This window comes from Psammomys obesus, unplaced genomic scaffold (genome assembly GCF_907164565.1).
Source record: "Psammomys obesus unplaced genomic scaffold, mPsaObe1.curated_primary_1811, whole genome shotgun sequence".
Lineage (NCBI taxonomy): Eukaryota > Metazoa > Chordata > Mammalia > Rodentia > Muridae > Psammomys > Psammomys obesus.
The window spans coordinates 4,018,607-4,162,785 of record NW_026596095.1 but is presented as its reverse complement, the minus strand read 5'-3'; the positions used below and the strand labels follow the sequence as shown (position 1 = coordinate 4,162,785).

Genomic DNA, 144,179 nt, shown 5'->3' with positions numbered 1-144,179 from the left:
CTGTCTCTTGGGCTGAGACAGAAAGAGAAACAAAATAGTATGGCTTCCTTCTTTTATGGCCCTCTATTCTGCTGTTCTTGCCTCTAGTGAAAGTCCAGCTGGAAGCTGGTTTTCAAGAGACCCTAGACCATGGAGCCTCCAGAAGTCGGAACTTGTGAGTTGCAAGCAAAGCAGGGAGAGGTAAATATTGGGTTTAAGGGCAAATAGGTGGGAACCTGGCATAACAAACTTAAAAAAGGTTCCAGGATGACTCCCAAGTCTTTGACTATCTGTGAGATGATGCCATTTTCCAAGATGGAGAATATTGAAGAAAGGAGTTCAGGAAATTAAACTAAGAAACATTCTATGTATGTCTGAAGCTTGGGAAGTTTGTTAAATATCTGAGTGAGGCTATCATTTGGGTCCAATAATACCAAAAGATTTTCTCTCCCAGAGGAGAAAGGGGAGAAGGAGAAACTGACAATACAGCAAAGGAGAGAAGGAAAGAACCATAGTGGGAGAACTTTATGTGCCCTGGGGGTCAGATAACCAAAGTCCTGAATGATGGCAGTCCATAGGGAAGGTGGCCATCAAAATGGGCTCCACAAATACTTTTGTTTTCTAGAACAGAGGCGTGTGATGAGGGTAGACTCAAACAACCTTCCTTTATAGGATGGCGAATGCTTAGTACTTTTGAGAGTGGACCGACAATGGAGCAACACCAAATGGACCCTCTTCCCACCCACAATCTGAACACAGTGGCATTACACAAGTCTGACCTACAGGATTTGGATGGTAATGGCAGAGCAAGGACTAAGGATCAGTTTCCTTCTGCCTTGCTCTATTTACTAAATTTACTAACGTCAAAGTCCACAATCCTCCACAACGCAGTTTCCAGCTTGACCCAGTGACCCAGGGTTTAACAACACAGTTTAGAGGGCTCTGCGCTACGTAATTGTGTAATCTGAAATCTCCCCACAATAAAAGATCTAGGAAAAGCAAACATTGTTTGTTGCCTAGTGTAAGTTAATGAGACAAACACACACGAAGGTGGAAACACCTCCCTAAAACACACGTTTGTTCTTACAGTTCTTTATGTAATAGTCTATGCAGACTCTTATCTGCCAAATGAAGAGACTCATACAGTATGAGCAAAGATGATGGTGCATTCACTTGCTGATTTTTCTTTATTCCTTGGTTTCTAAATATATGTGAAATGTATATATACATGTATACACACACACAGATATGGTGGCTATACACTAACTTAGGAGTATATACATCACTATGTGATATCATACATATGATATCATATATCTGTGTGTGATAAATAAATTCAAAAGGCAAGTGGGTACACCTTCTGAATCCATCCATCCATCAAAAACTTTGCCAAGGGCTAGAGGGATGGTCCAGTCAGTAAAGTACTTGCCTTACAGTTATGGGGATCAGAGTTTGACACCCCAGAACCCAAACGTGACGGGATGGCATGTGTTTGTAATCCCAGCATTGTGGATGCGGCAAAAGGCAGACCACTAACCTGGGACTCACTGGCCAGTTGGCTTGGTTGAACCAGTGAGTTCTCTTAGTGGCATGAGTTTATACACAGCTTTTCTGTTTCTCAAAGGGTGAGGTAGCAAAAGAGTAACAAGTTAAACACTACTCTGTGTCCAGTTCTCCTCTTATTAAAAAAAAAATTGAATTCCAGAAAACTGGAAATCCCTGCATCATATAAAATTCAGTTTCCCTATTTGGATCTGGAACGTGGGCAGCCTCTTGGATCCCTACTATTTTACTTTTGAAATAAAAATGGTTTTCAGCCAGGTGTGGTGGTACATGACTTTAATCCCTGAGCTCACGAGGCCGAGGTTGGTGGATTTCTATGCGTCTGAAACCACCTTGCTCTACATAGAGAATTCCAGGGCACCTGGGCCTACATAGTGAGACCCTTTCTCAAAAAAAAAAGAAAGAAAGTGTTTTCAGTGATAGTAACTTTGACAAAGCAAATGGTATGGACAGATCTAATGGTAGGTGTCCTTAGTAGACAATTAAAGAAGGTATCCGCGCAGTTCATCTTTACCGTATGAGTGAGCACTCTTGAAAGTGCTTCAGCTCATCTGCTCAGGAGAACAGGAAGCTTGAGTTGCTCCTCTGCGCATGCCTGGTTATCACACTGCAGTGCTGATGACCCAGCAGTATCGGAGCTTGCTGAACTCTTGGAGCAAACCCCTTAACATGCATGTTATTCAGAGCTGTAAGAAATGAAGAGCCATAAACGTAGGATAAAGCATGCTGGTTGTTAGGATTGCGATAGTCCTTTGTTCCCAAATACTCTGGCCATGTGTGTGAAAGAGCGTAACCAGCCATCCAGCCTGAAGGTTTAATTAGCCGAGTACAGGCAAACTGTTGATGCTAGGCTGGCTACAGCACAATGAATGAGTCAACCCGTATGTTTTCTGTCATTGGAATATGAGCTTATAAACACACTATCTATGGGGGAAAACTCACAGATGACTGATAAATGAATTTTGGCAGCGGCCTACAATCAAAACTGGCAATAGCTGAGGAAAATATTGACATTGATAAAACTAGTTGATCAGCCTAGGAATCCTCCTGGACCAGAGAGATTCTTAAATGGAGCCTTTTTGGATAGGAACAGGGTGACAAACGGAAGCAAAATCTTTTCAGAATTTGTCCAAAGTAACTGACTACAGATGTGTGTGTTTGTGTGTGTGTGGCGTGCAGGTACTTGATTTTTGCTGTTTATTAACGACTTTGGAAGAAGGACAGCGGGTGGTGAATATTCATGGACAAAGGAAAGAAAGTGTCCTTTGAACCTACAGCTCCAGTGCCTATTGGTCCCATTTAGCTATCTGTCTTGATTTGCTCTGACTCAGGATCTCTCATGCCTGCATTGCCCAGGCCTGCTCAAAGAGCTGTGGGGGATGGGAAGGAAAACAGTGGAGGCATCTCACTTGAGCTTGAATTCCTAAGTCACAGTGCCAGCCAAACGCTCATTCCACAATTGTTTGGAGACAAGTGGGAGATGACAGCAGGCCCAAAATAGCAGTGTTGCTCACCTAACTATTTGTGTCAAAATCCTGCCAGAGAGATGCCTGTTTATTTCAATGAAACAGGTTTGAGCCTTTAGTTATCAGGGGCACAAAGTTTTCATATGGGAACTATGGCATCTATCCCTTATGACTGAGCTATCAGTTGAGAAGAGCAATACATATACTTGTTAACTAAGTGGGAACATTTTCTCCCTTCATTCGGCAGACATTTTTTGAGCATTTGTTACATGGCAAATTCTATGCAAGTCAGAGAATAAGAAGACTCACGAGAGCATGAGATATTCTGTGTGGCACTCTCAATTTAGTAGGAAAGTGACATATGAACAGATAAGCTATTACACAGTGAAATTCATATTATAAATGGAACAAAGTGCTCTGCTAGTCTCATAAACAGATGGACTTGGCCTGCAGTTCCAAGGATCGGTTTATGTAAGGGCTGAATGGAAACTCAGTTTAAAGATATTCCCTAGATGGGGTGGAAAAAAATCAAAGAAATTGGAGGAGACAGGCACGTTTATAGAACTGACTGCGCTTCCAATTTCCTGATTATATTCTCACCTACGAACTCATCAACTTGAATATGTTAAACAGGTAAAGCTTTTTGCATGTCAATCAAATATATCCGGACAGGAAACTGCAGAGATGGTTTAGTAGTTAAGAACACTTACCGTTCTTGCAAAGGACCCAGGTTCGGTTCCCAGAAACTGACATGGTGGCTAATAACCATCTGTGACGCCAGCTCCAGAGGATCTGCCGTCTTCCGGCGTCTGAGGGCACCAGACACGCACGCTGCACTGGACATACGTGCAGGCTAAACGCGCATACACGGAAAATAGAAAGTAGATCTTAAGAAAATTGTTTAGACAGGACTTAAAAGTCATGAGATAGACTGGAAAGAAAAAAGACAGTTTGCAATCAGCCTGTAACAGGGGAAGGAAAGAGTTCTAGATAAGACTATCAGGGAAGACGGTTCAAGGAGGAACCTAGGTCTAGATTGGAATATGTTTTACAGACCAGGCGACGGCATTAGGTTGCTTTCCCTGAGAAGACCAGGAAGCCAACAAAGATTCATAAAGTTAAAAGTGCATGCTTGGATTTATGGTTAAGCATGTAAATTCAGACGACAGTGGGAGAAAAATGAGCCGAGTCGGGGAGAAACCAGTAGCATGGACATAGTGGGAGCTGGTGGCAAGAGCAGAAAAACCATTAACCTTGAAAATAAGTGGTGCTGGTAGCTGCAAAGCGGCATGCTTACAGGAAGAGTTATATTTGGTGAGTACAGCATAGAGAAGTCAATGAGAAGAGCTGAACACAAATAAAAGTAAAATGTTTTGCCTGTGTTCATTACATACTCTTCTTCCTTTACAGCCTAGCATCTCTCATGTCTATATTCTAAATCAAATTTCAGAGTAAGCAGCAGTTGCTTGCTTAGATTTTATGGCTCCAATTAAGTCAGGAGAAACAACATTTGCAGGAAATGTTGTCACATAGCTATATTCACAGCCTCAGATTTAAGCTTAATAAACAGTCGGAGAGCAATTTAAAGATGTTGCCTTGAAAGATGATCCTGGGTAAAGCAAGAGCAGGTGAGATCCAGTGCACAGGGATGGAGATGAAGGTAACTGTTCAGTTTAGATTAATGTGTGGTAATGGTTTATTAAACACAGTTAACGGCTACCCACACTGATGAGATGCTAATGGTTGAAACATGACCGCAGGGACTATCTCAGAGGAATAGCTTCTTCTTTTTGCAAAACAATAACAATGAACATGCTTATTGGCTGTGTTTACTTAACTCTTCCATAAATCATCTCAGTTTCATCTAAGGAAATGTTTGTGCTGTTAGTCATCTCCCCAGCAGAAGCTAAGCTACTGGTGAACATAACTTCCCACCCCACCCCTCCCCACTCAATCCCACCCCACCCCACCCCACAACCCATATCACACTGATGAACAACAGTGCTGTTTGCCGTCTCCGAAAATCAGTGTCAATTCAAAGCCAATGTCTAGGAGACCCTAAAAATATGTATTAAAAGATTCTGATTATTTTCTTACTCTAGTGAAAGTCCTTTGGGGGAAAGATTGGAGAAAAAAATAATAGCAGAGCCTTGCAGTGTTGTAGCAGGGTCCTTTCTCAAGGGGACCTGGCCTCCCCTTCATTTCAGAGGCTCTGAGTCTGTAAACTGGCTCTAGTCTAGATATTGTTTGAAAGCCCGTGTTCTTTGCTGATATGATTCAATGTAGCCTTTTATTAACAACTTGTTCTGGAATTGTTGTTCTGCCTGTAAATCAAACTGTCCCAAAAAATTTTAAGGATTCATTGAGTAATGCTCTAAAGCAAAGCAAAACAAAACAAAACAGGCCTTACTATGTAGCTCTGGCTGGCCTGAAACTCAGTATGTAGAACAGTTTGATTTTGAACTCACAGAGCTCTGCCTGCCTTTCCTCTCCAGTGCTAGGATCAAATCCATGCAGCACCACATCAGCTGAGAAAATGCATTTATATTCATGGCACGATACGTAGGAATCTAAATTTATTTCTTCCATTCACAAATTTGAGCTCCTGTATATAAAACTGAGTTTCACATAATGTTTGTCTTCAACATTGCGCTGAGTGAGATAATTAAGTTTGGAAATTGCAGAGAGGTCACTTTAATGCATCAGCATACCTTAGCCACATTATTTTTAGGCCTTTCTATGTTATCTTGTGCACAGAGCCCTTCTGGGGAAGCTATCAGAGAAGCCTGATATTGGTGACATACTGAAGCATACTGAAGTATGCTACTACTAAAGGAATCTTAATGGGAGTAGAGCCAAGCAAAGATTATGAAATTGGAGGCAAGATATTCAGCAATTTCATGTGTTAGAGATGGAAGGTGTCACATGCCTATGATCCCAGTCCTGGGGAGACAAGGTCAAAAGAATCAATTTAAGATTTGGGCAAGGTGATTGCATGCCTTTAATACCAGCACTCAAGAGACAGAGACAGGCAGATCTCTGAGTTCTAGGCCAGTCTGGTTTAAATAGTGAGTTTCAAGACACCTAGAACTATGGGGAAGGAGTGGGGGGTCGGTGGGGAAGAGGAAGGGAGGAAGGAAGGGAGTGGGAGAGGAAGAGGGAGACTCAGTTCAAGGCGATCCTTGGCTATGTGGTGAGTCTGAGACCACATGAGATACATGAGACAAACAAATAAAAATGATGCCCTGCTCCAAGGAGATGTTCTGCTCCAAGGTGTTATCCTTATTCCATTATATTCAACTAGTAATTTCCACATTTACTCCTTCCTGAATGTAAATACCTGTCAGGCTGGTTTTAAATGACTTAAAAAGCAGCTTAAAATAACAACAACTGAGTGTTTTTTCCTTTTGCATGTCCTTTTTCTGAAAACAGTCAGAGGAAGAGACTCAGTTCCTCCAGTACAATTTTAGCCCTTCTTCCCAATGGCATATACCATTTGTTTGCACACACACACAAGAGGGGTAGTTGAGATTTTTGACAGGCAAAAGCCCTGAAATTAAGAAAGAAATGGCAGTCAAGCTAACATTGCTGTGAAATGGATCCAGTCTGACAACCGAATTATGCTATGTACTTAATTCTCTCAACAAGACTGACAGTACAAATAGAACACACCTCTCCTGTCAACAAGGCTCATCTTCTAGGGTGGCGTATCAATAGTCTCCCACCTATGGGAAACTTAAATGGTGGAAATTTAAATTTAATCCTTAGAGAGGTGACCTACAGAATCAGTTATTTAATCGTTTAGTTACTTGTTTTTACCTTACACTGAGGTTGTATCCTGCTGAGTATTGTGTAAGGTGCTAGTACTATATGCTGCTTCTGAATTTACTTGCATGACTATATTTTATCATAATGACTTATATTTGCAGGTTTTATTTAATTTCTGTGTGAGAACCAGTTTAGACTCTGGATATCATGAGGAGCAGAATGCTGAGGGTGAAACTTACATGACTTGTGATAAGAAGTTAATTCCTGTGCAAAGTAATCTCATCCTTGTCCTAGGCCTGAAAACAAAGATAGCAGTATGTGCAGCCTTTGTAAGCTAGTGCCCTTTCCTGAATTGAAAAAAAAAAATATATATATATATATATATATAGGGGGTTAGGGGGTAAATATAGCCAAGTTCAAGGACTAGAAATTTCAAGTGAACAGGAGAAGGCAAATGAAAATAGACCATACAGAAGATAAAGTAAAAGAAACAAGAGGAAGGAAATATACTCAAAGGAAAGCAATTACCATTGTCAGAGTGAAGGTAACTCGATAGAAAAACAAAAACAGAAACAAATCCTGTTTTATAATATTGAGGTAACATACAATTGTCATAAAGAAAAAAAAAAGCCTCTGAGAAATGTGCCTAAAAAGTAAAAGTTTTCCACTGTAAAACTAAGTTTTGGAAAGTAAGTAGCTGATATTTACTCACCGGTTCCTTTTAAAAAATTAGTTGTGAGTATCACATACTTTTCATCATTGTCAGCCCTCCCCCAACTCTTCCCAGATCTACCTTCCCTACTCACACAACTGTGTGTCTTTAAGAAAATTCAAGACCAGTTTGTGCTGTCCAAATATCCTTGGATGTGTGGTCTTCCACTGGAGAGTGGTTGGCTTTACTAGGGGCTACACTTTTAGATAAGCCTGTTTCTCCCTTTCTCAGCAGTTAAAAGTTGCCAATAGTTCCATGGCTAAGGACAGGGGTCTGTGACCTGTTCGCTCTCCATTCTGGAATTTGGTCTGGCGTGGCTGTAGGCTTAGTTTTCACTGAGCCTACTTTATTTAGGGCTCTTCAATGCTTCTACCTCCCTTCCATTTACTGACCAGATGTATGAGAGAAAAAAGGTTATTAGGTAAAGTGGGTTGTAGACCTTTTTAGGATGAGTCTGCTTTTTAGGATGTAGACCTTGGGATGAGTCTACTCTTCTTGTCCAGATACCAGCAGTCCAGTCTAAAGGCCAACATCAAACGGCAAACCGAATTGGCATGGTTCAGAAGATCGGGACAAGTCAGCAAAAGCGTCAAGACTCGGCTGGATTGCCTCAAGAAATTGTCCGGAATGTTCCTCTCTGCAAAGTGCAGTGTCAAAGCAAGAAGATCTGTGCAGTGATGCCAATCCTGAAAGCAATGTCTCACTGTCTGTGGGGTTCTATAGATCTTCTCTCCTAAGAGTCCACTCATGGATGTTCTCAGCTGGCCAAAGTCACGACCCATGCACGACAGAGCCTGCAGAAAAACATCATGTGCCCTTTCACAAACCAGCAAAACATCACATGACTCAACTGGGTCATCAAGGAAACCCAGAACTTCCACTGTGCTTGGGCTTGTACAGGTTTAGGACATTTTGTCACAACCGCTAGGAGTACATACGTGCTGCTGCTCTGCTGCGTCCAGAAGACACTGTTTCCTTATAGTCTCCATACCCCACACCCAAACCTTTGGCTTTACCCTCTTTTCACCCTCGCTTCCTCAGTGTTGCCTGGGCCTTGGAATGGAGTTTGAACCAAATACTCTGCCTTTTCCTGTTCTCTACACTTTAGCCAGTTGTGGGTCACTGTGTTAATCACCATCGTCTGCGAATAGAAAATTCCAAGATGAGGGTGAAGAGGTACATTGACCTACAGATATAATGATAAAAAGTCAGTTTAATACTATGTTCATTTAGTAGCATGACAATAGTAGAGTTTCCCCTCGGGACTATAATTTGTCTAGCTATGGTTCTGAGCCCATTAATGGTGCAACACATGCATCTCATTTTTTTTTTTTTTTTTTGGAACAGGGCTTAGATCCAATCAGAAAATTGTTGGTTGCATCCGTAATGTTCATGTCAGTACAGCGTCAGCAGCCATGCCTCTCTAGGGCAGTAATTGTTGTAGCTCAAAGGGTTCATAGCAGGATGTGACTATGAGTGATAATTATTTTTATCCTTTGGTAGCTTGTATAGTACCTTCCATCATTATGAAAACTAACCAGTAATGGATGAAGTTCCCAGGTCATACTAGCTTGATTTTGCCATATTCTTATGAATCAAGTTTGTAGGGTATTTATTAATAGACTCTTACCATCAAGTTCTGAAAGGTAACCAAAACAATGGCAATAGACTACAAAATTTTGTAGTCTCTAGGACCTCACTGGCTCAAAGTTGCTAAAGAAACAATCCATTGCTGCAATTGTATTTTTCATTTGTTTGCCTCTACTCTTTAGTTGAAGCAGTGCTACCCTTTTATAGGCTAAGTTTACCTTAATTCTTTTTATGAATATATATGTTTAACTTCTACCGCAGTAGATTTCCATACAATTCGTCATAGATCATATAATTAATATGCTTAAGACTTGCAGATTTTAATAGCTTGCTAAAGTTATGCTCTAGGGAAATATTATTCAAATGTGACTCTGTGCAAACTGCTTTCAGTGGACCAGTCTCCAAAACACGATATAGGATAAGCAGAGCTTGGGACACTGTGCAAGTGCCTATTCTAGAGCTGTGCTCAAGAGATGAGTTAGAGTATTCTAAGTGATGACGAAGGTCACTGGCAGTATGGTGACACGTAGAACTTGTTATTAAACATAAAATCTGAATGAAATCAGTCTGGAAATTACCGATAGGAAAGAGAACTAACCACAAAAAATAGTCAGGAGAAGATTTGGCAGAAATGTGAACTTTGGTGGACTTAGGGGTGTTGTTGAGACTGAAGCCTTACTCACTGATGAGAACGTGGCTACAACAAACTGTGTGTCCTGGTCTATTAGAGCTTTTTATTTTCATCACTCAGGCTCAAGGTCTGAATTAGCCACAGGACTACAGGCAATGCAAGTAACTATCTTTTGACCTAATTTCACTATGGCTAAGGTCCTTTCCACACACAACACAGTCAATTCCTTTATGGAACACGCAAGGAGAAAATCAGACACTTGGCTGATCACCAGGCTGATCCTCACTCCCAAGAATTACGGTCTAATCAGAGAGAGCACTTTTTATGTTGGAAGAACATGTCCCATGGAGGATCCACCCTGGGATGCCTAAGCTGAGACCTGGAACATGACTTGCATATGAAACAATAAAAACGCCTACAGGAAAAAAGAAAACCAAATGAAAGGTGAAATTTTCTTAGAATAGAAAGGAAGCTGCTAATGAGCAAAGAGAGGATGAAGAACATCAGGGAAAACTGAGGCTGGAGAGTAGTAGTGTCTTTTTATTATTATCATTTATTACAATTTAGTCTATTTGTTTTTAAATTTTTTATTTATTACAAATTATTCACTTTGTATCCCAGCTATAGTCCCCTCCCTTGTCCCCTCCTAACCCCCCTCCCTCCCTCATGTCCTCCCATGCCTTTCCCCAGTCCACTGATAGGGGAGGTACTCCTCTCCTTCCATCTGACCCTAGCCTATCAGGTCTCATCAGGACTGGCTGCATTGTCTTCCTCTGTGTCCTGGTAAGGATGCCCCCACCTCAGGGGGAGATGATCAAAGAGCCAGCTACTGAGTTCACATCAGAGACAGTCCCTGTTCCTATTACTAGGGAACCCACTTAGAGACTGAGCTACCATGGGCTACATCTGTGCAGAGGTTCTAGGTTATCTCCATGCATGGTATTTGGTTGGAGAATCAGTCTCGTAAAAGACCCCTGGGTCCAGATTTCTTGGTTCTGTTGCTCTCCTTGTGGAGCTCCTGTCTGCTCCCGGTTTTTCTATTTCCCCCTTCTTTGATAAGATTCCCTGCACTCTGCCCAAAGTTTGGCTATGAGTCTCAGCATCTGCTTTGATACACTGCTGGTTAGATTCTTTCTGAGGCCCTCTGAGGTAGACTTCTGTCCTGTTCCCTGTTTTTTTTCCATCTTCCAAGGTCTATCCCATTTGCGTTTTTGAATGAGTATTGAAGCATTTTACCCAGGGTCCTTCTTCTTGCTTAGTTTCTTTAGGTGTATAGATTTTTAGTATGATTATTAAACTGAAAAGCTTTTGTAAAGCAAAGGACACTGTCATCAGGACAAAATGTCAGACTACAGACTGGGAAAGGATCTTCACCAACCCTGTATCTGACAGAAGGCTAATATCCAGAATATATAAAGAACTCAAAAAGTTAAACAGCAACAAATCAAGTAATCCAATTTAAAAAATGTGGTACAGAGCTAATCAGAATTCTCAATACAGGAGTATCAAATGACAGAGAAACACTTAAAGAAATGCTCAATGTCCTTAGTCATCAGGAAGAGGCAAATCAAAACGACCCTGAGATTTCACCTTACATCCATCAGAATGGCTAAGATAAAAAACTCAAGTGACAACACATGTTGGAAAGGATGTGGAGAAAGGGGAACCCTCCTCCATTGCTGGTAGGAATGTAAACTTGTACAACCACTTTGGAATTCGATCTGGTGCTTTCCCAGACAATTAGGAATGGCACTACCTCAAGATCCAGTAATACCATTCCTAGGCATATATCCAAAATATGTTCAAGTATACAGCAAGGACATTTGCTCAACCATGTTCATAGCAGTTTTATTCATAATAGCCAGAATGTGGAAACAACCTAGATGTCCTTCAATTGAGGACTGGGTACAGAAATTGTGGTACATTTACACAATGGAATACTACTCAGCAACTAAAAACAAGGAAATCATGAAATCTGCAGGCAAATGGTGGGATCTAGAAAAGATCATCCTGAGTGAGGTAACTCAGAAGCAGAAAGACACATATGGTATATACTCACTTATAAGTGGATATTAGACATATAATATAGAGTAGTAATGTCTTTATTGGTACCTGTAGTCCCCAGGGCCACCCAGAAGCACAAATGCGTTCCTGGGGAAGTATATTTATTCTCTAACTTCAGCTTGTAAAAATGTCTCCTGATCCCACTTTCCAGACTGATGCCCTTAATAAAATTTTATGTGAACTGAAAATAATGGATCTCGGGGATCATCCCATGCATAGCCATTAAAGATATGAATCAGTGATGGGATTCGGTAACTAGGTTTCATTTTAATATCATATTATCTTCTCTGTATAAGATATATTAGAGAGGGTATCTGTCCAGGTGGCTATAGAGCAAGCCACAGACGATAGTGGTGTAGATCAGCTGGTCTACACCTATGAATGTTGACCTACACCTAGAGACACCAACTAGTGATAAAGACTGGTCTATACTTCTGGGGAGAAGCAGGTGATGAAGCATATTCAAAAGGTTAAATAATAATTGATAGGGTATTTAAAGTGGAGGATATAGATAATTTCTAATTTATTTCCTGAAGATCCTACAAAATAGAATGATTTTGTGAAATTATTATTGTGTATTCATATTAATTTCACTAAATGAAGACTTTTTGAGTATGCAAATTATCTAAGGCATGGTTATTTCAACCCACAGTAGCCTTTGGAGAACTTAAAAGTAGTAGCCAATGAACCATTGTGAGTTCAACACCAGAACTATGGGTCCTTGGGAAATAACATTGAGGAGTCCCGAACTCGGTGCTGCGAGGAAGAGGAAGCATAAAAGTATGTTCTGTCTACTTTACAAATTTTGTTGGGGATTAAAACAGGAAGCAGGAGATGAATGACATGCCCCAGACAGCTCATGCTAAAAATAAAATATGTCTCCCTAAAATAAAATTTTTAAAAAGGTCAGGAATTTAAACTTTGGTCTCATTAATATTCAGATTTCACCAAAAGCAGTTAGTCATACTGAGGACTGATGGATGACTGACTAGATTTGGGGACCATTTCAACTCCAATGAGCAAGAGTGCCAAACTACTAAAGTAAAGATGGAATTATTAAAATACATGTCTCTAATATCTGACTATGAACATGGACATTTTAAATTTCCAAATGTAAACCAATAATGATAGCTTGGTCCTATGGGCAGTTCCTATATGAGAGTTGGGTAACTTGTTGCTTCCAAGTTGATTCCAAGTGTCTGATTGGTGTCTTTAAGGGAAAGAGTTCAGACTGGAGATTTGAAAGCAGCATTAGGAAAATCAATGGCAAACAGCAACCTATATAATCCTTGTGTAGCCTTCTTGCTCTGTTTATGTGCTGGTGTGCCAGCACGAGACTGGCTAACAGCAGAGGCTGGGCGGCATAATAATCGTCTTCTTGGTTGTTTAGTGCCTCTTTCCATACCAGATGTTCACATGTGAGGAAAAGAAAAGTCTTCACATTTTCTACCCAGTCCTTTAGGATATGACCCATAATGCTTCACCTTTAATCCCTATTCTTTATTTTCAGATATTTCTTTTTCTGGGCCCCTAATAAACAGTTAAGGAAATATTTTACTTGTAAATCTATATATTCTTATTTGGGGTACTTCTTTTACCCAAGAAGAAAGATTCAGTCTCCAGTGATCTGCTCATTGAAAAGATATCCCCTCCAGGTCTTCCTATCTCCCCCTTCTTTCATAAGATTCCCTGCACTCAGCCAGCATCTGCTTTGATACCCTGATCAATAGAGTGTTTCAGAGGCCCTCTGTGGTAGGCTCCTGTCCTGGTTCCCTGTTTTCTCCTGCTCCCGATGTCTGTTCTGCTTGCCCTTCTGAATAAGGGTTGAGGGTCTTCCCTAGGGTCCTCCTTCTTGCTTTAGCTTCTTTAGGACTATAGATTTGAGTGTGTTTATCCTATATTATATGGCTAATATCCACTTATAAGTGAGTATACCATGTGTGTCTTTCTGCTTCTGGGTTACCTTACTCAGAATGATCTTTTGAAGATTCATCCATTTGCCTGCAAATTTCCTTGTGCTCAACTATGTTCATAGCAGCTTTATTTGTAATAGCCAGAATCTGGAAACAACCTAAATGTCCCTCAACCAAAGAAATTGTGGTATATTTACACAATGGAATACTACTCAGCAATTAAAAACAAGGAAATCATGAAATTTGGTTAGGTTTGTTTGTTGTTTGTTTTTTTGAAAATTTTCTTAGTATTTTCTAGGTAGGTAGGTAGGTAATTATGTTATTTGATTTTTCTCCTTACTACCAGATACTTGCTTTTCTTCTTTTTTCTTATTGTATCTGTGAACACAATATGATGCACAGTAAGTAGTATGGGAACATATTCTTGCCTTGTGCCTGAACTTAGAGGGAAAATGTCCTACTTTTAATATTTTTCGGTATTTTAGTATATAGGTATTTCAGTAAATAAGCTTTTGAGTTGAGAAAATTTTCTATTACTTGTAGCTTAATACAAATCTTATAAAATATTATATGCATTTCACTTATCTATTGAGTTTATATACTTTTGGTTTTTGCACATTAATGTGATGATTTATTTGTTTTAAAGGGAATAACGCTTTGCATTCCCAGGATGAACTCCATTTAATCATGCTGTCAAGCCCTTTGAAGTATTGCTCATTTTTATCTGCCAAGAATCATCATAGATAATGAATTGGGATATATTTCTTTTCTTCTATTGTCTATAAGAAGCTATGTACAATTATTATATCTTATTAGATACAAGTATTATATCTTTCTTAACAGTTTAGTAGAATCCCTTTTTAATTCCACACAACCATGTTCAAAGTATTAAGATTGAATTTCTTCATTGCTCCTGGGAGTGTAAACTTGTACTCAGCCACTATGGAAATCATATGGTGGTTACTCAGAAAACTGGGAAGCAAGGATGGAGTCTTTCCCCAATATTCACTGTGAGAACCTGGTCGGGCTCCTCCAGCCAAAACTCACAAACCTGTGGGGATTTCCCCTTGTGACTGCATGCTCCTAAAGGTTTTAGCATTTAGACTTGTCTGCATCCCCCAGCAATGCACAGATTGGTTTAGCTTTTCCTACCAGGTACTGGCTCCACAGAAGCTTCTGCGTTGTGACTCTCCTTGTTCGTCTGATTTTCTAGCTGTGAGAGCTGCCACATCACTATGACATCACTTCTCTGGCAAATCTAAAGACACTTTGGATTGTAGTTTCTTTAGCCTTTCATTTATTGTTAGGATGGCATGTTGATTCCAAATGCCTCACATACTAGGCTAGAACCTAAAATCCATCTTTTAGTATGATTATTATTTTTCACTCTACCAAATCTCTCCTGTTAGAACTAGTAATATTGAAGACTGCAGCAAAAGCCAGAGTTCTGGCCAATGAACCAGGATGCTTTGTGGGAAGAAAGTCTTCAATATGTAAAGGAAGAGAGACCAGAATTAGAGGAACAAGCCCTGGATTGGAGCATCATTTGTCACGGTTAATAGTGTCTGTTCTTTTGATTAAGCTCCTTTAACTAGATATTTCTGCTTAATTAATATTGTCCGCATACTAAGTGAGCTTAACCTTTGAAATGACTCAAAATAGAAACATCAGGGATGAAGGCAAATATAAATGAAAGCCTACTGACATCTTACATCTGTACATACGTTCTCATTAAACAGCAACAAGTCAATCCTGGAGCTGCAGAGCTGGTGCAGCAGTCAATACAGCACACTGTTATTGCAGAAAACCCAAGTTCAGTTTGCAACCCCCATGTTGGTCCACTCGAAGTGCCTACAACTACTCTGGCCTTCAGGGTCCTCTGTACGCAAGTAGACACACTCACTCCCATACACAGAAACACACACAATTAAAAATAAAGATAAAAATATATCAATTCTTTTGTAGTACATAAGCAGGATGACTGGTTTGTCACATGGGTGTGTGAGGTGCCCTGACCTGCGGGGCTTCAACGGGGTTCCTAAAGTAGGAGAATGGAAGGAATGGGGGTGTAGGGACAAGAGATGCAAGAAATGAAAGCCAAGTCTGTTCATCTAATCAAGGCTTCCGTTTATTAGAAATTTTTACCCAACTTATATAGGGAAAAGGCAGGAAAGGGGGAAGGTTAATCTACTGCTGCAGGAAATAGGAAGAGTGCTTTCATGGGTTAAATATTGTACCTGCAAGATACCTTAAGGATGTTCTCTTAAGATATCTTACAGATGCTCTAACAAACGGATGTCCTCACAATCTATCACCCATGATTTAGGGTCTAGATAACTCTTTCACTACATAGCTTTAGGTCTTCACTGAATGACCTTTGCTCTCTACTTGGCTTTGGCTTCAGTAAATACCTTTGTCTCCACTAGAGAGCTTTGACTTTGGCTTCCATAGATAGCCTTGGCTCTCTAATTGACTTTGACTTCTGTAGATATCTTTGTCTTCACTAGATAGCTTTGGCTTTGGCTTCCGTAGATAGCTTTGGCTCCTGGCAGTGAGGTGTGCCTGTTTTAAACCTTGCCACAGTGCAGGCACAATATCCAGCTGGTGTGAATTGGGGGGGGGGGGGCGGGGGAGGTAATGTCAATACTCTGCCAAAATTTTCCTTTGATCCCCTTGGCTTAAAAGATAAATGGCAAATGGCTCCAGCCAATCCTTCCAACGTAACTCTGTTTCCTTCCACATACCTTAAACTGAGCCCCACTGGACTTTTTGTGTTTCTGAAACAGGCTCTAAATATGTATCATCGGTGTTGAAACAGTCACTTAACTGGAGCCATATAATACAGCCAAGCATTTTCTAACAATTGTACATGAAGAGTAATTACATCGTACTAAAAGAAAAAAAAAGTATCACATAGTTTTGAGGAAATGTTACAGTCTGTTGCAATGAATAAATGCGTATATTATATGAACTAGCGATTAATTTCTAGTCACCATTAATGCATCGCTGTCACATTAAGGGAAGAAATAAAAACACTTTGCCTTGGAGTTATTTAAGCAATAATTGGATCAAGTCCAGATGTGAATTCTCTACATCATAGTCCCCATGTCTCTGCATGCATCTGAATCTGTGCAGGCCTGTAGGCTGTCCTGTAAATCTGTCCCTGTGTCTCTCTGTGTGTTTTTGTGTGTCTCTCTCTACTGTATGAACTCTGTGTGTCTGTCCCGAACATAGCGCTTTATTCTGTATCTATTCAATAGCTGAGAAAGCATCATATGGGGAAGGAATGGGATACTTAACAGAACACTGCAACAAAGTTTTATACAAGAGATTAAGTCAATGACTCCAACTGACACAGATAAGAAACACCATTGTTCATCAACCAAAATCCATAACGGATTGCTTTCTAATGAGAGAAAGAAAGGAGGTGAATCTGGATAGGAGGGGAGGTCACTGAGGAGATATTTCTCCAGAAAACTTTGTTGATGTCTTACCATATGTCCTGGGCAAAAGTCATGCATATCTCTCTCCTGAAAAGAGTCCATACAGCAGCCATTATTTTGTTTGGCACTTCAGTTGTTATACGGAACCCCATAGACTGCCTCTCTCAGCAGATGAGGGTTTGAATGCTGGAGTGATGTTCTTCCAACGACATAAGCATACTGATTCCCCTTGCAAACTCACTGTTCTCATCTGACTATCACTCAGTCTTTTCATCTCTGCTTTCGTTTATTCAAAAGAGATAAATTCTGCACTTAATTCTCCTAATTGTTGTATTAAACCAATGAAAGGACATTAAAAAAAACTTTTCTCTGTCTAACTGACTGGTCTTTTAAGTGGTCCATTAGCCAGCAGCATTAATAGCTCTTATACACTTGTAGTCAGCATCAGCTTTCATCTTTAAACTAATTACCGCGTTACAAAGGAATAGATGAATATAAGAACAACGAGAACAGACATACTGAGCACCACCTCACCACGCACAGGAATCAAGTACAAAAAGATGAGCAGAGAGAGCTGCTAAAGAAAAAGCCTTTAATTTAACACTAAGGTGTGGAGAGGGGTTTTTATCATGTTCATTAATATAAAAGGCACAACACCAAGTTGTTATGATCTCTCATTAGAAATATGATTTGTTGTCACCCAGGTTATGTATTTGGTATGAAGACGCTAACAATTAAATTAACTAAGTAAAAAAAAAATTATAATAACTGGCACAGGTGTAACAAGGCACGACCCATTTCCTACGAGTTAGGGCTTTGAGGTGTCATGTTTCTTTCTTTCTTTGTATGTTTGTTTGTTTGGCTATTAAAAAAATGTATATTCTTCCAGGCTCTTCTAAGACTGATGGCCAAAGGCTATAGAATTAGGCTTCAGACTACATGGGAGAGTTTTTTACAGTGTAGCCACAACACCATATGTATGTATTAGGCTAATCTTTGCCAGCAGTTCAAGTGGTTATACATTGGCAGCTCTCAGGCTGATTGTATGGAGCAGTTAGAGCTGAGATCCTATTACAGACCTCCATATTGATTTAGGATTTACTCAGTCTGTGTGTGTGTGTGTGTTGTGTGTGTGTGTGTGTGTGTGTTTGAGAGTTGTTCAGAAGACAACCTCAGGTGTCATTTCTCAGATATTTACCCATTTTTTAATCTTTGAGATGAGGTCTCTCACTGGCCTGGAACTTGACAAACAGCCTAGGCTTAAATAGTAAGCTGCTGAGATCTGCCTGTCTCTACTTTTCAAAGGCTGGGATTAGAAGCCTTGGCCACTACATGTAACTGTTTTTCTTTTAAATGTGGATCCTGGGGGATTAAGCTTATGTCTTGGTACTTACAAACCAAAAACTTTACCTATGGAGCTATCCCAGGAGCCCTGATCCAATTATGTGGTGGCTTCTTTGATTAGGCCCTAATCATAGGCCGTTAAGGAACATAATAAAAACCAAACACAGTACCAGTTATTTTCAAAATAGCCTGAAGATAAAGTGATTACTCTGGTCTACCTTGTAAATATGATTTTATCGAAGTATATAATACAGAGAGGATATGAGACACTCTGTGTATTGTCAGATAAACAATGTTTAATTTGTTTAAAGCCTTGCTTAAAAATGAACTGGATTTTGTAGGTAGATGTAAGGAAACCTAAACTAGTTGGTATACAACAACTCTGTTGGCTTTCTTAATACAGCACCCCTACCTCCATCTCTCCCCTGATTATGTTCCAACACTGTAATAAATTCTTGCCACATTTTCCTATCATTTTTTCCGTGACATATATTCCCATTTGCATTTTAAAAATCCTCAATTTTTATTCATTGTTCAGAATCTGTTTTCTTTACATTCCTTTTTCCTAATAGCCTTTCATCCTCTTTCCTTCTCAATTTATGTCAAACGACATTGTGGAGGTCTTCTTTAATACAGATTTTTGCCTTAAAAGTAACCTAGGAGTTAAAGTATCTTATTATTTAATGTCATATTTAATGTATTTAATACGATTAATGGGAAAGCTTTGTTTGTTTGATATTTGAAGAGCAAAATGTAGGAAGAAATGTTCAGCGACTTGCTTCGATGAAAAATAAAAAACGGAAACTAGAAATAAGCCAATGTTTTTCAGAGTAGCAGTCATCAGATTCAGCAGTACTCTTACGGGCTGTGACAGGTCACTGACAACAGGTACAACTGAAGCATCATGATAAGAAAAGAGAAAAAAAAGTTAGATTTGACTTGATTTTAAATTCCGTTTTGCAGCTCATTAGTCATGTGATGCTGGAAAACTCTTAACCTTTCTGGGTATAATTGCTTGTGGCATGCATTTCCCCTATTTTTTTAAATTTTTTATTATTTATTCTTTGTGAGTTTCACATCATGTACCCCAGTCCCACTCATCTCCCCATCTTCTCATATCTGCCCTTTGCCCTTGCAACATCCTCCCCCCCCCAAAAAAAAAAAACCCACAAGCAAACAAACAAAACCCAAAATAAACAAAACATAGAAAGCATCTTGTGGAAGCGGTAGGTGTCACAGCGTGTCCCACAGTACACCCTTCTGTCCACACTTCTTTGCTTGCAAATGTTTGTTTCAATGACCCATTGGTCTGGTTCACTCCTGCTTCTCTCTGACCCAAACAGGATCCAAGGAAACAAATCTAGGTGACTCAGGGGTGAATAACTTCAAACTGTCCTCTTTCTTCTGGTAACCAAGGCTTTGGTGTTTGGATGTGTCATGTGTGACTCTTTGCTAGGAGGGTCTTTTCAGCACCTTCTGTCTGTGGTGGTGCACACCTTCAGTCCCAGGAGTTGAAAGGCAGAGGCAGGTGGATCTCTGTGAGTTCCAGTCTAGCTTGGTCTATGTAGCAAAGTGCCAGGCCAGCTGAGAGTACATTGCAAGACTGCGTCTCAAAAATAATTAATTTGATTTAATTTAATAAATATTCCTTTCTGTCTTTGTGCCTATTCAGTATAGTATGCTTTTGAACCATTACAATCAGATAGTTTGACTGACTTTGGTTTTGCCTGATGCCATGCAGCAGCATGTCCTGGACACTGAGGTGGATTTACTTTTATATCTGATAGGAATAAAGCCAGACAAATGGAGTCAGAATGCCTCATGTCTGGTCCAATTCACCCACTATTGTTTTAAGATCGGTTTTAAACCACATTGTTGGTGAATTTTCTTCTGGTTCTCATCAAATATAACTCTTTAAACTTGGTGAATTTGATAAACCATGGTGATTTCCCAAGGAAATCAAGAGTGTTTGATGCTACAGGAACTTTTTAAGGGTTTTGACCTTTCTTTAAAGCATTCTTCAAGCAGAACCCATGTGCCAGACTTTCACTTAGCTGATATTGCCATTGACATGAATTGTCTCATTTCCTTCAGAAAATACTAAAGGGAATTTTCTGCTGCTTTTAATGGACAAAATCTAACAAAAACAGGCTCTAGTATAACAAGACTTTGGGTGTGACTTTTTCCTGTGTTACTATAAACAATCCCATTTACAACCATATTAAATCATGCTATTAATACCAGCAATACTAATTTGATTTAAATTTTTTTCTAAGCTTGTTTACCAATTACAAACTTTATTGAAAATGAAACTCTAAATAATAGAAGAGTTGGACTGAAACAAAGTTTATTTAACCTGACTACCTTTTCTTCTTTTTTTCAGTAGTGCTGGGAACTGGTCTTTGCCCATTCTAGGCAAGTGATCTACCACTGATATATTTCCAGCCCTAACCAATCCATTTTAGCATACATACAGACATGCTAGCCAGTGATACTGCGTCATTTACCCCAAAACATTGTTTTAGTCCATTTGGATGCAGCAATAAAATACCATAGATTAGTTAGCCTGAAACAGTTCTTTCTCAGAGTTCTGGAATTTAGGGAGTTCAGTATCAGCTGAGGTTATGCGTAACCAGGGCTTGCTTTGTGTTTCACAGACCACCGTCTTCTTAATGTGTTCTCAAATGGAAAAAGCAACAAGGGAGCCCCTTCCACGGGCCTCTAATTCCATTCATGAAGGCTTTACCCTCATGGCCCAATCATTTCCCAAAGGTCATTCTTCCCAATACCATCACTTTTGAGTTTGATACCTCAATATATGAATCTTGGGCAGAGAGAACAAATATTTCATTTCTAAAAAACACAAAGTTGGTTAGTGAAAGACCCAATTCATGGTGGTTTCCATGTGTTATATGAAAATGGCTCTTTTCTGATGGATGCACCAACCAAGGACAATGTATAAAGAGGACTTAGATGTCCTGCTCAGATGTAGCCAATAGGCAGCTCAATCTCCATGTGGGTTCCCTAGTAAGGGGAATAGGGTCTGTCTCTGACATGGACTCTGTTGCACACTCTTTGGTCACTTCCACCTGGTAGGGGCCATTGCCAGGCCAAAGAGGAAGAGGATGCAGGCAGTCTTAATGAGACTTGATAGGCTGGGGTCAGACTATAGTGGAGGAGGGTGCCCCCTTTTAGAGAAATAGGGGGGAAGAGAGAGAGCGGGTGAAATGGGGAGGAGACAAGGGCGGGGGTGGTTACAATTGGGATCTAAAGTAAATAAGTTATTAAAAAATAAATTTAAATTAAAAAGAAAATGGTTCTTTTCAATAAGCATTCAAATTGTGTTAGAAATATTTATACTCAGAATGCCAGCAAGCATTATACTAAACATTGCTCACATACTATGAATATGTACTGAGGCTCATTTCACTTTGTCACCATTCTGAAATAGCTGCATACATCTTCGGGTGCTAAAGATATGTTATGAAAGAAAAAGGGAGAAGTGTTTCAAGTGTTTCAAAGTAAAGTGCTAAAGCCTGAATTTGCAAGAAAAGTAAAGTTAATCTGTTCACCTCATCTTCCCCTCAAAAGACATTGTACTTTTAGAGACTCCCAATATCCCCACTGTTGATTTTATGGCCCTGAGGTTTCACACTGTAGCAGTAAGAACATGTAAACTATAACATGTACATCTCTTGGTGAATTATACTTTCCAAAGCAACAAAAGCATCAATCTCCACTTCAAATGTAGATATGCATCTGAAACCTGCAACCATCAGGGCTATGGCAAGTAAGGGGCTTCACTGGTGTAAAGGAAGGGCTGTGCTTGTGTACTGGCATGTATTTAAAGGCGCAGTTTTTCAGGATGATCCACAAATTTTCCTTTGTTACCCCTACTTCAGTTCTAACTAATCCATTTTAGCATACATGCTAACATGCTGGCCAGAGATATTGCGTCATTTACCCAAAAACATTGTTTTAGTCCCTTTGAAATGCAGTAATACATTTCCTTTGTGTTCAATCCTTATTTATATCAGATGCCTATTGGGCAGCACTTCAAAGGTTTTTAACCTATTAATCCGGCTACTGCGGTAACTATGTAGCCCTTGCTTTAGTCATTCCTGCTGGACTAACAGTTCCTCTCTGTGTGCCTCTGAGTTTCTCCTTTGCCAAGAATGTCTCTGATATCTGCAGGTACAGGACATTCACGGAAACATGCTTCATATCTATATCTGTCTAGGTTCAATAAGAGGAGCCGTCCTGCTAGGCCACAGAGGAGGACTTTGCAGCCAGTCCTGAAGATACCTGATAAAACAGGGTCAGATGAAAGGGGAGGAGGTCCTCCCCAAGCAGTGGACTTGGAAAGGGGCGGCGGGGAGGAGATGAAGGAGGGAGAGTGGGGTTGGGAGGGAGTAAGGGAGCGGGATACAGCTAGGATACAGAGTTAATAAAATGTAAATAATAATAATAATAGTAGTAGTAAAAAGAAATCTGAAAAAAAAAAAGAGTAGCAGGGCCATTCTTACAGTGGTCATATTTGATGTAAGGTTTTGGTCTTATAAAACCAAGGCAGATTAGATTTGCCAGTGTGTAGCTATTGTTTGTTTTACTAGTTTTTTAATCTTTGTTAGGCTATAATCTCATTAAAGGTAAGACCTTGGTTAGGTGTTGGATGTACTTATTAATATATTTATCCATACAAAAAATACTAGTTACCTAAATGCATTAAAATGTTTGAGTGGATGAGCTCATCCAAAAGCCATGATTAAGACTAAAATATGTATGAATTTAAAGGTTTATTGACAATATTTTCTCTAAGAGTAAAAACTAGAACCACTCTTGTTGGATGTGAAGGTGTCCAGAAAATCCACAACTCTGAAGCCTGGGAACCACACGGCTTTAGGGTGGGACAATGTCCCAAGGGAGGTATCTTTAGACATGGGAGCCCAGGAACCACATAGCTCTGAGAGGAGACCTCCTCAGCAGAGACACTGCAGCTATCAAGGGAGGGTTTCCCCAACTCCAGCTGAACTGAGGATCTCAGGAGCCTAAGCCCTGCTCCTTCTTCACTTCTTCTCTTCTGGGCTTCTTGCCTTCTTCTGATGAGAGAGTCACACCAGACAGCAAACCTCTTCAAGGAGATTTATTGGAGGGATGAATCCAGGAGAAGAGGAATGATCCCAGGAGTGGCCGCCTCTGATCCCAGGAGAAGACAGCAGAGAGCAAACACAGCCTTTATATAGTCGTCGGAGGTCGTTCTGATGCCGGCCCTCAAGCTCTGGTTAAACCTATCCTCGTTGTGTAAAACTGTCTAAGTCTCTCTATCTGATTGGTTGATTAAACAGCTTATTAATTAGGGCAGAATGGGATAGGCCCGGCTAAGTTTCCCAGGCTTCAGATGGGATAATCACTGGAAACAGACAGATGGGAAGGGAGGGGAAAGGAGGACACCACGATGGGTTAGAGTGGAGAAGAAACCAGGTGGGCAAGGAGAAAGGACTCCAATAATGATGTGGAAAGGTCCAGATGAAGAATACAAGTGAGTACCCTAGGATTATGGATGGAAGATAGTTCAGATGAGGATAATTAAGGCAGATGGCATTGGATGGGGGCTGGGAGGTGGATAGTGAGGGTATTGAGACAGTGTAGGTGAAATATCTGCCTGGCCCAAGGTAAATAAAGCAATTATAAAATCTAACAGGTGTCTGTGTCTTATTATCTATGATAGTGGGTTAGATAATACCACCCTGATAATCTTAGGGCTAATAATAAACATTATATAGCCCAACACTTAATTTCTATTTGATACAACCTATAGCATTTTTTAGGGGGCAGACTTTCTAAGGCAGAGATTTCCAGAGTGAGTGTTGGTGGGATTTCAAGTCCTGAGCTTGGGGGGAGCTTAGGGATTGGTGGGCTTCTGTTCAGACTTTTCTCCTAAAATTAGCATAATATGGGAGGGGTCCCACTGAGGAACTGGCGATGGCCTTAGAGAGTTAGAGAGGTGTGGGGGAGGGCCTATTAACTCATGCCCCAAGGGGTTTACACAGACTTGAATTCAAAACAAAACAACTTTCCTTAACTATGAACTTATACTAAGGGGTCAGAGTCCTGGTCCTGGTCCCTGGCTGACAGAGCCAAACCTTGTGAAGCTCGGTGCTTAGGAGGAATGGCTAGTTTATACATTGCTGCCACAGAGATGGCGATAGAGCTCACAGACTAGTTCCAGTTGGACATGCCTCCTTCTCCGAAGTTCCCTGTCAGCAGTAGCCGAAACTGAGGCCTCAGGTGCTGCTGCTTTCTCTGAGGCTTCAGCTTCTCAGTTTCTCCAGGCATCAGATCTCAGGTGTCCTGGCTATGGAGATTTAGCCACTCTGGAATCCTGAGGTGTTGCTGTCTGGAGGTGTAGAGAGGCCAGCAGCACAGCCTGAAGATCCCAGCACCCCTTTCCAGGACCATAGAGGAGTGGCACCCAGGGGAGCTGAAGAGCTGAAGAGGGGCCACCTGGGGAAAGATGCAGGGGGAACCCATGCACAAAACTTGAAGCAGTGTAGCCTGGCTGCTAAAGCTCCTCAGGCATGAACCTGAACATTTTCCTGCAAAGTACACAAAGTTTACAAAGTACACAAAGTTAGCAAATGGAGTCTAAAAGACAACAACCCTCCCTCAACCTTTTAAGAAATAGTCTCAAAAAATACATGTTGAAATATCCTGCGTTTTATTTTTTAAGTCTCTTCTTAATAAAGGATCTAAAAATCTATGTAGCATGAGATTTTTAAGGCTGTGTATAAGATGAGTATTTGTACTGATTTTCCATATGGTCACACACACCTGACAGTGAGGTGGAGAAAAATCATTAAACTGTACACAAAGGCTCATTGGCCATGAAAGAGAACTGTAAACAGCATAAAGAACACGTTTTCACACACTTTTCTTTCAGAAAGGCACATACTCATCTCAGTTAAGAAGGAAGCTGCCAAGTGGTGACACCATTGATGAGCTACTGGAACTGTTCCGAAAAAAAAGCTTGATCACAGAGAGACAGTGGTGCTGTACGACTCTTTGGGCTCTGTGGTATTCTCAGCACAGAGCTGTGGGTGGGAAAAGGTTGAGCCCCTGGTTAAGGCCAAACCTACTATTCCAATCTTCCCATGTCCCCTCTGATTCCTTTGCTCTGGATGGCCGTGAATACCGCCATGAATGCCACTTGATACAACTTTTTCTTGAATGGATGCAGAGATTTAGGCACGAGCAGCCTGACTCTAAAGCCTTTTCTCTCAAACATTTGTTGTGGGCGATATCTGAAACTACTCCTCAAAGGCTGGTGTGTTGAAGACTTAACCCCCGTGCAGGGATTCACGGGGATTTGAGTGATCATGAAGACTCGCTTCACCCATGGGTTAACCATTAACTAGTGACTTCAGAATCTGATGAGTTCCAGGGAAGTGGTGGAATTTGGAAAGTGAGGCCTTGCTCTATTCTGCCTGCCGGTCTTCCTTCCTTCCTTGCTTGCTTGTTTAACTCATCTCTGCTCTTTTATTGTGCTAAAATACTCTACAGTACAATCAAGGCAACACGGAGAAAGAAAGGGCTAATTTGGCTTACGCTTCTGGGTCAGAGGTTATCACTGAGGCGAGTCAGTGAAGGAACCGATGCAAGAAGTTGATGCAGACGCCATGGAGGAGTACTGCTGGCTGGCTCCCTTGTAGGCTTATGCTTAGCTAGACTGTGTACAGTCCAGAACTTTGTGTTCCTGCCCAGGGGATGGGGCCACCCACAGTGGGTTGGGCCTTTCTAACCGATTAACAGTTAAAACACCGCACTCCCCTACACACACAGGCCAATCTGATCTGAGAAATCTTCAGTTGCGATTCCTTTCTCAGATGACTCTAGACTGTGAAAAGCTGACAGTTTAAGCTAAGATAGATCTCACTGAAAAGAATGGGTACTTGAGGACTAAATCTTGTCCCTCTGTTCTTCCCAATCTGTTCTCCTTCCTGGCCTCCATAGGGTGCTCGCCTTCATTGTGCCCTTCTGCCATGACATTCTGCCTCACCATAGGTCACCCCAGAAACAAACCCAAGCCACCACAAGCTAAAATTTCTAATACTGTGTGACAACATAAAATCTCCTTTCTTTACATTGTTCTCGGGCATTTTGTCATAGTGGTGTAAAATTCTCACAGTGTTATTGATTCTTAGTATTGAAATCTTATCACACAAACACATTTTGTCATAGAATACCTCTATGATTATCAACCAGAACGACTAGGCTTTAACTTACCATATTAGGAAAACTTTAGACCTCTATTTCCTCAAAATTGTTTTGTGCCTCTCGATCTCTCCGTTTTCCCTTTTTGAGAATTCGATTGTTTATAATGTTATAATATTCTATTCACTTATTTATACTTAATTATACTTATTTAATATATATTATCCTATATTATACTTAATATTATTCTATAGTTTCTCATGCTTTATTTTTTAATGCTTTCATATCTTGGTTTAAATTTTTAAATTGTATTTATTTATTTGAAAGGGCCACACACATGGCATAGTGTGCCTGTGAAGGTCAGAGCACAACCTGTGGAAGTCAGCCCTCTCCTTCCACAATCCGAGACCCAGGAATTAAACTCAGGCCGTTAGGCTTGGCAGCAAGTGCCTTAACCTACTGAGCCATCTCAGGGACCTATTTTGGTTTTAGCCCAGGCAGTTTTTGAATTGTTCTTAAGTTCACCAATCCATTCTTCTACTCTTAAACATGCCACGTGTGATTTTTTTTTTTACTTCAAATATTAAACTTTTCCATTTCAGAACATTGAAGGGTTTGTTTGCCTTTGATTAGTCCAAAGTTCTCCTACATTTTTTCTTAATCAGATCAAGTTAACCTGGGGCTCAATGGTGTTTCCTTTTAGGATATTTTTAGTTCGTGTTTTATGATTAATAAGTCAGGACTTAGAATCTAATTTCCACAAGAATGCAAAAGACTACTTCCCCACCCCACCCTTATCCTTTTTGCCTTCTGAGAAAATGTTGCTGTATAGTTAGACATTTTCCTCTAAATTTTATTTAGTTTTCAGGGCTTTTGTAAATATCATTCTGTTTTTGTTAAAGACAGTTATCATGTAGCACGGTCTTAGCTGAGTATCTGCAATAATGAGAGACTAGTTCTTCCATCAATTTATTCACATGCAAAGGGTGTCCATCCCTCTATCCTGGGAGAAAAGCAGCCGGGGCTCTTTGATGGAATATCAAAAGCTCACTTCCTTGCACAATTTAGTTCCAAAGAGCTTCTCTGTGTAGCCCTGTCTGAATCTCAGGGAAGAAAGATTCTATAGTTCCACTTTACAGACCTCCACTGGGGAGAAATCACAGTGGCAGGGACACAGGAGAGCTGCATACATCAGACCCACAGTCAAGTGAGCTCAGCATCCTCTTCACTTTTACAGTCCTGAATTCCTTGTCCAAGGAAATGTGCTGACAATGGTGGGCTGGGTCTTCCCACATCAATTAGCATAAGACAATATACCCTGTCTGTACATGCCTACAGGCCAAGCTGATCAGGATAGTTCCTCACCGAGACTTGCTTCCAGACTGATCCTAGACTGTGTCAAGTTTACAGTTAAAGCAAGGCACCACCCTACTTATTTCATTCCTCCTTTGTTCCCTTTGCTCTGTCTCTTCCTAGAGACAACTGTGAACTCGAGCTTTGCATTTACCGGGAGCCTTGTGCTTACGTGATTTAAAAACCCATGGAATACATTCTGGTTTTGAAATTCAGAAAAAAATGGTGTCTCACAATATGAATTGCTGTCAGTATTTCTACACTTTAAGTAGAATCTCCAAATAAGGCTTCTTGTCTGTTTCATTCACAATTGTATCTTCACTGGTGATTAGCATTAACCTATGGCAGGTGTGCAACATAACTATTACATGAATGAATGGGAATGAAGTCTTCTAGTCTCATCTTCTCTTCATACATGTAGAAATTTGGCTTAGTTATCTCTCCGAACATGCAAGTCAGATGTTTTTTGTTTTTTTGTTTTTTTTTTTGGGGGGGGGGGTGGCTTACTATTCTTTATAATGTGCCATTTCCTTGTCTTTAAATAAAAACTAGGCTGTAATACATAAGCCCATTTTAGTAATAGTTTCATATTACACATTTTCATATTCCTGCTTATCCTACTGTGTGATTATACTCTACCTAAGCTGGAAATAACTTCTCAAAGCAATGAATTTTGCCCATCACAGAAGTATGAAGATAAGACAAATATAGGGATTTTTCTTTTGTATACTGCTGACCTTCAGTCTGCCCTAGGTACAGAATACTTGTTTAACTCAACGCAAGCTCAGAGATGCAGATCTCTGACCAAACATATTACTGTCATACAATATCTATACCATCTTATGATGTCACTATTAACATATTACAAGCATCTTTTTTTCAAACCAATGGGGTGTGTGAGTGATATGCTATGTAGTCCAGTTCCTGGTCTGGAACTCCAAGTCGTCTTTTCTCAGCTCCTGAAATATGATTACAGCATATATCACCCTTTAACTTTGACTACTTTCTTTCATCCTTGTCACAAACAGCTTATTGCATTTGCTGCAATTTATGTCTAGCTAGGAGTGTGTGTGTGTGTGTGTGTGTGTGTGTGTGTGTGTGTTGGAAGGTTGTGAGTGATCTTCTAATAATGTAGGCACTAGAACAATGAGCAGAGGGACCTCAGATTTTCTATGTAGCCCAGACTGGACTTCAATTTAAAATCTAACTCAGCCTCATGGCCCACCTTCCTTTCTTTTCTTTTCTTCTTTTTTAAGGTAGGGTTTCTTGAAGCCTACGCTATCCTATGTAACTGAGGATCACCTTGAACTTCTCATCCTTCTGCCTTCATCTCCCAAGTGCTAGGATTACAGGTATCACCCCATTTTTATGTGGTTTTGAGGACTCAAACTCCAGGCTCCATAAATATTAGATGCGTTCCCTAAATAATGCACTGTTTCTTTCAATTAAATGTTTTTCTTACATTGAGAGTTTGAGAGATTACTCTTTCAGGAAATAGGAAATGTGGATTTCCTATTTTTAACTGTTTCTTACAATGCATATTTTATAGGGATGTCATATAATTGCTGTGTTGTAGAATGAGAGCCTGAAGTCCTGTGTGAGAGAACTTCTAGTATGCGGGATGCATACTAACATTTGCTAATGCATTTAATCTGAGAGAGAGAGAGAGAGAGAGAGAGAGAGAGATCGCATGCAATTTGAAGTTTTGTAAATGAGAAACCTGTGCAGTAGAGGAGAGACGGCTGCTTTGAGATTGCAGGAGCTCTGTGAGCTGCAGAAGGGAGCCAGTCTTCTGTGCTTGTACCACGTTGCCATGGGCTTCTATTCATTAGCAAGACATTCCTGTATATTCTGCTTTGCAAAACTGGAAATTCCCTGAGAACTTTCCCAGAACGCTGCATGCCATTTAAAAGGAAAGAAAATCGAAAGTCTGTATGAACACAATATGTGGGAAATGAACCTAAGAAAGTAGAAGCATGGCTTTTTCTAAGTGGTGGGATTTTTGAAAAGTATAATAATGCTCTCTCGTAGACAGGGGTGTATGCATTGTTGTCTCTGTGTTGGATTTTCCTAGTCTATAATCAACAACAACAACAAAAAAGTGTCTATTGACTCCTAATACTTAACACTGCTTGAGAGAGACAGTGAGGTTTCTACAGAAGAATCTGAATGCTCTCTGCCATTCCAGAGCTTTTCACTGAAGACAAAGAATAAAATCAACATATTTAAAGCATAAGTTAAGACAAGATGGTACTTAATTGCTCTAAGTGCTAAATTGTAACGTACAAACTATTAATACCATACAATTGATTGGAGAAGGATACAAAAAGTCCTGGACTTTCTCCTAGAATTCTGAAAAATCCATTTCCTATTTCTGAGGGACACATGGGTGTTCTTTTTACAACCAGTGGGTAAACTGAACACATTACTTTTATTCACTTTGTTTATTTTACAATTCACAATAAAAATCTTAAGAGGAGATGAATAAGACCTATAACAATTTGGGAAAAAAAAACTTGTGGAGGAAACAGAATTGTTGTGGGCATTAGAGTTGTCAAGGAGAAAAGATCAGTGTAAACAGAGTGGGTGAATAGAAGGGCAGGGAGGATGGGTGCTGGCCAGAGTAGACTTGGAGTTTTGTGGGAAAGTCCAGGACCAAAAGCAAAGTTGAACAATTTAAGAGTGGAGAGGGAATTTAGGAGGTCGAATGACTTGAGATAGAGGCAAAGGAAGAAATCTGGTGGATATTCAAAGATATTCACATGCTATAGGTTCTGAATCTTCCTAACACTGCAACCCTTTAATACAGTTCCTCATGTTGTGATGACTCCAACCATAAAATTATTTTAGTTGCTACTTTGTAACTGTAATTTTCTTATCGTTATGAATTGTATTGTAAATACATGATGTGCAGGATATCTGATATGCAACCCCCGTGAAACAGTCGTTCAACCCCAAAGTGGTTAAGAACCACTGAGTTACAGGTTCATGTCAGTGAAGTGGACGGAAAATGGTTGTGTCTGTGGTATCCCCTTGGGGGAAAACAGGAAGCTAGAGTGATTAAGAGGAGGAGAAACTGAATCACAAAGTGATGAGGGCCTCCTCTCACTATTGCTAACGAGGCATGGATGAGAAACACCACAGAGAAGGAAATGCCCACAACTGGGTAGAAAGCAAGATGAATGAACAGGAATCATGAACTCCATGCTCTGTGGTGCCTCGGAGACCATGTTGCCAGTGACAGCACAGAGGCGGTGAACTAGACGAGATAGGGTAATTTGATATTCCTCATGAAGAGTGGACATGACAATGAAACAGGGCAACAGCAGTATGGTGCTTTTGCAAAGTTGCATAGAGACATTCTGATAAGCATATTTAAATGTAAAATATTCCAGTCATAAGTGAATCCTCATAGCATGTCATATGCCACATGTCATTATGTAACCAAGTAATAGAAATACCTTTTGGTATAAAGTAGGACCAGGAAATCAAGACAATTTCTCTCCCTGAAAGTTGCCAATAAACTTACCACAGCTCTTGTCCTTTTCTATTTCAGACTGGTCTGTGCTCTATACATCCACAAATTAAGAAAAAACACCTATGTATTTCACTTGGTGGTGAAGAGGTAAAAGTCTTTCTTCCTATTGTTGGCAATGTCTAGTTGAGGCAAACCATCCTAATGATGTTTTAAATAAGTTTTGATTCTACGTCTTAAAAATGTGAACAATAGAACTATAGAAATGAAATCTATAAAAGTCCAAGGGACAGACAGAACCAAAGAGGCATATTTTAATTCAATACAAAAAGCACTTTCTAAAAATGTGAACTACCCATAAATGGAAAAAGCTAAGTGTATTCCCTCTTCTGGAAATATTGTAGCAGTAGCTCAACTCTGTAGAGATTCTATATATAGAATTCTGACTTGGGGCTTAGGACTGAGAGACCTCCATAGCAATTTTTTTGTTATCTTCCTCTCTTGTATCATGGGTAAGGAGAAAGCTTGCAAGAATACCAATCGTGTTCACGTACTCATGCAAGCAGGGGTTGGCGGTTTTTAATCAGACACTGAGGATGTAACAGTGCACAGCCTGACCCAATCTTCATGACTTTGCAGACAATAAGAGACACAGGCAGCAGGGTGATAAACACTGTTTATACAGATAAACACTGCAACCCTTAACAGTATAAACAGTATAAACACAGTGTTTATACTTGGGTATAAACACTATATGTACTTGGGTAGCATATAGCTCAACCTTAAGGAGACACAAAGACTTTAGGGAACAGATGACATATAATCTGAAACATCAGCTATTATACTGCATCTGATTGATGAAGACGGAGAGACCTCAGCCATTGTAATCCGCTTATGTGTTCGATCTTTACCATCAGAACACAAGACTACTGACAGAATATGAAGCTTAGGAGCAGAGCTTTCTACGTGACAAAATAAACTACCTTCTCAAAAGTGTATTTCAGGTTTTTAGAAAAATCTACCTCCACTTGCATTCAAACATTCCTTTTCAAAATTTAAGTGCAAACAAAATCTTTATGCATAAGATAACGTTGTGAAGTATTCATGACCTGCTCCCGTATAACTTTGACACTGAATCTTCCTTATCCAAGGCTGCTAGGTCAAACTGGATAGTTCCATCAACCCAAGCAGAGGCATGGCAGAGAAGCAGAGGGGTCATAGCAAAGCTAAAAAATAACAGCATCAAATTGTTGACTGTAAATATAAATGTCAAGTAATACAATATAAAGATTGGATCAAGTATTTGTTGGTAGATTTTCTTCTCCCAGAAGGAGATAACATGAAATTTTTTTCAAAGCTAAGAGAAAAAAATGTTTTGGAAGTGGATATGGGAAACAAAATTATAAAGGCAGTACTGAAAATCTCTACCAAATGTACCTGTTCCAGAACTTTCTCTTCTTTGTTTGTTTCTTTGTCTGTCCCTTTCTTTTGTTGTTGTTGTTTTTGAGACAGGGTTACTTTGTGTTGCTTTGGCTGTCCTGGATTTTTTTTTTTTTTTTTTTTTTTTTTTTTTGTAGACTGTTTTGTAGTTTAGCCTCAAACTCACAGAGATCTGCCTGCCTCTGCCTCCCCGGGGTGCTGGAATTACAGGTGTGTGCCACTGCGCCTTGCTCAGATCCTACTTTCTCATATACCATTCTTTCAGTAATTATTTCCAATGGTTCCCTCCTGTTGTAGTTCTCCCAAGTCGATGGGAAAGCAATAAGACTCTCAAAAAGGGTTTTAAGAATAAATTAAACTTATCCTGTTGTGTAAATTTTAGTTATAAATATACATGTAAGAATACTAAAAAAAAAAAAAAAAAGAATCAACAGTCTGATATTAGCAATGTACTAAATAAGAGGGTACATTGTGATCAAGCTGGATCACTTCACGAGTGCAAAGTGGGGACGGAGAGATGACTCAACTCTTAAAGGCTAGGCTCATAACCAAAACTATAAGAATGCATAGCTTATAACACTTTGGAAAATTCTAGAATGCTACTAATCAAGAGGAAAGATTAAAGGAAGTAAATCTTGTATTTTTTTTTTTCTTGGAAACTCGGTATTACCCCAAAGAGTATTTGCTAAGAAGAAACTCAAAGTTCCTAAGTTTGCACTAAGGTTTACTCAGAAAACATATTTTCTTTTAAAAACAATTTGAAGATCATCAACCTTTAAGGGTCATATTTTAGTCAGTTTTTAAAAATAAATTATCATTGTAAGTATATGAACAAATGTCCAGCAAATTTAAAGTTCTCAAGATCAGCATATTTTCTAATGAAGACAAAACAAGATGTTCTGAGGATGGCTGCTGATTTCTCCCTTCAGTCATTGTTACTACTGCAATGTTCAGTCATTGCTCAAGCCAGAACCACAGGAGTCAAAACTGGATAGAACATACTACTAATCAGTACATGGCAAGATCATGACAAGGTCAAAACCAGCCTGAGCTGCACAGTCAACTTAAAGTCAGATCAGTCTGGGCTACACGGCAAGACCTATCTTTAAAGAAAGTAGGAGTCCACAGTCAATCTGTCAACAAGGCCACCTTTCAATCTACGTGCAGTAACTGCTTCTTTCATCTTCCACCACTACTGATGTTTGTGTCTCTTTAGAGTGCAAGATGCCAGCAGCATTCACATTGCACTAGCTGTGAAAACCAAAATGTCTTCAAACATTGTCAAATGCTTTCTGGGAAGTTAGAAGGCACCGAGTCACCCCAGGTCTCCGAGATTATTGTCCATTCCATCACTTTATTAGTCTTCTTGCTCCATTTTTACCCTTCTATAATTTAAACCCCGTATGGTAGTCAGAATAATCTTCTTTAGGTGTGCAAGAACCCTGAAGGGACATAGGTAACCAAGTTCAGTGCTAATATTTGTCTCTTGGGAGAAAGAATGTGTGTGGTAACAAGATGCATAAATTTGAGCTCAAGAGCATCAGAAACTTGGAGAAACAAAAAAGCATACAGCTTTGGGGTGCGGCAACAGAATGTCACCCTTGTCCTGGCTCAGTCATTTAAGAGCCCTGAGGCCTTAAACAAGCTTACTACCCTTCTTGGGCTTCAGTTTCCATATGTATATGATAGGCATAATCATTCCTACCCCCAGGCTGATGGGAGGATTAAATAAGACAACATGTTAAAAATCCCGCATTGTGCCTGCCATTAATGTAAGCAATGAGTGATTGGCAGCTATTAAAATGACTAAGGCAGTAATTGTAAAGTTGAGAAAAGAGGGTAAATCTCTGAGATCTTAAAACTAAGCAAACTTAAAAAACTGATAACTTTATGTTTGGGACTAAGGAAAAAGTGAAGTTCAACTTTTAGATTCTTGACACTGGCAGCTTTGTAGGTAAAAGGACACAAGCACTGAACTTCCTGAAAAAGAAGAAAAGACGGAGAGGTCTCTATTGCAGAAGGAAATCTCTTGTGCTTCCATTCTTTATAGTTCTTCCCATCATCCTGTCTTCCTTCCATCTCACAGAACACAACCTTGTGTCCATAGACCTCCTCAAGTGATACACAGGTCAAATTTAAAGCTTTATTTCAACAGAAAAACTACAACTTTAACTTCACCGAACTAAATCTGGTGTTTTTACCAACTGTCAATTTATATAAAAAGAAAAGAAAACTATGGAAGCTAACAGTGCCTATGATATAAAAATTACATTTTGGGCTTGTTGAGATGTATTAGTAGGGAAAAGCGCTTGCCAAACCTTGATGCCCTGTGTTAGTTCCCCAGGACCTACAGGCTGAAAGACCAAACACATTCTCCCAAATTATTCTCTTACTTGGACGTGTTTGTTATGATATGTGCAGGCCCCTCAAATAATATATTTAAGCTATAAAAACCATTTTATATTAATTTGAATTCTCCACACATTTCTCCAAACGGCACTTCGATGAAATGTTAATATTCTATGTATTTCTCGAGTAAGCATTATTTTAAGGAGTCTCTAGACATCTCCAAATGAGTACTCTCCAAATGTATCTGGCAGGAAAAGGCTGAGACTTCCTGCTAGTTCATCACATGAGTCAGACATATGTTGCATTCTATTGATTTGTTGTTGTTTCTGTGTACTGCTACCTGTAAGTCACAACTGTCACCCTGCATTCCTCCAAGGCGCACGCACGCGCGTGCGCACACACACACACACACACACACACACACACACACACACACACACACGTGACTTTGTTTTTCAATTGTCCTGACTACTCTTTGAACCCTTTACTTTTCTCCTGGTCTTATGGTGTTAGATTGGTTCAAGTACTGTCCACTCACTTGTCCACCATCAACAAACATTACTAAGCATGGTGTACAATGCTGAACGCCTTGCCATTCAGTGCTAACTGACAACTAGCAGCACTTTCTCATTTGAGGGATATGTTGGAAAGGAAGAGGCTTGGATGGAAGTAACAACATGTGAGTTACTTTGCTCAGGATAAAGCTTTATGGCATGTGCATTCAAAAGATTCACTTGAAGGTAATGTTGAAAAGAAAGGAAATACCATTAAATGACCTAGTTTGCCAAGATTGGGTAAGCAATATTTGTAAAGCTGATCCTGCATTTTCTAACAGTCTTTGAAACATAAAATAAAAAAAATAAATAAAAATAAAAATAAAAAATGCGAAGCACATTTTGTTCTCTATTTTGATGGATTTAGCATACTTGGTTAGGGAACAGGTGGAATAGGATATTTTCAGTCCTTGAATCACTCATGTAAAGGTACGATGTTGATAAGGTACAAATATTAGGCAAACATTCAGTTTGAAAGCATTTTGTTATGAGTTGTTGGTTTTTCATAAATTAATACATGACACCTGCTGGCTGATTGTGGAATTTACTTAGCTTATTGAAGTGAAAGTTGTGAGTCTTACGTACACAGTGAAATCCATCAATTGCAAATGTAAAATCCTACATGTTTTGATCAGTATGAATAGTTACACAGCCACAATCACAATCAGGATTAAGAATAGTCCTATCCCTAGAAAGGGAGACAGGGGCTGTCCCTTTTTTAAATTTATTTATTTTTATCAATTACAGTTTATTCACTTTGTATCCCAACTGTAGCCCCCTCCCTCATTCTCTCTCAATCTCACTCTCTCTCCCTCTTCTCCTTCCATGCCCCTCCCAAGTGCACTGGTAGTGAAGGTCCTCCTACCCATCCCTCTGACCCCAGCCTATCAGGTCTAATCAAGACTAGCTGCATTGTCCTCCTCCATGGCTAGCAAGGCTGCTACCCACTTGGGGGAAGGGAATGATCAAAGAACCACCCCCTGAGTTCATGTCAGAGACAGTCCCAGGGAACCCACTGAACTGCCATGGGCCACATCTGTGCAGGGGTTCTAGATAATCTCCATGTATGGTCCCTGGTTGGAGCATCAGTCTCAGAAAAGACCCCTGGGCCCAGATCCTTTGGTTCTGCTGCTCTCCTTGTGGAGCTCCTGTCCCCTCCAGGTCTTTCTGTCTCCCCCTTCTTTCATAAGATTCTTTGCACTCTGCCCAAAGTTTGGCTATGAGTCTCAGCATCTGCTTTGATACCCTGCAGGATAGAGTCTTTCAGAGGCCCTCTGTGGTAGGCTCCTGTCCTGTTTCCCGTTTTCTCCCTCTTCTGATGTCTATTCCATTTGCCTTTCTGAGTGAAGATTGAACATCTTACCCAGGGTCCTCCTTCTTGCTTAGCTTCTTTAGCTGTACAGATTTTAGTGTGTTTATCTTATATTATATGTCTAATATCCACTTATAAGTGAGTCTATTCCATGTGTGTCTTTCTGCTTCTGGGATACCTCACTTAGGATGATCTTTTCTAGATCCCACCATTTGCCTGCAAATTTCATGATTTCCTTGTTTTTAATAGCTGAGTAGTATTCCATTGTGTAAATGTACCACAATTTCTGCATCCAGTCCTCAGTTGAGGGACATCTGGATTGTTTCCAGGTTCTGGCTTTTACGAATAAAGCTGCTATGAACATGGTTGAGCAAATGTCCTTGTTGTATACTTGAACATATTTGGGATATATGTCTAGGAGTGCTATAGCTGGATCTTGGGGTACACTATTCCTTACTGTCTGAGAAAGCGCCAGATTGATTTCCAAAGTGGTTGTACAAATTTACATTCCCACCAGCAATGGAGGAGGGTTCCCCTTTCTCCACATCCTCTCCAGCCTGTGTTGTCACTTGAGTTTTTGATCTTAGCTCTACTGATGGATGTAAGCTGGAATCTCAGGGTCGTTTTGATTTGCATTTCCCTGATAACTAAGGACATTGAGCATTTCTTTAAGTTTTTTCTCTGCCATTTGATATTCCTCTATTGAGAATTCTCTATTTAGCTCCATACCCCATTTTTTTAATTGGATTACTTGGTTTGTTGGTGTTTAACTTCTTGAGTTCTTTGTATATTCTGGATATTACAGGGGCTGTTTCTGACATGAACTCAATGGCTGGCTCTTTGATCACCCCCCCCTCGGAGGTGTAGCCTCACCAGGCCACAGAGGAAGACAATGCAGTCAGCTCTGATGTGAGCTGATAGGCTAGGGTCAGATAGAAGGGGAGGAGGACCTACCCTGTCAGGTGACTAGGGAAAGGGCATAGGGGGAGAAGAGGGAGGGATGGTGGGACTAGGAGGAGATGAGGGAGGGGGCTACAGTGGGAATACAAAGTTAATAAATTGTAATTAATTAAAAAAGAATAATCCTATTATCTCCCATAGTTTCCGTCTTCAGGAGCAGGTGAGATCTGATTTGCTTTCTGTTCCAATTGTGTTATATTTTCTAAAATGTCATGTGCATGAAATCATACGGCATGTAGCCTTTTGCATCTGACTCCTTTCCTTTAACTTAATGCTTTGCAGGTTCAGCCTTGTTGTTGCAAATATCAGTAGTTTGCTCTTTTTTATTCTAAGTAACCCTTACAAAATGAGTGAATCACAATGTGTTTTTCCTTTAATAGATAATAGAAATTTGGGCTATTTTCAGTGTACTATCCCCCCACTACCTCTGTGTGTGTGTGTGTGTGTGTGTGTGTGTGTGTATGTGTGTGCGTGTGTACACTTTTAAACTTGGCATGTCATATTATAAAGCACAATGTTGTGTTTCAATACATTTAAACAAAGTATATTCATCAGAGCATGACAATTGCCCTATCTATTATTTCTGGCATTAGCTGTTGCCTTGTAATGGAAGTATTTAAGATTCTCTCTACTAGCTATCTTGAAATGTACAATTAGCTGTTTTCCCACCACAGTTATTTTACTGGGCCACAAAAACATTGGAAATTATTCAGCAGAACTTATTCTACCCAACAGAGCTTCTGTACTAGCTAAACTCTCTCTTTATTCTTTCCTCCCCAAACCTTCTCCATCTCTGGTGGCCACTGTCTATTGTATATAAAATTGATTTTTAGTAGACATATGTGAAAGTGAGAGCATGTGGTATGTGTCATTCTGTGCCTGACATATTTACTCAACAAAATGTTCTTCAGGTCTATCCATGATGAAAATTATGCATTTCATTCTATTTGTGTCTAAATAGTATTTCAGCATGAAAAATAACACATTTCCTTTACCCATTCATCTGCCAATGGACACTTGGAATGATTCCACTGCTTAGCTATTCTTGGTAGGATAGTATTTCCGTAACCAAGGGAGGGCAGATGCCTCTTCAAACACACTGGTTTAATTTTCTTTAGTTATCCACCCAGTGGCAGGGGAACTATGCCCTGAGGTAGCTCTGTTTCTAGCTTATTTGAGGGGAACTATACTGTGCTCCACGAAAGCCACATTAATTACATTCCCACTAAAGTACTAAGAGTAAAGTACTCTTGTCTCCTCATTAAGATTTGTTTTGGGGGGTGTGTTATTATAACAAGCCATTCATCTTTTAGTTTTTTTTAACATGGAAGAGTGGATATCTCATTGTAGCTTTTCTCTCTTAGTGATGTTTAAAAAATTTTCATACATTCACTAGTCATTGGTTATCTTCTTTTGTAAAATGCCTATCAGCTCATTTGCTCTTCTGAAAAATGTGTTGTTTGGAATTTTGTTGTTGAGTCCCTGAGTTTCTCACATCATTTGAATATTAACCTTCTACCTAGCAAATATTTTGGTGACATTTTCCCTCATCCCGTATGTTACCTTTTCACTCCATGGTAAAAAGATAGAAACAGATTGTTTTTTTTGTTGTGCAAAAGCATTTTAGTTCTATAAAATAGTCTTTGTATTTACTGTTTGTATTTTTTGAAATATATATATGTGAGATATATTTTGAAAAAATATGAGATCCCTTTTAGTCTCTTTATTAGTTTATAAAGGCGTGTCCATTTTATCTTTTGGTGTTTTTTTGTTTGTTTGTTTTTTTAAGACAGGGTCTCACTATGTCACTCTAGCTGGTCTGAAACTCACTATTTAGACCAGGCTGACTCAGAGAGTCATTAATGGAATCATGCCACCATGTCTAACTGAAACATAATGTCTTGGTTTTGTTGATAACCATTTTTTAACCTCAATATTATCTATTTATTATGATCTTATTCACTGGCTTCTTTGAGTTTTGGGCTTGATTTTCTCATTGCTGTAGTCATATTGCTAAGATGCTCATTTGTTTTTTATTCAGGCGGGATGTGTGAATTTTAAAATAGTGTGTGTTATTCTGATATTTTATCACACAGTAGAATCCTGTGTTTGAATCACGCCTTTGATTTAACTGGGAGAGCTCATTATTATATCAATTATATTAATACATGCTATAGCTTATTTAATATGATCAGCCTAGGCCAGGATTCATTATAACTTAATAACATCTATCCATCTATCTAATCTATCTATCTATCTATTTACTGTGGAATGGGGCATGGACATGTTATGGCAAACAAGTATGGATTAATGAACAATTTTAGGTAGTTTCTCTTTTCCTTCCCTTATGTTTGTTTCAGGGTTTGAACACAGGTCATCAGGATTAGTGGCAAGCCCCCTCACCAGCTGAGCCAACTCACCCACCCTAACTTAACCTCTCTATAACTTCACTGAAGTGAACCATCTTAAGGAAAAACAGGAACAGTGGGTTCTAATACTGCTAATGAAAAGTTGTGCTAAGTCTCCTGGCAGGCAGTTAAACTGACAGAAAACTTAGTTTATTGGGCTGTGCTGACATCTGCTGGTAAGAACATCAATTCCTAAAAACTCGTGTTTTATAAGTAGGACCTTACTTTAGTCTTCAAAGCTTGTGTTTGCATTCTGGGTTTAATACATTAATGGATGTAAATAGAAATTTCTGATTTTTAGTAAATCTGTGGCAACCCTCCATAGGCATTTTATAAAAGAGCAGTTCTCAACCTTCCTAATACTGCCACCCTTTAATACAGTTCCTCATGTTGTGGGGACCCAAAACCATAAAATTATTTTCATTGCTACTTCATAACTGTAACCTTGCTACTGGCCTGAATCGTAATGTAAATTTCTCTGGTTTTTCGTTGTTCTTAAGTGACTCCTGTGAAAGGATTGTTTGGGCCCCAAAGAGGTTGAGAACCCCTGTTATAAACAGAAATGATGTTAAGGAGGTAACCTCTCCGGGTCTACTTGTCTGTCATAGGACGTTCCATCCTCAGACTACGGCACGTAGTGATGTGTCTGTCTCAGCTCACCCTGAAGCACTGCTCTGGACTGAGGGGCCTAGGCTGCAATAAGGACCTCAAGTTTCAAGAGAGGGACATTCCCTGGGTAGTATTTTCTCTTGCTGGAAAGTAAAACTTGGCTGCTACTGTTTCCGTTTAGGGTAGAGCTTCACATAGCCCACGGTAGCCTCAAATTTGCCATGTAGCCAAGAATGACATTGAATTCACGATCCTCCTGTCTCAACTTTCCGTATGCTGGGAGCATAGGCCTGTGCTCCCACACACTGTGCTGAGGACTGAACCCTGAGCTTTGTGCATGTCAGGCAAACACTCTACAACTTAATGGCATGTCCAGCACATGACCGTTGCTTTTTAAGAACGACTGATTCAACACCCTGATTTAGATTCATCAAACTTTACAATGAAAAGAGATTTATTAACTGTTTAGTTTGCTTTTCTCTCTCATAAATGAGGAAGGGTAGAAAAGTTAAATTAAATAACTTAGGTGCCTGAAAAGTTCTATGCAAAAAAAAAAAAAAAAAAAATCTCTGATGCTCGCTTTCTGGAATCCTTCACTAGATGTGTATTGCTTATGGTTTAAGTCAAAAATTTATACATGTAAATATGCTTTAAAATTTAAATTTAGCTTTTTCCAACTCATTTATGCCAGCTTTCTCAAACTCAAGATGTGTTATTTGAACACTCAGTGTATTGTTTATTAATGTAACATTGCTATCTGGCACTTCCAAACTATGCTCCCCCCAAGTCCTTCTCAGAAAAGCAAGCTGTATTTCTTCAGATGTGATAATGGAAAGAGGAATGTCGAGAAGTGGGTAGGGAATCAATCAGAATAAGCCATCACTGGAGATGTCTGTGGCTTCCTGATCAGAGATGTGATCTCTGCATCGCACACTGGATGCCTTATCAAACAAGCACATTTCCCCTGGGATTTTTCATTCCAATAGGCATTGTCACACAGGCGACACATTAGAAGGCAACTTACATGTGAGAAAGCAGGCTGTGTAGATAATTAACAACCAAATGGACTCCAAACTGATGCCAAGCAGAATTTTTCCGAGCTGTGTCACTGTCAGATCTGCCCTGCTCATTGGTGAATACTTAGCAACATCACCCTTAACCTATCAGTGGTGAGCAGCATGCCTCCAGTTGTAACAAATGAAAGCATTTTTTTCCCAAATTGCCAGATGTTCCTAGAAATACACACACACACACACACACACACACACACACACACACACCAGTCTAGGTTAATCCCTGGTATAAAATAAAGCTGTTTTCTTGTGATTAAAACAAAAGAACTACTTAAAAACATCTCAATCGGATAGTTAATATTTTCTCCCAGAATTAAACAAAATGCTGAGATACAAAAAGAGGCTCAAGAGTCACTTTTTGATTAGATAAATGCTCATGGAATCCTTTCTGGAGCCAACCATGATGCACTGGCCTATAATCCCAGTGATCAAGAGGCTGGCCCAGGAAGACCATAATTGAAGGTTAGCCCAGATAATAAATTAAAGACCAGTCTGGACTCCAGAGCAAAGACAAACAAACAAATAAACAAGTAATCCTGTCATTGCAGTGGGCCTATCAAAGTATATTTTGGTATTTGCAGAGGTTTGTTCTCTCTCCTATTCATGCTGCACAGTATGATCTTGATACAACCATACTGCACAAGTAACTTTAAAAACAACCTCCTAGCTGCACCGCCCTTTTCCTGTGGTTGTGTTAAAGAATAATTTTGTTCCCATAGCACTGCCAAGTTCCTTCTGGTACACAGCATCCTTCCCAAACAAGTGCATGGTGTAAAATTTCAGAGCTGGTGTTTCATCCTCACACTGCAGGGACGGAAGTTCAAGAGAGTCAGAACCAAACACAAATGTGTTGGAAAATAATTGGATTTTATGTTGTGAAAAACTTTATGAAAGGAGAGAGAACAGGGGTGTATAAAAACTAGGGTGTGTGTGTGTGTTTATCAGTGGGGAGAACAAAGTTGGGAGTCTTAGTAAGACAAAAACTGAGACAGGGTAGTAAGCAATGTGTCTATATATCAACCTAGAAATAGTTTTCAGAATTTCTAAAGTTACCTGAAGCTTCTACAGCCCTTGAACTGTCATTGGACAGTTCCTTGTCTGCCTTTTCAGCCTTCTCAACATAAAGGTCTGTGAAAGAGAAGTCTTTAAAATTCTGTAGAACTCATAATATAGGATAATCATGCTAAAATCTATACACCTAAGGAAGCTAATCAAGGAGGACCCTGGGTAAGATGATCAATCTTCATTCAGAAAGGCAAATGGAATGGACATCAGAAGAGGGAGAAAACAGGGCACAGGGCAGGAGCCTATCACAGAAGGCCTCTGAAGGACTCTACCCAGCAGGGTATCAGAGTAGATGCTGAGACTCATAGCCAAACTTTGGGCAGAGTACAGAGAATCTTTTTTTTTTAATATTTTATTTGTTTATTATTTATATAGTATTTGACCTGCATATATGCCTGCATGCCAGAAGAGGGCACCAGATCTCATTATGGATGGTTGTGAGCCACCAAGTGGTTGCTGGGAATTGAACTCAGGACCTTTGGAAGTATAGCCAATGTTTTTTTTTTTTTTTTTTTTTTTTTTTTTTTATCTCTGAGCCATTTCTCCAGCTCCCAAGTGCAGAGAATCTTATGAAAGAAGGGGGAGATAGATAGACCTAGAGAGGACAGAACCTCCACAAGGAGAGCAACAGAACCAAAAAATCTGGGCAAAGGGGTCTTTTGTGAGACTGATACTCCAACCAAGGACCATGCATGAAGATAACCTAGAACCCGTGCATATATGTAGCCCATGGCAGCTCAGTCTCCAAGTGGGTGCCTTAGTAATGGGAACAGGGACTGTCTCTGACATGAACTCATGGGCTGGCTCTTTGATCACCTCCACTTGAGGGGGGAGCAGCTTTACCAGGCCACAGAGGAAGACAATGCAGACAGTCCTGATGAGGCCTGATAGTATGGTCAGATGGGAGGAGGACATCCTCTATCTTTGGATGGGGGAGGGGCATAGGAGTAGAAGAGGGAGGGTCGCAGCAATAAGGAGGGGATGGGGGAGTGGGCTACAGCTGGGATACAAAATGAATAAACTGTAATTAATAAAAGTAAAATAAAAATTAAAAAAAATCCTGTAGCACTTAAACATTTTATGTGGAATAAGTAGATGACAGGAACTAGAAATGGTGAAGTGGTGAATGCTGATGGAAAACAGGTGTTCTCAGATAGACTATTAATAGTGTCACCATGGCAACACTTCTAAAGGAATCCAGCAATGTATCAAAACCTGTAGAAAGATGAGACGAATACCAGTAAATAGATCCAGGTGTTCAATTTTGTTGGACTCCATTTTAAGAGAAATAATCACAGGATATGCTCAAAGATATGTGTGCAAGGTAGTGTTGTTGATCTATCCATTATTGTACAGTAAGACGGTAGCAAGGGAAATGGGAGCATACTGAGTACAGGATCAGGGTTTACTCACACAGTGAAATAACCAAGAAATAGTGCTATTAAAACATCTGTTCAGGGCTGGCAAGATGTCTCTGTGGGTAAAGGCACTTGCCATAAAGCCTAAGAATCTGAGTTTGATGCCTCTAACATACATGGTGTAAACAGCTAATTGGCTCTTGAAAAGTTGTCCTGTGATCTTCACCACACACACACACACAATGTAAAACAACTCTTCCTTGAAAATTATATTCTTAAAAAAAAAAATACCACATACTCAGAAAGATCTATGGAAATACGAATAAAAATGTCATTGTTAGTTGGTCATTTTTAATTATTTCTCTAAAACATATAAACATTTCTCTCTTAACACATATGTATACATACATACAGACATGTATACAAACAGATGTCAGAGGACATATAGATAGATAGGTATGGGGTCTTACTCTGTAGCAGGGCTAATCTTCATAGGAATTCTCTTGTCTCAGCCTTCTGAGTGCTGGGATTACAGATGTGAGCCACCATATCTGAATCTTTAATTTCTTTACACTGCTGTGAATATGCCAAAACTGATCAAACGAATATCTCCTGCTTTAATGTTAAGAATATAGACACTTGGCCAGGTGTGATGGCTCCTGTCTGTAATCTGGGAAACTTAGGCAGGAGAGCCATGAGTTTGATGCCAGCCTAGATTATTTAATAATAAAATACTGTTTTCAAAACAAAGAGGGGGTAAAGGTATTTGAAATAAAGGAAAATAATGAAAAACCAATTCACATGTTCCTGTGTACTGTGACACAGATAACACTCTTGGTATTTCACTTGGTAGATGTTAGGTTTTCTAGCAACGTCCTGATCATCTGAAATGGGGACAACTTTGTCCTCTATCCAGGCACTCGATTTCTCTTAGCCTTTAGAAACCAATTCCCAATATAACCATGAACATTAATCTATTCTCAGTTTTCCAATTTTGAGGATATATAGGAAATCCTTAAGAAGAGTGAAGAAACACAATCAGAGTTTGATGAGGAAACAGGGGCTTGAACTAGTTAAAAATGTGATATCTAGCAAGGATTTTAGCCCAGAGTCTAATGGCAGAGCCTGCAGACTTCACTTGTGAGCTACACTCTTTCAAGGGTGTAGTTTTGAGCTTTCAGGAGTGATTTTTGGATCATGTTGGGCATGAAGATTTATTCATGGAAAGATGGTCTTAGAAGGTCTAGCAGGAGTCTTTCTTTTATAGACCAAAATGCATTTTTGTTGATTGTTTCTCTATATATGTGAGAACATGGTATAATTCCCATGCTACAATGTTGTACTGAAACTTTAAAACACCCATGGGAAATCAAATATGGGGATATTTTCCCAACAGAAAACTTAGCTCCTGGTGAGTATATCAAGTTCTCAACTTCATGGTGAGTAGTATTGTAGAGTATGGGAGACATACATAAAGTACCACAGAAGCAGTGTGCTCAGCTATTAACACCGACCATGGGAACAGTTGACGTTTATTTATTTGATGGTGGACTACCAACAGGCAAAACTGTACAGCTAAAGTCGGAGAAATTGGATAACTGACATGACTTTTAATGAGGTCAAATAAAAAAATTTAAAAATATGTATGTATGATTGCATTAAGACACACATAGACAACTACTGTTAGACAAACAGACACTGAACTGACGGCAGGAAGATCTTGTAGTAGAACTTCAGCTGTCATTATTCTATTTTCACACCTTTGAGAATGTTTAAGCCTTATATAAAAAGAAGAAGTGATACACAGAGGCCTGATAGTGATCCCTGTCAGTAGTTCCGGGAAAGGATAAACTAAAAGGATGGAGTGGGCAATAGCAACAGTGGACACCTGGGTACCCCCCAGCCTTCTCCATGATGGCTCAGTTCTTTTTTTCCCTCTACAACTTGTAATTAAAATTTCGTCATAATGAATAGTGTCTTGGGGCTCAAAAAAAAAAAAAAAATCCCAACAAAATTCTGGGTTCTGGATGCAAACATTACTGTGTAATACAATTATTAAATACCCACAAGATAACCTATGCTTTAATAATAAAGATCTTTGATACTAAGGTTTTTAATTTCTGCTAGCTTCTACTTAACCATTCTTTCAGAGGTTACTTTAGACATATTTATTAAATACATTCTGTAAAACATAAGAACTAATGCACATTCTCAAGGTCACACACAGTGACAGATTGCAGGAACACATTTACTCCTTGCTGTATATAGGTTGCATATAAGAAACATGGGCTGCACATTTTAGTGATCCATGCAGTGTAGGCTCACAGAAAAGAAAGAAAAACCAACAATGATAACAAGCAAACAATGGTCAGCCATGAAAACATACCCTCCCAGTCACTTAAAAGCAAAATACCAGCACTGACAGCTTTGTCAAAACCATGCTGGGCACAGTTGATACTGGTTAGAAGGGCCACAAAGGACACTGGCAACCAGGAATTTTCCTGGCTTTCGACATGGGGTTCAGACTAAGCTCTCCTCAAATGGCTTTTCCCTATACGGCAGGCATTAATTAGCTAAAGAAGCATTTCAGGCTTCAAATAAAAACAATCAACCTTCACTGAAAAGCTGAAAATTGTCTCTTTTTGAGTCTCTGGTCCTAGAAGCAGCTTGCTGTAGGTCCTTAAGGCAAATGCCAGGGCTCAAACAAATTGGAGAGCAGTCTCGAGATGTAAACAATAATATCACAACCAAGAAGTTACAACCTTGGACAAAGCTTTTCACAAGAAAGCCTAGCTGGGTTACCGGCTAGACTGGCTTCTTGGCTTTTGAAGTTTATGGGTTTTATATACTAGAAGTACTGCATATGCTTTTTTCTATTATAGAGACTTGTGGACTAGATAAAACTTCATGGTGTTGTTCACAAAACAAAAATGTAAGCCACTCAAAAATCTCGCAATGTTTTGGGTTTGTTTTTGTTTGTTTCCTGTTCAGATTTTACTTTTATGGTTGGCATATGGAAAGCCAAACTGGGAAATCATAATGTTGGAGTATTTTAAGGGCATGCCATTGTAGATATTAACAAGCTTATTTATACAGTAAGATCTCTGCAGAAAGTGCTCTGCCCGATGCCACATTCCAGAATAGCCATTGGTTTCTTTCTCCAAACTGACCATGTTTATAGGTTTCACAAATATCCCTGAAGGCTTCCCAGTATGCTTGGTGATGATGAAATTCATAACAATATCATCACAGTTTTGAGTCTCATCGATCAACGCATGGACGGCTGTTGGCTGTTTCTGAAAGAGTTCAAGGTATTTGCTGTTGAAGAAGGAGGCTCCAATGAGCACCATAGAGTACTGGTCACCATTTCCGAACCCAGGTGTCTGCAGCTCAAAACCTCCATAACTGTAGATACCTGATGATGTAGAGACGTGTTTTCTAGGTACAAATCCTACAATCTGATCAGGAAATTGCTAAAAAGAGGAGGAAAGGAACAATTAAATGTGGATAAAGACAAAAATGCTTACTTATTACCAAGGATGTAGCTGACTCATAAACTTTTCCTTACTCTTTATTTCTACATTTTTCTCATTTTTCACTCTAATTTCCTTCAACTCTAAAAAAACTTCATAACTTTGTTTCCTCATAAATTTGCAGCTTAAATTCCAACACAACTAAAACCTCTCTGAAAAATTCTTACCTTACAAACAGTCTCCTGATTCTAACATCTCATCCAAACAAATTTTAGTCATCAGAGAGTCTAGTCCTTCAAAGTTTGCTGTAAGAAAAGCTGATTGTGCTGGGCTCAGTGGTGGTGCACACTCGTAATCCTAGCACTCGGGGCAGAGGCAGGCAGAATCTCAGTGAGTTTGAGGCCAGCCTGGTCTACAGAGTGAGTGCTGGCACAGCCAGGGTTACACACAGAGAAACTCTCTCTTGAAAAACTAAAACAAACAAATCCCTCCCCCAAACAACAACAAACAAAAAAGAAAAGCTGATCTCATCAAAATTATAGGATATAAGATGCAAGTGATCATTTTGAAAAGCTATTCTAATCTCTTAAGTATTTATAAAATTATACATCCATAGAACTGATAGTCTCACCCCTCCCCCAAGATAGGGTTTCTTTGTGTAGCTCTGGCTGTCCTTGAACTCTTTCTGTAGACCAGGTTGACCTGGAACTCAAAGAGATCTGCCTGTCTCTGCTTCCGAAGTTCTGGGATTAATGTGTGTGTCACTAATGCCCAACTACAGAACTGATTTTACTGCCTTTCATTGTTGATTTTAATGTTCTTGAAAGTCACTATTGATTTAAACAATGTCATATTTTTTTGCCCTCTCAGATTTTTATACTCCCTTTTCAAAAACATAATTTGAATAAGGAAATACAATATAAATTATGTAATTATTTACATATATATATACCTATAAGGTACATGGCAAGATCTTTGAAGAATGGATAGATAGTAGCAAAAATATTCTATGAAAGAAGAACTTATGAAAGGTAAGACAAAAAAGAAAAAACCAGCAAACAAAAGAAAACACTGAACTTAGAGGATTGAACGTATACAAGTTTAATTCATTATTGTGAATAATGTAAACTTCACCTAGTTTGAGTTTCACCTATCAAGGCTAGGGTTGTGCACACACACACAATCTAGGCTGAATTAAATTTTAATTAAAGGAGTGCAAGAGTGTAAGGTGGCTGTGCACACTGTGAGTGGGCGATTCCCAAGCCCTGAGAGGTTAGACGGCTGGAAAGGTCACTGGCTAAGGCAGATGGGGACACTGAGGATTTTGATAACTGTGTTGCTGGAGGCAGAGAGGATGTTCAGGTGATGGATAGAGGAAAAAGGCTAGTAGGCTCCAAAGATGTACCATTACACACTCCATGTTCTCAAAAAATCTCACAGGCAAGAGGACAGCAGGGTAAGGCACCAAGGGGATGGGAATACTGTACATGTATTGGCACAGGTGACTGTCTCTCCCTTTTTTTTGAAAACACACCAAATGCCTACAGATTGGGAAAGGATCTTCACCAACCCTATATCTGACAGAGGGTTAATATCGAAAATATATAAAGAACTCAAGAAGTTAAACACCAACAAACCAAGTAATCCAATTAAAAAATGGGGTATGGAGCTAGACAGAGAATTCTCAATAGAGGAATAGCGAATGGAGAGGAACTCTTAAAGAAATGTTCAATGTCCTTAGTTATCAGGGAAATGCAAATCAAAATGACCCTGAGATTTCACCTTACATCCATCAGTATAGCTAAGATCAAAAACTCAAGTGACAACACAGGCTGGAGAGGATGTGGAGAAAGGGGAACCCTCCTCCATTGCTGGTAGGAATGTAAACTTGTACAACCACTTTGGAAATCAATATGGTGCTTTCTCAGACAATAAGGAATAGTGCTTCCTCAAAATCCGGCTATAGCATTTCTAGGCATATATCCAAAATATGTTCAAGTATACAACAAGGACATTTGCTTAAATATGTTCATAGCAGCTTTATTCATAATAGCCAGAACCTGGAAACAACCCAGATGTCCCTCAACTGAGGACTGGATGCAGAAATTGTGGTACATTTACACAATGGAATACTACTCAGCTATTAAAAACAAGGAAATCATGAAATTTGCAGGCAAATGGTGGGATCTAGAAAAGATCATCCTTTTGTGCCAGTTTGGTACTTTTTTTTCTCTATTAACAGTGAGGTATTATGATTTCCAAGTGAGGTATCCCAGAAGCAGAAAGACACACATGGGACAGACTCACTTATAAGTGGATATTAGACATATAATATAGGATAAACACACTAAAATCTGTACACCTAAAGAAGCTAAGCAAGAAGGAGGACCCTGGGGTAAGATGATCAATCCTCACTCAGAAAGGCAAATGGGATGGACATCAGAAGAGGGAGAAAAAAGGGGACAGGCCCTACCACAGAGGGCCTTTGAAAGACTCTACCCAGCAGGGTATCAAAGCACATGCTGAGACTCATAGCCAAACTTTGGGCAGAATGCAGGGAATCTTATAAAAGAAGGGGGAGATAGAAAGACCTGGAGGGGACTGGAGTGCCAGTCTATTGCCACAAGGAGAGCAATAGAACCAAAGGGCTCAGGGGTCTTTTGTGAGACTGATACTCCAACCAAGGACCATGCATGAAGATAACCTAGAACCCATGCATATATGTAGCCCATGACAGCTCAGTCTCCAAGTGGGTTCCCTAGTAATGAGAACAGAGACTGTCTTTGACATGAACTCAGTGGCTGAGTTCATCTTTGATCACCTCCCTCTTATGGGGGAGCAGCTTTACCGGGACACAAAGGAGAACAATGCAGCCAGTCCTGATAAGACCTGATAGGCAAGGGTCAGAAAGGAAGGGAAGGAGGACCTCCCCTATCAGTGGACCTGGAGATGGGCATGGGAGGAGATGAGGAAGGGAGGGAGGGATTAGGAGGGAATGAGGGAGTGGGCTACAGCTGGGATACAAAGTGAATAAACTGTAATTAATAAAAAATTAATTAATTAAAAAACCAAAAACTTTTAACTTGGAAAAAAAAAGAAAATACACCAAATTATGAAGAGATGCAAGCTCACCGCATAGTCAGATACTCCTGGTCAATGGACTAAAATGGTTCTTGATATTTTAGGAATATAATTTTAAGTACCATTTATAGTTCTTTATACTTTTATTCAAATTGCTATAACCAATCACATTCTTTATATTGTACCTGATCCTATGTTTCTATGTAGGGTAGACTGTTTTTTGTTTGTTTGTTTGTTTTGTTTTGTTTTTTTAACTCTTAAACAGAAATCCCAGAGCTGGAGACCTTTTTGCCTAAGAAAATTTTATTTACAGGGCAGAAAAAAGCTGTTAATAGAGAAAAAAAGTACCAAACCGGCAGCTTTTAGAAGTCTGGCATTGGCAGGGCACCGGTATTGGCATATACCCTTCATGTCCCATGCTGTTATGCTCTAGGTAGCCTTGGAAGGACTTACTGCAAATCTGATAATCTATCAAACGTTTTGCACACAGTTACGGATTCAGGTAATTTGTAATGCAGCTTGTAAAGCTTGGCTATTATCAGTATATGTTCATGGGAGAGCTAGCGAGCAATTTTCGCTTGTTCATTCAAGCTGGCACTTAGGGAAAACCGAGCCAAAAGGAACACCTGCCGCTACAATGACACACATGGAATTATTACTTCAGAATTCCTCTACATGGTCTGAACCAGGATGCAATTTTGTTCAGGTGAGAAATGCTTTCTTTTATAACAAAGTTCTTACATTGTTAGTACACAAATGCATTTTTTCATTTGAGACACAAATGGTCTGGGGAAAATTTTTCTGTACTGTAGTCTTGGCTGTACCAGATCATTTCATTGTTTTTGGAAAGCTAATTCTACCCTTTCTTCCTATTACACCAAAATGTTAAGCCAACTTTCATGCTGTCTTAATGGAAACTCTTGACTGGCCTATGGTAATTTCATCTATGTTTTAGTAGACTCCACATTAAACTAAGCTGTCCTGATTAGGTATTACATGGATAAAACTTTATCCATACAGCATCATAAAAGATATAGCAACCTTACCTGCCAAATTGAGAAAGCAAAAACAAGGTCCTGAGCACTAATAAGTGTGTCATCATCGACCATTAACACCGCTGCAATGAAAAGAATAAAGATACATTGAACAGACTGGAAAGGAGTAAAAAAAAATGAGTAAGATATAGTTGTGTCTATACAGACCATCCAAATTGAGTATTTTTGAACCCAATCAGTAAATTAAGGATGTATTCTTAAAGGGTTTTGTGTGGTAGGAAAAAAAAAAGTGTCTGAGGGGAAAATATTATCATTAAATTATAATCCATCAACCCAGAAACTAATGAAACCTTAAAAAAAAGCCAACGTACTTTTAAGAAAATCACACCCTGGGAAGAAAAGAGCGATACAAATACATTACGTGTAAATGTCACTGTGCTGGCTGGCTTTATGTCAGCTTTACACAGGTATGGTCATCTAAGCGGAGGGATCCTCTGCTGAGTAAAGGTCTCCATAAAATCAGGCTGTAGGCAAGCCTGTAGGGCATTTGCTTAATCAGTGATTGAGTGGGGAGAGCTAATCCCATTGTGCATGGTTCTAGTCCCTGGGTTGGTGGTTTTATAAAGAAACCAAGCTGAGCAAGCCATGGGGAGCAAGCCTGAAAGCAACACCCCTCCAAAACTTCGGCTTCAGCTCCTGCCTACAGATTCCTGTCCTGACTTCTTCAGTGATGAATACTGATGTGGAAGTGTAAGCCAAATGAACCCTTTCCTCCTCATGTTGCATTTGGTCATGATGTTTCATCACAGTGACAGTAACCCTGATAAGGACAGTCATCTCATGACTTTTTCTGTAGTGAATAACATACACTGTGTATACTATGCCATACAGCATACCATAGTCCCTTTGTTATCATTACAAGATGTATGGGATTTCCTCCCCCAAGAAGCTTCCTGTTGGAATCTTGGAAACTGCTTCTTAAGTGTCTCAAAGTGTTTTTGTTTGTTTGTTTGTTTTAACGACAACTTCCCCGAAAGCCAGAAGTCCACCCATCAGTCCTCAGGAGCCTTTCCAGACTCAGAACCCAGCTCTGACTCACCATTGGTTTCTAGTTCAGGGAAGACCTGGAGTCGGTTTCTCATTTTGTTTGCGGTTTGTGGTTTGAAGATGACAGGGACTGGATGAGGCCCTAGAGAATTCCATAACTCCTCTGGTCCCTTCTCTCCCACGTTGTTCCATACCACAATCACTTTGTGCAGGTTCGGTACTGCCTGGTAATGATTCAGGAGTCTTAGTAGGAGGTCTGTTCTGTTGTATGTCTGCATGATGAGAGTGAAGGAGTCCAGGGAGGGCCTGCTCTGGGATTTGATCTCCCTGCGCAGAGTGAGCATTTTGTCTTCTTTGATGTTGGGTAGTAAGTTGGTCAAGGCTCCGGCTACGAGCAGTAACACCAGGATGACCACCAGGGAGAAACGAAGCACTCGAATCCCCATAACTCTCCCCGGGAGTTTGCAGATGTGGCAACACCTGGAGTAGAGATGGGAACCAAACACAGTCACCATGTTTTAATTAATCCACTGGTCACTCTTATCAGGGTGTTAAGTTGAGTTCTCCATTCTTTTGTAAAGAGATTTAACAGATTTAAAAAAAAAGTAGTCTTACATTCTTTTATTCTTTAAAAAAAGCACATTTTTATCAGTTTGTTTTAGAATATCATACAATGTATTTTGACCATATTTACTTCCCATCTCACTCCTCCCCACAGCTCCTCCCAGATCCACCACCATTTCCTTACCCCTTCTTGTCCCTGTTTATTTTTTTAAATAAGCCACGGAATCTAGTTTGTGCTGGCCATATGTGCCTAAGCTTAGGTCCATCCTCTGGAATGTAGTCCAACTTTAAAAAGAAAGAAAGAAGAATCTGTTTCTCCCTCACCCTGAAGCATCAACCGTCAATAGCTCTCAGGGCTGGGAACACATGGTACCTCCCTGCCCATGTTAGAATGTTGATTAGCTTGATATCGTACAGGCAGCAACCACAGTTGCTCTTTTCTTCCTCCTCCTCTTCCTCCTCATTCTCTCCCCACTTCTATTTCCCCTCTACTCTTCCTCCATCTTCTCATTTGACAGTTTAGATGCTCACAAGGATTCAATAACTATTCCAGGACTATTAAACAATTTGAAGAATGGCACTAGGCTTTCCAGCAGTAAAATCTATGCCTAGATGCCAGGTTGCTCATCACTGTGGCCTGTGCTGTTCTGCCTGGATTCACAGGTTGAAGTAGGTGCTTCTGGTGGTTTGAATGAACATAGCCCCTACAGGCTTATATTTGCATACTTAGTCCTCAGTTGATGAACTATTTGGAAGGATTAGGGCGTGTGAACACCCTTCTTGGAGGAGTGTGTTTTCAGGAAGAGTGGGTTTTCAGGTTTCAAAAGCCCTCTCCAGGCCCACTGTCTCTGTCTCTCTCCTTTGCCTCTGTCTCTGTCTCTCTCTCAGCCTGCTGTCTACAGAGTTGAGATGTAAACCTCTCAATTACTTCTCCAGCACCATGCCTGCTTGCCTGCCACCATGTTCCCTGTCATGATAATGATGGACTAACTCTGAAATTCTAAGCAAGCCCCAATTAAATGCTTTCTTTTGTAAGTGTTGTCTTGGCCATGGTGTCTCTTTACAGCAATGAAACAGTAACGAAGACAGGGCTCTTGTACTTCCAAAGACCACATCTCATAGCACAGTTCTCAAGATCTGGTGATGCACACTGCAAACCCAGTATTCAAGAGCTTGACACAGGAGGACTGCAAGGTCCATGCCAGCTTGGGCTTCATTATTTATACTAAGACCTTACTGCAAACAAAAGAAAACAGTCTTTCAGAGCCAGCCATGGAGTAGCAGCAATGACCACAAAACTAGAGAGGACAGCTTGGAGACTCACAAGTCAGAAAGTTCTACCTAATCAACCTCTGCAATATACAGATGTGAAGAAAAGGTTAAATCCTACTGTCAGTTTTACAGACTTAGAAATGATTTTATGGCTTCACACATTATCATTTCCAGGATTGCTACCTCCTGCTCTAACACTGATGGTTTTTAATTTCTGCTTCTGATTCCAGACGATTCATTACTCCACAAACCTCCACTATGCTTTTCAGGCATGTCCTTACATTGTATTTTCTGCAACTGTGTCTCGTATCCACTTTGTCAATGTACAATTTTATGCAGCTTGTTGTAGCTGCCGCCATCTTGATAACCTCCTTGACTGACCCTGAGTAGGAAGCTGGCCTTGCCTGCATGGTTTCCCAGTACACCATAAACAGAAAAAACAAAACAAAACAACAACAACAAAAACGAGTGGATTCACCAGGCTTTACTCTTAGTCCCTGCTCTAGGCATGTGCCTGAGTATTTAACAGTATCTCAAGATAAAACAGGTAGAGTCTAGACAAAATGGCCATATTAGAACCACCCTGTAAATATACCCTTTTGTGATCCACACTGAGGAGCTCTTGCTGGTGTTTCTGCCACTGAGAGCCACACTTCTGTGTCAATTTCCCAATAATTTCTGCATCTGTCTGCCTTTCTTCCTTTGGCCTCATGGAACTTTGGGGCCAGTCCTCACACACTAGGATCTAGACTACAAGTACGAAACCCAGACTGGAAAAAGAAAGTCACTGTCCAGAGAAATTTGCTAATGAAGAGACTAGATAAAAAACAAAACAAAACAAAAAAAACCAACCAGGAATTTCTGGTCAACATTATAAAAGTACCTTCAAGTCAACAAAAGAGATTTCTCGGGGTCAGAAGAAATATGAGGGTCTGGAAGGGAGAGACAGTTCTGTGGATGAAGCATTAGTCTTGCAAGCCTGAGGATCTGAGTTTGATCCTTAACACTCCTGTGAAAAGCTGGGTGTGGTGGTGAGCACCTGTAATCCCAGCACTGCAGAGACAGGGACAGCTGGGTTCTTGGTGATTACTGGCTTGTCAAGCTTAGTGGCTGAATGCCATGTCCCAGTGAGATTTTCCATTTCAAATAATCAGGATGACTAGAGTTTGAGAAATATACTACATGCTGACCTCTACCCTCCCTATACATGTGTGAGCACACACATGTATACAGAGAGAGAAAGAGAGAGAGAGAGAGAGAGAGAGAGAGAGAAAGAGAGATTATGAAATTATTATTACCCATGTGATTGTTTTGAGACATGGTCTTGGGATAGCTCATGCTAGTCTTGGGTGATGTAGCACAGGGTAACCTCCAACTTGAGGTAACTTGTCTCCTGGGTGCTGGTACTGCAACTGGACATTATTCCTGAGGACTATGATCCATCATCTACCCTCTTTTCACCTGTACTGAAACAATCTCTCTTCCTAGACTATATGGCAAATAGATACTCTCATTTATTGCCCACAACTGATAAAACATGAAGAAGCTCTAAGGACTTAGGACAGAAAATCAGGCCATGGTTGTTTCACAGGTATGGAAAACATACCGACACTACTATCCTTAATACAGAACCATCTTTATGTACTGGGCTGTTTCCTTCCACCTTCTTAGGAAGGCACAGTAGTGTTTAAACACACACACACACACACACACACACACACACACACACACACAGAGAGAGAGAGAGAGAGAGAGAGAGAGAGAGAGAGAGAGAGAGAGAAGAGCACATCTGAGGTCTTCATTAACATCTGTGGTTGAGCTCAGGAAACTACAGCTAGGCCAACTGTCCCACAAGCAACCCCTTAGGCTAGTCTAAGCAATCTTGTCTGCAAAGAAGACACCTTGCAGGAGCGTTGGGTTAAAACACACCAAGACCTCGCTTCATGTCAGGAAGCGTGTTCTGTAATGGTAGAAGATTTCCCTAGTTCAAGGGCAGAGAGAAATAGCCTTTACACATTCCTTTTAAGCTTTGGACAATGGAGAACTCAGGGAGGACATACATTCCTGTGACCATGTGCTGAGCCACATGCAGCTTAACTTATCTGTGTATTGTTTTGAGACAGAGTCTGTCTCTACATAGCCCAGACTGACCCTGACTGCACAGTCCTCCAGCCTTACCCTGCCGGGTGCTCTGATTGTAGAAATGCACCATCACGCCTGGCCTTAGAAAGCTTATTCATAAGGGCATGCCACAGAAGTCCAGACTTGAAAAGTAGTATTACTTTGACAGAAGGATTTCCTGAGAGTTTTCAAGAGTATTTGGTTTTGGACTATTTTTTGTAGTTTGTTTTATTAAGAAAAGCAATTTTGTGTTTCTTCCTCATGGGCTCACTCTGAGATATGAATAAAAAAAGTAGCGTCAGCTTTCATTCAATTATTTTTCAAGGGTAATCTAAAGCTTTAGAGCACAATATTTTCATTCCATGCACTCTTTTATTAGAACAACACATGCTACTAAGATAATCAACCAAAGATGCAGGAATTCCTAATCTTTATTCCAAAGGCCTGGAAATCCTTTAAGCACTATATTTAAAAGCAGGTGTCGTTAAACTCACGTACAGCACTGCATTGTCACTTATAAACGCACTCACGGTAAAGCAAGGCTTTACCAGCTGCAGTAAAGGACACCAGGATCATGATCTCGGTACCACGGTAGACAGCTGAATTGAAATGGCATGTTCTAAAACTTTGATGCGTTTCTACCCACTCACTACCTGTCACTCTAGTCTAGAAAAAGTGTTGGCGATTAATTACTATACAGAATTATAAACTGTTGACAATGTCAAACACTCCGGAGTGACAGCTTCCCTTTCATTTATACTTCTAAGATGGAGTTTATTCCCTGTGCCATCACACAAGTTTTCTCTTTCAAACACCTTCTAATCCCCTGCTTTACCTGTATCCGAAAGGTTTCAGAAGATCTGAATAATTTATGTCTTTAGAGATAGATCATAAATATTTCATTTGGCATTTATTAAATAATGCACTGCAATTAAATTATGCAAATTTTTAAATTTGCAAAGAGCAAGAGAGGATGAACTTTCTAGACTTCAGTACGAGGGGCACACTCATACTATTCAGTTCGAGAATAGCTGAAGTCTGTTCACTCTATTGTAGGCCCATTGCAAACCTTGATACACTCTAGAGAACAGTTCAAGTTTTCTTTTGTTGTTCTCTAAGGGAGGATCCTAGCACCTCACCCACAGCTAGCTTATGCTCTGAATGGGACATAAGGGAACACATCAGCAAGATGTAAAGAAATAAGAAGTAAATAAAACTGGGTACCTTGTTCTTGCTCTCAAGCCCAATTTTCTTCCTTTATTTTTTTTTCCGTTTTAAAACCCTGTCTGTGTTTATTTATTGATGTTCTGTCTCGCTTGGAAGTGGATCTCATAGTTCCTTCCCTGCTTCTTTTGAGACAGAGTCTCTTTATGTAACCCTCCTGGTCTGAACTCACTCTGTAGATCAGGCTGGGCTTGAACTCAGATCTACCTGCCTCTGCCTCCCTAGTGCTGGGAAAAAGGTGTGCATCACCATACCCAGCTCATAGCTCTCTTCATCTATGTTTTCTGTTCTCTCTCATCCCCATGACCACACTAGATGAAATATAAATAATAAACCCTGCAAACATCAGCATAAAACAACAAGGTCTTTTTTTCTCTCCTTGTCTCTAGAGAGAAAAAAAAAATTAAGGTTCTTCCAGTGATTATTTCTACCTGCACCTATGCTCACACCTTAGTTCTTTATGGGTAAAGAACACATCCTTTTGGTTATTTTGATAAACTGTTATTCTGCACCAGAGGGTTTTCTGTTTGTTTGTTGTTTTAACCAGAAATTATTGTATCACCCAGGCAATAGCTGCACAAGTCTGGAGAGATTTTGGGTTGTCACAATGGACAGGGAGATACTATTTGCTATCTAGAGGATAGATGTCAGGGGTGCTGCTAAACATATCACAATGACCAGGATAGCACCTGTTATGGCCAAAGTGTCAAGGTGGAGCAGCTTTGCTCTATGTTTTAGCTGCCTAATAAGAGCCACTTGAATGTGATAGGTAAGACTACTAGTCAGTCCTCTGCTATTTGTTATGCTCAAGCATAAGAAGGTACAAAGCTGTCAGAGATGCCCCAATTTTTTTTTGTTTTCTCGAGTCAGGGTTTCTCTGTGTAGTCTTGGCTGCTCTGGACTTGCTTTGTACACCAGGCTGGCCTTGAAATCACAGAGCTCTTCCTGCACCTGCCTGCCTGAGTGTTGGGATTACAGGCATATACCACCATGACTGGCTGATGTCCCAATATTTACTCGCCTCCCCACACAGTTGGGACAGTATCTCAGAGGCATCTAAAGCCAGTTTCTTCTTTCTATGGATCAAGACTTGGGGTCCAGGGAGAGACACTTGCCTAAAGTCATGCAGCTGCACTGGGATACACAGCAGCAGCCACGTAGGCAAGGCAAGCTTTTCTGCATGCCATGACTGTCTACTATGGCATGGCTGTCACTAAAGTACCTGGCAAGAAATGTAAAAATTAATTCTCTGTGTATAAGAACATTTTTATAGCTTTAATGAGATGTGAACATTCCATAAAATGCACCCAGATAAAGAACACGGTTCCATGTTCTAATACCCTCACAGGGTTTTGGAAACATCATGACATTTTTGCTGTTGTTGTTTTAAGATGGGGTCTTGCCATGTAGCCCAGGCTGGCCTCAAATTCTCAATCTTGTTGCCTCAGCATCCTGAGTGCTGAAAAAGCAGGCAAATGCCAATAAGTCATGTTCATGATTTATTTTTAAAACACTTTTGGTGCACCAAGGTAACTCAATTTCCATTTATCTCATCCTTCCCCAGCCCCAGAAAACCACAAATTTGCTTTCTGTCTCAATGAATTTACCTATTCTAGTCATTTCAATGAAGGGACTATACAATATATGGGTTTTTTTTTTTTTTAAATCTTACTCTTTTACTTAGCAAAAGCATTTTTAAGTTTTATACACAGACATAGGCATCTCTGTTTTGGTATGTATATGTATGTAATGTGCATATACATTCTGAATGTGTGTGAAAGCCAGAGTCCAACATTGGTGTCTTCCTCAATTACTATCTACTTTCCTGACTGAGGAAGGCTCTCTTGCTGACCCAGGAACTTGCAAATTCAGCTAGTCTAGCTCACCAGCTTGCCTCAGGAACCTGTCTCTGCCTCTGGAGGGAGCACAGGAATTAGTGGGCATGCCATACCTGCCTGGCATTTATGTGAGATCCTTGCATTTGTACGGCAAGGACTTAAATACTGAATCTTATTCCTAGTTGCCCCCATTCTGTTTTTACTGCCAGATAACATTCTGTTTATACAGGTATTTCACATTTTTCCTATCTGTTCATTAATGGGTGGGCATTTTGGCTGCTTCCATATTTGGGATATTATCAATATTGTTGCAATGAACATTTGCATGTAAATGTTTATGCAGACATTTGTTATTTCTCTTGAGTAAATGCTGAGCAGAGGAATTGCTGAGTTATGATGTGAGGAATGTTTAAATTTCAGAAAGTGATTTCTGGAAGATCATCATTGGAATTTTTAAAAATGTGGATATTCAGTAAAGTAAGAAAGTAAACAATAGACAGTAAATGATGTGAGTCATGAATCTGTGTATGTAGTTAAACAGGAAGGGAAATCTAAATTATCCAAGACACACTATTTATCGACCGTCCCCAGAAGCAGTACTGCTGAATTCTTTTCTCGGGGCTAGTTTCTTCAGACTGGAATAGCAATAATTATGCAGAGAGAAGCTGTAAACAAATATGCCAAAGTAGAGCAGGAACAAAAAAAAAAAGTCTTCTGGCTCGTCAGGTAGAAACACAGGGAGCAGCTTGGCACCCGACAACGAGGAGCTGCCGCTTTTATCTTGATACCACAGATGGCAGAAGAATGGTAACTATTCTGCCATTTCGCTGCGAGTTTTGCCCAATACAGTACAGGCGGTTTCTCTTTGGGCTCATTCTCCAGGATATGTACTTACATAAAAACTGATGATTACAGACTGCAGATGCTCAGAAAAAGGCCTTCATCTGCCAGGCTATAAAACCATCCCAAGGTGGAATGCACAGGTCGATTAAAAAACGTGAAGCCATGGAAAACGAGAGTGGGAAGAGACAGCTACCAATTGCCTAGTGGCTTCTGGCCAGGTGTATTGCATACAAATAACACTGTCCAAACTGAGGCAGAGGGGCTGGTAACACAGAGCAAGCCGACCTCTGTATTAGCCATTTGCCTCCAGAGCACTTCCTTCTGCCCATGTGAGCTAACTTCTCCTTGACTCTTCCAAGCATCACCAGCACTGTGCAACTTTCCCTCACTGCTCTCCATCCTGTGTGCTCCTGTAAACTACAGGCCTGGAGATACACCTTGTTTCCAGGTATTACAACTGTGCCTTCAGCAGCTGTTCCAGAGTGGATTTACCTCTTTATTTTGAGTGGGGACTGGCCCTTCCTGTGCATGAATGGGGAGGTGAGAGGACAACTTGTAGGAGTCATTTCTCTCCTTTGTGTGAGTCCTGGGGACTGCCCTCAGGTTGACAGGCTGGTGCTTTTACTTGCTGAAACCTTGCTGAACACCTCACTGTTCTACTGTGTGGCATTTTGAGGAAGTCTGTGGCAATCTTAATGAATCATAATAGGATCTGGCTCATTGTTTGAGTCATGCTGTACCTCCTAATAGCTGAATGGACTGAGGGAATCTGTGTTTAAATTGCCCTAATTTTTGCTATGGATCCCTAAAACATTAATTAGAATAAACACGAATGTAAATTAGGTCCATAAGAGAGCACCCAAGAAATGTTTCCCTATACAAAAGATCTGGGCAGTCACCATCATCAGGTAAGAGACAAAAAGAGTAAAAAATGTGACTTTAAGCCCAAACCACACAGGCCATTTCCCTTCCTTCCTTCCTACCTTCCTTCCTTCCTTCCTTCCTTCCTTCTTTTACATTCATGGGGATTTTATTTTTAAATTTTTAATTTAATTTTATTTATATACTTATTTATTATAATTTATTCACTTTGTATCCCTACTGCAGCCCCCTCCTTTGTCTCCTCCCAGTCCCACCCACAATCCCTCTTCTGTCCCTATGCCCTTTCCCTAGTCCCCTGGTAGGGGAGGACCTCCTTCCCTTCTATCTGACCCTAGCCTATCAGGTCTCATCAAGACTGGCTGCATCACTTTAGTGGGGAAAGCACACACAATCCATGGTGCTCTCTCCTGTCAACAAATACGTATGTTCTTACCATGTGCCCAGCACTGTGGAAAAGAGAGGCAGACATAGCTCCTGCCCTCACTTAGCTTAGGGATAGCAACAGAAGTTGTCAGAGCCCTCCTCCCTCCATGCTATACAACAGTTCCAACTGATAGCATTTCTAGTTTTTGGAGAGAAAAAAAGGGGGGGGGACACTTTATTTTGTAAATGGGACAGCTGGGACAGATTTTGAAAAATACTTCCTGAATCACAGACAAAATGGTGGTCCAGAATCAAAGTCCTAACTCATACTTGAGTCACTTTGTATTCTCCCCCCATCTTGCGGGGTTGGAGGGGCATTTTCACAGACTAGAGGAGTATTTCATATATAGAGGTAATGGGAGCCGGTGTAGGCTCAGTGACAGAGTGCATGCTTAGTGTATGTGAAGTCATAGATAAACTGGTAAAAACAGGCCAAGATACTGTGGCACAATCTTAGAAAGACCTCCATCCACTTTAATGAAAGGAAGGAAGGAAGAAACTACAAGTATTGATTTTTATCCTAGAATCTGGACTATGATTTCAGTGAATCCACCTTAAGAGGCATTATGGTATTTTCTAATAGGTCCTGGTTCTAGCCAGAATTTTCCTTTTTGTTTTTTGAGACAGGATCTTGTTACATAGCTAAGACTGGTATCTAATTCACAGTCCTCATGGCTTAGCCTCTCCAGGGCGAGGACTGCTTCCATGCCTGACAGAACATTTAGTTTCAAGAAAACAGAAACACCAATGTAGAAAATTTGAAGCCAGATATGGTGATGCACGCCTTTAATCCAAGCACTTAGAGACAGGGGCAGAGGTAGGTGGATGTTCTCTGAGACTTAACAGGCCAACTTGGGTAGTCAGGGCTACAGAGTGAGACCCTTGTGTCAATAAAACAGAAAATCGAAACACACAAAGAAAGACAAACTCAGGCTAAAATAGTGGTATCAAACCAACGTCATAACCTCATATTTACAATAGCAAGAAGAACAAAAAGAGACTCCCAAGTGTCCGTGGATGAATAAGTAATTATCCATTTGGGAAGTGTGCAGTATATACGGACACCAAACTTTTATTTTCCAGCCTCAAAAGGGAAGTTAAACTATGTGAAACAAATGCTCACACAAAAAGGACAACTATTATATGTCCTCACTTACATGACGTATTTAGTACAGCCAAACTCGTAGAAATAGGATGGAGACTCATGTTTGCCCAGGGCTAGGAGCAAGTGGATGAGGCTATCTTTTTTAAATTAATTAATTAATTAATTAATTAATTAATTAATTTGTTCTTCGTAGTGGATATAAAGTTTCAGTTTTGCAAGATGAAAAGTTCTGGAGATTAGTTGTGCAACAATATAAAAATACTTGAGAACTGTAAAAATGATTAAGGTGATATATTTTATTATATGTATTTTACCACACACACACACACACACACACACACACACACACACACACACACACAATTAAGAAACAGAATCTGTTACTTACCTCATTGTGCTACTAATATTTTATACCAGCATTCCTTAGGGCTTCAGGGCTTGATAGAACCAGGCTCTCTTGGTACTGTCAAAAGAGATCAAAGAAATTTTCTATGATGCTTTGAGTGACTTTTAAAAATTGCTATTCTATGCTCTAAAATTTACATTTGCTTAATAAGGCAAACAGTGTTTTCTTGTTGGCTGATGTTAACATTGTAGCACTTTGTCTTCAGATCTCTCAGAGGGTCCAGAAACAGAATAACCACAGGTCACCCCAGCTACCTAACACGGACACACTTGACACCAGAGCAAGCACATCATGAAGGGAAGCCAAGGACCATGAATATAGTCTGGATCACTATTCAGTTCCTAGAGTCACACGCATCTTTACCCTTAGCCACTGCTATAACTCCTTTACTTTCACTAGCACTTCATAGGACATTAATCTGATGTATCTAACAAACCAGGAGTCTAAAATAAGGTTGCACACAAATGCCAGCGTGGATTACTGAGGTTGACAGATGGCATCCTTGTCATTCTTGCTGTCTGTTATTGGAAAGGACCTGGACCAAGTGGAATTTCCGTCCTTTAATCCTCTCTGCTTTCAGCTCTCAATCTTCAACCACACGTCTCACTGCCCCCACATATAGTCATCACGATTAACGAAAAGCAACTAATTGACAACAGAGACAAATATTTAAAAGTTCATAATAGAAATAAACACATTTCTCCTTTAAAAAGTTCACAATAGAAATACATTACTAAGAATGTTTATTACTGTATCTATTTTATAGTCTTCCCTAGCCATTTCATCTTATAGTACATAAAGGAGCTATGACTATGTGGCTCCCAAGTACCTCATTTGACTGGAGACTTGCTAAGTACTGACACCAAAACAGAGTGGAGGGATCAAAAACATTCTTCTCCCAACTCTTCTTTCTTCATGATTAAAATTGTGGGAGTAAAGGAATGGGTTAACATACAGAGAAAGGCTCATTGAGCCATAGCTGTCTCTGTTCACTGTTTCAAATTCATCTCATGTCAAGCACCACACAATCCTAAAATGCTGGACTGAGTTGTCTTTACCTCTATCTCCCTCTCTTTACATGAACTTGTCCTCTCCATAAAACTGTTCCAGGAGAAGAACTTTAACTTATCTCGCTTTATAGTCTCCATACCCAACACAGAGCCTGAGGCATCCTAGATAGTCACCAAATGATAACTAAAGAGTCAAATTTTGACATGACAACATATATAGGGCAGATACTTTCTCAAGATCACAAAAAGAAGTGAAGCACAGTGGAAACAATTTCTATGCCTGGAACTTCCCCTGATTAAACAGTGTCCTGTGTGCTTTTTATTGCAAACTAGAATGCCTTTAACGCTGAACTGGCCATTACACTGTCCAGGGCTTAAAGATGTGAAACAGCACTGCCACTTTTAGAAAGAGGATCCCCACAAGAAGATATCTCTTATATCTTGGAGGGAGAAATATAGATTTAGGAGTCTCTGGAAACTGATAGAGCTGAAATGAAATTTCTTTAAATCATTTCAGAACTATTCAATAACGGGTAATGTGGCTTTCTCCCTAAGCCAGTTAAGCAATTTCAGATTTACAGCAGTGCAAGATGGAATACAGTTATTTCCAAAGGCAGAACAAAAAACACATAGGCTCAAATTTCAGCTGACCTTGATGAAAAGGCTGGAAATCAGTTGCTAAAACTTGATTATTCCTATGTACCATCCCTACCACCATATTGAAATAAAGCAGTCTTGAAGAAGAAAAATCAATTGCAATTTAGCCTTAAACTACCCAGTCTGCAACCAGTTAGGGCTACCCCAGCAATGCAGTAGGGTAAAATTCAAAGACTACACGTAAAAAAAAAAAAAAAAGTATTCTTTACAAAGTAAATGCTACTAAGGAAAACAATGAAATATAACCCAAGATAGGCAAAGACGAAAGACAAATGTCTGTCTTAGAACTTAATATATAGAATCAAGCCATTTTTACCAGCAGCTTTTAAAAATGAACATATTTTTTTAATTACAAGATATATATTTTTTAAAAATCAAAATACAGAATAAATCCTTCCTACACACAAAGTTCCAATAAAAAGGGCAAAACAGGCATAGATCCCAATTGGAAAATAAAAATAAAAATCAAGGAAGTGGTCTCACCTCCAGTGCAGAAGATTGCAGTGGGGACAGCAGGTTTATTTGCAGCTTGGTTAGCATAGAACAGAAGGGGAGCCTACTTGGCCCGCCTCTTTCTCATGTCCTTTCCTAAACCGGTATGCCAACCTCTCTGCTGGTCCAATTGATAACCTGGGAAATGCGCCGCCCCGCAAAATGAGTGCCTGGAGCGGGGGACAGTCCCTTGAGTGGCCACCCCTCCCTCCCTTTTGGTGACGCTCCACTTCCTGTTAGGCAAAAAGGCATTCCCGAGAAGCTCGGTTTTGTAGTTTCCAAGCCACCTCTCAAAGCCAGACCCCTTTTCTTAGTTTCCCCTTCTAGGTAACAACTTTTAATCATTCACGTGACGGGCCAGCTGACCTTGTCTAACACCCCCCCCCACACACACACACACAAGATCCTAATGTGTGTCATTTTACTAGCCCGGGCCCGCAAGGCTCATCCCCAGCGTCCCTCGCCCTGGTGTTCCAGCCAGCCAGCTTGTGTCTGCACCTCCTAAAATGAACCATAGCGACAGCTACTGTTCCAAGGTGCCCAGGATGCTGAAGGAACACGTACGCGTTTGTCTTCAGGGCTGCAAACAATTGAGGTTGCCAGGAGAGAAAAAGCACGAAGCGAACCTCAAGGCCATAGTCTCCTTGGCCCTCTTCCTAAAGGGCTTCTTTTAAATACCTTTAAGTGTTTCTTTTGCAAGGCACTCAACGACCACGTCCCGCGTGGCGCTCTCCACGGGCGGGGTGCACTCCCTTAGCGTGCACCTCGCGAAGCCATCCTCGCACATCCCGGGCAGTGGCAGCGCAGCACGTGGCCGCCTGGGTCCTCCGGTGATGCAGCCGCAGGCACAACCGGGATACGAGGTCCTCAGGGGGTTAATGCTGAAGGGGCAGGCGAGGGCTGCACTGCATCCGGGAACATTGGTGGTCGGCGATCCGGGTGGCTGACAGCGGGCCCAGCCAGCCAAGCCTGCAGAGAGTCTGCCGGGGATTTCCTCCGTGGGCTCCGGAGATGGGACACCCGGCTCCGCTGGCGATCCCCGGGCTTGCAGCCCCGACTTTCCGCAGCCCCCACAGCCCCGCCTCCTCCCTTCGTAAGCCCCGCCCCCCTCCCGCTTTCCCGTCCCAGGACGCGTTGCGCGGTCCGGGCCGGAAGTCCCCGAGTTCCCGGGTGTGTGTGTCTGTCTGTGTCTCGCGGCGGTGCGCCGCCGCGGTCAAGCGCTCAGGGGTCCGCGTCTGAGGCGTCATCGCTGTCACTGCCGCTACCATACCCGAACCACTTCTAGAAGGACGGAGGCCTGGCCCTTCTCCGGGTGGAGAAGATGTTGCCCCTGTCCATCAAGGATGATGAGTACAAGCCACCCAAATTCAATCTGTTCGGCAAGATCTCAGGCTGGTTCAGGTGCGGGGTGCTGTGTTTGCTGGGAGAGGGCTGCCCGGAAGGAGGAGACAAAGCCGGGAGCTAAGGGTGGCCTGAGGTCCAGGATGGGTAGGGCACCCTCCTGCTGAGGTGGAAGGAGCATGTAGACTGGGTGGGTCTTGAAAGGGGAGCTCAACTTCAGGGTCCCAGCCACTTGGCTCCTGCGCGCTTCTGATCACCTGTATCGTGCCCAGGTCCATCCTGTCGGACAAGACATCCCGGAACCTGTTTTTCTTCCTGTGCCTGAACCTCTCTTTCGCTTTTGTGGAACTGCTCTACGGCATCTGGAGCAACTGGTAACCAGAGGGGGAAGATGATTGGGGCGGAAGCCCAGGGTGAGGGAGACTAGCCACTATTTGCTTAGTGCCACGTAGCTCCTTACCGGTAGGTTCAGGTCTTACTTACCTTCGCCGCTACCACTTTTGCTGAGTTGCTCTCTCATGCCCTCACCAACGGGGATGAGCTGCATTTCTAAGATCAGGGTCTCTAAGGTACAGCCTCTTTGATTTCCTGCAACTCCATCAGACAGGATTGACAGGCCTCCTCCTCATTTTTTTTGGCAGATAGAATTAATCTCTTCTCAAACTGCTTGCCTTAGCTGTGCCTCACAAAAACTAGGAGGATCCTGTTAGCTAACTTCCCCATGGGTGTGGCATTTTTGGGATTTCACCCTTAAGATTCCGAGGGGGCAAAATCTGAACGGCCCTGTTCAATTTGTGATTGTCTTTGAATAGCTTTTGAAGAGGTTTGTGAGGAGACCTTTTGCAAAGCATATGCCATTCTCTTTTACAGTGAAACTGTCTCATGATTTTCCTCTTATCTTTACTGCAGTAGAAAATCTCTCATACTGTTTTCTGAGAGTGCCTCTTGAATTGATGGGTTTTGGTGTCATCACCTTTGAGTTTTTTGTTTGTTTGTTTTCTGGTGATTTAGGTAGAGGAGAGTCCAGTGTGACTAAGAAAATAAAGTCACTAGTATTTAAGTATTTGCCGTGGGTTAACTTCTGGGCTTGTGAAATTGCTCTGCAAATAACAAAATGAGCACACTTCTCAAGTGTGTAAACTCCATCTGTAGATTTTATTCCCTACTAAGAGAGGGGCTGTAGTTAAGAGTGCTTGCTGCTCTTGCAGTAGATCAGAGTTTAGTTCTCAGTGCCAGATCTGGTGGCTCACAACCACCTATAACTAGCTTCAGGGCATCTGAACCCTCTTGGACCTCACAGGCATGGTACACATGTGGCAGACACAGAGAAACAGACAGACAGGTACACACATTTTTTAATGCATACACACTCACAGACATGCACACACAGATGCACATGCACATGTATAAAACAAAATGTTAAAAAGAATCGACTAATGGATGGAGTCTATAACTCTCGCAGGCTCTTTGAGGGCAAGTTGTATAGGGTCTTAGATTAACATGTGCCATTTATGGTTTATTTTTTGTTACTTCTATTAAATTAACTTGGTCTTTCTGTCTTTTAAAACCCATTTTCAGAAAACAAAATGATGATAGTCTTTGTTCTCTAGCTCTGTTCAGTTTGAACAAAAGTAATCGTTTCACCAGGTATTGTGACATCTATTCTCTGGTGCACACCTTTGATCCCCACATTCAGGTGTCACTAGCAGGAGAATCTGTAAGTTCAAGGCCAGCCTCATCTACATAGTTCCAGGACAGCCAGGACTAAGAGACCCTGTCTCAAACAACAAACAAATAGCAGCAACAACAAAACCCAAAGAACAAATCAAAAGCTTCTGTAAGTAGTAGATTGTAAAGATTATTAGTTTTGTTATTGCTAGGGTACAAAAGTAAAGTAGACATCATTGAATTTTGATGTATTTAATAACCATTTCAGTTCCCCTGAGAATAATCTGAATATTTCTAAGGATATCTGATAACAGGATTTTTTTTTAATCTCATGAAGTTAATAGCCTTCACTGTATCTTAAATGTTGAGAGTACTATAGTGGTAACTTATATTTGAATAGAAATCTTTAATTATGAATATATACATTTAAAATATATTTAACATTTTCTCTTTCTAAAATGTATCATAATTTTGGCAGATGTACTGCTTATTCTATGACTACATTGTAGCTTGCATACACATGATTTACTAGTTGCTTTATAGTGCTACCTACTATATTTCTTTATGACTTTTCATTGGCGTAAATCACTTCATGAAATACCTTGTTCTAGGGATTCTTATCTTAAGTGTCTGAACCACCTATTTCATGGAAAGTTGGGTGTATAGTACCGTTCTGAGCTGTAGAGATCATTGTAAATACTAAAATCATCATTGCCCAAGCTGCTTTTCAGTATACATCATTGCAGAAGGAAAACATTAGTGGTTCATGGCTTGTTATCTGCCCTTAGGTGATTTTTTTTCCTTCTGCTTTTGGGTAACTTTCTCTTGCCCTCAGGTGACATGTTTGTCTGCACCCCGATGGTTTATCCTCTCATTGTCTTGATAAATCCCTCAGACTTGATGTGCAGCTTTGTTGCCTGTTGCGCTGCAGTCATTTATCTTGTACCCACGTACATCAAGCTTTGTATCCACAGTTGCTTATTCCCCAATATTGATTTGTGTCAGTGGATATGAAACATAAATCATTTGGTGCTTGGGAGGATTTAGAAATTTGTTTGAGATTGTAGTATGGCTTAATAATATAGTTCTTGTCTATTGTGTGCTAGGCCCTGGATTCAGTCCCTAGCACTGCCAAATACACACACAGGCACAGCGCTGTGAGCCTGTAATTCCAATATTTTGAAGGTGGAGGCAGAAAGATCAGAAGTTAAAGATCATTTTGAGCTGCATACTGAATTTTCAAAAGGAGAATTTTTTTTTTTTAAACTTAGATCTTTTCATAATCTGGCTTCCTGTGTTATTTGGACACCAAATTTTTTAGGTTGTTTTTTTTTTTTTTTAATTGATCATTTCTTTATGATATTGGTTTGTCGCTGTTTGTCTTGGTCATTTTTGTTTGACTTCATTCTTTAAAAATAAGTTTCAGGTGGTTGAACATGAAATATCAGTTGTTTTTCCCAACATAAGGGATTAAACCATGGATAAAACATTCCCCTCACAGAGATGAGTTGCAGCCAATATCAAGTGGTTCTGATTTCATTTTTTCACGGAAGAGCTTGGTTATACTTAGGCTGTGTATTTGATGGTGAGAAGGTGTTTTCAGTGGAAGCAGGGCTCAGTTTTGTGCGCGTTCCCCCGCTGACTGTCTGCCCCCTTTCGACTAGACTGTCGCTTTACTTAAAGCTCCGTACATGTGCCATGTGTTACAGAGTGATAGTCAGGCATCTTGGCACTTGGCACAGAGTAGGGGCTTAATATGCATTTGCTGAATGAAAGAATGAGTGATTGAATGTATGGATTCATCTGTTTATACTACTGACTGCCCTGTCGTGGGTAACAAAAACATCAGAAAGCAAAAGTTAGATTTCTTTCTTTGGTTCTTAGAAGTTGGGAGGAAAGTGTAGGAATACTATGTTTATTACTTCCTTCAAGAATGCTTCTTTCTGGTATTTTTCCCCCTTTTATTGACAATTGATTTTTTCTCAGATAATGTATCCAGATTACAGTTTCCCCTCCCCCTACTCCTTTCAGTTTTTCCCTATTGCCCCTTTCATCTGGATCCACTCCCTTTCTGTCTCTTACTAGAAAACAAATGGGCTTCTGAGGGATAATACTGAAATAAAATAAAATATAAGATAAAACCCTACACACACAGAGAAAAAAAAAAAAAAGAGCCCAAGAGAAGGCACAAAAAATAGACAAACTCAGGAATCCCATAAAAACACTAAACTGGAAGCCATAGTACATATGCGGAAGACCTGTACAGACTTGTGTAGGCCTTATTATTTTTCATTCATTTATTGTTGATTAACTACATAATCTTAAGGTAATATAAGAACAAAGTTTTGGGGCATGCATGGTGGTGCACATCTTTAATCCCAATACTCCAGTACTTGGGAGGCAGAGGCAGGTGGATCTGTGAATTTGAGGCCAGCCTGGTTCCCAGATAGCCAGGAACAGACTGTCCTGGAACAGACTGAGTTCCAGGACAGCCAGGGCTACACATAAAAACCCTGTCTTGGAAGGAAAAAAAAAAAAGGAGTGTAGTTTTGTATCATCAAGGATATTTTTTCCAGTCTACAGAAAGAAAAACCCAGTAATTATTTAAACAGACAGTACCTTTTTCCCAAGGTGGTTGGCAGAGCTCCATCTCTCCCTTGCACCAGAATACTTGGAGCATAGAAAGAAAGAGGCAAAAAAAAAAAAAAAAAAAATGTACATCTTGTCTTATATAGACTTATCTGAGTGCTAACACATAACGCTTTCCCTCACACTTTTATCACATGTTCATGCCTAGAAGCAATGTGGTTTACTAGGTTTACTACAGGAAACCATGTAGATTGAGGCAAGCCAAGGCTTTCATATTCAGAAAGAAAGCGCATATGCACTGGAGAAAGATGAACCCACTTAACATAGGAAGTCAAGGTGCTCTGCTTTTGTTTTCTTCTTTCCAAAGTGACAGCAAGACTTCCAGCACCTTTTATTTGAGTTGTGTGGTGATTCCCGACCCCCATATATTCTGGTGTGCAATTATGTTTGGCTTTATACGTTTTCATGCTCGTCTACTATGCATTTGCTTTACCATCTATTTAAGAACTTAATTTCAGTTGTATTATCTACTACAGCTGTTGGAAATAGTTTCACATAGACACCAAGGAAGCTCATGAAACAAAGTGTAAAGGTTGATGTTTCTGTTTCAGTAAATATTTGTTCTAGAAATGCTTAAGGCTATAGTGGGAAATCATTTGGTTATGTTTTTATGTAATATGTCTAGAAGATGTCTGCTAAGTAATGCCACCATGAAAAATGCTCTCATTAATCACATATTTTTCTACTATTAAAAATATAAAGATACTTTAGTCTTTTATCAAGCTTTCTCTTTTTGTGTAACAGTCAGCTGTGGTGAAGCCCTTTTTGCATTCTTGTAGTTTTATTTTTCATTTGAAAAACTCAGATAAATATTTCATTTTGAAGAACAGAAGGATCATAGAATGGCATGGAGTGGTGAGTTATTTCACTACAGTTCATTAGCTTATTAACTTTACTAGTGTCAGTACTCTAATAATAATTTTTCTGTTTTTTAAATGTGTGTGTGTGTATGAATGTGTGTATGTGTGACTGTACCTTAGATAGTTAAAATTTGAATTCACTAGCTTCCTCAGTCACTTTTCACCTTTTTGAGACAGATTCATTGCCAGCCTAGTTTTCTAACTTCGTTTCACTTACTCAGTCATTCGTGTCCCACTGCTGGGTTGGCCTAAACAGATATAAGATCCAGTCTTTCCATATTTGCTTAGTTATTTGATTCATTAAAAATAAGAGCCACCCCTTAACAGTTCCTAAATGCTCATATGTCCTGTATTATCTCAGACATTCTTTTTACTTTATGCTATACTGGGAAAAATCTAGGTAAGATCCATACATAGTGTTTTTTTTGGCTGATATAGAAAGATCTTATATCGTTTAAAATTGATAGATATTTTCTTTTTATTAATAATTAACTTAATTTTATTTTATGTGTATCAGTGTGAAGGCGTCACATCCCTTGGAACTGGCGTTACAGACAGTTGTGAGCTGCCGTGTGGATGCTGGGAATTGAACAGTGCTCTTAACCACTGAGCCATCTCTTCAGCCCCTAGATTTTTTTTTCTTTCTGCCTTTATTTTTACAAGTAGAACTTCAACATAATCTTTTTTTTTTTTCCTTTTTTAGAAGCTTGTTTTAACCAGGCCAGTCTCCAACTCCCCAATACTGCATTACAGATACGTGTTACCACTCCTAGTGTTAGATAAAACCCTTTTCAAAAGTTTCCTTGCCATCCCCTCCCTTTTCTCTCCCCTCCTTCCTTCTTTCTTGTGTGTTCTTTGTAGATAGCAAAACACTGTAGCCTAGGGTAGCCTCGTACTCATTAGGTAGTGCAGGCTAGACTTGCTTATAGCCGTACTCTTGCTTTGGGCTCTTGGATGCTGGGACTACAGGTGTAGACCATGCTTGGCTTCAGCTGTTTCTTCTGTCATGGAAGGTCTGTTCACACTATGTTTTACTTATATGTTATACTACAGGAAGTCTCCCTGGTCAAAATGTTTTTAGAACTATCCACATTTGAAAGGATTATAACACCTTTTAAAAGAAAGTGTTTAAAGAGGAAACCAAAACAAGTATGCCAACTGTAGAAATGCATTCTTTTCCTTTTTACATTTTTTTTTTTACTTACGTAATATCTATGCCACCTTTATGTTTTACTTACTTTTTATTTTTCAAAAGTTTGTATTACCCCCCGCACTCAGAAAAGCAAAGGTAAGCAGATCTCTGAGTTCCAGTTCCAGGGTGTTTGTGTGTGTGTGTGTGTGTGTGTGTGTGTGTGTGTGTGTGTGTGCGTGCGCACTCACATGCACATAGACCTTAGTGCACATGTGGAAACCAGAGGATATGCTATGGGAGTGGGCTCTCTCTTTCCACCATGTCGGTCCTCAACCTTGAACATAGGTCTTCAGGTGTAGTGTTGGGCACCTTTCCTGATTGATCATCTCACCAGTCCCCACCTTTATGTTTTAAAGAACTTTGTGCCATACAGTCCAAATGAGAATTCATGGTCAGAAACACTGCCAAGTACTGAAGGTGAGCAGTGAAGCTCACATCTTCACACCAGTATTTTCACAGAGAATGAGAAATAGAAGGGTTTCCTATGTGTTTATCTACTCATCTGTAGATAAGTGACTTTCACATCATGCCTCTAGGTTCAGAGAGAAAGCCTCATATCATCTGCTCTAAGAGAACATGGTGTTCTTCCATTTCAGAAGTAGTTTTTCAGGTTGGGTTACATTGTACTAAATTACCCTTGGAATATAAGGCAGTGGCAGAGCCCCAGCACCACAAAAATAAATGTAAGTCAGTAAGTATTAAAAAGAAAAAGAAGTTAGTTGCTGTAGCCTACAAAATATTTTTTTCCCCTTAAGGCAATGTTTTATGTCCATTGAATATATAGAAGACAAATTTGCTGGAAAAAAATAGCTTGCTGGGGTTCCTACAAATTAAGTGGCTTGCACATCGGAAGTTTCTAGTCTCACAGTCGGGAGTTTCGTAGCCGAGTGCCAGGTGTCCACAGGATCGGTGTTCTCCAAGGAATCTAGGAAATATCTGCTCTACCTTCATTCAGGTGGCTTGCTGGTAATCTTTGACTTTTCCTTGGTCGTTGAAGCTTTGTCCTCATCTTTGCCTTATCATCACTGTGTCTTCCTCCAAATTTTTAGATCTTTTAAATAAATATACCAGTCACGACCCACTGTGATCTCTTCCTAACTAAGTATATCTGCAGTGAACCTGTCCAAACCAAGTCACATTCTGAGGTAGTGAGGGTCAAACTTTAATGTGGGACTTCTGTGAGGAGAGACACAGTCCATGACAGTGTTTTATTAGAGAGATAGAGAGATATAGATACACACATAGATACATCTATAGATAAATACATAGATACCTAGACATATAGATAATATATTAATAAATGTTTATCTAGAAAGCATCCTGTTTTTAAAGACTGAATTATGATTGGTTAAAAAGCAACATATACATTCAGAAATAAAAACACAGCCTGGGCTGATGGCACATCCCCTACTTGCATGTAGGGCATCCTGATTTCTGAAGATGTAGACTGCGTGCAGCTATGGGGAAGTCATCATCCTTGCTTGGGTGAGATTTTTGATGGTTTAGTTGTAGTCTTGGGGTCACCCACACTTGAGCAAGTAAGCCTTCACTCATGATCTGCAATAAATAACTCATTGTTATTTCTTATAATTACCAATAAAGTCATTGGCTCCTCACATTGGACTTAAGTGGAACTGTACCTTCCTTTGTTGTTGCTGTTTTATAAGGAAAAGTATGTCTCCTCTGGGAAAGTATTTCCCCAACACTTGGCAGAGTTGGCCAGAGATGAGTTTGGGAAGAGCGATGGCATCTTTCTTGCTGAGCTGAAGCTAAGGTGTCTGAGGGTGATGCAGAAAGAATCCAGACTGGCTGTTTCTCCAGGAGTTGCGTGCCCCATTGCTGTACAGCAGTCTCAGGTCCTGATTCACTTGATGAGATGGGTAGCTGAGGCCATGTGCCTACCCAGAGGAAACCTGCTTGTATAAACAAGAAAATAATTATAACAGGAAATGGACATAAGGTTAGCCTCAGATTTGGAAAGGAAAGTTAAAAAAAAAAAAAGAGTTGAAGTGTTGCCTTGCCACTTCTTAGGGCTATAGGGACCAAAGGTAAAGTAGATACATTCAGGTCTGTGATAAGAGCTCTTCCTGGGATCCAGAACCAGGGGAAGAGTTGAGTAGCAGAGTTAAAACTGAAGTGGAAGTGAGAGGTGGTGGATGAGACCCAGTTCCCCAGGCAAGATAGTCCAGTTTCCACCCAGAAAGGTGGCTTCAAGGGTGCTCGGGACTAGAACAGAGCTGTAGTGGCTCTGCTGGGACTCACGGTGTCTGCTGCCACGGAAGGAGCTCTTGTGGATGCATGGAAACCGTGACAGCCATTTCCTTGACTAGGTGGCCAGAGCGCTGCTGGGTGAGGCCCGCTCTGAGCCCTGTGCTGAAGTGTGGATGCCTCCGTCTTCCGTTCATGGGGTGGATTATTTCTGAGCCTTGGATTTGCATCCATTGGTCTTTCTTTGCCTTTATGCCAGCCCCCAGTGTTTTAATTAATGTAACCCTGATACTTTTGAAATTGGGAAGTATAAGCCTTCCATCTTTGCTCCTCTTCTTTATGATTATTATTTTATATAGAACCACTGTTTTCTTATATGAATTAAATTTTTTAGGTTTATTTATTTTACATCTATGAGTGTTTTGCCCGCATATCTCTGTGTGTACCACGTGCTTGCCTGATAGAGGTCAAAAGAGGGTGTTGGATCCCCTAGAACTGGAGTTATAGGTGGTTATGAGCCACCACGTGGGTGGTGAACCTCGATGCTCTGAGAGAGCAACAAGTGTTTTTAACTGCTGAGATATCTCCAGCGCCCATGCTTCTTTAATATGAAGTTTAGGATTGGCCCCACACTCTCTCAGTAGGTACTAAACTGAAAATGTAGCTCATTTGGGGAAGTATTGCTCTCTGAGTTCTTGCTGACGTTTCACATGTACTGAAAATGGTGCACAGATGAGCACTGTCCCTGAACAAAAATGACTCACACCTTCCTGAAGCTTTGCTTAGTTCTGAAATGAAGGTTAAAGAATATTGTTTTGTGGGTGCAGGGTGTAGCTCACTGGGAGAGTATATATTTAGTGTATCTGAAGTATGAGTTCAGTTACAAATACTAAAAAGTTTTTTTGTTCTTTTGCTTTGTAAACATGAAAGTCTTCCCATTTATTTAGGTAATCTTTAATCAGTATTTTTGTAGTTTTGAGAGTATATGTTTGGAATTTTTTTTATATTTATTTATTTATTTTTATTTTTTTTCTTTATTAATTACACTTTACTCACTTTGTATCCCCCCCCATAGTTCCCTTCCTCCTCCCGTCCCAATCCCTCCCTTCCTCCACCCTCTGCATGCATGTCCCTCCCCAAGTCCACTGATAGGGGAGGACTGAGCAACAGAACTAAAAAATCTGAGCACAGGGGTCTTTCCTGAGACTGCTATTCCAACCAAGGACTATGCATGGAGATAACCTAAGACCCCTGCACAGATGTAGCCCATGGCAGTTCAGTATCCAAGTTGGTTACATTGTGATAGGAACAGGGACTGTCTCTGACATGAACTGATTGGCCTGCTCTTTTATTACCTCCCCCTGAGGGGGAAGCAGCATTACTAGGCCACAGAAGAAGACAATGAAGCCACTCCTGATGAGATCTAATTGACTAGGATCAGAAGGAAGGAATTTCTTAAATTTATCCTTTAAAATGTTAATTTTTCTTTTGAGTGCTATTGTAAATGAAAATTTTTTAATTTAAGTATTGTTCTTTGTTTTCATATAGGAATGTAAATATTTTGATGTTGATAACATTTATCCAGTAAGATTACTGAGTTAATTTATTAACTCAAACAGGGTTTTTTGCATATTCTTTTAAGATTTTCTATATGAAGATAATAGCACCTACATGTCTATATAGATATATGCATCGTTTTATTTTTTTCTTCTAATCTTAGGAACTTTGATTTTATTTCCTACCTTATTGCCTTGTTTAGATTCTCCAGTAAAATGATAAATAAGAAATGAAAAGGGACACTATTGTCATGTTCCTGATATTTGGGGGAAACAGCTTTTCATTATCAATTAAGTAGTCAGTTAATTTTACCATTGAATGATGATGTCAGCTGTATATCTTTTGTAGCTGCCATGCAGAGAGTTAAAGTGATTCTTTGTATTTTGAATTTCTTGTGCATTTTAAAATTTTGAAATTTATTTTTATTATTAATTACAGTTTAGTCACTTTGTATCCCAGCTGTAGCCACCTCCCCATCCCCTCCTAATCCCAGCCTCCTTCCCTCTTCTTCTATGCCCCTCCCCCAGTCCAATGATAGGGAGGTTCTCCTTCCCTTCCATCTGACCCTAGTCTATGAGGTCTCCTCAGGACTGGCTTCATTTTCTTCCTCTGTGGACTAGTGAGGCTGCTCCATGCTTAGGCGGAGGTGCTCAAAGAGCCAGCCCATGAGTTCATGTCCCTGTTCCTATTAGTGTGGAACCGTCTTGGACACTGAGCTGCTATGAGCTACTTCTGTGCAGAGGTTCTAGGTTATTTCCATGGATGGTCCTTGTTTGTAGAATCAGTCTCAGAAAAGACCCCTGTGCCCAGACTTTTTGGTTCTGTTCTTCTCCTGTGGAGCTCCTGTCCCCTCCAGGTCTGTCTATGTCCTCCTTCTTTCATAAGATTCCCTGCACTCTACCCAAAGGTGTTGTGCATTTCTATCACCAGGGATGTTACATTTTATGCAGTGTTTTTTGTCTGTTGAAATTTTTTTGTCCTTTATTCATATGATACATTACAATGACCAGCTTTCATATATTAAGCCATCCTTGCATTCTTGAATTTAGTCGTAGTTGGTCAGGATATGTTTAATCTTGAAGTGTATTACTGGATCTGCCTGCTGGTATCTTGGTGAAGGTTTTTGGATTCATATTTACAAGAGGTACTTCTACACAATTTCTGTCTCTTAATGGTTTTAGTCTTAACAGTGATCTTAATCCTAGAGAAGCATTCTCATATATTCTGTTTTGTCCAAGTGTTTATAAAAGATTGATATTAATTATATTTCTAAATGCTTGTGAATTAGTGAAGCTATCAGTGGGCATTTTGTTGGTGGTTGTTACTGCTGGAAGCTTCAGTACAACTAAATCAATCTTTTCTTAGCATAGGTTTCAGAATAACTTTCAGACAGATTTATGAAATAGTTGCCTCTCAGTACTTTGTTTTTAGGTAATTTGTTGACATATGGCTCATAATTTTCCCTTATTATTCCTTTCAGTTCTGTAAAGTCAGCAGTGTCCCTCTTCATTCTTGGTTCTTAGTGGTAAGAATATTTTGTTGTCATTGTTTTTGTTTTATTTTGTTTTGATAAAGGTTCTCACTGTGTAGCCCATTTGGCCTCAACCGCCCCTTAACTTCTGAGTTCTGGGATTACAGGCTCATACCTGCTGCTGAGTCTTTTTCATGGATCAGTTGATATAAATGTTGCCAGTTTCCTTGATCTTGTCAAAGAATCAACTTTTGGTTTTGATTTTTTTTTTTCCAAAGGAAAAAAAATCTTAGTTGTCCTTAAAGATAGTAGAAGTAAGCCAAACTTTTTTCTTAGGTTCTTTGAACATGTTGCCATATATGTTCTGACTTGGATCATTTCTAGTAAGAGTAATCTATGACTCATAATGCTTTGCCTTTCTATTAAACTTTCTTCTTTTTCCGTTCTCCTTGGTGTCTGTGTAAAGTATGTAGGGTTCCCCACTTCTTCTGTGGGTACTCACTGATTATCCTGGATTGTGATTTACTTTCTTTCAGGAAGTTTGGATAATTCTCAATTACTTCATTTGATTCTTTTGTGTAAACTTTCTGTCTATGGAAATTCTCCTTTTGTTCATGAATGTTCTACAGCTCCACACCATATTTTTTAGAACATTAATTATTTCTGTATTTGTATTTGTGTTTTGTCTGTATACCAGTGCATGCCTGGTGCACACAGAGGTCAGAAGAGTGGGTTGACTCCTCTGGAACAGGAGTTAACAGTGGTGACCCACTGCGAAGGTGTTAACAAATGCTGAGCTGTCTCTCTAGCCCCTAATTACATTTATTTTAACCTTCTCCGATCTAACATGTGGACCATTTCCGGTTCTGATTTTGTTGCTGGCTTTAGTTCTTGACAGGGAGTCTTTGATAGTGCTTCACATCTTGTCCTTTTACATACGTCACATCATTATTTTATGTTCTAAATATTCATTACATACTGTTTTATATTTAAAATAAAGCCTGAGGTTTGTAGTTACTGTGCCCAGAAATGGCCCACCTATTTTTCTTCCTGACCGTTGCTGTGGTAGGGCTTTGAAACCTGTGTGGTCAATAGTTGGTCCAGGTTTGAGTTAGGGGGTTGTTTTTGCTGGTTATTTTCACTAAGTGACTGTTCCGTTTTTCTGATGGTGCCTACTGACCTGTACTTAGTATATCATTTAGAGTATTTGAGCACTAGAGGGTTTTTTTTACTTGATCTGTTGTCAGCTCTCAGCAAGTCTGCACCTGCCCTGCAGCCAGCTCTCTCTGTGGTCTTGGTAGATTCCTATTGCCATGTCACATGCTTGGTGCAGACATGCTGGTGAGTTCCACTGCAGCTTTAGACTCAGGTGGTCCTGGTTCAGTGAGTGTCAGAGTTCATTTGTTCTTTATTTCTTTTTAAATGAAGAGTAGAGGCTTGTTAAACCTATGTTTCTGGAGGCTGTGAAGTCTAATATGAAGGTTCTGGCATCTGGTGAAAGGGCCTTCTAATTGTATCATAACACAGAGAGGCCATCGCAGGGTGAGACAGAGCTGGTGTCTTAAGAAGGGTGTTCTTCATGTTCCTACATCTCCTCCTCCTCCTGTTTTCCCTCCTCTTCCCTCCACAGCTGAGTCAAGAACTGGGAGCGGACAGTTAGTAGTAACAGAGTTGGGGCTGGAGAGCTGACTCAGTGGTTAACAGCACTTGCTGCTCTTGCAGAGGACCCAGGTGTAGGGGTCTCATACTCTCTTTTGGCCTCCATGGGCGTCAGGCACACATGGGGTTCATATAAATACATGCATATACATACACATAAAATAAAAGAGTGAATCTTAAAAAACAATAACAATAGTAGACTGCTTTTGCCCCAGGGTAGGAGCCCCCCCAACAATAGCAGCAGTTTTTCTACCCTTCTCTTAATAAAACTTGACCTTTGCTTGTGACTGGACAGAAAATAATGCTCATCCTGCACATGGCTGGTTTTTTTTTTTTACCATTCTCAACAGTACTGGCCTTTTAGTTTATAGGATCTTTCTGTTTGTTGTATTTTAATGCTGCCTTAGAAGGTAATTCCGGATGAACCTTAGATTTTAGGGAGAATGCTTTAACTCTTTGCTTTGTGTTATAATGTACCATTTTATTTGTTCTTTTTCAGCCTAGGCTTGATCTCCGACTCATTCCACATGTTTTTTGATAGTACTGCCATATTGGCTGGATTGGCAGCTTCTGTAATTTCAAAGTGGAGAGATAATGATGCTTTCTCTTATGGGTAAGACGTTAAGATATTTTTCATGAACTATAAGATATACAGAAAAATATACAGCTCTTAAGATGATGAGTTTTTAGAAGTTGAATTTACTTGTGTGATTTGAGCTCTTGAAATGCCCCTCAGGCCTTTCCTAACTATATACTTCCCTCAAGGTTATATTTTAATTTCCTGGATTAGATTTGCCCGTTTTAAAGGTATATGAAAAAAGAAAAAGGAAGGGAAAAATGATGCAATTATATTATAATCCAAAAATAAAAGAAATAACTTTTTAAAAAAGTATATATGATCAGAATCTGTAATGTAACTTTATTCGTATACAGAATCTTTTGTTCGGGACATAAGTCCTTTGGTTTATTAAAGGAGGTTAGGCACTATATTGTATAAAGATAATATACAATATATTGTATATTGTATAAAGATTCCTTATAGCCTATTTTTTTGACAAAGAAAATCATATGAAACTGAGCATATTTCTTTTCTTTTACTGAAGAGATATGTGCTGTCATTGAAAATTATTTCATAACATGCTTTTATTTGTCCTTTTGGCTTTGCTCTTATATGTGGTGATTTTCATCTCTCTGAATTGTACACTACATACTATGCAAGGACCTTTGATGAACCAGATTAGAGGCAGAATTGGCTTCCTGCCCCACTGACTGGAAAAGCAATGGGTTTTTCATTATTTGATTTTAAGCCTCCTGATTTTTTTCTGTTTTGAGGTCATAGAACATTTTCTTAGTATAATTCTGTTCATTTGTAAGCAGAGATGAGAACTAGCATCCCTTTTCAGCTGTTATTCCTTCCCTGCACATCCCCCTGCTTCATCTCTCCTTCAAGCTTCCTCACCTCCTCATCCACTCTCCATCTGCACTTCCTCTTTGCTCCAACTCATTGGTGCTTGCATCTCCCTCTGACTCTCCCCCTGTCCCTGCCTTCTGGAAGTCTCCTGCCTGTCTCTCTATCACTTTTGCTTACACCCTCATATCCTCATGCTCATCTCTCCTCACTCTTCCTCTTTCCCTACCCTTTTCCTTGCCCTCTCTCTTGGCCTGTTTCCTCCACATCTTTTCAGTCTGTGCTTATACTTGTGCCCTCATTTTGCCTTGGTGGAAGAATTCACATATGAGACATACTTAGGCAGTCTACTTTCACAAATTACACGTTTTAATTCCAAGACTCAGCCTGTCAGGTAAACATAAGCATCTAACATCATTTGTCTAGTTTTTTTTTTCCTTCCTCAACCAGGTACAGCAATATACTAATGCTAATCCAGCAGTTTATGAGATTGAATGAAACATATCTACCAAGCTAGAAATTGGGAACCAAAAGATGCCTAAAAATTTCTTGCCTTTGATCTTGAAATTCAGTGAACTAAGGATAAAAAGCTTTCTGTCATGTGTTAGTAGGGAACTAGAAGGAGAGATTAATGTTCTTTGGTGTGAACTTGTGCTGATTTATTAAATCCTTTCTGTGTAAATTATAGAAAACTAGCTGAGTATTATTTGAAGTTAGTGAACTTTCCTCCAAAAAAGTACATGCTTTGACAAATAATATGTGAATTTAATTTACTTGTATTTGTTTGAAAATGGAGTGTGAAATTCATGTCGTGTTAGATAAGCTTGATAGGATGAACTCAGATGTAACTGGATAGAGGACCTGTAAAGAGTTTGTTCAGCCTGGCATGGTTGCATATCACTGTGCTTCCAGAATGTGGAGATAATGTCAAGCCCACCTAAGGCTCTGTATATCCAGGGCATCCTGAGCGGGTTTTGGCACATGACAGTATTCTATCAGAAAAGAAAAATATTCTCTTAAAAAATGTTTTTACAACAAAACATTACGTTTTAGAAGTTGACATAGAAAGTTAAGGTAGTAGTGTGTTTTATCCCAGCACTTGGGAGGCAGAGTCAGGCAGATCTCTGAATCAGGCCAGCTTGTTATACAGAAAAGTCCCAGGACAGACAAGACTATACAGAGAAACCCTGTGTTATTTTTAAACAAAATCCCAAATGTTCAATTTTACCAATAAAGAGTCAGGAGCCAGATGCTGGAGTGAAAGCCTACTAGCTCAGAGAGGCAGACCAACTGACCTTCCTATTCAGCCAACATCCTACAAGGAAAATCACTTCTCCTTGCCATTAAAAGCCCTTCAAACTGAAAGTTCTTCCTTTCTGCTTCCGATGCATCTCCCTATCCGTCCTAAGGACTCTTCACTCTCTATGGTTTTTTTCCTATGTTTACTCCCTGTCAACTGATTGTTTGTTTGGCCTGTTGACCTGTGGTTGACTATATTTAATCCTGTTTACAGTAAGCAGAAAGCTCATGGATAAAGGTGTGTGCTAAGGTTGAGCCACACTACAACTGAAAATAGGTTTTCCCAGTAAAAGTGTGATTAAATATCATGCAACAGTCCTGTCTTGAAGCCCCCCCCCAAAAAAAAAAAAAGAAAGAAAGAAAGCCAGCCAAAGTGGGGTTTTTTGTTTTGTTTTGTTTTTGTTTGTTTTGTTTTAAAGACAGACTCCTTACATAGTCTAACTTGGCCAAGGTCTTAGAATCCTCCTGGTCCAGCATGTGTGCTGGGGTTGCAGGTGAATGCCACCACACAGTGTCTGGAGGAGCAGTTTTCCTGCTTTTTAGTGTGAAGGAAGAGCTAGCTGACCTGAACACCCTTTGACTAATGTTTAGATATGTAAAAGTAGAAAGGTAAAGTTGTTTACTTGGCTTTAAGCCAAACATGGCTTATAGAAAAGTGAGACCTTTCCCCAGTGCTTTACTTCAGTAGGAAGCAGTAAACTTCTAATCCCAGAGATAAAGAATAGGCATTTAAACATGGTTTCATAGAATGATGTGAAGATAGAGTTATTTGTAAAAGTAGATAAATGAAAGTTTAGACTGAATATTTAGTTTTAGAAAGAGGAAAAAACATTGTATATCTCAAGTTGTCTCTGCCAGACTACAGGGTACTTTACCCTTACTTGGGATCAAAGCTTCAATTTCCTGAAGATTTCACAACTACAAGGTACAAAGCAGAGCATGAGTTGTCAGAAAAGGAGATACCAGCACATTTAAAACCCAATTTCCTAGACACGTTCTCTTACTTGCTTTGTGCTCTTGCCTGGTCTTGTCCTTTCTGCAGTGAGGAGTCGTGATTTACCTTTCTGTGACAGGTATTTTTAAGCCCACTTATTATCAGGAGGCTTTTTGCCTTCTGGAAGTCTGTGTGTTTTGTGGCATTCACAGTTAATTTTCTCATTTGTTTTTCACTATTATATAAAATGTATTCTGTAAATGCAAAGACTTTGTTGGCACTTAAAATTATGTAATATAGTTTACAGTTTCAGAAATGTATATATACATTTGGATTCTAAGACATGAAATTCACTGTTTACCTTGCTCTTCCTTAGGTATGTTAGAGCGGAAGTTCTGGCTGGCTTTGTCAATGGGCTGTTTTTGATCTTCACTGCTTTCTTTATTTTCTCAGAAGGAGTTGAGGTATAGTAGATAATCATTAGAGTCAGGAAATGACTTTTTTTTTCAATGAAAATGTTTTAAAGATTGTAACAATAATAGGGAGTTTTTAAACTATCATCTATTGATGTTTGTTTTAGGTTAGACAAAATATTGTGTGTATACAGGAGGACTTATGAAATATTTGAAAAAATTACATATATATGAAGTATCCTGAGGTGAAAGACAGTGCAATGGTAGAGCTGTAAAACTGTGAATGAAGTGTTGTCACTGAGAAGTAGAGGTGCAATCTGAGTAATGACCTTTTAGGAATTGTTCTTAAAACTATATAGAACCCGAAAGTTTAACTAGTGAACTTTTAATGCTTGGTATTCATTTTCTAAGAATGGAACGAAAATGTGAAGCTTAGTAAACTTAGAGAGAACAAGAGGAACAGGTTTGGAAACAAATATCCTCATACATATTTACTTGTATTTGGAAACAGTGATTGATCCTTATCTGCAGTTCGTGAATACTAGTTTGAACTTTTGGCATGTAGTTTTGAACACTTTTACTTCTGAAAGTAAATGTACTAGCATGTTAGTACTGCATTATATTGCCACCAGTTGGTCAGTCTGGAGTTACATCAACGTTGTCTCTTTGTATTGTGTGTTTTCTAGAGAGCATTGGCTCCTCCAGATGTACACCATGAGAGACTGCTGCTTGTTTCAATTCTTGGATTTGTGGTAAACCTAGTAGGAATATTTGTTTTCAATCATGGAGGTCATGGACATTCTCATGGCTCTGGTATGATGGTTAGAACTATTTGTTTCTTCATTTTTTCACAGTTGTGTGTATGTCCGTGTGTGTACATGTTAGAGGACGACTTAAGATTTGGTTCTCTTTATCCACCAAGTTCTGGGACTTGGGATCAGGTCTTCAGACTTGAGGACAGATATCCTTGCCAGTTCCCATTTCTTCTTTTGCTTCTTCTATATGCCTGTTTGCCTGCCTGCCTGCCTGCCTGTCTGTCTATCCATCTATCCATCTATCTCTCTATCTCTGTTTTGCATGTTTCTGTCAATAAATATTCTAGAAAATGAATAATTTTAAAGTTACAAAAGTATGATGTCTAGATATTCAGAAATGTCTTCCAAGCCATCCCTTGTACTTTTCCATAACTCTCCATTCCAGTGCCTGTCAGAGTTTTTATGCGCATTATCATATTGGTACGCATCACTCCAGACTTCTATTGTTCTTCTGCTTTATGTAATATTTAATTCATATAAAAAAAACAGGAGAAAACCACATCTAGTTACTAATTTAAAATGTGTGTGTATTTGTAATTTACTATATGTGTTTTAATGATCTTTTCATTGATAAATTTTGACCTACTATCTTGCAGTTTTTATTAATTCATGAAATCATTTTATTGTCATGGACTCAGATTGCCAGTGGCTGCAAAACACTCCGTGGTATGAAGTCAGGCCTAGTGCATATGTACAATCCCAGCGCTTGGGTAATGAAAGCAGGAGGATTAATGCTAGCTTCAGGCTTACCTGTTCTCTGTAGTGAATTCCAGGTTATCTAGGGTACATAATGAGACACTGTCTCAATCACAAAGCAAAATAAAAGTCAAAACAAACAAAAAATAAGACAACCAACCAAACCAATGAACCACACCAACAAAAACCCCTCGAGAATCAGAGGTTGTTAAGAGAGCATATGAAGCTGCTGTGTTGCACATTTTAGATCTAGAGCATTTCCATCATTACAGTTAGTTCTTTTGCTGTTTCTGGTTTTCAAATTGCCTTCCAAAATGACTGTCACTCACGTTTACTTCTAAAAATAAATGTAAGTATTAACTTTGTCCCCAACCCACACGTACCTGTAACTTTATAGGTTAAAGTGGTTTTGCTCACATTGATACAGGTGGCTTCTAATTTTTTTCATGTCTCTAGTAAGTAGTGAGGTTGAATGTTCTGCTAGTGTGTTCCTAGACAATAGCTGTTTCTCTGTTGTTTTTTTCCCAGTTTGTTTATAAGTTACAATACTGCTTCTAGTAGTACTACTTTCCTTTGTCTTATGTGTTGTAAATATCATTTCCCAGTTGATACTTTTATTTAACTTTCTATACAGGGGCTGATTTGTGCTTTCTCTGTGATGGTTAGCATTAATTGTCACTGACATAGCCTGTAATCTCCTGGGAAGAGTTTCAGTGAAGGTCTGTGTACGCTAGGTGGGCATGCTTGAGGGGGACTGTCTCAGGGCAGGGAACTGATGTGGTAGTGCCATTCTCTAGGCTGGGTTCCTGAAACTGAGCTTAGCACCAAGCTAGCTCACCTGTGGATGTGATAGAAATAGTTGTTTGAAGTTCCCGTCTTGGCCGAAACCTAGCTGTGCAAGCTAAAATAAACCCTTTTTTCTCCATAATTGCTTTTACTTTTTACTTTTTTCAGAATATTTCATCATAGTGACAGAAATGAAAGTATAACAAAGTCTGATTTTTGTCTTACTTTTTTCCCCCCTTTGGTGTATGTATACTTTCTCCTCTGTTTCAGGGATTTCCTATTCCAGGGCCGTGAATATTCAGTCCTCTATATTAATGCTTTTGCTTTGGTCTGATGGTTTTTTGCTACCTAGTTTATTCTTCCATCTGCTTATATTTATTCTTCGTAATGAGCAAGTCTGAGATATTTCCCGCTTGGGAGGAATAAGCATTTTTCCAGTCATTTTCTTAAGAAAACTTTTAATAATTGTCCCAGGGATAACAGCTTCTAGTTCAGATGTTTAGTAAGTTAATTCACTGTGTACAACAGCTCTGCCCAGTGTGTGTGCTTTTGTTCTTTTCTCTTCCTTGAATGTCATTGAAATGCATGCTTGTAACCCATCGACATAGTTCTCTACTAATTGGCTTGTGCCACTACAAACAGCATTGTGGACACGAACTCAGTGTCTTTGTAGCTATTTTGCTGATTTTCATTTTTCTTTGTGTCGGTTTGAACTACTCTTTAATGTCCTTTGATTTATCCCAAAAGCCCTTTAATATTTTGAGAGGCCAGGCTTTGTTCATCTGTATTGCTTCAACTTCTCCTTTATTTTAAAGGGAGTTCTGTAGATTATAAAATTTGAGTTCTATACCCTACCACTAAAATTTCAGTTATCTATCCACTGCGTTTTGGCCTCTAGGATTTTTCTTTTGTTTGTTTCATTGTTCATTTATTTACTTATATACTTACTTACTTACTTACTTACTTACTTATTTATTTATTTATTTATTTATTTATTTATTTATTTATTTGATGTGTGTGTGTGTATGTGTGCTTGTGCGTGTGTATGTACATATGCATGCCATGGCACTTATGTTGACAAAGCTGTTATTTGGCATGTGGAGGAGCATCCAACATTCTATTTGCTTGTCGGCTTTGCTCCATGTCCTTTCTTCTTCTTGCACCTTTTGTCCAGGAAGCATCATCCTTGGAGCAGATTGTAGGCAAGCTATCAGTCTGCACATGTGTGATCATGCTCATGTGTGATGTTCAGCTAAGACCGTGAGTCAGCCTGAGATCACATCTAGACAGTAGGAGCACTTTCTGTAATTCCAGTGGTTGGGAGGCTGAGGCAGGAGGATTGTTAGTTCTAGCCTTGGATACAGAGTGAGATCCGTACTTCTCGGGCTATTGCTGCTGTCCAGAAGACACACCGGAGTCCCCCTCTCAGTGCAACACTGGTGTTAACTGAGACAGGAACAAAGAGAGGACCCACTGTTGTCTGGTCTTCCCAAGGGCTGCTCTGCAAATCTGAGATTTCTCTCGAGAAGTGAACCATTAGTATCTGAGGTGCTGGTGCATATCAGTGATGCGGCAAAAAGAGACCTTGCAGATTCTCTCCTTAGGTTTGGCTTTCATCAACTGTGCTGGTTCTGATAGGACTGAAGTTGTTCTGCTTGGACTGTGATGGATTTCTTGATTGTGTGGTCGTCAAACTGTGGTAATTTTCAGCCATTGGTTCCTGTTTTTCTTGTGTCTTAATCAGACTTGTATTTTTTTTTTCCAGTCCCTTTTCTTTCTGCTTTTGAGAGTATGATCTTTATTTACCTATCTGTACATTGGCCACAGTTGTAGCTTAGAACTCTTACTGGGTCCTTCCAATGGCTGCTTTATTTCGCTTTGATGCTTTAATTCCAGAATGTTTGGCATTTGAAATTGTTTTCTCTTCTCCTCTCTGCACTCCCCCCCCCCCATATGCATTTTTCTGGTTTTAGAACAGGGTGTTGCTTTATAGCTCATGCTGAGCCTTTAATTGCTGCTCTCCTTCCTCAGCCTCCTGTAGAGGTGTGAGCTACTACACCTGGTTTTATAATTTCTTTGCTATTATTGTTAGTGACTTACGGTAATGACTCTTTACACCCAGTTTCTTTTTTCTCGTCGAATATGTTTATAATAGCTGTTTAAAATCTGCCCACCAAGTCTGTCTCTGGGCCATTTCAGACTGTGTGTGTGGCTCTTTGTGTGTGGCTTACGTTCCTATACACTTGCATGGTGCATGCCTGGACTGATTGATAAATCATATGTTTCTTGTAGATGTGGCCATTAAGTTATCTGATCGTTTTTATTTTAAAATCCTTTTGGAGTGTGGAGTGGCTAGTACCCCGCTGCCTCCCACCCCGCTCTCTCCCTCGTTGCCACCTCCTCTGTGTCTGCACTGTGCAGCCTGTGGCTCCCAGAGGAGCAGCAGAGCGCGGGGCTAGTGCAGACTCAGGGTGCAAGGCGCAGCCTTGGTGCACAGTGCGGGAGCCGGTGTGGGGGAGGCTTGAGTGGGACAGGATGTCCAGTCGACCCTGCTTCGCTGCCTCCCGGAGATCCACAGCTCATCGTCCTCATAGTGGAGCAGCTCAAGAGCCGTGGCCTGTTTGACAGATTCCGCTGGACTGCCTGGCTGATATGGACACCAAGCCAGCTTACCAGAACTTTAGGCAGAAGGTGTATAACTTTGTGTCAACAGATCTGGACAAACAGAAATGGAATCCTGCATTGAACAAAATGCTTTCCAGATAAAAGGTGCAAAAAGAAGAAAGTTTCGAAATGGGCTGAGTCAGAGAGTGGTTCAGTCAGGCTTGTTGGAAGCAGGAGTGGACAGGATCATTTCTCAGGTAGTGGACCCCATACCAAACCGCATCTTGGGGCCACAAATAGAGCGAGCAATCCAGGGATTTCTGGATGCTCAGAAAAAAGAAGCTATGCCAGCTCCCCCTCCAGTACCTGAAAGCCAGGACCCTCCAGCGCCATCTCAAGACGCTTCCTAAGAATATGTCTGATACCTTTGGACAGCTCCATTTAATGAAGGAATGGATTCCTGTTTCATATGAATTTAACGTTTGGCCTTGACTGGGGTGGTGTCCATATGGATGGAGAGCAAGTTTGGCGATGGGGCAGTTGTCCACACTTGCCATGCATTGCACTGCCTTTTAACCAGCCTGTCAAGGGTATGATATACTCCAGTAGACACAGGTTTAAGCACTATACTGATGACCTGGGTTGTCCTGAACAAATCTTCATTCTTGAACACAGACACTGCATGTGGATGTTAGCGCCTGTGCTCTGCTGTATGCAGGAGGCAGGCTGGAGGCTAGCGAGTTTGGACAGCAAGGGTCATGGAAGCAGCTCTTGGATGGTGGGTTTGATACTTTGGTAGATTTAAGGGCTGCAATGTGCAGCAGTTAGCATCGTAGCCTTACGGTGATTGTGACCATCCTGTGCTTGGCGATTTACCTTTTTCAGAGGTAGCATTGGAGCCCTGGAGTGAGTGAGAAGGCCAGGACTTGGAGTACAAGAAAAGCCCCACAGCCTGTGTTCTGATGGCTCCCTAGCCACAGGGGCGAGTTACTCTGGGTGCTCAGTTCTTGTGTTTGTATTTTTAGAGAAACAAGTGCTAATAAATAACAGACATTTTATAAGTAAAAAAAAAAAATCTTCCTTTTGATTTTATCCTGTCCTACTAGTGGTCACACTTAAATAGGTATGATTTAGTAGTCACTCAGAGTTTAGTCAATTTCCCTAAATGACTTGATTGTAAATCTTCCTCTTTTGGCAAAGGGAGCTTTGTGAGAAAGTACATCTTTCCACTCTACTTCCTAGTTTACCAGACAGCCCTAACTTTGATTTCTTGCTTGCTCAGGGTATCAAGGTCAATGAACAATGATTGGCAATTTCTTGTCTTTCAGGTCTTTGCTAGGTGTGTACATAGCCTGTATACACTTTTAGGATCCTAGGAGTGTGTTGCTGCTTTTCAGAGTTCTTGTGGACTCTGTCTCTCTGAATTTCCCTAGTTCATAGCAGCCGCAGCTGACTTCCACTGGAGTTTCCCACTGTTGTCTTAGTGCCTGGGCCTTAGCTGAGCCCTGCATCTGGGAGACGCTAGGAGACTGGAAACTGCCAGTGAATTGCAGTGCTGGACAAATTACTGACTAACCAGAAGTTAGTGCTTTAACAGTACACCGAAAGCAATCTGATCTCCCTGTTATCTACAGCTTGGTGGCTTTGGGTTACTTCTCTCCTGGTCAGGGGAGGGAAGACTGTATGCCCTTAACATGGCCTCATAGCTGCTCTAGCTAATGGCTTTCCATGTATTCTGTCATTCTTACTTATTGCCAGAGCTATGACATGGTGGCTTTATTGCCTTTTTTTTTTTTTTTTTTTCTGTACCTTTGTGACTTTGAAGATGGGTGATTGGCTGAGATCCTCTTTCCAGCCTTCTGGAAGGCAATCTGAGGTGCAGGTCTCCTCTAAATGCTGCTGGATTTGCCTTTCCAGACCTTACGAGTTTATTCCTGTGCTCCATGGTAGAAACTCGGGATTGTTTGAGTGGACTGGCAGTGCTTATTAGAAGCAAGTGGTTGCTGCATTGAATCTGGAGTCAGGATTCTTCTAACTAGTGTTATTGTAATCAGCTATGTGCTTTTACAGATCTTCTGTTCAAATATTTTTTGTTTTCTAGGCCATGGACACAGTCATTCCCTCTTTAATGGTGCTCTAGATCACACCCATGGCCACGAAGATCATTGCCACAGTCATGAAGCCAAACATGGACACAGCCATGATCATGCTCATGGACACGGGCACTTGCATTGTCACGGTGAGTGCAGCCAGGGCACCTACAGAGAGCTAGCCTTCCAGACAGGACAGGTTAAGTAACTTTGCCTAGCTAGGGTCTCTCAAAGACACGCGTTCAGCCTCTAATACATTGGTCTAACTGGTTTCCAGGGTTAGTTGCTTTTTACTGTACTGTAACATGAGAGTAAGGGAGTAGATGTAATTTTTTCTGTTCTTTTGTTTTCTAGTGAGTATAACAATAAAATGCTACTATTTTGATTGTGAATACAGTTACAGATTGGGAAACAGTTAAAGCTTAGCAAATGAAAAATTATAATTGTTTTAAGTCTGACAAGGCTTTTTGCAGTTTGTGTTATGAAAATACTAGAGGTTTTTCAATTTTTACTATAACTGTTTATGCTGACTGCTTACTATTTAATTTCCTTCAGAAATCTTTCTATAATAGTAGGTACTAAATTTTGAAGTATTTATCAACATATCTTATTTCAGATTATTTATTCACGAGTTACGAGTGTAGATTAATAGAACTGCTTAGGTAACACAATATGAGCATACCTTAAATAAATTATGCACTTAGGTCTACTGGCCATATGGACAGAATACTGAACTTTACATCTGAAAACAGTGAGAAGAGCCTTAAAGATTGTAGTCTTCAAAGTCGCAAAATTCCTTATTGAAATATGATTGGTAAACAAAATGCTGTGTACATTCAATGCTTATCCCTTGATCCTAGGAATTAGTTTATCCCTGTGAAGCCATTGCCTCTGTTTAAGCTACAAGCATCACTACGAATTATTTCCTCCCACCTTTTGATTATGTATTCATCTATTTAGATTAGAGCACAGCACAAAATCTACCCCACCTGGCAATTCGAAGAGTACAGTACAGTGTTAGCTGTAATTGCTACAGTGTTGTACGGGCCATTTTTCAGTCTGACAGAATTCTTCCTTGGAGTTATTTGAGTTCATCCTATATTTTAGCTATTACCAGTCAGTCAGTTTGCACTACCTCTTTTAATCTATAATACGCTGTTTTGAAACAGTTATACTGGCAGGTCTAAACCTTGATTTTTCAATATTTTTGCTCATATACATTATTTCAAAATAATTTTGAAAAATTGCTTATTTCTCATAAATTTTTAACATAATTTCTGAAGTATTTTTGCAAATACAAGCAAAAAAAAATGTAATTTTGGGCACATAATACTTTAATTATTTAAATGATTAGTTGACTTACTTGATTTGGCCTTTTGAGACAGGGTATCAGTCTGTAACCCTGGCTGGCCTGGAACTCATTACACAACCACAGGCTGATATAGTTCTGTCTCTGCCTTCTTAGTGATGGGTTTCCAAGTGTACTCCTTATAAGTAATATTTTAGGGTAAAGCATCTACACGATTCTATAGAACATTGTCCTAATTTACTTTCTGTTGCTGTGATAAAAACACTGACTAAAACCAACTTGAGAAGGAAACCCAAGTCTAGAAAAGAAATTTCAAATCTCGTTGCCTGACATGTGAGACTCATGATCTTCTGGGCTCAGATAGCTCCACTTCTCCAACTCTTGTCTCATAGGCTCAGGCAGGTTCCTCTTCATACCTGTTATTGTCCTTGTCAGATGTCTCATGGTCCTAGGAGCTCCAGTTTGCTGGGTCTCTACTGGAACTGAGCTGGTACCTTCACTAATGGCCTGATGGTCTCTTCTCACCGTCTACCACCATGCCATATGATGTCAAGCCTCAGCTTCACCCCCATAACTTCTTCAATCCTTGGGTCCCTACTCAACTAAGACTAGCCTTCATCAATGATCACGCTTGTCTTTTCACAGTACCAAGCCAAAACTGCTTTTATTACCCATTCAGTGCTGTAGCTTTTATGTTACCAAAATCAGTGCCATGTGGGAAACTCTTGCACATTATCAAGTTTGGCGATAGAGTCTTGGCCTTCTCTGGACCGCAGCATCTGTATGCTGACCCTGAGCAAACACTTCTCATAAGATTTCATCTATGATTCCAGTCTCTTCTTAATCAAAGCTGATTCTTCAGACCTAGCTAACTAGCATCAGTTGTCCCCAAGAAGCAACAGTTGCAGTTCCACAGACTCTCAATCCAAAATGACGCATGAATGGTCCCAATAGAGTCTTTACTTCCCACTGCAGTTTCACAGGCCACACCGCCCTCCTCCACACTTTACTTGTCATTCTTACTTTTCAAGCTCCTGTAACTTGGAGCATTCCACGGCCTTTACAGCCCAGTTCCAAATCCTCTTTCCTCCCACAATCGTCTCCAAACATGACTAAGCCCCAATTTATATCCTAATTTGTTTTCTATTGCTGTGATAAAGACCATGACCAAAAGCAACTTGGGAAAGGGTTTATTTCACCTTACAGCAAGGGTAGTGGCGGCAGGAACCTGGAGGCAAGAACTGAGGCAAACACACTCACTGCCTTGGTGGTTTGACACTCACCAGCCAGAGCCATAAAAAAATTATAAAGCCCACATCACCTGATTTCTCTTTATTTTCTCTATTTCATTTGCTTTCCAGAAGTTCTTATTAATGGAGTGTGCTTGTATAGTCTTAAGTGATCCCCTGTCATGCATCTTAGCAGTAAGCTGTAGGTAAAGGGCTGGGGAGATGGTTCAATCCGTGAACCATATGTGACGTGCCTGCCTCACAGTCTGCTCCTCAGCACGCACATAAACAGCTGGGAGGCAGGAGGTGTAGGCGAGTAAATACAGGTGGATCCCTGAAGCTCACAGGCAGTCTAGCTCAGTGGTTCTCAACCTTTCTAATTCTGGGACTGTTTAATACAGTTCCTCATGCTGTGCTGACCCCCAACCATGAAATTATTTTGTTGCTACTTAATGCAGTAATTTTGCTGCTGTTATGATATGCAGTATATCTGATACACCACTCCAAAGGGGTTTGGGACCCACATGTTGAGAACCACTGGACTCTTGCTGCCTAGATGGGCTTCAGGATCTTAGAAACCTTTCTTCAGAAAGTACATGTGGAGTACAATGGAGGAACTCATGAATGTTGAGCTCAGGCCTCACACTCATATATACATACTCATGTTAATGTGTGTACACCTTGCATAGAAAAATAATATAAATTAATAAATAAACATGAACGTAAATTTAAAAATATTCTTCTCTGTGAACCTAATACTTCACACTCAGACATTTCTTTTACCCAGAATTATTGCAGTCATTAACAACAAAATCAAAGTAGTCTTGTCTCAAATTTTGTTAGTTATGAACTGTCAAAAGACAGTATTTTATTTGAAATATATTTTGAAATTAAAGAATGTATTTGATTTGTTGCTGTTTAACTTCTTAAGTTCTTCATATATTGTGGATATTAGCTGTCTGTCAGGTGAAAGGTGAAGATCCTTTCCCAATCTGTAGGCAGTCGTTTTGTTCTGATGACAGTGTCTTTTGCTTTACAGAAGCTTTTCAGTTTCATGAGGTCCCATTTATTGATTGTTGCTCTTAGAGCCTGTGCTGTTGGTGTTCTGTTCAGGAAGTTGTCTCCTGTGCCAGTGAGTTCAAAGCTTTTCCCCACTTTTTCTTCTAACAGGTTTAGTGTGTCCGTTTTTATATTGAGCTCTTTGATCCATTTGGATTTTAGTTTTGTGCAGGGTGAAAAGTATGGATCTATTTGTATTTTTCTACATGTAGACATCCAGTTAGACTAGCACCATTTGTTGAAGATGCTATCTTTTTTCCATTGTATGGTTTTGGCATCTTTGTCAAAGATCAGGTGTCCATAAATGTGTGGGTTTATTTCTGGGTCTTCTGTTCAGTTCCATTGATCCACCATTCTGTTTCTATGCCAGTACCATGCAGTTTTTATTACTGTTGCTCTATGGTACAGCTTGAGATCAGGGATGGAGATACCTCCAGGAGATCTTTTCTTGTAGAAGATTGTTCTAGCGATTCTGGTTTTCTTGTTATTCCATATGAATTTTTCTTTCGAGGTCTGTAAAGAATAGTGTTGGTAATTTGATAGGAATTGCATTGACTCTGTAGATTGCTTTTGGTATGATGGCCATTTTTACTGTGTTAATCCTGCCCAGCCATGAGCATGGGAGATCTTTCCATCTTCTGATATCTTCTATTTCTTTCTTCAGAGACTGGAAGTTTTTTTCATACAAATCTTTGACTTGCCTGGTTAGAGTTACACTAATGTACTTTATGTCTTTTGTGGTTACTGTGAAGGGTGTTGTTTCCCTAGTTTCTTTCTCAGCCCATTTGTCTTTTGTGTATAGGAAGGCTCCTGATTTTTGGATTTTGTATCCAGCCACTTGACTGACGGTGTTTATCAGCTGTAGGAGTTCCCTGGTAGAATTTTTGGGGTCATTCATGTATACTATCATATTATCTGTAAATAGTAATACTTTGACTTTTTCCTTTCTGAACTGAATCCCCTTAGGAGAAGGAGCTACATCTGGGATACAAAATGAATAAATTATAATTAATAAAAATAAAATTAAAAGAAAAAAAGAAAAAAAAAAAGAATGTATTTGAGTGAGGTAACCGAGAAGCAGAAAGACATACATTGTATATACTCACTTACAAGTAGATATTAGACGTATAATATAGGATAAACATACTAAAATCAGTACGCCTTAAGAAGCTAAGCAAGAAGGATGACCCTAGGTAAGATGTTCAATCCTCACTCAGAGGGGCAAACAAGATAGACTTTGGAAGCAGGAGAAAACAGGAAACAGGACAGGACCCTACCACAGAAGGCCTCTGAAAGACTCTACCTAGCAGATTATCAAAGGAGATGCTGAGACTCATAGCCATACTTTGGGCAGAGTGCAGGGACTCTTAATGAAAGAAAAGGGAGATAGAAATACCTGGAGGGGACAGGATCTCCACAAGGTGACCAACAGAACCAAAAAACCTGGGCCCAGGGGTATTTTCTCAGAGTGACACACTCAAACCAAGGACCATGCATGGAGATATCCTAGAATCCCTGCTCAGATGTAGCCCATAGCCGCTCAGTATCCAAGTGGGTTCCCCAATAAGGGGAGCAGGGGCTGTCTCTGACATGAACTCAGTGGTTGGGTCTTTGATCCTCCCCCCCACCCCAAATTGGGATGCAGCCTTTCCAGGCCACAGAGGAAGACAATGAAGCCAGTCCTGATGAGACCTGACAGGCCAGGATCAGAGGGAAGGGGAGGAGGACCTCCCCTATCAATGGACTGTTGAAGGGCATAGGGGGAGAAGAGGGAGGGAGGGTGAGACTGGGAAGAGAAGAGGGAAGGGACTTTTAAAGGGGGCCCAGGAGTGATGAGCTAATCTCTGTTCTTACTGGGGGGCTAAGAGGAAGCTTCATTGGCCCAGGCTAGGTGGCTAGTCATTTCAGTCACAATCCTTGGACATTTAGCTACAGGTGGTCACTTTTGTAGAGGCCTGAGTTGATTGGCTCAGTTTTGCCCTGGGACTTCCTGGGTGTGGAGACACTCATACTGCTGTGGCTGGTCAGAGCCTTGGTGAGTTGCTTGGGAGCTGGACGTAAATAATGGTTATATGTTTGGCTGTCAGTTGGCTTTCCGTGGCGGCTGCATCTTTCAGGAGGGTGCTGTAGGATATCACCTCTCTATCCTGTGCTGCCTCCTGCCTTTGTATCTCTGCTATAGTGTTGCCCCGCACGTTCCAGTGTGGTTCACTGCTGCAGTGCTCAGGCGTGCGGCCAAGCTCGAGCCGGGACCGCAGGCAGTCAGCACTCATTATATTCACAAAGCTTGCCTCGTCTCCTGATTATCCTTCTACACAAATGCTGTGCACCTTTTGCCACTTCTGTTTGTGTGTTGTTTCATTACAAAACTGATCCGTAGTTTCTAGACAGTTACATATGGAAATTACCGTACTTTTTATCTTCATCATAAAGAAAATTTTTATTTGTGTTCTTGAAAAGAACTTTACTAAGAGAATGCCCCCCAACACACACACATTTACCTATTGAATATATCTAATGTAAAATTTTGAAAAATTATTTTTATATTATGCTTGGCGGCGCATGTGATTATGTCATTTAAGTTGTCTGCTCTCCTCTTCAGCCTTTCCCACAAAGTAAGTCAGCAGTGAACCGTGTTCGTTCAGGCTGTACTCACTTGTCGCAGCCCAGCTAAAATCTTTTGCAGCTCAGCCCAGGCCGGTGGCACACAGCCTTTATGTCCTGTGGCCGCAGGGCACATCCGCGGCAGTAACTTCGCTCTTGTGCTTGCGGACAAGGGACAGTGCGTCTGCTGGTTCACGGGATGAGAGGCAGGATTTTAGTAAAGTGGCTGTCGTCTGTGTCAACAGTAGCACAGCCACATGGATTCTGGTCCAGTTACCTCGCTGTCAGTCCTGGTTTTCATTCATGGCCTTCACACTCTAAGTAGTAGTCATTCTCTGTGAACTTTTCAATTGTGAGAGTACTAGAAGATATTTTATGATTACAATATTGGTAGATTTTCATAATGTTTTGAATTTCTTGTGATTTTTATTTCTAGTACAGTAATTTCTAGAATATTCTATACGATTGTTACATTTTAAAATTGCCCTCACTAATTTACCTCTATTCAATTACTTGATTAAATTAAAAAAATAATTTTATAGGTCTAATATGACTGTACACTCACATCTCCATCATAGAGTTGACCAAAAGAACTCTGAATTGCAAACATTTGGATTAGGAATTAAAGAGATGTTTTTAAATAACTTACCTTATTCTCCACAGATGGCCCATCCTTCAAAGAAACAGCAGGACCCAGCAGACAGATTTTACAAGGTATGTTAGGCAATTGTGTTTCTTGATTTATGAAACTGGCTTCTTAGTTCCCAGATGTCTGGAGTTCTCCTTTAAGGAAAAATTAGTACACGGTAGTCATGGTAGTCATAGTTTAGATGTTATTCCTCCTAGTAAATTTACACACACACACACACACACACACACACACACACACACACACACACACTCTGAGTTGAATATATTGGCAATATTTTGTCATGTGGCTTTTTTCTCAGATTTAATTTTAAAAATGCAAGAAATTGAAAGACCCTGCTAAAGGTAAGTACTAGACCTGACTCTAGTGACTCAAAGGTAGTATGTTTGCTTTCCTAGGATTATTACAGCTTTCCCAAGAATAACATTCACTGTGGTCTTAACTTGTAGGAAAATTTAGAGGTAAAACTGAAATTCAGTGAGACCTTTATTGTACCTCTTCAATTAATGGTCCCTAACAGAAGCCTGAACAGTAGCTAGAGAAAACCAGTCTGTCTGTGAACTCTGGTGGTTTCCTTTAAAGGCTTGTGAACCAGTCTTTCTCAGTTTCCCCCAGACAGCATTGTCACTGTTTCCAAGTCCCAGCTCCCTGCTTCATGCTGTTTTTAACTTGATTGTGGTCTGGTTTTCTAATGGCTTTAGATCCGGCTTGTCCTGCACGCGTTTCTTCTCTGTTTCTTCTACTGTTTCGTGGTCTAATTCTTGCCTTTTGTGTTTCTCTATACTGAAGGGTTTATTATACCATAAGGCTTAGGCTGCCTTCTAGTCATCAATTTTCTGTTGGAATTGCTTTTTAAAACAGTCTTTATACATTTTTGATGAAATGTATCAAGTGCCATCATTAGCTTTGATAATACTTTATATGTAGTTATGAAAAATCATCATAAACGGGAGGAAAAAACTTGATGTAGACTTTTATTATCTTTTGTGCAAACTATTCTGAAAATGAGTTTGTGTTTCTGAAATACATGAGTTTCTGGATCTCATGAAGGCCAGGAGGAGGCTGAAGGACAGCTGTTACTGCCTGGTACAGACACTCACACGTGAGCACTTTGAGCGAATGCGGTTTTTGAGCTGTTTGCTTGGCCTCAGTTCAGTTTCTAGTGTACCAAGTTTTAGAGGTGTTTGATTATTGGTGTGTTACAAATTTTGTATGGTTTTTATTATTTATGAGTTAAACATACTTTATATGTTTCTTTAGTGAATTTTTTCATGAATAGTTATAAAATAGTAGTTAATGATGTATGCAAATAAAGCCCACTTTCTGGCTATGAAATTACATGTAGGCAGGGACTTTTCAATCTCAAGAAAATAAAGAACAAATTATTTTTCCCCCTTTTTTTCATTGTTTATTTCTGTTTCTACCAAAACACAGATTGGAGAATATAAAGGCTTAAAACTATGTTATCATTCTTGAGAGCTTGTAATGTAGGGACTTTCAACTGTTTTGATTTATATCCATCCTTTTCATTTTTATTTTTGAAAGTAACATGGTTTTGATATATACACACACACGTATATGTATATATATTATTCTTTGGTATTTAAGGCACCATAGAGAAGCTGGTTATTTATAAATATTTGCCAATGAAATAAGCATCTCATTTTTATTTGACAAACCAACAAACATTTCTTATAGACCAACTCTCGGGCCAGTGAGGTGACTGTGTAAGGGCACTTTCAGCCAAGCCTGACAACCTGCATTCAATCTTCAGGCCCCTTGGGATGGAAGGAGAGAACCGACTCCCACAAATTCTGCTGTGCCCTCCACATGTGTGCTGTGGTATGCACATACATTTACACACACAGAGAGAGATAAAAATTCTGCAGATTGGTCTGCACAGCTTAAAAAGGAATAGGGCCTTGAGGCCACAGTGCCATTTGCTGCGGTCTGCTGGGAGTTACACAGTGGCAGGTGAAATGTCTTTTCTTGGCAAACGTCAGGATTTAATGGACTCAGTAGTGTCCAGATTTTAAGCTGCTATGAAGTTTTCTTTATTTTAAACCTGCATGCACTTACCTTTCATTGTTCTGGGAATGTGGCATGAATTTCTTAGTTGGTCACATGTCTGCCATCTTAACCAGTTCCGTGTAGAGCAGGTGATGGTGCTGAAGAACCAATGGCTTCTTTCTGATTAAATCACACTTAAGTTTACAGACTGTTTTGCTGTGTGGTAAATTTTATTCATTAAAGAGCTACATGTTGAATGAGTTATTGTCTTGGGTATTTTAAAACAGAACTGCATATACAATTTCCTTGTTGAGATTTTTTATGGTCCTACAATAGTTCTTTCTAGTCATTTAAAAATGTTCAAATACTGCTTTTTTTGCATAGTGAATTTGAGGGATAGTAACATATTTAGGTAGTGAAGCTTTTGGATAGTTAATATCAGGTTAAGCAGAGTTAAGGTTCATATGAAATCCTAGTCCTAAAGCAATACTGTTAATCACCAGCAGAGGGCTCTGTGTATACATGTATTCAATATAAAATGCTTTCTTAACCAATGTTTTTCAACCCTTCCCTTCCCAGAACAAATTTTTCTTTTTAAAGTAAACGTGAATGCTCATGAACAGCGTTTGAAAATTAATCTCCTCTGATCCTTTATTTTTATTGTTGTAGTATGATCCAGTATAGTCTACCAGTTAGATGTTGAAACTGGTCAATATGAAAACAGTTATGTCAGTTCATAAATATTCTGTCATGTAGGTTCTAAGTAGTCAGTACTCCTCCTGCATTAATATTTCTTTCACATGTATGGAATTTTGACTATAGTCCTAAGAAATATTTCTACTTTACAATTCTAATTTCAACTTGTTTCTTTCTAGGTGTATTTTTACACATTCTAGCAGATACACTCGGGAGTATTGGTGTAATTGCCTCTGCCATCATGATGCAGAATTTTGGGTTGATGATAGCAGATCCTATCTGCTCAATTCTCATAGCCATTCTTATAGTTGTAAGGTAAGTGGCACGTTACTACTCTATGTTACTCAAATGAGAGGGAAGCAATACAAAACTACCTGCTTAGAAATCTCCAGAGCGTATTATCGTTATCTTCACATTTTCATAGATTGTTCCGTGTATATCCTGCCTGGAGTTTTAACACTCCTTTTGGTTTTTGATACTTAAGTCTTTGTTCATAATTCAAATCTTAAATCATTCAGTGTATCTTTTGAATAAAATATTGGTAATGTAAACTACATTAACTAGAGGATTCTGGTTTATATCTAGATCTGACAATGTCAAACTCTTAATACCAGTGTTGCCTCTGCTAGAACCATCTTGAATGATAGTTTCATTATTCTTTTCTTCACCGACCATGATGCTAGTGCTTTATGAAGGCATTGTATGTAGGGTGTCCATCCATAATAACTATTTTCTGCACTGCAACATATAGTAAACATTATTATCGTCCAAGGCCCTTTGTCCTAAAACACACCTCATTGTTGGCTTCATTTTGGATTAAAAAAAACAGAAATAAGTTTTTTTTTTTTTTTTTGTCTTGGAGCATTAATTATTTAAAAATTTTTATAATATGTCTCAGTTGGACTATTGTCATTTCTGCATATCTCTGCTTCCTGTAGAAGTTTTTGTAGAGAGAATGGATGCTGACAAGAAGTGAGACTGTAAGACTATTACTCAAAGTTGACTGGGATTGATGTAATAGATTGCAGTGGAATTGCAGTGCTAAAGTTAGAAGTGGTTGTTTTTCAGTTTCTGCCCTAAAAATAGGACATATATTTTAAACATGCAGATTACTCTTAACTATTTGCACAAGGAAGCAGGTGTTGTCTGGAAGACTTGCTAAAGTTCAGACTGCCTTTTCCTTATTCTTTGAAGGTCTTACCACACTCGCCTGAATTAACTTGGATGTAACAAACTCCTGTCCTGTTGTTAGTGCCTTGAGTGGCATTTAGTTTTGTTGTGTATTTTGTCTTAGTTACTCCTAGAGGTTCTTTAAAGTACGATCTTAGTATTCCCTTTGCTTTGTCTCCACTCTTTGTCACTGGAATTCTGGCCCCTGCTGCTGTGGTTTGCTTGGAAAACTGTGATGGCCTCTTTGTCCTCTCTGTCTTCTTCCAGACTTGTTATGCAGCAGTGACATTTCTTTGATGAGGATTATGTGACATGCTGCAATTATCTTATTCTTCTTTGATTCTTTGTCTCAAAATAAAATTCAAAATCCTTAATGAGACTCCCTGATATTGTTTATTCACTAACCTCCCCTTCCCTCTCTCCTGCTCCACCTCAATTCACTCTCTTCTCAAATTCACTCTCTTCTCCAGTGACAATCACTTATTTTTGGGTTCCTAAATATGCTATGAACTCTCTGCTTCCCATTTATATCTCCTCTCTCTAAACTCTTCTTGTGTTTAATGACACAGCCTTTCCCTCAGCTCTCAGATGTATGTGCCCTAACTCCACATCCTTCCTAGGAAGCTTTATCCAAATAGTACCCCTCCAGGGAACCTTTCCTGATTTGCCTCCCAAGCTGTGAAGTCCTTCTCTGTGTCTCCTTCTACCAAACTCCCCTTCCAAGGCATATGGCCCTCTGTGTCTGCCCCTGTGTCTCCGCAGCTCTGTGGGGCAAACTGGTGTCCTACTGTTTTAAAGTGACTGTGGCGTTCTCCTAGCAAAGAAGTTGGCACACTTATGATTGGTACCAGAAGAACTTGGACTTTTTTTCGTCCAAAAAAAATTGTATTTTCTCACTTTAGGTTGGAAATTCTTATTCATTTATTCTACAAACAAAAATAAATAATAAATAAATGCATACATGCCCATAAGAAACTTATCTTACCATGATGTCATATACAGTTTTAAAAATCTTTATAAACTGCCTTCAACAAGTAGCTCCTTTTATTAGCCCTGAGATCCCTGCTGTTTTGATTTGATCTTACCACAGGGAAGAAGCAATCAAATCAATAGATTAAGACACCCCGTTATGAAATGATTGTTTGTGTTGTCCAGAGCTAAGATAGGACCTCATGGTGGTCACTGAGATGGCAGCTGAGAGTGAATGATAAGGGAAGTCTGCAGATCTCTCTGTCATGGAGAGCTATCCTGCCTAGGGAACTGCTGATAAAAGGGCCGAATGATAAAAACAGCTACTCTACAGGAGGCCAGTGTGGCTGAAGCCCAGGATGTAAGAGGAGAGTGGTTTGGGACGAAGCTGAAGAAACACACCAGGGAAAATTACAGGGCTTGGAGGGCAGATTTAATTTCCAGTGCAGTGGGACATCCTAACAGAGTGACCCTTGGTCCATAGGTTTTGTTTTGTGGTGCTGGAGACCAAGCCAAAGCCTGGGTGGGTGTGCTCACACCCACCACTCATCTGCAGCCGCCTATCCTGATTCCTAGTTTTTAAATTTATTTTATGTGTTCGAGTGCTTTACCTGCATGTCTGTCTGCATACCATGTGTACCGTGTTTTACCTGCATATATGCCTGGTGCCTTGTGGAGGTCTGAAGAGCTTGTCGGATCCCCTGGAACTGGAATGTTCGATACTTGTGAGCCACCAGGTGGGTGGTGGGAACTGAGAAACAAGTGCTGTTAGCTACAGAGCTGTCTTTCCAGCCTTCTGATTTGAATTTTTTTAAAAAGTAGTTTTTAGCTGGGCATGGTTACCCCTTTACTCCCAGCACTTAGGAGGCAGAGGCAGGCAGATCTCTGTGAATTTCAGGTTAACGTAGTTCCAGGCCAGCCAGTGCTACATCCTGTTTCCAATAAACTAATTAATTGAGCAAAATGAAAGAAAGAAAGAAAGAAAGAAAGAAAGAAAGAAAGAAAGAAAGAAAGAAAAAGAAACTATTTTGATTGGAGCCAGGTTGCCAGGGATACAAGTGTAAACAAGTAGACCATCCAGAAGATGCCAGAATGGACAGAGGAAAGAGCACAGAAGCTAGGTCTAATCTCGCAATGCAGAGACCTGAATAAAGCCAGCAAGTGGTGTAGAGCTGTGAGATTTGCTCCTGGATGTGGGCTGTGTGGGCCGGGATTAGGTGGATGGGGGTTGTGGAGTGCCTAGAGCTCTTGCCTGGGCTGGACGAGTTGTGACTGAGAGGGGACTGAAGAAGAGAGGTGTCCCCTCCCTTTTGAAGGGCACTGCAGATCAGTGGCCATGTTCTGCCCACTGCTGGTTTGAGATGCTGTGTTAAGTACTCAGGTGCAGTCTCTCAGTAGGCACTGGGCATGTGGGTATGGGACTGCTGTCATCACTCAGCTAACAAAAAGCTGAGTTTCAGGTCACAGGAGAGGTCGGCTGGCAGCAGTGCTGCCACACCACTCTTCCTTCTCCCGTAGTCCCTGGCTCCTTCCTCCTGATCCTGGTGTAGCATCAGTTCCCTTTTCAGGATAGTGTTTTGAGCAGCCTCGGTGAGACAATTATACAAGTACGGCTTCTTTTTATTTTTGTTTGTGTCCTATTGTTCAATTTCCAAAGATTTTTAGTTTTCATATACTTAATATATGAAACAAAAAGGAAGGCATCCTGGTTATAATATAATTAATTACTGGAATGTATGATGTGGCTTTTGACTGTGTCGTGATCTTACCTCTTTAAGACAGTGGATAACTTTAGTATATCTAAAAGTCGTTTGGCAAATGTTAGTGGTACCTACTCAGCTGGGCAGTTGATTGCATAGCAGATACCTTACCCTCATGGAGGAGCCAATAAAGCAACCGTTATACAAGTGGATAAGAGGACATGCACAGCACAGTGCAGCCAGGCGAGACAGGTGTGAACACACCAGAGGCTTTGTGGAGAAAGTGTTTTCTACAGAAAGGAATAAGCAACCCCATCGAACGCTCTTGGAGTGATTGGTCGTTTACACCAGACACTGGGGAGAGCGGTCAGAGAGCATCAAGAGATAGCCTGGGGAGGGGATACCCAGAGCCAGCTCCCTCTCAAAGCCTCTCCCTGTAAGGGAAAGCGTGATTGCCTGGCAGCACCCAGGACCCACTTTGAGGTTTGTGGTCATGAATTTCGTATAAAAACAATCAGTATGGGTGTATATTTCCTGTAGTCTTATTTAGCTACTTGGTTATAGAATAATACAAACAATTGGGTTTGGTAGCTGTGCAGTTTTGCCAGATGAGTGCTGCTGTAACAGGGGACAAGGTAGGGATTATAAGAGAGGGAAATTAACTGAATAAATCCCTACTCATAAATTGTTAACCAGCGCAAATCATACTCCATGATTGTGTATGTGTGAGAGAGAGGGAAAAATGGGATTACCAGCAGCACCTAGGACCCACACTGATGCACTTAAATTCAGGTAGAGCGCTCATACACATAAAGTAAAAATAGATGTGGCATGTTTAAAATCGAGGTCTAAGGTCTAGTCAGCGAGAACATCATTATAGAGACCAAAGGATGGATTGTGTGGGGGTACTTAAGCCAAGAGTAATGAAAGAAAGGAGTAGAAGTGACGGGTAAAAGGCCAGTTGCTCAACTCTTCAGGGACTGAAGGGGAGTGACCAAGAATGCGTCTCTGGTATTCAAATAGTTAGATGATCAAATGATTTGATGGGGTTGACCTTTAAGCGAGATGTGATGTGTGTGGTGGGAGGGTGCACGGTGACTAGAGACCTAAAATAGAAGTAATAAGCAAGGAGGCCCCGGAAGCCTACCTAAGAGATTCGAAACTGTCTAAAGTACCAACTCGTATTACCTTTCCCTAAAGCCCGTGTATGATAGAACCACTGTCAGCAATCGTAGGATAGAGGAAGCACCAATCCACTCACAAAGCTTACTTCCTAGCATAGTATTGAGCCTGTAGGTGCTGGGCATGGTGACAGGAACCTGTGACCCTAGCATCTGGGAGGCCGAGGGAGCAGACCTCAAGTTTAAGGCCAGCTGGGTTAGTACAGCAAAACCTGTCTCAAGAAAAACAGGAAAAAAATGTTTTTCTTTCCTATCTTTTACATGTTCTCTGTGTTGTGTTGTGTTGCCTAGGTAAGGTGTGTTTTGGAAACCTGCCCTGTCCTTTCTTGTCTAACCAGACTCAGTTTTCCTTCTGACAGTGAAAGTCATTTCCCACAGTCGGTTTTCTCTCAGCATTGTCTGTCACAACCAAAGCGTAGTAAGAACTTACGGATAGAACTGGTTTGTGCCGTGATGAATTTTGTTTCCCAGTAAAGAGCAGTGGGTGGCATACAGCAGTAAGAGAATGATTTTATTTCCTGGAAATCAACCTCGGGTGAGGGTTACAGTGGTTTGTTCCCTTCCTCTCTCCCAGGAGTATGAAAATTGCCAGGGAGAAGAAAGCCAAATAATCAGTTCTGTCGTTGCAAGTTTTAAAAGATGCCATTGATTTAGCCTGATTTGCATTAGCCATTTAAAAAAAAAAAAATTCGCTGTGCTTGATGAAAATATGTAATAGGACACAGCAGTGCACACTGTTACAGTTGTGTTTCTGAAGCCTACTAGATTTTTTTTGTCAGTTTTTTCTCATTAGCATCCTTATTGTGCTTTGTGCTTATTAAAAACAAAAACATAATCTATAGATATAAAAATAAAAGCTTTGTAACCAAAAGAATGTCCTTTTGTTTGCTATAAGAAGTTTTTAAATAATACTTTTATTTCTTATATTGAGGGAAAAGTACTCAAGTTTTCAAGACAAATTTTACAGGCTTAGTAATGATAAGCAATGTTCGTAACTAGAGGTGAGAAATAAGAAGGCTGTGCCTGAAGAAAAACAAGTTATGCAGTTGACATTTCATGTTGTAAGTGATTACAACTATTATTTATACATAAATTATTTGACTATCACTCCAGGTTGGGTAAATTGTAATTGATTCTAAATATTTGTGGTTTATAATAAGCAAAAAAACACTCGTAGGAAGCTACTCTTACCATCTTATAGTCATATATGAGAAATTGTAGGCATTTTATCTTCTTCAGAAATGTTTTTGGGTGTACCCTAACAATTTCCTTTGTGGTTTGCCTTTCAAGTGGATACATTAACTATTCTTTGGGTAATGTGAGATAGAAGAAAACAGTCTATCAGAGTTTTAACTGCTGCTTGTATAATTTTTCATGTTACAAAACTGAACAAATTGGATCCTGTTACCCAGGAGTTATATTTTTAAATCATATCTAAAGCCACTGTACTGAGAGATAAAGATTGACTGTTAAGTCTAACACCCTTTCTCAACTAGTATTGTGGGAAAGGTCCCAGTACGATAAGGCATCTGTTTAGAGGTGATGAGCACTTTGCACCTGCACATCTAAAAAGTGCTGGGCCTATGTTACCCATGGGGAACTATGTAGTCCTCACACTGGCCGTGTGGTTCACATGAAGAACCCTAGTTAGAAAATGTTGTTAGAGAAGGCCTTTGGAAATATTGAAAGAAACCAAATGACTCAGTAATGCTAAAGAATTTTCAGTTTAATTGTCTATTATGTTATGCTACCTTTTAAAAAAACATTTAGTAATTTTCATTGAATCACCTTTTCTTAGGTTCTAAGGACACAATACAGAGGAATAAATCAGTCTTTGCCTTTGTTAATCAACCATGATGAGTATATTTAGAAATTTGTAATTTCAGCAAACTCTCCGTTTCCTTTTTTTGTCTTATATTTATGGTTGTGAGCCTTGGCTGAGCCATCTCACCAGTCCTCCATTTTTTTTTTTCTCTACACACCTACATACACCCAGAGGAGAAAGGGAGAGAAAGAGAGAAAGACCCTAAATATTCCTCAATTATTAGTATATGCACAGGGTTACAGCTACCCTCTTCTTAGCTATTTCAGGAAGGATTGTACCCTGGCCAATGAAGAAGGAGCAGGTTTTGGTTAATAGATCACAGTACAGGACAGAGTTTTGTTTTCATTTGAAGCTCCATCTGTGATGACTGAGTTTTGCGGGGTATAGTAGCCTGGGCTGACATCTGTGTTCTCTTAGGGTCTGCATGATATCTATCCAGGCCCTTCTGGCTTTCATAATCTCTGTTGAGAAGTCAGGTGTGATTCTGGTGGGTTTGCCACTATATGTTACTTGGTCTTTTTCCCTTGCAGTGTTTAATATTTTTTCTTTGTTCTGTATATTTACTGTTTTGATTATTATGTGGTGGGAGGATTTTCTTTTCTGGTCTGATTTATTAGGTGTTCTCTAGACCTCTTGTTTGCTTACAGTCCTCTCCTTTAAATTAGGGAAATTTTCTTCTATGATATTGTTGAAAATACTTTCTGGGGCTTGCAGACAGGAATCTTCTTTTTCCTCTATTCCTATTATTCTTAGGTTTTGTCTTTTCATGTTGTCTTGGATTTCTTGGATGGTTTGTGTCAGGAAATTTTTAGATTTAACATTTACTTTGATGGCTACATTGATTTCTTCCATTGTATCATCCACATTTGAGATTCTTTCTTCCATCTCTTGTAGTCTGTTGGTTATGCTTACCTCTGTAGTTCCTGTTGTCTTCCCCAGGTTCTTTCCATGATTTCCTCCATTTGTGTTTTCTTTAATTTTTCCAATTCTATCTTCAGATCTTGCACCATTTTGTTGATTTCCTTCACCTGTTTGTATTTGCCTCTTTTTCCTTCAACTCCTTCACCTGTTTGTTTGAACATTCCTCTTTTTGTTTCTTTCAGGGATTTAATCATTTCTTCTCTGAAGGCCACAAACCATTTAGCTACATCTTCCTGTAATTCTTTATGGATGGCCCAAATCTGTTTAACTTTATCTTCCTCTATTTCTTTATGTATTTTATATGTTTCCTCCATTATCCTCTTCATAAGCATAGATGTAAGGTCATCTTCTTGAATTTCACTTATGTTAGGGTGTCCAGGGCTACTTCCCGTAGGATGACTGGGTTCTGGAGATGCCATATTACTTTGGCTTTTGTTGGTTGTGCTTTTACGCTGGCCTCTACCCATCTGGCTGTCTTAGGTGTTGGCTGTTAGTTTCTGGTGTCTGCTGGAATCCTGGGGTGGGGAGAATCCCCTTGTCACAAAGCTGGTTGTGCCTGAAGGAGGCCTCCTCAGCTTTTTGGTTATGGTCACCCCAATCGGCCACAGCTCACCTCAGGTGTATGGGCCTGTGTGGTAACTGTGGTCATTGGTAGCCAGCAGGGCTGTACTCTCAGTAGGATAAGTCCTGGAGACAGCTGCCTTGCCACTGGGTTTCTTGCTCCGAATTTAGTGAGCTGCTTCCACTGCTCTTACATTGTGTTTTCTGGACACAGCCCGCTTGAAGAACCAGGGAGCCCGTGGTTTGGTCAGTTTAGCTAGGGATAGCTGGTTCTACCTTGGAGCAGCGTCTGGAGGCTGATCCTGTGGATCCCAGGCTTCTGTAGGTCTAAGGTTGGATCTCTGTGCCCCAGTACCCAAGTGGTAATCAGTGGAGGTGAGCACAGCACTTGTGGTAGGATGCTAGAGCCTGGAGCCTGCCAGAACGCAGAAACTGTTCTAGCGCTGCGTGTCCTTAGGTCAGATCTGATGATTCCCCCACTGTGGGGTTTCCTCCCGACAGGAAGACCCAGTCTGTGGTGTTTGGGGATCCATAGTTCTGTCTGGGATGGTGAGTAGAGCACACAGAGGCAGGCAAATGGCTCTGCAATGGCGACTGGGTGCCTGCAGGAACCCAGGAACTTTTCCTAAGAACTTTTCAGGTGGGTTGGGTCAGCTGAGTGCCCTGAGGTCAGACCTGATGTTTCCATCACTGGGGTTTCCTCCTGACAGGGAAACCCATTCTCAGGTGCCCTGGGGCCCGCAGTTCTGTGTGGGTCAGTGAATTGGGCGTGTAGACAGGTCTCTGGGCTGGCGGCTGAGTGCCTGCTGGACCCCGGGTCTTTTTCCGGGGATTGTCTGGGTGACCTGAAGTAGGTCCCGATCGCTTCCTTCACCATAGGGTTTTCTCACGACTGGAAATCCCAGTCTCTGGTGTTGTGGTACCCACAGTTCAGTCTGGGATGATGATCAGAGCACACAGGTGTGTGGCTCTGTGTTTGTGACTGAGTGCCTGCTGGGACAAAGGAACTGTTCCGGGGTTTAGCTGGGTGACCTGAAAACGGACCCGATTGCTTCCCACACCATGGAGTTTCCTCTCACTAGGAAACACAATTGTGGGTGTTTTAGGGCCCAGAGTTCAATCTGTTGCTTGCTCTGCAGTCACTGCTGTCCTGCTCCTCAAACACAGGGTCCTCCCAGTGCCACCATCTTCAATCCCCTCCATTCTAAATTTTATGGTTATGTGATAAAATGCTTTTTAATGGATCGTTGACACAGGAGACTTCCAGCATGTTTTAAGCCAAGGATAATAGGAGATGACATACTAGAGACTGCTCTGAGATGTAAAGTAAGTTTTCAGAACCAGAGGGCAGAGATTTTTAAATAACAAAGAAATCTGATGTTATAGATTTAAATAGAAAAAGTCAAAGCCCTTCAGATGTGAACTGCAAGGATGTAAGAATTGCATCTTTGCTGTTTACTGTTTATTAAAAACTTAGATTTCTTCATATGATAGCAAATATGGAAGTCAGAGGTTACACCTTGTTCAAGCATTGCATTGACATATTTCCTGACTGAGTACTCAGACTAGACTGCCTCATTGTGTATGGGGAAGAAGCAGGATTCATTGGTTAGAGATGCATCCATATCACATGTACTATCTGAATGTTTGCATAGTACTTCCTTTTTTGTTTCATGCTTTGCGTGCTCATGCCTGCCAATATTAATCAGTGTTAAAAGTTTATAAAAATCCTGCTGTTACAGACTCAGTTAGTTATATAACTCCATTATGAAGCTATTCAGTTGCAGGCTGTTGTAAAGTTGGAGGATTGCATGCTGTGGTTTTCTATTTGTAACTTGTGTTGGAAACTTTAAACTATGTGTGTAATATATTTTAATCCAAACCTTTGTAGTTGAGATTCAGCTCATTTGAGTTATGGAAATTACTTCTGTATGACTTGTCAAAGCTCATCTTTGTTGACAACCCTGGTGATCAGATCACACTGTCAGAGAGTGCTTTCCATGTGAGAAACTTGTCTTTCAGTTTTTACACTTGATTTTTGCGTAAAGGCTGAAAAGTAGTTATTTTAAATAAGAATGTTATTCCATGACAGCATTTTACTTGCAATGTGTGCAAATCTAGGCACAGCACTTTTTAAAGGCATTCACGTGGTAACTATTTCATAAGAATGTCCAGTGCTTCACAAAAGTCAATTTCTTTGTTTTGATGGGTTTGTTTTTGTTTTGAATAAAATTGTTTCCAAATTAAAGTAGAGTATAAAGCATCAGGAGAAACAGCAAGGAACCTTTTCCGCTAAGTCATCCCAAGTGCTCAGTGTTCCCCTAAATTATGGAACAGTAATATCTGAGCTTTGAAAATCTCTTCTCAGGTTCATTCACAGGGAAGCTGCCTCAGTGGTGCCGATGATGGAATTTTGTTTCCACTGGAGTGGCTTGTGTCAGTTTCTGACAATGTCTCTGGGATTATCAATTTGTCAGAGATATTTTATATGTTTTGATTTTGGGGCTCAGTCTGATGAGCTGCATCTTCTGCCTTTGGTATGTCATGGTGCGGACTGCCTCTGGATAGGGAGTGAGCTGCAGCCGCCTGTGAGCCATCTGGCTTCCCTTCCTTCCTTGCGCTTTGCCGCTATGGTCAGGAAGCTCTCACTATCAAAAAGAGATTTCCTGACTGTCACAGCAGACTGTTTTGTATGAGGATCCTGATGCTAACCACGGCAGCCTGCAATTCAAGGCTTTTACATTTTAAAATCAGTCCTCTCAGCCTTCCTCATTTGAAAAGGAAGCAGCTTTATTTAAGATCTGTGTTGCATAAATAAACGACATTGCAAGATGTACAGAGTTTTACTGTTGTTTTAAGAGAAGTTTCATTCTTCTCTCAAGAGTGATGCATTCTTTGTCAGGACCTGGCAGATAAAGGAGAGGTGGTTAATGAGATAGAAATATACAAATCCAACTCCAGAATTCATCATTTCTGACCACTGCTCACTCTTAAGAATTATCACAATTTTCTACTCTCAGATTTGGGTCCCCTGGTTGGTTGTTAGAGTAAGGAAGCTCCCTGTACCTGGTGTTATGCCTCCCCAATGCTGAGCCGCCAGGGCAAGTGGAGCAAAGGCAGGTGTAGCCAAGACTGCAGGGGGTCAAGTATTTGCCACTCTCAGGCCCCAGACAGGAGATGTCCACAGGGGCCTGGGCCCAATCTGTTCTAGCTCACAGGTTGTCCCCTCTAGCTCGGGAAGCCTCAAAGTCGATGTTCTGGCTTCAGCCTCCCATCCACTTACCAGTTTTGGAGTTTCAGATATTCTGCCCTTCAGAAACAGTGTGCATTGGTCGCCGCCATCTTGGAGCTCCATGCTCAGGTATACAACAAGGGCATTTGCTCAACCATGTTCTTAGCAGCTCTATTTGTAATAGCCAGAAGCTGGAAAGAATCTAGATGCCCCTCAACAAAGGAATGGATACAGAAATTGTGGTACATTTACACAATGGAAGCCTACTCAGCTATTAAAAGCAAGGAAGTCATGAAATTTGCAGGCAAATGGTGGGAACTAGAAAAGATCATCCTGAGTGAGGTAACCCAGAAGCAGAAAGACACACATGGTATACACTCACTCCTAAGTGGATATTAGCCATATAACATAGGATAAATATACTATACTTGTAAAGAGGCTAAACAAAAAGGAAGACCCGAGGGAAGATGCTCAATCCTCATTCAGAAGGACAAATGCAATAGACATTAGAAGCAGGGGAAAATAGGGAACAGACAGGAGCCTACCACAGAGGGCCTCTGAAAGACTCTTACTGATTGAGGTATCGAAGTAGATGCTGAGACTCATAGCCAAACTTTGGTCAGAGGGCATGGAATTTTGTGAAAGAAGGGGGAGGTAGAAAGACCTGGAGGGACAGGAGCTCCACAAAGAGACCAACACAGCCAAAACAAAACAAAACAAAACAAAAACCTGAGTCCTGGGAGCCCTGCAGAGATTGTACTCCAACCAAGGACAATGCATGGAGAGGACCTAAAACCCCGGCTCAGATGTAGCCCTACACTCAGTAGCTAAGGGGAGCAGGGCCTTTCTCTGGCATAAACTCAGTGGCAGGCTCTCTGGTCACCTCCACTTGGAGGTGCAGCCTTGGCAGGCCACAGAGGAAGACAGTGTAACTAGTCCTGATGAGACTAGATAGGCTAGGGTAAAATAGAAAGAGAGGAGGACCTCCCCTATTAGTGGACTAGGGAAGGGGCATAGGGGGAGAAGAGGGAGGGAGAGTGGGATTGGGAGGAGAAGAAAGAGGGGGCCACAGCAGGGATACAAAGTGAATAAATGTAATAAGTGATAAAAAAATAAAAATGAAAATGAAAAACAGCAACAAAAAAGAATTAACAGGGAGAAAGCATAAAACTACCTTATATTTGTTGCTTTTATTAAGGGATTATAAGATCTCATTATTTCACTTTTTTCTCTTTTTCCTACCCCAAAGATTTTAAATCCTGGCACAGTTTTCTGTAGTATTATGTGGGCTGAATGAGATGTGTCTTCGTATGAACTGGGCAGGGAGCAGTGGGGAACCGCTGACAACTTGAATTGCCCCAGGCTGGTCAGTTATCTCACAGTTTCCATGAGCAGTATTCTGGGCAGAGCCTAGCTGGCTTCTGTGCTCTCAGGCCTCACAAAGCCCTCACTAATGTGTTGGCTGGGGCTATGGCCTCATCTGAGGCTCAGGGTCATCTTGTGTGGTTGTCAGCAGAAATCCTGAACTTGCAGCTGTTGAGCTCATAGTGGCCTACTTCTTCAAAGTCAGCAGGGGAGCAGCTGACCTCAACCAGCGCTCCAGTCCCTCTTTTAAGGGCTTGGCTCTGACTAAGTTGGGCATACCCAGGGATTTTTCCTTGAGGAACTAAAAATCAACTTATTTGAGCCTTCGTTACATCTGTCAGTTGACTTTGCCTTAATCATATTTTGCTACATTGAAGCAAGTCACAGGTTTGCACACTTATGAATGAAGGATTATATATCTGAGTGACTCGCTGAGGGACACTTTTATGTTTTAGTCTAGATTTCTTTTTCAATTTTATTTATTTAATCACTTTACAGCCTTATCCAGCCCCCTTCCTCCTCTCCCAGTTCCACCCTCATCCTCCCTGTACCCCCTATTCTATCCTCTCCTCAGAGAAGGGGAGGACCCCCATGGGTCTCAACCCACCCTGGCACCTCAAGTCACTCCAGGAATAACTACATCTTCTCCCATTGAGGCCAGACAATGCCTCCCTGCTAGGGGAAAGGGATCCAACGGCAGGCAACAGAGTCAGAGACAGCTCCTGCTCCCGTTGTTAGGAAAACACACGATGACCAACCTGCACATCTGCTCCATGTGTGTAGGAGTCTAAGTCTGGCCCACTCAAGCTCCTTGGTTGGTGGGTCAGTCTCTGTGAACCAAGGGTCACTTAAAGGTATGTGACTCTCCCTCTCTCTCTCTCTCTCTCTCTCTCTCTCTCTCTCATTATCTTAATATCCAGTCAGTGTGGATGAAGGCAGATGGTGTATGGCTAACTAGGTAGAATTGCAGAGTAAAGCACAGGATACCGTGCTCTTCTCAGGGTCTCTATCATGGTCTCACTGTTCACTGAACTTTCCTGTGTGGTGTTTGTATTGTCTCAAGATGTTTTCCTGTGACAGCAGTAGTGTGACTCTGGTTCATTGAAATAAGTCAACATGATGGTATCATTCTTCAGTGTTTGTCAAAGCTGCCAGAAGTGATTGGCAAATCCATTCCTGGGGGCCTCAGATTTATAGTTTGTGAAGTGACTTTGAGGCTACAAGAGTTATGAATTGTCTGATATTTATTCGATTGCAAATTAATTATAATTCAGAACATTAAGTGCTGTTTTCAAAAAGTATTCTGGAAATTATGTGTAATTTGTTTTCATTCTGAGAGTGCAAAGTTAACTCAGTATTACAGAGTTTATGCCCACTATTTTTCATTAAACAATGTAGCGAGGAAGCCACTCAATCATTGCCAGATATGCCAAAGAGATATTTGAAAACTGAAGTGTCCCTTCTGTCCTTCCCTCCCTCCCTCTCTCCTTTTTTCCTAGCTCTCTCCTTTCCTCCTTCCTTCCATGCTAGACTACATAGTGAGTTCAGAACCAGCCTGGACAACGAAGTGAAATCATGGCTCAAAATACAAAGTTATAAAGGGATTAAGGATATAGCTCAGTTACTGAGCACTTCCTCCTTTTCTCCTTTTCTTCCTTTGTTTTTGTGTGGTTTGCTTTTGAGACAGTGTTACTTTGTAGCCCAAGCTGGCCTAGAATTCACTCTAATCCAGATGGCTTCAAAGTTGTGAGTAGTCCTCCTGTCTCCACCAAATGTTAGACTTACAGGTGTGAACCACTCTACTGGACTTGATTACCCATTTTTGATTAAAAAAATAAAAAAGACTCAATATGCAAATCAGTGACTGTCACCTTAACATCAGTTATATACATCACAGTCCTAAAGCCACTATTATTGTTAATACTAGACACATTCATTCCTACCTGTTTTCTAGTTTCATTTCTTTTGCTATGTTGAAACACTATGACCAAAAGCAACTTGAGTAGGAAAGGGTTTATTTTCCTTATACTTCCAGGTCACAATCCACCATTGGGAGAAACAGAAGAGGTACTCAAGGAGGAACTCAAAACAGGCTGAGTAAATAGCTTAGTTATTGAGCAAGTGTCTAGCATGAGTAAAGCTTTAGGTTTAATTCCCAGCACTGAAAAAGAAAATTGAATGTTATAACTAAAGAAAAGAAACCTTTTCAATAGCAACAACAAAGGTAATATGAAGATAAAATATCTAAAAATTACATGGGATGATTAACAGTTCTAAAACCCACAAAAGTAAACCAGCTGAGCCTGCAACACTATCAGAGAATCAACACCACAAATACACCTGTAGTTCTTATGCTTATTTACACATTTGAAATGTCTAATAATAAAAATTCTATTAGGTCTTTCTATGTTTTCTTCTGTGCCGTCTGGAGAAGAGTTAATAAAAGCTGACGGTAAAGTTGGTAAGGGAAAACAAGCACAAGAGCTAAGAAAATTGCAAAACAATAAAATATGGTCTTTATAACTAAAAATGACTTGCCTGAAAAGCAGGTTAACTTAGGAAGCAGATCAGTGAGTCTAGAAGCAGAACGCATGTACTGTGGAAATGCAACACCCCAGATTCATACCTTTTGACAAGGTTCATGCCATTGCCTTGTGGAAAAAGATGCCCTTGGAATTGTATCTTATATTCTAGACCTGGAGAAACTGTCAGCGACTTTGAACTATAACAGTAAGGTATAAAACCATATTAGTATGAGAAGAAGCCATGGCTGGATGACTTAGCCACATGAGAGTGCTAGCGATGGCTGTGGCTCAGACCTAAAAGGGAATTGTGGGTGAGTTGAATTGTAGTGGGGAGATGGGGGCGTGATGGTTCAGCTGGTAAAGGCCCTTTTCACCAGACCTGAGAACCCGAGTTCCATCCTGGAATGTCCATGGTAAAAAAAAAAAAAAAAAAAAAATCCAACCCTCATAAGTTGACCTCTGACCAGCCACACACATACACATAATACATACAGAATAAATAAATTAAATATAATAAAATTAATAAATAAAAATTTAGCAAAGGGAACAACCTAAAAGGAAAGACAAAAGGCATAATTAACCTGGATAAATACAACTGGAATAGAGACAGCCTCTAAGAATAAGAACTAAACTAGGAGCCGTGTATGTAGCTCACTGGTAGAGTACTTGCTTCATATGTCTGAAGCCTGGGGTTAATCTCCAGTATGCCAGAAAAAAATTTAAAAGACAAACACGGAAAAATAGGCAGAAACGTAAGTTTATTTAGTTCATGGAAAAAATATGCTATAAATGATAAGTTTGTCTCTGCACGTGTTCATGTATACATATTCCTGTGAGTTTGGATGCATATGTACACGTGTGTATGAGGGTAGCTGGCGGCCTCATTTTTTCCTTAGACACAGGTCTGGATAGGCTAAGCCAACTGGCTGGCAAGCCAGTCTGCAATCTGCCTGCCTCTGCCTCCCCGGCCTCGGAACTGCGGGTGGTACCACCACACCTGCCTTTTTATTTCGTTGGACCTCAGAAACGAACTCAGGTCTCAGGCTTGCCCTGGAGATGTTGAACTGTCTCATCAGCCCACAAAGGACTTAGGAAAATAGTTCAGTCCCACTCAGAAAACAGCAACAATGGCAGCAGCGACAGGAAGACAGATTCAAACTGCAACTAAGACAGCATGCCTCATTAAACAGGATAAATTTGCAGTCTTGTGGTAAGAATATGGGCAGAATAGGCCTTTTAATGTACTGATGATAGGAATAAGAATTGTTAGTATAAATAGAAATGTTGCAATACTGGCATTTATGTAATCAAGCAATTCCACACCTAGGGACATATCCCCCAGATAAATTAGCAAAAATATAAAAGGACATATTCATAAAGTTGTTCTTGTGGCTATGTTTCTAGTAGCAAAATATTAGAAATAGCATAGATATTTGTTAGTAAGGAAGATGTGTGCAAGGGAGTTCTAAAAAAAAAGAATATAGATAATGTCTGGTGATGTGGTATGATTTCTAAGATACAATATTCTGAGAACAAGATATTCCCTGAGAAGCACTGACTATTGCCATGTGAAAGATATAGAGTATACATTCTGTAAGAGCTCTGCAGGCACTAATATAAGAAGGACACTAACAAGCATAATCTACATATCTTGGAAGAGAAACATTAGAGGGGAAAACACACAAACCAAAATATATATAACTTTCTCTAGGGAGACAGAAGGGAAGATATTTAAGGTCAGACTAAATACATTTTAATATACTTTTTCTGTAAATTTCAATATTATTCTATATTTGTGTAATGTGTGTGAGGTAAGTGAATACGGAGTACAGAGGACAACTTTGAAAAGTTTTATGTGCATTTGCCAGGCTTGCAGGCAAATGCCTTTGCCTCCTGGGAGTCTCAGTGGCCCCTTGATTTCCCTTTGACCTGAGAATCGTTAACAGTTTTAGCCTTTGAAAAATAAACAAAATTTAAAAGGTAGAAAACATACTGGCATGTTCTTCATTTGCTTCCTGCAAGAAGAAAAGGATGACCTTTATTTCTTCAGTTTTAATGTTTGTTACTAATTAATCTATGGGTAGTTTAAAATTATATACTTCTAGGTACAGTCTGCATTAAGATTACTTTGTTCTTTTGCTTAATTAGTCTGAAAACATGTTTTCACCTGTACCTCCACAACTCCTGATTCCGGGGAACCAGCATCTAGTACAGTGTCGAAATTAGAAACCCGCTTTGAAATTCTCTTATACACAGTCAGGGTAGTTTCTTACTTTTAAGGAGTGAATTAAAAATAGATTCCTTTGCTTCTTACTTCATATGTGAGCCTTACTACTAGCAAATGTGCAGCTTCTGAAATCAGCACTTGACCCTAGGAGACCTAACTGGAGAAAAGCTGCACGCTGTTCCAAAGCTTGAGTCTTGGCCTTGTGTCACTAACAGCTTCTTACCAGCTATAACAAACCACAGTTGTTTTAACCTCTTTGAATTGGTTTTTCCATCAGTAAAGAGTTCAGTCTCAGTCTTGCCTTCAACGGAGATGCTGTGATCCCAGCATTTTCTTGAGGTTATTTTGGGCTGTTGTGAAGATGAAATTAGACAATTTTAATGAAATCCCCTTAAAACCTGTTAAGTGCTATATAAATAAGCAATATTATTCTTTACTAATTTGATGTTGTACGCTGATATATAATTTTTTGTTCCAGAGAGCAAATACACGAAGTGTTATAACTATGTCCCAGAAGCTTAAAGAAAGGGGCAACCTCTTCCTGATTGTGGGGGTTCCGTAGCATCTGTTATTACCCTCCCTACTGAGTAAGCAACACGCACTGTATTGCGCACTGATTTAGACCACAGGCTCCAGAAGCTTAGCATAGTTACACGTGCTCCACATTCTCAGGTGGGACCGTTTGAGAGATCTGTTCCCTACTAGGTTTATGAAATTCAAGATTAATAGTAGTCATCCATGACCGTGGACTGATTGTACTTGTTTAAGTGCCACCACGTATCTAAATGTACCTCCAATAGTATTAGAGATCAGATGTCTTTGTCTCCTTTTGCCCATTAAAAGTTTTTGAATGGGGGTAGGGAGCTGGCTCACTAGTTAAGAGGACTTGCTGTTCTTGCAGAGGTCCCGTAGCTGTAGCTCCAGCTCCAGGATCTCCAGCACTCTCTCCTGGCCTGGGAGCACCGGCCCTGCGCAGGGTGCGCACTGCATACGCACACACGTACACACAGAGCTCTTTATTTTAGTCTTTTAGAGGATAGTGGAAAGAAACACTTGACCTTCAGATTTACATTAGTTTAAATTTTTCATTTCTCTTCTCTCCATGCCTATGGATTGTAAGAACTCTCAATAATGAGGAGGAAGCATTCACTAAATGAACCAATTCACGGGGTTGCCTCAAGAATCATATGGGTAGCCAGGAGCAGTGGCATACACCTTTAGTCCCAGCATTTGGGAGTTGGAGACAGATGGATCTCTGTGAGTTTGAAGCCAGCCTGTGAGCCTAGGACAGCCAGGGCTACACAGAGAAACCCTGAAAAAAAAAAAAAATATATATATATATATGTATGGGTTTGAGGAGCTTTCAATTCTTTCTTTTCTGCCTGCCTCCCTTCCCTCCCATCCTCTGCCCTTCCCTCCCTTCCCCTCCCCTCCCTTAAATGCATAGAGATTCACCTGCCGCACCTTCCCAAGTGCTGAAATCACTGCATTGTGTTTTAATTATCGCTAGATATTTGTTCTCAGACTTAATTACGTAAACTCTGAGGTTTTTAATTAGGCTTTTAACTGATTAAGAACAAACAACTGTGATCGTTCTTCGCAGGTTTTCATAATGTGCATGCCTTTAAAGAAAGATTTAGATTTCTTTGTTTTTAAGTGTGTGACTGTTTGCCTACATGTTCCACATGCATGCCTGGGGCCCAAGGAGGCCGGAAGAGGACAGTATGTCCACTAGAGTTTCATGACAGGGTTGTGAAGCGCTGTGCAGGAACTGGTGCTGGTCTTCGGCAAGAGTACCAAGTGCTCTTAACTTTTGTGCCATCTCTCTAGCTCCACTGACTTATTTTTATTAAAATGTATCTAAGCGTGCCTGTGTTATGTGCACATCCAGGTGAGTGTCCATGGATCCCAGACAGATGTGAGTTGCAGGATGTGAATGCTGGGAGCTAAACTCAGTTCTGCTCATTCTGCATGAGCAGCAAGTGTTCCTAATTGCTGAGCCATCTCACCAACCTCAATATCTTATTTCCATTATTCATAGTTACTGCTAGATTATCTAATTTACTGTTGAAATGTGATGAAAATCTCACCCTAAAAGCAGTATCTGAAGTAAAACTTGAATTTTTATTGCAAAGTTACTTGCAGGAAAGAGTAAATGTTGCTCATTTAACCTGCTATAAGGCTTTGAAATTAATTTGATGCTTATTGTATGATTATAGATTTATGTTCAGCTTTTGAAGAATGGAACCATTACTTTGTTTTACTGGTAAATTCATGCCTGATGAGTCATCCCTTGTCATTTATGATAGGAAAATAGCATTCAGTTGTGAAAGCTAGAATTGAGTTAGTCAACCAGAAGCGAGCCTCTAATTGTTTCCAAATGCTTACTTTTACTTTTCCTGCATGGTTTGGATGCAGCTGTAAGTCTTAGCTCAGTCAGGAATTTGCTAAGCTTGTCTTTTCCTCCATATCCTTTCATTGTGGCTAGATAGATCCATGCTAAAATCAATTTTATGATTTCCCATTATGATAGTTAATCAGAAAAATATGGGCAGAAACTCCTGAGCTAAACACGATTTTAAAAGGCAAAAGCAGGAGCTGCTACAGACTTCTTTTACATCTTAAGCACTTTGAACATGACCTTGGCTCGGAACTGTATCTCCTCCTGGGGATGAGCAAGCACTGTTTTTCCCCAGCAGTTGGGTGTACTTCCACAGCTCCTACAGCTAGCATTCTGACACCTTTTCAGATTGTTGTTTGGAATGTCTGTGTGCTGAGGTGGGGTGCTTGCTGTAATGTAGCAGCCATCCCAGCTTTCTTAGAAGAGCACAACAGAAGAGGAAGCAGTTGACCTTTTCAGTAGGTAAAGCTTTTTCTGACTTACCCTTCTTCTTCTTAAGAAATGAAAGTGAAGGGCAGAAAAAAAAAAAAAAGGATTAATTGTACTTTAGTCACTTCATTCTTTTTCCCCGACTCCTTTATTTTACCCAAGGAGTCTTCACCTACTTCTTAATAGTATGTATGATAGATAGAAACAGTTGTTGCTCTACAGTTTAAGTGGCTAAGTTAATAGCCAAATTCTTAACTCTCAAACTCCTTAATTCTATGTGGAGTTGTTTTTTTTTTTTTTTTTTCTTCCAACCTTCTCTGACCTAATCATTACTTCTGAAATGTGTCCTGGAAAGCACATTGTACTGTTACATATGACGGCCATCTGTTGTGTTTCTTCCATAGTGGCTAGCATGCATTATTATCATCTAGTCTTCGTAGCTCAGGACGCTGTGGGCATGGCAGAGAGTTCTCACAAGGCAGCAATCAAGTTGTCAGCCCAGGCTGGAGTCTTGCAGAGGTCAGCTGAGGAAGAAGCCACTTCTAGGCCCCCTCAAGCTGTTGCTGACAGTCTTCTGTTCTTTGGGGCTAGTGAACTAGATTCTAGCTCCTCGGCAGAGGGGTCCCTTCTTCCGTTGACCCATGATCCTCTTGGTTAAAGAGCTCACAGTATGGCAGCTGTGAGGTGGCAAGTGAGAGTGAAAGTGTCAGCTATGTCAGAGGCCAAAGTGTTAAAGCTAATCAGGAAGCAACATTTCAGTACTAGTTCGGGAGCCATCTTTGAAGCTGCCTACCAAGTAGCCTAGAAGGCTGTAAGATTAGATGCCAAGGAACACGTAGAAGGCTAGACTAATAGACCAGATAAAAGCTCTGAAATCACTGTGCCAATGGAGTAGGATGAACTAATTAACAACTATCTTGGGTGTAGCATCGGGGCAGCATATTAATTCATAGAGCACAAAGGCTATACGGGTTAAGAAGGGCTCACAGGTGATATTTAATTTTTGGTTCTTATTGCTACCTTACTAAACAAATTTTTTTCTTTACTTAAATATGACTGAAACTCCTGCCCACATTGAAATTGTCATCCTTACTGCTACCTTGTCTCCATTAAGTAATCTAGGCTTGTCCTCAACTTGGCTGTCATTCTGTGTTTTGCTATATTGTAAGATACCAGTTATTTCTGCCTGTTTAACTCTCCAGTCTTTGTTCCCATGCTATTCTTCTTTATTCAAAAATCACTCTATACTTAAAAGTTGGGGAATAGACTTCTAATTCTTTTTCTGTGTCCTTCTCTTTTCTTTAATCTAGATTCTAAAATGCCTGGTATCTGTGTATCTTTCAGTCATTCAGACAACACTTATCACGGGCATACTTGGTGACCAGCACTTTACTAGGCCTCCTTGGGAATATGATGGTGAGCAAGCAATGCCTCTGTTCCTTTTGGTCTTCATTAGTAGTTCCTCTTCCTTCTCATCTGTCAGAAATATCATTAGTCCTTTAGGCACTGTTGTGAATATGATGGTGAGCAAGACATTGCCCTTGTTCCTTTTGGTCTGCATTAGTATTTCCTTTTCTCTTCTCTTAGAAATATCATGAATCCTTAAGGCACGGTCCCACTTCCACTCTTCTGAGATGCTGAGGGTTCACAGGCATGAGTTCTTGTGGTCCCTACCCTCCTGCAGCTATGTCCAAAAGAATTCTATATTTGACATTTGGAGATTGCATAAAGTTAACAGTAATCAGTGTTACCGTTTTTAAGGGCAGTGAAGCTATTTCTGACTTTGCCCCTTGGTCTATAGCCAACAGTCAAGCAGAGTGCCACCCACCCTCTGACTTACTGGAAACACCTGCAGAGCCTTGCAGACCTGTAGATGTCTGGACCATCCTTAGATATTCTGATTCACTATGTCAAAACTGAAAGCAAAATTAGCTCCAAGGTGAATTTTGCATCTAGCTAGATCAGGGGGTTATTGCACTAGCATCACTCTTACCATTATTCTGTTTTTTACTCTGTGTACACACAGTCATCCAAATAACCTAAAGCAGAAATTCGAATGTTGGGTGAAGCTTTCCTGTGTCAACACAGAGTGACCTTTGGGCTTCATTCCTAGAGGTGCCCTCAACCATCTATGGGAGAAAATGGGCTTCTCTCCATTTTAAATAATGAAAATATGACTTACAGGGCTGGGATGATGGGCTCAGTGGTACAGAGGACCAGAATTTAGTTCCCAGCGCCAACATTGGATACTCACAACTGACAGCCCCAGGGTACCTGAAGCCCTTTTCCAGACTTCCTAGGTACCCACAGGCACAGGTGCATGAATACATAAACACTCACACACATACACACAACACAGAACACAGAACACACACACACACACACACACACTTCTTAGATGTATGACTGGTAAATAATCAGTCTTAGAAATCGTAAATAAATCATTGGATACAATGGATGCATTTTCTTCAGTTTCTTTAATAGCTTACTTATTCTAAGAGAAATTTAGAACAAAGACTAGTAGATTACTTTTTCCTGAAACTCTAAATAATTGTATTCTATTCTTTAAAGAACTGTATATTACCATTTTGCAAATAGGAATTGTTAAAATGTGGCTTAATGAGCTTTTTTCCCCTTTAGTGTTATTCCTCTTTTAAGAGAGTCTATTGGAATATTAATGCAAAGAACTCCTCCCTCGTTGGAAAATATACTCCCCCAGTGCTATCAGAGGGTAAGTTTTGCAAAACATGGGATTGTATGTTGTTTCCAAACTGTTAGAGTTTTCATCGTTCATAAATATGTATAGCATATGAATATAATTTGATCTTTCTTCCAAGACTGCATGATGACTATGAATATTGTTTGTATAAACCCAAGTAAATTCATTAGAAAATATTGAGCTTTGCTAACGAAAATGTATATACTGTACTTACCTAGAGATTGAGCTATTACAAAGTACAGAATATGGGTAACAGATGAAGTAAGTATAGAGTCATCTGTCTTAGCAGTGTTCTGCTGCTGTAAAGAGACGCTGTGACCAAAGCAACTCTTACAAATGAAAGCATCTAATTTGGGAACTTGCTTGCAGTTTCAGAGGGTTGGTCTGTTGTCATTACAGCAGGGAGCGTGGTGGTACACAGGTAGGCATGCGCAGTACCTGAGCAGTACCTGAGCAGTACCTGAGTTCTACATCCTGACCTCAGGCAGAAAGAGAGGCAGAGACAGACAGACAGACACATGCACAAGCATTCACACGCAGACACTGGGTCTAATGTGGGCTTTTGAAACCTCAAATTAAGAGCAACAAGCGCTCTTAGTTCCTGAACCATCTCTCTAGCCCTCTGGATGTTTTTTGTTTGTTTGTTACATTGTATTTTGTTTTTTGTTTGTTTGTTTGTTTGTTTTTGGCATCCACTGTGTATCAGAGTCTTTTCTAAAATACTGGAGACAGATGTGAACAGAGCAAGACTGTGCTTTCATGGAGCTTGCAGTCTAGCGGGGATAAAGTTAATGTTAAATGATGTTGATGGTGAGAAAACATCAGTGGGACACATGATGAAAAATGCAATGAGAGCATGGTAAATGTGGATGGCTACATCAAGACTCAGCAAGGAACCTGAAATCCTGATGACCAGAAGTGTCCAGCCTTATACAAATCCTCAAGAAGAATGTTCCAGGCAAAAAGAAAACCACTAATGTGAGGCAGCTATGGCTGGAACTAATTTAGTGTATTTGGAGAATAGGAAAACAGGTTTTGCGGCTGCAGCATGATAAATAAAGGGCAAAGTGACTGAAATGTTGGAAAGAAGGCAAGGCCAGATGTTAGGAGGTCTTGGTCATACAAAGAGGCTCAGACTTCTCTCATTCAGTGGGAAGCATCTGGAATGCTTTGGGGCAGCGGCAATGTAATGAATCTTGTGCTTTAACAAGATTGTCATATGTGGAGAGCATCTTCTGGGAAAAGCTGCCTGAGACTACTGTCATTGGCAGCAAGATGGAGGGAAATTTACATTGCGGTGTATTTTTGGAGGTGGATTGCATTAGTAAAGGGGAAAGGAGTGTGTCTCACAGCTTGGTCTAAGAGGCTGAGACTAGGGTGGGAAGGGTTTGAGAGCAGAAAGTTATTCCAAAGTAAGATTCTGTTTATTTTATATTAGATTTGAAATACTCGACAGACATTTAGGGAGAATGCCAGCTAAGTAGCACATCTGCAATTGTGGGCACTAATTAGGACTGAAAAGATTTAAAATCAGGCCAGGGAAGTAGCTCAGGGGTAGAGTGCTATCCAGCATGTCCAGGCCTTGGGTTAGCGTCTTGGAAGTTGGGGTATAAGGATAGGAGACTGTCTGAAGCATTGAGGCAGCATATGGTGAAGACATGTTCTGGTCTCTTGGCTCTATTTCACCCTCAGATCAGAGCCAGAAAAGGAGCTCAGGGGGCTGCAAAATCAGAAGAGCAGAAAATAGTCATTTCACTCTTACGCTTTCTTAACTGCATTTCCTCTGTTTACAAAACTATGTCCATTCCGCATCAATATTTAAAGTAGTATCTTTAATAGAAGAAATGTCCCTCTAGCTTATCTCATTCTAAGTATGTGTTGATTTCTATCTTTTATTTCCTCCCAGTCATTTCTGTGCCCCACTTTATCGTTCTTTTTCTAGCTCTGTAGCTTGCCGGTACTTAACTTCTCTGATATATGTGGTGAAATTAGAACTTCCCTCTAGGTACTCTTGGGTATCTTGACAGATTTTGATAAGTGTTTGTTCGTTCTCTTTCCAGTGTGTTTCAGTGTTGCCTGGAACATAATGACTACTCCACAGGCATTTGTCTGAACATCTCTTTCTAAGTAGGGGGTCGAGTCCAGCTTTCTGACTTGCTGCACAATCGTATTTAGGAGGGAGGGCACTGTCTTGATCTTGGTGCTGACATCTGCCCCATGTTCCAGGTGCAGCAGTTACAAGGAGTGTACAGCTTGCAAGAACAGCACTTCTGGACGCTCTGTTCTGATGTTTACATTGGGACCTTGAAGCTCATAGTAGCCCCTGATGCAGATGCCAGGTGGATCTTAAGCCAAACACATAATATTTTCACTCAGGTATGACTTGTTACAAACCTCTTCTAAGAAACATATTTTTCTGTATCTTTTTAGCTATAAAAATCCTTTATTTAATCACATAAAATATAGAAATTACTAAAGTAAAAGAAAAATAAACATTGTTTTCCAATCAGAGTCAAAATTTAGAAGGTCTTTATTTTCCTTGACGGTTTTTTGTTGTTTTTTTTTTTTTTTTTTCCACTTTCAGTGCTGGGTATTGATCCAGGGCCTTCCACTTTAGTTAGTACTGTTGGCTGGAGTCTAAGCATTCCTCTAAGCAGAATTACTTTTCTGTGATATGTGTGTCACTGCATACATATCTTTTTCTCTCCTTCACATCTTCAGACATAAGCATAATATGCAGTCTAGTTAGAGTCAAGGCTTTGTATGAATTAGAGAGTCAAGCTCCTCATGAGAGACATACATGTCTAGGTTCCTTATGAATGAATTACGGACAGATCTAATGTTATTAGGATTTATATAATCCTAATCTTAGATGCAATTCAGACTCTGCTCTACTTTGTGCTGGTACCACCTGTTCAGAATTTTAACAGCTTTCTGAGCAGACACAGTATATAAATGTGTCTGTCTATGTAAATGTGTATCATCATGGCTTTCATAATGAAGCCTTTGAGGCCTGTGCACTGTGTTTAAAGACTTCTTATCCTGGAGCAAAAGGAGAACAACGTGGCAGTAACCTGTATACTGCCTTCTCCAGACCACAGTCCTCTCCTTTATCCTATGTCTTCTCCCCTAGTGCTTCAACCTCACAGTGGGATTTCTATGGGCCTCTGGGCACCCTGCACATTCCCAGCTTTGTCACTGAGTCACATTTTCCATGTGAAGAGGAAAGTGTTTTCTAGTTTGGGAACTGTGCTAGTAGCAGCTGTCTGTTGGGCCTGCTATTTGCAGTAGCAAAGGGAGGCCTCCCAAAGCTTAAACCTGGCCTTTGGAAATGGGGGAATATGAACGTTCCTTCAGCTGCCTCTTCTGTTTCAGAAACTACATTTGGCTTTGAATATTTTCAGCCTCTTTTTGTCAGCGAAGGTCCTGACTAATTGATTTCATTCCTCGTAGCTACCAGGTATTCCCTTTGAGGCTCTAGCTGTGAGGGTGTTCAATCCACCCAACCCGGGAGGGGTGGGGCCACATCTCTAAAACAGCTTTAATCCCTACACTTAATGATTTTAAAGTTTTTTTAAATCTTTTTTCAATTTTAGTTCTCATATACCAGAATAGAATTTTAAATAATTTATTTCCTTATCTGCACTAGTAATGCATGTCCTTGTAGCGTGAGTAAATGTCAGGGCTCGCTGTGATAAATTTCATTTCATGAAACATAAATTCTTAAGTTACTTTGTATTTTAAGTTAGATCTTACTCCTAACTCTCACCAAAATGAAACCCAGTTTGCTGCTGTTTTGAGGGGAAAAATCATGACGAGTGAGCTCTCTCAGCAGGTAAAGGCTTGTTGTGAGGCCTGGTGAACTGACCTCTGATGGGAAGAGAGAATTGACTGCTGCCTTCCCCAAGCCCCACACACAAGATAAATAGATGGAAAAGTACCTAAATCCATTTTTTAAACTCACTGATGCTTTCTTGTATGGAAGCTTCTAGTGTTGGTTCTAAAGGAGGACCTCCTGTGAGTCTCCCCTGTGTGTCTGTTGAACTGTGAGTGTCTTTCTTACAGCTGACCCTGAGTAGGAATGTAAGAAATTGGGTTCGGTTATTGAAATTTTTCTTTTTGTTTTCTGTGAAAGCTTGTATTAAAACAAATGGAGCAGAAATCCGAGAATTGTAAGTTTCTATTTAGTTGCCCAATGCTAGGTCTCTGTGATTTTACAACTATGGGACATTATCCTATTTATTATCATTTTCAAGAGTCACCAAAGAAATGGGCTTCTGTGTAGAAGTGTGGTGTAGAGGAAGGAGCTGTGGCAAGTCACGTCCGTGCTCAGACTCCTCGGGAACAGTAGTTCAGTGCAATCGAGTGTCAAATTCTTCCTCGCTATCCATCTAAACTAATTTTCAAAAGCAACTATCAGTTGATAGCTAGGGGACAGAAAGGGGTGTGGGGTGTGTGTGTGTGTGTGTGTGTGTGTGTGTGTGTGTGTGTGTTTGTGTTGACTTAGGAAGAGGACAGAAAGTGAGGCTCTGGGTTAGAAGGCAATGCAATGGTCTATGGCTTTTGTTTTAAACCAGCCAAGATCACTTTATAATAATGGTATGTTCACAATTATAATCACAGCCTTAAATTTTGAATATACTTTGTTTTGATAGAAATAATGTTTGAAGAAAAGAGTCTTATATGTTCAAAGAAAGATCTAGAATATACCTGAGGTTCATTTTCTTCCTTGGTTCCTCAAAGCACAAAAGACAGCCAAGCCAACTACACATTCTCTCCTGGCAGAACCCCTACTTCATTTCCCATCATTCCCCATTATGCCTGTTAAGTCCTGAGCCCTAACTTCCTAAGCCCCCAGCATCCTGAGCCCCCAGCTTCCTGCTTCTGCCTTTTATGCTCTGTTCTCTGACCTCAAAATAGAAGTGAACAGTTATATCCAGGAAGGACTCAAAAAGCCACCTCCCAAACACAAGTCAGAGTCTTTAAATTACAGAAACCCTCCGCCTCCTCCAGTCTCCTGTGTTCATAATCCTCCCTTTCTCTGACCAGTAGCCTCATCAGGTTTATGTTCTCCACTTGAGTGATATGCACAAAAGAAAAACTTGTCTTCCCTTCTCTAAATTGGTTTCTGGTTTTCAACCTTTTCTACCTCTTTTTTTTCCTTTTTGTAATGGGCTTTAATGTTAATGCACATTGATTTTGTTTGCCTGTTCTGCAAGCTTTCTTAGCCATTTTTCTCTTATCTTTCTTTATCACGTGTATCTAAAATTCAGGAGGCCAAGTAGACAGCCATGGGATCGTAAGTATCCCTAGGTTTGCTGGTTTGCATTAAATCATATGGTGTGAGTGTCCATTGACTGGTTGGTAGTAGTGGACACAATAATGATGGCAGCATTAGAAATGCTGGCACTGACAGCCCACTACGTGGCAGGGACTATGGCAGGAATTAATATATTAACTTCCACAGGGTGACTTACTGAACAAGAAACCAGATCTGTTTTCTTTCTTATTTATTTATTTATTTTTGTCTTGGGATGCTAAGTAAACACTGAGCTGTATCCTCAGCTCTTGGCTCTTCTCAGTGTCTCACTAAGTAGCCCAGGCTGGCCTTGAATTTGCTCTGTTGCTAGAGTAGTTTTAAGGTTGTAGTCCTCCTGCTACTGCCTCTGCTTCTGGAGCACTGGGATAACAGGTGTATCACAATAACCAGTTAGTTACATTGTTACTCCTGACTTATAATTTAGTCATTTATTAACATTTTATTAATTCTGTAGCATCTTTCATGGAAAAGTAAGATACTTTTGAGTGACTTCATTTTACCCTTTTAAAGATTTTTTTTATGTCTCTGTATTTTGCCTGCACATATGTCTATGCATTACACATGTGCCTTTAGCAGAGCCACAAGAGGGCATGAGATCCCCTGGGACTGGAATTACAGATAGTTGTGAGCTACCATGTGGGTGCTGGGAATCAAACCTGGGTCCTCTGGAAGAGCAGCCAGTGCTCTTAATCTTTTGGCCATCACTGTAGCCCCCTTTTTACATTTTAAAGGGATAAAGACATGTTTAGTAAAAAACTCAAGCAAAAATGTGTCTATGGCTTTGGCCCATGGAGAATACAAGTAAAACGACAATTTCTATAGTCACATTCCTGATCGTTTCTCTAACTTTAACCTCTGTTCAAAAACGAATATTGTTTGGAGATCTCCCAAGCGTGCACCACCAGGCTAGCTTTGGGGTAGAGGCAGGGGCAGTGAACTTAGAAGCTGCACACTGCTGGGAGAGCGGTCATATTTTTCCTGCGGTTAACTGTAGATCGCATTGTATCAGGCAGCAGGTTACTCGTCAGAAGGTTTTTCTCTTTACGTTGAAGGAAATTGAAATGGACACTAGGAACTGGAGAGCCAAGCTGCCCATCCCACTGGGACAAGTGGATGCAGCAAATGACTTCTTTATCTTTGCTTTTGGACTGAGCTTTTGTGGAAAGCTGTTATCCCCTCTGGGGACTGATACCAGTTTGAGTAATTAACTCATGATTATGCAAAAATAATTTATCTAGCTCCTTTGTTTTTCTTTCCTCTTCATTGCCTTGGGCTACTCATTTCTTATTACTGTGTTCCCCGTGTTAAGATTAGGTAATGAAAATGGCAGGCAATGAAAGGAACCCAACTGTTTTGCCCATTTTGTATTCATTAGTAATTTTGTTTAAAAAGAAAAAATATCAAACAATATGTTTAAGCAATATTTTTATTTTCTATTAAGATTATACATACAAGAATTTTTCAGAATAGTTAGTTCCTCAGTTATCCCAGGGCCATCTGGACTGAGTAAATCGAAGCTTATACTTGCCTCTAGTGTGCGAAATTTTTTTCTCATACATTCACTACTTATCTAAACAATACCTACTGTAGGCACTGTTTATTAGCTGCTTGTTAAGTATTGGATGGTACATAAAACTCCTGCAAATTGGTAGTACTGATTTTATCAACACTGTTTTGCAGTGAGGAAAACTGAACTTTGGTTTTTATTTCTAGGTAAAGATAATACAAACTCTAAGTTCTTCTCCAAAAAGTCTTTCAGCCAATGTAGGAGCAAGTTCATTTTTGTGTAAGTTAAGTAACAACAGTTGTAGCTTGCCACGGAAAGGCTTTTGGGAGGAGGCAAAGAGCATATTTTCTGTGCTAAGAAGCTAGGGTCTGTCCAGTTTTTTAGTCCACTAAAGCTAGTTCATGCATTCAGTAGTATTTATTGATGGCTTGCTATGCCCAGATGTTACTGAAGCTTCTGGGAGTCTGGAATGCCAGAGGAGACAACTCTTTCTGTTGGTGAGATTACGTTATAATGGGAGAACAGAAATAGTAAACACACTGAGTAAGCTTTACGATCTTCAGTGACAGTGTGGGTGCTTCTGGAGTGTAGCGGTCATACATTGACTTGACAAAGTGGCAGGTATTTGGGTAAGAGTGAAAGGAGAGGAGGCATGGATTTTTTTTACAATGAAAATAGACTATTTCTTAAAGCAGAAGACAAAAATAATTCAATTTTTAAAGACAAATGAGTTGTTGCTTTCTGATCACTTTTCTGGAATGTTCACTTGTTGGAGGTTTTATAGGTTTGATCTCATTTTTCTAACTTCTCAGGCTGGAGTGAGGCAGCTTTATGTACAGATCGACTTCGCAGCGATGTAGTCAGTGAAGAGAAACTGAGGACCAAAGTTTTCCAGTACTGCACAATCCAAAGCACTGTGTTACCCAGTGCCCTCAGCAGAGACGCCACCACTACAGCTTGGAAGCCCCAGGCAGCGCAGGTACAGTCGGCCGCGTGCTGGAGATCACAGCCCAGACTGTCGCCTCGGGTGCTTTTCCCTCCAAGCCATTCTGATCGCTAAGGTTTCCAGGTTTGTTCTAGGGTGTTGGGTTATCTTTTCCTACCCCCTGGAGGGGGTGGTTCTTGCTGATCACCTTCAGCCCATCCTTGTCATCCCACCCAGCCAGTGAGAAATTCAGACCGTGGGCCTCCAATCCTCTGAATGTCTTCACTAAAGCTGCTGGACACCACTGCTTTTACTCCCACAAGACCAGTGTTGTTTTTACAAAAGAGGTCTGTTCTCTATGTAATGTCACAGTTGTTGACATTCTTCCATGTAATCATACGTTTGTAAATTGTTTGTAACTTGCAAACTTACCAACCAAACCATATTGGGTTTTCAAAGTGCCTTTGTATCAGAAATATATTTGCCAGCATAGAAATGTACCATCAAAGGTCATATGTATGTGTTTTTTTTTTTAATGGATATTCTGTAATTTGTATAAAATAAGACTTGCTAGTAACCTATATAATTGTCTTTGTGTATTTCCAGCATAGATTTAAATATATTAAATTTCTTGTCTTGTGAAAAATGACATTATTTTGCTTTATGAGAAAATCCAGTGACACATTAAGTTACTTTGTAGGCTGTTTTCAAAAGTGCAAATACATTAGAAAAACTTACTTAGAGCTAAAATATCTGCTACATTACAGATTTCTACAAAAGCATTCACCTGTCTGTGATAAATTTTCCAGTAGCTTTCCTTGCCATTTTTATGGATTCTATTAATGATGAGAAAAAGCATCATAGGGATGGAAGAAATAATTGTGACAGTGTCATTTTACATCTTCATACTCTCTTTAGGCGCCAAGTAGTACAGTTTGTTTTTCTGGTTTTTGCTTGCACAAATACAAATGACTTTGAGGAATTGCAAGGCAGCGTTTTGACTGGGTATGAACTACTGTCAATACAGAACGAGTGTGATGATGTGAATCTTTTAACATGGGTAAAGTCTTACAAATAGTTGATTTTCTAGTCTTGAGTATGTGAAAAGTAAAACTGTGATGGGCATGATGATGCATACTTTTAATCCCAGCACTCGAGGGGCAGAGGCAAGAGATCTCTGTGAGTTCAAGGCCAGCCTGGTGTATGTAGTGAGTTCCAGAACAGCCAAGGCTACATAGAGAGACCCTGTCTTAAATTATACATAAATTGCAATTTGAGATGACAGGTGCTTAACACTCAGTAAGTATTCTTGATGTTTTCTGAAGATATGCTATTTGAGTGAACATTTTCCCATTGTAGTTCATTTATCCCAACAAATATTTTCTTTAGTTTAAATAAATTGATGTTGCTAGCAAAAATTTAAAAACCTTTCAAGGCAAAAATATAAAGAGTATAGATCAATGATAGGCACTTTATCAGTAAGGTGGCAGAATTTACTGTTGTTTTTCCCTGAGTTCTCGAGTACCTTTTCTCCTATTTCTGACCTACAATTTACAAACTGTTGTGCATTAGAAGATGCAGTATTTTTCTGCAGCAGAATGCCACACAATGTTCATGGTACCCATTTGGTAAATCACGTTGTAATTTCAAAGCCTATTTGCTGTCTGCCAGGCACTTCTAAAGTGAAGAATCCCTGCAGTAGATTGTGTTTGGCTGAAATAGTAGTTTGTGTTAGTCTCTCAGGAGGGAATGTACAAATGGAAATGTCCTCTTACTGTACCTCTTTTTCATTTCCATTCTGAGTAGTTGAGATCCCCCAGGATAACCTGTAGGTTGGGGTATACTGCTGAAAATGACAGGTCTAGATTTACAAGCTAATCCTGGTGACTGTTGACATTGCACATATGGAGTCAACAATGCTGTCTGAGATTTACCAAATCTGCTTTCCCCTGGGCCCTTAGTTCCAAGTTTTTATCAAAATGTGTCATTCTGTTTAGCTAGACCCTCAGTGCACAAATCCATGAATGTTGCTGTTTCCTTTGTCAAAGCACAGAATATGTTTGATATGAAAGTAATTTTGCACTTTGTTCTAAGCGTGCATAACATTTATCAGGCTGACATTGACATTTTTAATTAAACGCTGGTATACCTGTATGTGAACAGAAACAACTCTTCATAGAAAAATGCTTGTCTTTTAGTGTTCTTGATACAGATGTATTACTAACAGGTGGCTTCACTAAGAAATACTACCTGGTTATAGTAATAAAATAAATTTCAAATGCTCCTAACATTAGCTAATATTCTTACAAAAAAAAAAAAAAGCCAGTCTGTGTGTAAATTTGCCAAACTATGAATAACCAAAGTTTTTTGTTTGTTTTCTGAATAACAAGCTTACATTTTTTAGGGAAAGTTTACTTTGCCAGATAAACATCCCCAACTAGGTGTATTTTTAAAGTCTGATTGTCTTACTTGATCAAGAACCTGAATCCAACTTTCTCATTTTGAAAACTCCCTGTATGTCTTTCTGAAAGACAGTCTCTAGTCATATGTGGGTTATTGTTCCTTTACTGTCACCCACCCTCTTCTCTGGAGGAGGCATAAGAGCATGGCAGCAGGTGACATTGTGATTCCCTTCATCTAGAGTCTTCAAAGCCTACACATATGTACCAGTAACCAAAATACTCTGACTTCTGTGTGCCTCTACAAAGCAGCCAAATCATTAACCCGCAATGTAGCTCATCAGAACTCTTGTGTTTTTACAGATGGGAATATGGGAACCAAGCTGGTATAGAATGCTGGGATTTAAGAGTAAGGCATTACTTGCTGTAGAATTTCACACCTAAGCAAAGACTGTGCTGGGTACAGTCTGCTTCTACCTCTCATTTGCAGATGAGAAACCTGAGGTCCAGAAAAGCTGTCATTTCCTTAAGATTACAGGGCTAAATGGTGGCAAAGCCAAGGCTCAAATGTGATCACCCAGTCGAGAGTTCTTTACACTGTACTGTGCTGCTCCCGTGTGACGTTGCCATTCTGTAAATGTGACTAAATATGGCTTGTAAATAAAGAACTCTGACCTCTAATTTTGGTTCATTAAGGCACTTTATAAATGGAATGTTGTCTCAGTTTTCATATATAATTAAGAAGTTTAGATTATTTCCATAATACTTGTGGAATAGATTACAATATTTTTTTTATTTTTCCAAAACCAGCTCTTGACTTGAAAAAAGGAAAAAAAAAGTACAATAGATACTTTTTTGAGTAAATTTTTATTAATTGCCCCGTGCTCAGTCCAGCTTAATGCTGGGTTCCTTCCTTTTCTAATTTTGCCCAGATGCTGTAAACTGGTTCCTTTTAGACACCAGGCTGGTTCACAGGTCATACCATTTCAGCCCTACCTGCACACTCTTTTTCAGTCACTGGAGAGTGTTTTCACTTTTAAAATTCCCAGAGCTGTACAAAGTAAATATGTGGAACACGTCTTTTGCTTCAGTCGGGTAAAGTTTGAAATCCTAATCACAGCTACAGATATTAGGACACTGCTTTGGAGTCTTCGTAAATGCATTACCTTGGCCAATATAAGTATTTTTTTTTCCTACAAAAAGTCACCAGTTTTGATACATTATTTTCCAATTCATAAGAATCTTGGAGGTAGGTTAATGCTCTGAAAAACATTCATTAAAAGTTCCATGAAAGACTCTCAAGATATGATTTCCAGAGGTCACCTTAACAGTCTCCAGCATAGACTCGAGACAGTGAAAAATTGTGCATCAAGGATTGTTTGCAGAAATGTAGCAGAGGTGTAACTCTATTTAAAGGGCTAATGGGTGGGGCTTTTTTGATGTGCTCCTCTTTGGTTTATATTTAGCCATTTCCTAACTGTAGATAACACAGAAAACAAGGTTGATATCCTGTACTAAGTATTTATGTATCCCAGCACTTAGTAGCTTTTCTCATTTTTCTCATGTTTTTATGAAGAGAATTTTGCATGATTTTATTAACTTGAAATCTAGCTCATGATTCTCATAGCATGAGGAAGGAATCCTTATCTGGGGAGAGTCTGTGATACAGCAGCAATTCAGTCTTTTCTGATGACTGCGGTTTTATAAGCCAGTCAGCAACACTTCCAAGATCCAAGAAGCTATAGCTGTTCTGGGTAGACTCCTGGAAAATGAGTGAACACTCGTGGTGCCGTTGCCATGGGAGTATTTACAAACTGCCTCCAGCCTTTTTCTTCCTGTGCTCTAAGATGTTTGCTTCGTAACTTGGCCACAGATCCAAACTCATGCTGTGGGGAGAGGCACTAGAACTCCTTAAGTCCATTTAAAAACCAATAGGAGAGAGTTTAGTTAGAAACTAAACTGCTCGGTGACTGACACTAAGGATAGTGTCCTCTGTGCCAGCATGAAGAAGAGAGTGCCTGCCCTCAAGAACATCATTGGGGAATTGTCTGCCAAGAAGCACAGATCAGTTTTCAGAAGGACTGAGTAGTCTCTGATTTACAACACTGCATATTACTTAAACCTTTTCAACAAAAGATAGCTATTCATAAACAGAAGCCTGAGCTTTCACCACTGCTTTGAACATGAATTTGTAATTTTGATCATGATGTTAGAAAGCATAAAAGAAAATATTTGTGCTTTTATTGCCCCCCCCCCCCAACTCAGTGGGTTTCTGCTTACATGCTCATGAAATGTTTAGTTACCAGTAACTCTTGGTAGATGGTAGCACACACAGACAGAAGCCGACCTCACAGCAGGACACATTTCAGCACTTCTGGGATTTTGTATAGTCTGGTTTCCATTCATTCTGTCCCTTTCCCCAGGCAGTGAGCTGCTCAGGCTTTGGTTCCCCCCTTCCATGTTGTTGGGGATTTGGCAAAACTGAGACTGTGATGTGACCTTCTGGACTGTGTACACAGCCCCATAGGGGATGGTGTTGCCTCCTGTGTTTGGGTGAATTGCCATTTTGCTTTAAAGACTATCTACTCTCTCCGAATATTTTGTCATCCAAAACTCTCAGAGGTATTCTTGAAGGTGCTTGTAATTGAGTGATTTAAATTGTAATTGAGTGATTTAAATGTCTCTAGAATACACTTACCTTTTTTGTCGTTTCCCTTTAAATTTTTTTATATGTTCTCACCTAATTTAGATATAATGTGAAGGAAAAGTTTCCTGATCCCTTACTCATGGACACATGCACAATTCACTTCCCTTTCATTAATGGTTGTAAACATAGAGCCAATTCTGGATTTGGGGTTGATCCCTTTTGTGAAGATGACACATCAAAATGTTTCTAAAAATGTTTACATACAGGCTAGGTAGGAATGTCACATTTAAGAGACTAGGATGTCTTGAAAATGCTACAGTGGTCGATTATCACTTGCCCAAGTACACTACAACACATCCACGATCTTTCTACTTGCGCACATTCACATATGCATTTTGTTTAACTGCAGTGTGCTTCAAAATGATCATAAACAGCTGCATTGAAATCTTGTTTTCAATTAAACTTCTGTTTACAAGTCTTCCTGAGTTGTGTCTCTGAGTTGGATAGCCCAGGAAAAACACTTGCAGAATCTACGGGAGGGACAAGATGCTAATGTGTCTTCACATCGCCCAGAGCCTCTTCCTACATGTTCTTCCTTTAGTGTTCTTTGTTGAAGTTTCCCCTAGTGCTGGGTTGTGCCTACCTCACTGTTTGGGTATTCTCAACAGACAGGAAGCTGACCACATATCTCAACACCAGCCTACATGACCCTTCTAAAGCTCTCCCCCTTGTCAGTAATTTGCTTTAAAAATAACTTTTGCCAGGTGTGATGGTATACATTTTTGATCTCATCATCCAAGTGGGTCTCTGAAGCCAGTCCAAGTGAAATAGTTTCTTCAGAGTCCTAGGGCTACAAATTAAGACACAGTTTCTAGATAAACAATTTTTAAGATTTTTTTTTTCCTTTCAGAAAAATCTTATGCCATCTTGTCAAAGGGAATCTTATCAGGCCAGCCTCTTGGCTGTCAGTCCTTCCTGTCCTGTACGGACAGCCAAAGCTGTGTCCTCTTGGATTCTTAGAGTGGAAGTGTCTGACTCCACACCTCCTAGTACTCTGGCTTCACTTGTTTCATCAGAGTTCTGTAACAGTGGCATGTGTGTCATGCTCACGTCTGAACTCCCATCATACAAAGTCAGAACAGAGATAAACTTTTCCCAACCAAATTGCTTCTGAGTGACTGTTTTATTCAGAATTCCTTATAGAATCCTTGAATTGGAACATGGCCACTTCTACTTCCTCAGCTTCCTATCACGAAGTCCTTCTCTTCCTTTGAAATTTTTGGAATTCTCCTTTCCCATTCCAGGAATACTACTGGATTCCAGGACTTAACTGAGAGCATAGTCAGGTTTGAGAACTCATCTTCCTGCCTTATCTGGGCCCAGCTCTATCAGGTCTGTTTCCACCCCTCACACCAACACAGAAAGAGCTGGCATCTTAGCAGGGAAGGTGAAGAATCTACAGGCCGGCCTTTCGCTTGCTCTGCCTGCTTCTGCTCACCTTGCTGGCCCTGCTGTGCACTGTACCTTGACTGACGAAGTCTGGAGCATCTGTTGGGGAATGTCTGCTTTTGCTGTTACCTAGAATTAGCCTCTACCGTGGCCTGGGAACAGTTACCACAGCCTTCTCAGCAAGCATATAACAGCTGTAAACAGAATGGCAGCAATTTACTATTTTGCATTCTATTTCAAGGGGAAAATGGAAAATTAACAGCACTTTGATGGTTCTTTTGAACACTGTCAGCTCAATGTAGCCCTACCTCCAAGCTTTCAAAAGAAGAAAAATCTACCAGTGGCTGCTCTTCCAAAGGATCCATGTTCTGGTGCCCTCTTCTGGGCTACATGGGTACTACATGCATGTGGTACTCATGCAAGAAAACAATCACAGGTGTTAAAATAGTAACATATTTAAGTCTACCATGTAGTTGATGCTTGCCTGTGTCACCAACTTTAATAGACAATTCAACTATATCTAGGAGCCTGATGAGGTACCACTAAAATTCATATAGCCCAGCACAGTAGGCAATCAAAATTACTGGGGGAAAAAAAAAGAAATGAGCCAGAGAGATGGCTTAGTGGATAGAAGGTTTGCTGAGCAAACATAATGTGAGTTCGGCTCACAGGATTCACCTAAAACCTTTGCCATGGCCACGCTGGCGCCTATACCCCAGCGCAGAGAAGAGTCACTGCAGTTCACTAACCACCAACCTAGCTCCATGTGTCATGACAGACTGTCTCAAAGAAATAAGCCAGTATCCTCCGCTGGCTTCCACATGTGTGCATATACCACACATACATACATACATACACCTAACATAAAAAGAATTATGAATTGAAATCTTTGAAAGCAGTACTGTATGAACTACTAAAGTGAACCTTATTTTTTGTTTGTAGGCCAGCTATTGCTAAACCTAAAAGATTTAAAATAAAACAACACAAAACTAAAAACATTCCAAAAGGTAATTCCTGAATTTGGCAAGGAATATTATCTTTGAACATGTAACACTTTATGAACATATTTATATTAAGCATATTCATATTTCCATGTAAGCATAGATAAAGTTTCATGGCAATTCTAATTACAACGTCACCCATTTTTTAACTTCTGGAAATGTGATCATCTAAAGTTTTAAGTAAAATAGGGACTATCTGATGGCTTCACCTTGTCGTCACCCTAGGCAGTGAGTTAGATCACCGGTGTTCAACTTTACAGGAATTCTCTACGTCATGCTACTTCCGCTTGAGTAGTAATTGGTATAAAGGTCACGTTGGCTTAGGAAGACTCCAAAAGGCAAAGCGAGTGCATCTGCAGTCCTGTTAGCTTGAGGAGACTTGTCAGAGGCCGTACTCTGGTGACTGGCCAGCGGCTACGGAAACCACCAGAAGCATTGTCTTGTGGAGAGGGCAGATTTTCAGACTGGAAAAGCTATGGCTTCAAAAGTAACAAATTTCTCTTTCCTTTCCATATGGGGGAGGATGCAGTCCCACTCAGGAAAGTATGGAATACAAAGAAATTAGAACACCAGGTTCCTGGCCAGAGGATGAATGGGGAAAGGGATCCCGGCTAAGAACTGTGAGGAAGGGGCAAGAGTGAGGGGCACAGAAACCCAGGAGAACCATGAAAATAGCTTTGTGAACCCAAGGATCACCTTTAAACCATTAATGCTTTGATGGTGATCCTACTAAGCAAACTAAAAGCCCTACCCAACCCCCCAAGTTCCTGACTGAGTAGAAAAAACTACGCAGGGCCAGACCTACATCTCTGATCAGTGTAAGGCCAAGACAGACTAGCGGTCACACCCTGCCCTTCATCACACTGCTGGCTTAGGAGAGCAGAAAGGCTGACTTCACCATAGAATTTTAGAAGACTTGGGACCTTATAGATTATTTTCAGACTATCCAAGCTGAATTCCAGATGACTTGACTAAGCACTGCAACATCATCAACACTGGAGTAACCTAATAAAGACCTTGATGTAGCCACTATAAAAATGCACAACCTCACAACTGTGTGTAAGAAACTGGAGATGAGGGCTGTGGAGACGGCTCCGTGGTAAAGAGCTACTGTTCTTACAAAGGACCCAGGACTGGTTCCCATGTGATGGCCTCACCGTGGTCTGCAACTCCAGTTCCGGGGGATCCAACATCTTTTTCTGTCCCCTGTGGTCTGCTACATACAATTTACACAGTTGCACCCACATACACATAAAAAAAAAATCTTCTAAAAATGGAAATTTAGGACAGTAGACAAAATTTTAAAAGCATATAAATGAAATCAATAGCAGTATGGAAAAAAGCAATAACCTTGAAGATAGATTGAGAAAATAACCCACTCAGAACACACAAAACATTTTAAGAATAAAACAACAGAAACAGAACAGAGCTCAGAGACTTGGGGAAAAAGAAATGTCTGCTAATCCTATTATTAGATTCATCAGAGATCAAAAAAAAAGTGTAAAGTATTCATTACAAAAAAATATTTGAAGAATGGCTGACATAAACACATTTGCTGACATAAATGTATAGATTCAAGATTATATTATATCCCAAATGTGATAAACTCCAAAATAACCACAACATATAGAAGGCTTTCAATCAAAATCTCATAAGCATCACTGACAGTACCAATAAGGTCATTCTATCACATATATAAAAACAAAGAAGCTAGAAAACAAATTTTGAAAAGAAGTTAAAGGAAGTACACCGCTTCTAAGATTTGACCCAAAACTTAAAAAAAAAAACAAAAACAAAAACAAAAAACCTCAAGAGGGTGTGACGCTGTGCTGTCTGTCTCAACAAAGACTAATGGGCACACAGGACTTGAGTTTAAGTTGCATTTTACTAGTTTTAAGTAAAATAGGGACTATCTGATAATCATTATGATTATGATAATCATTGTGATCTGAGGTGGCAAATTAACATCTTTTAAATAAGCAAGCTTATGTCTAGTCTTCAGCTAGCAGTGTTTGGGGAAGCAGGACAGAGAAAATCACTCTAGAGCTGTCTTGCAAGAGACAAGCAACAAGAGCTCACAAGCAGTCTCTTGGCTGTGTTAAGTCACTTGTCATCACTAGCAAATGCAATACAAGGTTTACAATTCACGGGATACAGTCCATCACAGAGTGTGTGGCACTGTGGCAGAACCAGCTCCTTGTCTGTGGCAGCATGAGGCTGGTTGCTCACATCTTGGTGGACTGGAAAAAGAGAAAGGAAAATTCTAGTTTAGGTATCTTAGGTATCTATTGTTCTTTCCCCCTTTTTGTTTGGTCCTGAACTGAAATCTATGGTACTGCCCATATTCAGAGTAGGGCTTCTCCCCTCACTGGACCTTATGTGAATATCCATCCGGACAAACCTAAAAGAGCATCTTACTGATGCAACCAGGCTGATAATCAATATTGACTATCAAAAACAATTAAAAATGTATTAATTTTTCAGAATTTCATATGTGCATACAATGTATTTGATCACATTTGACTGCCACTACCTACCATCAACTCCTTGTACATATTCCCCATGTCCCCTTCCTGACTTGTCCTAATCGCCATTGCCCAATTTGTACTGCTCATATACACATGGGTATGTCATCCACACTGGGAGCACAAACAACCCACCAGGGACTACATCCCTAAATAAAATTTAGTCTCCCTCCCCTAGTAGTCCATAACCATCAATAATTCATGGTTGACGAATCAACTATGCAGTACACAAGAACTCTTATCTGATGAGATTTGAGAGTTACATTTGTCTGTGGGTGTAGAAATAACTGTTTAGAATGCATTTTGATACTATATTTAGAAAAATAACAGCAGTAGCTTCACTCAGGTAATGTCTGAGCTTCCCAGCCCTGGTATAAGACAAGAATTTCTTCCTGTGGAGCAGGCCTTAAATTCAATCAGAAGTTGGTTGTTTACCCCTATAACATTCATGCCACTATTGCACCCACAAACATATCCTGCTAGGCCAGTCAACAGGCAGTTTTTTACAGAAGTAAATGTACTCTTACGCCACGAACTAGAAATCCCATTCCTGGATGTCTCTTCTCGAACTACACAAATGCCTGTATGTGGGTGCTTTAACAATTCTCGTTACTACTAAAGGGCACAATGTGCAACTTAAATATCCCTCAGGTCACTGACTAAACAAACTGCAGTCTCGCCACGTAAGAGAATACTGCTAGCCAGTAAAAAGGAATATACTCTTAATACCTGAACAGTTTGCATGAATCTCAGGAACACCATGGTTATATGGAAGCCAGGGTCTTTTTTTTTTTTCCCATTCTCAAAAGGGAAAACTATTGAAAAAAAAAAAAATCAATGGCTTCATGGAATTATAGTTAGGATAGAGGATAAATGGACATTCTTGATGATGAAACTGTTGTATAAAGACTATAAAGAGTCTTATCATAGTTTTCACTGTATCATAATTTTTATACTTAAAACTAGGTAAGATGGAACAGCATGGGAAAATACTTGCCTAGCATATACAAAAAAAAAAAAAAAAAAAAAAAAAAAAAAAAAAAAAAAAAAAAAAAAGCCAAAGGTTGTGGGATCAACCTTCCCAGTAGTGCAAAATCAAAAGCAAATCAAGACCAAAATCCAAGACAACAAAAACCATTACAGAGCTTAAAAACTAGTAAATAGGGGCTGGAGAGATGGCTCAGAGGTTAAGAGCACTGGCTGCTCTTCCAGAGGTCATGAGTTAAATTCCCAGCAACCACATGGTGGCTCACAACCATCTATAATGAGATCTGGTGCCCTCTTCTGGCATGCAGATCTACATACAGACAAAACATTGTACACATAATAAATAAATAAATCTTTAAAAAAAACTAGTAAATAAACACCAAATATATAGATATATTAGAAAGAATATATATACATAGAATATATAGAATATATATATATTAGAATTTCAGGACAGTAGACTCCAACACTGATCATCTCTCTTCACATTGTGAAGAGTTTTCATTTTACAATTAATTTATACTGAGATTAAAAATACAGATTTGCCAAATTGAAAATAAATAAATACATAAACTTAAATTTCAACTTCAAATTAGAGTTGGTGAGCGCCCATCCTACAAGCACTCTTGCTGGCTTTTCCAAGTAACTTCAGCTTTTATCAGTTTTAACTGGCAGGTATGGATTTCCTACTTATTTCGTTTGAGTATACTGGATCAATGTATTGATGTTTACTAAATGTAAGGACACTTTGGCTGTCTCTTCCATTTTTTCTGCTCCCTTTGTCTCTGTCTCTGATCTACCTACATGCTTTTTAAAACTGTTTGATATTGGAGTTATTGAGATGGCTCAGCATAAGCGCTTACTGCCAAACCTAACAACCTTGAGTTCATGTCCACCAATCCACTTAACAAGCTG

At 40.1% G+C, this 144,179-nt stretch overlaps 2 protein-coding genes and 1 pseudogene across 3 annotated transcripts; 2 read left to right on the top strand and 1 right to left on the bottom strand.

Annotated features, from left to right (window-relative positions):
- Positions 1–46,156: 46,156 nt before the first annotated feature.
- On the bottom strand, positions 46,157–67,148 carry Extl2 (exostosin like glycosyltransferase 2). 2 transcript variants are annotated; one of them, XM_055628258.1, is made up of 5 exons: positions 66,752–67,148; positions 63,897–63,971; positions 53,289–53,716; positions 52,241–52,311; positions 46,157–48,113 (listed from the first exon to the last, which is right to left on the bottom strand). In XM_055628258.1, exons 2-5 carry the CDS (start codon positions 63,899–63,901, stop codon positions 47,628–47,630), a joined length of 990 nt encoding a protein of 329 aa, XP_055484233.1. In that variant the 5' UTR covers positions 63,902–63,971; positions 66,752–67,148; the 3' UTR covers positions 46,157–47,627. The 2 variants fall into 2 exon arrangements, with proteins under 2 accessions (XP_055484233.1, XP_055484234.1); XM_055628259.1 differs by lacking the exon at positions 66,752–67,148 and adding an exon at positions 66,065–66,225.
- An 83-nt stretch (positions 67,149–67,231) lies between these two features.
- Slc30a7 (solute carrier family 30 member 7) lies at positions 67,232–135,336 on the top strand. The gene is made up of 11 exons (XM_055628197.1): positions 67,232–67,474; positions 67,687–67,788; positions 81,178–81,291; positions 84,696–84,783; positions 85,419–85,545; positions 91,735–91,872; positions 98,588–98,638; positions 101,459–101,594; positions 124,426–124,516; positions 126,731–126,880; positions 132,144–135,336. Exons 1-11 carry the CDS (start codon positions 67,395–67,397, stop codon positions 132,189–132,191), a joined length of 1,125 nt encoding a protein of 374 aa, XP_055484172.1. The 5' UTR covers positions 67,232–67,394; the 3' UTR covers positions 132,192–135,336.
- On the top strand, positions 89,309–90,043 carry LOC129692002 (biorientation of chromosomes in cell division protein 1-like; annotated as a pseudogene).
- Positions 135,337–144,179: the final 8,843 nt, after the last annotated feature.

Bases quoted from the DNA above. Each gene is read 5' to 3' on its own strand.
- Slc30a7 (XM_055628197.1), top strand. From the start codon at position 67,395: ATGTTGCCCCTGTCCATCAAGGATGATGAGTACAAGCCACCCAAATTC. The intron at 67,475-67,686 runs GTGCGGGGTGCT...TATCGTGCCCAG, and splicing joins AAGATCTCAGGCTGGTTCAG to GTCCATCCTGTCGGACAAGA. The intron at 91,873-98,587 runs GTGAGTGCAGCC...TATTCTCCACAG, and splicing joins CGGGCACTTGCATTGTCACG to ATGGCCCATCCTTCAAAGAA.
- Extl2 (XM_055628258.1), bottom strand. The intron at 52,312-53,288 runs GTGAGTCAGAGC...TTTTCATTGCAG, and splicing joins CCCTGAACTAGAAACCAATG to CGGTGTTAATGGTCGATGAT. The intron at 48,114-52,240 runs GTAAGGTTGCTA...TCCTCTTTTTAG, and splicing joins TTGCTTTCTCAATTTGGCAG to CAATTTCCTGATCAGATTGT.